The sequence below is a fragment of the Podarcis melisellensis genome (genome assembly GCF_964234715.1).
Source record: "Podarcis melisellensis genome assembly, chromosome: 2".
NCBI classification, from domain to species: domain Eukaryota; kingdom Metazoa; phylum Chordata; class Lepidosauria; order Squamata; family Lacertidae; genus Podarcis; species Podarcis melisellensis.
The window spans coordinates 52,716,942-52,861,120 of record NC_138529.1 but is presented as its reverse complement, the minus strand read 5'-3'; the positions used below and the strand labels follow the sequence as shown (position 1 = coordinate 52,861,120).

At 42.3% G+C, this 144,179-nt stretch overlaps 4 protein-coding genes across 10 annotated transcripts in view; 1 reads left to right on the top strand and 3 right to left on the bottom strand.

The window, feature by feature from the left end:
* The window catches only part of PRELID2 (PRELI domain containing 2), a 55,493-nt gene extending 21,335 nt beyond the window's left edge, over positions 1–34,158 (bottom strand). Inside the window, exons 1-7 of one of the 3 annotated variants that reach the window (XM_081900834.1) lie at positions 33,646–33,851; positions 22,343–22,400; positions 19,713–19,786; positions 18,400–18,560; positions 10,324–10,429; positions 4,160–4,225; positions 3,735–3,959 (exon numbers count right to left, since the gene is read on the bottom strand). In XM_081900834.1, coding sequence (XP_081756960.1) covers positions 4,169–4,225; positions 10,324–10,429; positions 18,400–18,560; positions 19,713–19,786; positions 22,343–22,400; positions 33,646–33,720 — 531 coding nt within the window. In that variant the 5' untranslated portion in view covers positions 33,721–33,851 and the 3' untranslated portion in view covers positions 3,735–3,959; positions 4,160–4,168. Of the gene's footprint in view, positions 1–3,734; positions 3,960–4,159; positions 4,226–10,323; positions 10,430–15,728; positions 16,073–18,399; positions 18,561–19,712; positions 19,787–22,342; positions 22,401–33,645 lie in introns of those variants that run through there. The other 2 variants (XM_081900832.1, XM_081900833.1) reach the window with 2 other exon arrangements.
* A 7,181-nt stretch (positions 34,159–41,339) lies between these two features.
* Positions 41,340–47,095, bottom strand: GRXCR2 (glutaredoxin and cysteine rich domain containing 2). Its single transcript, XM_081892732.1, has 4 exons — positions 46,036–47,095; positions 44,449–44,682; positions 42,932–43,159; positions 41,340–41,697 (listed from the first exon to the last, which is right to left on the bottom strand). Exons 1-4 carry the CDS (start codon positions 46,435–46,437, stop codon positions 41,518–41,520), a joined length of 1,044 nt encoding a protein of 347 aa, XP_081748858.1. The 5' UTR covers positions 46,438–47,095; the 3' UTR covers positions 41,340–41,517.
* An 8,280-nt stretch (positions 47,096–55,375) lies between these two features.
* On the top strand, positions 55,376–132,581 carry SH3RF2 (SH3 domain containing ring finger 2). Of its 4 annotated transcripts, XM_081900809.1 has the most exons (11): positions 55,383–55,522; positions 55,909–56,062; positions 56,686–57,201; positions 87,774–88,043; positions 93,704–93,799; positions 96,671–96,988; positions 116,291–116,385; positions 117,788–117,958; positions 125,433–125,668; positions 128,621–128,976; positions 130,268–132,581. In XM_081900809.1, exons 3-11 carry the CDS (start codon positions 56,821–56,823, stop codon positions 130,544–130,546), a joined length of 2,202 nt encoding a protein of 733 aa, XP_081756935.1. In that variant the 5' UTR covers positions 55,383–55,522; positions 55,909–56,062; positions 56,686–56,820; the 3' UTR covers positions 130,547–132,581. The 4 variants fall into 4 exon arrangements, with proteins under 4 accessions (XP_081756937.1, XP_081756938.1, XP_081756935.1 ...); XM_081900811.1 differs by lacking the exon at positions 55,909–56,062 and having other exon boundaries at positions 55,376–55,522; XM_081900812.1 differs by lacking the exon at positions 93,704–93,799 and having other exon boundaries at positions 55,382–55,522.
* Positions 132,582–140,663: 8,082 nt separating this feature from the next.
* PLAC8L1 (PLAC8 like 1) overlaps positions 140,664–144,179 on the bottom strand; it is an 11,766-nt gene continuing 8,250 nt past the window's right edge. For both annotated transcript variants that reach the window (XM_081900830.1, XM_081900831.1), the window contains exon 4: positions 140,664–140,911. In XM_081900830.1, coding sequence (XP_081756956.1) covers positions 140,762–140,911 — 150 coding nt within the window. In that variant the 3' untranslated portion in view covers positions 140,664–140,761. The remainder of the gene's footprint in view (positions 140,912–144,179) is intronic.

Genomic DNA, 144,179 nt, shown 5'->3' with positions numbered 1-144,179 from the left:
TCTGTTGAAGTCAGACACTCAGATTTTGAAATCCTAACTTATCAGGGTGTCTAAGCATCAGTTGTCCTCAAAATGGTTGATTTTGAGAGATATTTCACCAGGAAATATTTTTTTCAAAAAAGAGAAAGCTAATCCATTTTATTACTTTACCAAACCCTTGAGAACGACAGCCCCAGATGTCAGCTCGTGACTTTTCTGCTGCATATTTATCAAAGCAATTTTGTGTGCAGCATTAAGACATTGAATGAAAAACAGCAGATTTTTTGAGGAAGGCATTCTTTCCTCATTAATATATTCAACTCACAATCCTGACAAGTTAGAATAACCTTGTGGCCATTTTGTTATTCTCCACCCTTCCTGTTTTTTTGCACAGGAGTCATCCTTTATGCTGTTTTGCCTATAATTTCTAAGGAACTCATTTTGAAACCTGGTTTGGTGTGTGTGTGTTTTCGTTATACTTTTTAGGAGAGAAACAGAGTGTATGGAATATCAATAAGAATATCTGAAGGGCAAACATCGTGAATGATCAGAACACCTTTTTTAATGAGTTGTACAATTATTATAAAAATGGATGTGAAAAACATCATTTATAATTTCATTAACCCATTCCCTTAACAATTGATTTGCAACACATATACACCGCAAAGCAAGTTCTGGGATAATGAAAGATAGCTGTTAATGTAAAAATATTGCAAATGATTATGGGCTAAGAATTAAGTTCTCAAAACATTTTTAATGTTTAACATCTGGAGGTGGGGACGAGTCTGTATTTCTTTCTAGATCACATTATCAAGGCACAGATGTCAAAAGCACTTCATGAAGTTGGTTGCTTTTAGACATCAAGTATAGTGTTCAGGCATTCTTACATTTCAATGCTGTTTTGTAGTTTACAAAGCTGAGGGCTATATCCAAGCATTCAGCAGCCAGTAGCAGGCCCTGTAATCTGCAAACAAACATGCAGTTGACAAGGCACCCAACAACCTTGCCTGTGGTTAACTGAAACAATCTGTGATATTGCGTTGGCCTTGCTATTAGAGAACATACATGCCGAAAGGTTTTGTGGTGCATGCAGTGTGACTTGAGGTAGACCTATCTATACATTTACAGTCTCCACAGAGACGCACAGTGGCTCGCCCTGTAAGTCACACCTATTGCAAGAATAATTCCCACGCTTCACATTGCTGTGCCTCCATTACATCCTCCTGCAACTGCCAATAGGATGTCAGGAGTCTGTATGGTACGCTGCTCCACACAACAGCCACACAGAGGGCACTTTAAGATTATTGTACTGTTTAGACAGGGCCTTAGAAAAACTGCTTTCTGATACATCGCCATATTTGCACCACCTGACATACAAATGTATTTGTGCCATTCGTCAACAGTACAAGATGCTCCCTTTTTAAACGCTGAGATTAATCTCTACATGGGAAAAGGAGAGGCTCTGTGAACTGCTTGGAAAAAAGCAGATGAGCTCCTCCAAACTCTGTAAGACCTGATGTTATATAAAAATGAAAATTTCTAGCTTCCTGGAATGCAATGAGTACATGTAAAGCAGGTGTGTTAGCTACAACTTAGCAAGTCAGAGACATAATGTGAGGAAGAATCTAATGAGCCTGACATACAATAGTGTTCAAGGAGGACTATAATAAAAAATTCAAGAAAGTAATTATCTCTCTTGCCTTATATTTTTTTAAAAAAACCAAGAAGGCTGACCTTAATATAGTTGCAGAGATTATATACACACTCCCTGAAACAAGATTGCAACAGCATTATTTGGATCTCAAACCTCTCCAGCTGGAAGACTGTTACTCATTAAACCAGGGGTAGTCACCCTTTTTATACCTACCGCCCACTAATGCATCTTTCTTGATGGTAAAATGTCCTTACCGCCCACCAGTGCTCGATGGAAGGAGGATTCAGCTTGTGCCGTAGAACCCCCTACCGCCCACCCAGAATCCTGAAACGCCCACTAGTGGGTGGCGGGGACCAAGCTGACAACCCTTGCATTAAATAGTGCAAGACTTCTACTGCACAAGATCCTGTCCTCTTCCAAATGGCCCGAGAGTAATAGGGTACTGAACAAGGGGCTCATCTGGAGCCAAGGCAATTGCACCGGTCAGCAGGTATTAAGTTAACAGGTAGTATGTTCTAGGTAGCCGGTGCAAATGAATTCTGGGGGGAATCCCAGCCAAAAAAAGATGCTATTTCACAACAGTGCTATGGACTCATCTGAGCACTTAAAGGGCAAACGCAGATTTGCTTAGTGCCCAAGTGCTGCGCCTGCAGTACTTTATGAGGTACTGTCACTGGCAATGCTCACACCATAACCCTGCTTCCAGTTCAGTTCAAATGCACACCCAGCTTCCCCGTTTGTTGCATTCCTATTTTAACACTTAAATCACAGATCCTTAGATCCTTCCTTCTTAAGGGCTCAGTTGCTTCTCAGCACTGAGAAGGCTTGGAAACACGTGTCTATTTTTCCTCTTCTTGCTTTCAACGTGCTTAGCGCGAGGGAGCAAGAAAGGGAGGCAGCCAGCAGGGCAGTTGGCACACTTTTCAGCCCCATTAGCCAGCTGTCAAATAGCTGTTCAAATGACTGGTTAGGCTGGCTCATTGCTAAAGGAAATGAATTAAAAATGACCTGACATAACTGCTGTGCCGGGTAAATCTAAATTTAATCCAGACTGCTCCAGCAATCTCAGCCATAAAACTGCAGGTGACAAGGTTGAAAAGGACATGGTTTTATGTCAAAACAACATAATCCTCCCTACTGCTCCAGAACGTATTTTATTTAACCAAGACTTAAATATTTCTAACACTGAATGTGTACCTAAGCATCACCCAGCAGACCATATCATGTTTACAATGTCTATCCAGTGCAGAGGAGTTACCAGATTGCGGTTATTAATTGTCCTCCCAGCACTTCACCTAATGTAGAACGCTGACAACATTTTGTGCAAATAAAAAGGAAAATTTTTATATATGCAGACATTTAAGTACTTCTTATTAGCATTGTGGCACACAATTATTATTCTTAATTATTAGTAATTTGCAAATCTAGCGTTAGTTCTCCTTTATTTCAGAAAAGGGCATTCAAGTAACATTTCATATCTGAAGATGGAATGGTGTACATACACATTTTTTAAAAAAACAACATTACCAAAAATGTTCAAGAAAGAAACGAAAACCTGAGCCCTTATGTCAACTTACCACTTAATTAGATGTCAATTACCTAGTTACAAGCACTGAAAGACTAAACAAGTTTTCCATCTTTTTAAAGAGGGCCACCACTGAATTCAGCATTAAGTTAATAAAGATTCTGAGAAGCTTTTATAGGCTTGAAAAACTAGCAAGGTTTGGCAACAGTTCACATTTTAGAGGGATACACTGGCAAACTGGAGATGCATTAATAGCATTTTGGAGGTTTTAATGAATGGTATTTGCGTAATACAGGAATTTTGAAACTAAAATAATCTTGCAGTTCATGTAGAGCCTTCATGAGATATAGATTCACAGTACCTGTTAATAAAATGCCTCCTTTTCAGTTGCACTGCTGTGGAATAGATTCTCTGCCCCGAACAATGGACCATGTATTAAAACAAGAGTAAAATCTTGTTTCTTTTGGCTGATAGTCTTTCCATAGTGCCAATGTGTGTGGGTTTTTTTGAGGGGGTGGGTGGGAATCTTTTTGATGATTAGTCTATGGGAGATTAAAGTGAAACTACACAGCGATGTATTTTTCCAAACCATACTTTCATTCGCCATGATCACACTGGTTCACAGATTTTAAGTTGTGCCATTCCACATGTGCTGCTTAGTTTGTAGGCAATTGTCTTCCTTCAACTCAGTCTTTCCTTATTCGTTAATCTAACCCATAAAGTTAACTTCAGCAAGAAGCAGGCCTGGTAATGAGGACATATTGCTGTGGTTCTACTTTAGACACATGGAGATTTCTCCTCCTGTAAGGTACAAAAAAGTGTGTCTTAGGAGAACATTTATAACAAACCAATCAATAGCCATTTTCTCTCGTTTCTAGAACTACTTGAAGAATACATGTATTGTCCTCCATGAAAAATATATGGGGGGGGGATTACTTTTATGAAAACTACTGAATTTGATTATAACATTCTTATAAAAGAAACAGTATAAACATACTCACATTTCCTCATTACAAAAAGGGGCTCCCAAACTGTTCTTGTAGAAGTTTCTCCATTATCGTAACACTCTGTAAAAAGAACACAGACAGTAATTTTGAACCGTCTGAACATTTTACCAGCACACAATAGCTTTACAAATTGAATCTCTCTGTTTAGAGATCATCTAAGCAGATCAAGACCAATATGACTAAGAAAATATATCAATCTTTACTGCGATGCCAAAATTGGTGCCCACCATTCTGGGTCCATACAAAAGATTGGGGTGGGGCAACATAACCCATCCTGGAGCTTTGTCTAGGGGAAGCCTCTCAATATGACTTTGGATTTCTGCTTCAGTGACAGGGGACCAAACAGGTAACCTCTCCAGGGATAGTTTGTCCTCCATTTCATGCCCTACTGTTTCGTCCTCCTTAACTCAAAGATACTGGCAGCCTGATGACCGAGCAGTGCAATGGTGCACTGAAGCTCACATCAATGTGATCCGAATGCATCACATGGTTGATGACAGCAATAGCTCAGCAGTGGAGTCCATGCCTTGCATATAGAAATCGGGATTCTAGGTTCTGGTGATAATCGGGTCACACTTTTGGACACTCCAGATTTGTGTGCCTACTCACAACTCATACATGCAATTTTAAGTACAGTGAAACTAGAGCTGGAGCATCATTTTGCCTTGTTGTCATTTGTGGGTTGTATAGATGGGGAATCTCCTCTTTACCTGCACATCTACATGGTGCAGAATATTATTTCAGCCCTGGACTAAGTCTGCTACAACTATGAGAAGTATGCTGGCAATATGCAAACCACAACTTGGCAGATAGGTTGTGGTAATTAACTGCATGCTACCTGTTTTGCAGTGAAAGCTCTGCAGCCACAGGATCTCTCTGTTCCCTTTTAGCAAAAGGGAAGTTTCTACCTACATAGTGAAGAATGTCCCCCTCAAAAAAAGACACAGCAGGTTCCGTATCTCATAGTGCAATATCACGACAAATATGAATCACTCCCAAACAGCAATAACCTGAAGAGACCAACATTCAGTTTGTTTTATCATCAAGTAATGCAAAGGTTTTCAAAGTGATGCTTTCCAAATTCAAGCCAAACACTACTTAAAAAAAAAAATCAGGGAAAATGCTTTCTCTTTCTTTCATTTCCAGAGGAAGTGAGAATGGGCTAGCACAGCCCATCTGTCCAAATTAAGTTTACCACCATTTACTAAGTAGTTAATTGACATAAGTGAAAACCCTGAGGTTTGCCTTGAGATTTTAAAAATGTTATTTATTGAATCAATTATGTTCACACTGTGACAGTTGCTTTTTCATTTCTCCTCTTAGCACAGCAGTTTCAAGGGAAATTGTTTGACAGAGGGGCTTAAGGAAGCAGAGAAGGGAGATTTATGAAATGAAGACGAAACATTAAATGACAGCTATTAGTAAGCACCACTGTTCTTTGCGATTAGACGAGGCTCAATCAAAGTCTGATCAATATATTCCTTTAAAGTAAAGCTCTTTTGCTTAAATCTTGACACATGAGATCAAGCTTCAGAATGTTAACCTTACAACATGATGCACATGAAATGTAAAGGAACCTATTCCTACCTATTAAAATGTTATAAATTATGTTTAATTTTTTTAAAACCATCTTTTGAAATGTGGCTTAAAAGCCCTTTACTTTACTTTTTAAACTTTTTCTTCTTTTAATTCAAAAACTCATCAGATTACTAACTTCACAGCATAGTTAGGTGTTCTATTCAGACACAGTTAGTTACATAAGGTTCCCATTTATTTCAATGCAACTGAATATCTGCTAATGAGCAGGGCAATCCTAATGCTGCCCCCAAGGTTGCTTAGAGAGGTAGAACCAAGGACTGTATCCAAATCTCTGCTGGTCAGGGCAGAAAACAGTGGGTGGGTGTTTCTTATTTTTTGCTGCACCAGCTCCAGGCAAGCACTCCACCATGGCTCTCTGCAGCAAATGAACAAGCTTAGGATCAAGCAGACTGTTGCCTTGCCCTGCTTTGCCTCTCAAATGGCTTGTTTCAAGGACTTACACTTCCTACCTCTGGCAGGGAAAAAACAGGCTTTACCTCCACAACAGTCTGCACTTTCAGTAGGCGCAGTTTGGACTTCCGTGGCAGCGGAACCCCACTACCCCCTGCCTCCTGGACACAGCCACTGAATTCATTACATATTGAATTATAGACAATACATATTAAAACAGTATTTGACATAAAATGATTGGTTATCATCACAAAATCTAACAAGGGGGTCCATGTGTGGGCTTTTTTTTTTTACACTCCTTTCTCAGATATTTTTTGCACAGATATTCATTGGTTCCCTGTTAGCTGGTACATGAAGGCCTAGCAACAACATGACCCTAAGTTAGCTTGCTTAAAAGTGGATCTCATTGAGTTAAATGGGACTCGCTGCCTAGCAAATTGGTACAGGCTGTAATCCTATGACAACTGACACATGGGAGCAGGTCCCATTAAAGAAAGTGGGATTCTTCATAAACATGCATAGGGTTACTCTCAACATGTCTCCAAATAGTACACTCTCTTTAGTATATGTAGACGTAATAGGTCAAGTAGTTAAAACTGATCTTAAAATTCTCACCATTACATAGATGTAATGTACAATCTAGACAACATTTTAAAACGTTTCTCTAGTATATGTGTTCAAGTAAAAATTATAATAATTTATCTGAAAATATTCCCTAATTATCTGAGGATTTTTCCTGAAATAGCTCAATATATTCTGCCATATAATCTTGACTTGTTGAAACTCATCCAGTCATATTAAAAAAAATCTTGCAGTTTTTCAAATATAGTCTCCCCCCCCCACCCCCCAAAAAACCAACCTTATTATACTTATCAGTTTGATCTTAAAGAGTAAAGCAGATCACCCTGTCATGGTCATTTAAATTCTAATATTTATATATCCCTTCTCCTCCCAATCTCAAATTTTCCTTGCTTTATATTCAATTATAGGTCATCTATTACAAAAGCCATTAGTGACATTGTGGGTCCAACTGTACTCCATTTTCATCTTACGTTTTTGACCAATTTGATAATAAAAAACCCCAATCTTTTTATACTTCTCTTAGATTTGAGCCGTTATTTATTCATGTCACTTACAAGCATAAAAGCTTTTCTGATTGACAAGTCACAGAACAAACACACACACAAGACCCACTCCCCTCAAATACCTCCTGGCTCAGATGCCAAAGCAGAGGTGGGCAACCTGCAGCCCAAAATTTATATTACATGTGTCCCCCTCCCTGCCACCACCCCAAGATGCCTCTTGGAGCTGTCCAATTCCCTCCTTCCATCAGAGCTCTTTCTATTGCTGTTTCTCAGCATCTGGTATTCAGTGGCACACTGCCGCTGAATGCAAAGGTCTTCTATAGCTCTCATGACTAATAACCACCGGCACACCAATCTACCATGCGCTCGACTAATCCTCTTTTAAACCCAGCTTAGTTCGTGGCCATCATATCTCGTTGCAGCACATCCCATAAATTATTTATTCATTGGTCTGTCCTAAATCTACTCCAAATCAATTTCAACTTGGGCAATCTCAAGTTCTAGCTATTATGAAATGGAGACAAGCTTCTCTCTATTACCCACGCCACACATAAATTTTACGAGCCTCTATTATGCCCCTCACTCCATAGTCTAAACAAAAAAGAGAGGCCCAAACGCTCTACTATATTCTTTCTGGGAATGGCCAGAATTGTACACAAACTATTCCAAATGTACCAGATCCATAGATCTGGAGAAGAGAACTACAACTCTGGCAGCTTTATTTTCAATGCCTTTCCTAATAATCCCTAGCAAGTATGGTCGTACTTGCCAGGGAAGGGCAAAGTAGTCAGGGGATCCTCTAAATGAGTCACATGATAATGAATCCTAACTACGTGTTTTAGAAACAGTGGGGTTTTTAGAAACAGTGGCTAAACCAGGGTTTGTTTTAACCATGGATTGTTGCAGAAAACGTGAGTTGCCTCACAGAGAAGTAAATAAGCTACAGCTTGTTTCTCCAAGGCTTGGCTTGTTTTCTAACTGCCCTAGTTTCATGCTTCTGTAGTTTGGGCAAGCATCTGAGGTCAGGTAGCCAAATAAACCATGGTCAAGCAAGGCTACTGGGTTCAGACTTAGCTCCAAATCAGCTGAAACAAACTGTGGCTCATAAACCAACAAGTCATGGCTTCACAAGGTGGTTTGCCAGAAACAAAACCAAGGTTACGGAGCTGGTTTGGATTTTCAAACCATTCACACTTTGGCAAAATAAGCCAGAGTGCTATGTGCAAATCTGGCGAATGGGTCTAAATTATGTGGCAACACTACCTGATTTGAAGAGTATATCCATACGTGATGAATAAATATATACTTATAGCACCGTTTAAATGTTACAATACATGTTTTCCAACCTCTATAACAATACAGGTAATTCTCCCTATTGAGGTGCATCAGGTGACTGTTTCAAAATCTAAAGCATGTCCTTCTAAAGTGCAGTGCATCCATCTATTTCTTCCTAAACTGTGCGTACTGTGGGTTGCTCATGAATTCTTAGCCTTCCTTGTGCCGTGTATAGACATAATGGAAAGGTCAGAAAGCAAAGCTTTCTCCCAAAGAACAGCAACAGAAAATACTTACAGCTGTAAGAAGATTTGAGCCACCTATAACTACAACAAAAATGTCAAGCATCCATTCAGACAAAATGAGTTTCCGGGTTTATCTGGCAGAATAAACAGCAGAGGTCTGAATGCCTACAGACTAGAGGGGTTAAAAAAAATCAATGATTCTCTTTATTTAGAAAAGGTATAGAAAGAAGAGCTCATGTGGCATCCATCACGTCCTCTCATGATGTGATGCAGTTCTATCTGCACAATCTTAAAAAGTTCTGACATTTATCCGAAGAACGCCAAAAAGGTGCCAGAAATCAATTGTTTGCTTTTCTCAGAATAATTGTGCCAAGATTTTTAAATTATTCATATAACTATCTTATCAGCTACCACATGGATGAATGAAATCTACAAGATTATGGAGAAGTAAGGTTGGGGAATACACAGAGAAAGAAAGAGGAAAGAGGTTTTTGTTGTTTTTTCACTTCAGCACATTTGCATAGTTCAGTCCCCTGTCCTGAGGACCCTCCTCTGCCCAAATGCTCCTGAATTCCATGTCCATGTCATGACACTCTAGGAATAGTGCCCTTCATTCATGTCAGCTATATTTGGGAACTATTTTCCCCAATAACATTGTTGAACTATTTAAAACGTTCACACCATATGACTGATGCAGATTGCAGGTTGGATAAAGTCATGGAGATACAGCACTTATAAACCTTACTACCCTGGAGTAGACATTCTAGTACAGGGGTCAGCAAACTTTTTCAGCAGGGGGCCGGTCCACTGTCCCTCAGACCTTGTGGAGGGCCGGACTATATTTTTTTTGGGGGGGGGGGGATGAACGAATTCCTATGCCACACAAATAACCCAGAGATGCCTTTTAAATAAAAGCACACATTCTACTTTTGTAAATACACCAGGTAGGTCCCACAAATAACCCAGAGATGCATTTTAAATAAAAGGACACATTCTATGCATGTAAAAACACGCTAATTCCCGCACTGTCTGTGGGCCGGATTTAGAAGGCAATTGGGCCAGATCCAGCCCCTGGGCCTTAGTTTGCCTACCCATGTTCTAGTAGTATTTAGCAACTACATGCAGCTGGATTTGGATATGACGTTTCATGTCTTTGAGTAGCAGAGACTAGGGAATACTGTAAAAATTACAGCTGTGGTTGGCCCCAAAATTAGAAGCACGGCTCCATGTTGAAGTACTCTTGTGGCCCTCGTTTAGCTCATAAACATTCTCACTTAGTTCAGCACCTGTGTTTCACACATTTGCCACATCCCCATCTGAATGACATTACAAAGAAATGGAACACAGACAGGAGCCCAGAAGTAGATGTAGGCTATGAATCTAAATTAATACATAATGGGAGTTATTTTGCACAGGAAGCTGCCAAACACCATCAACTGAAATTACTGAACAAGGAGTTGGGGGGGAAAGTCATAATGCACATTTACTAAGGGTGACGCATAATGTATCAATAACATAGAAAAAACTTTCCCCCCCCAAAATAAAATAAAATTAAAGAGCTTACCCTTTTCACTCCTTGATTTAAAAAGGTTCGTGCAAAAACTTCCAGGAAACAGTTCAGTAGACCTGACCCTCTTATTGATACTTTGCCATTCTGAATGAACTCTGTCCTACAAAACAGAAACGCAATTAAACATTTTCTTTCCCTCCCAACAGGTACTGTGGTTCTCTAATAAAATTTCACCCTGTAAAAGGAATAAAGACCATATTTGAAAACACACACACACACACAGAGTGGGTGCTTGTTTCAAAATCTCAGGGCCAGAACAGAACAAGTCTTCTTGCATGTCACCACTGATTTTCCAGTATGCATGCAATTGCAGTAAATTGCTGCTACTAAATCTGATTGTGGAAAGACAAACTCGCAGCCGCCGGAGCTCATAAAGTACTGATGTTATGTTTCCTGTAACCAAACACTGGTAATCAAACTGTCTCCATCCTTGTGAAGTTTCTGAATCATTCCAGGCCAGGCTCATCTAGAGTGCAGTACAGAAGTATATAAATGAAAAGTTATCAGCACATGCAACACATTGGCCCCGTTCCGCCTTGTTCCAAAAAGGGGAGTAGTTGGACTATTTTAAAGACAGGAAGACATCCTATGGCCTATTTCATAGGAAAGAGATGCTGCACATCATGAAATAAGAATCACAGCGTTGGAAGGGACCCTGGAAGTAACCTAGCCCAACCATCTGGTCAGTGCAGGGGGTGGAATCCAGCGCAGCACTAAGACTCTTGTCCCATCAGCCCAAGGATTTCCCCCTGCGAAATGGAACATTCTCCCCCTCTTCTCAATCTGTGTGGCCCTAAATCTGTTCTAAAGGTTCTCCCCAATTTGGGGAGGGAATGGGGCAAGTCGGGGGGGGAGTCCTGTTGTGCAAGCAGAAATACTTGAGCTCAAAAGGGAGTTGAGTATCACCCCAATGTACAATAGCGGAGGCAACTACAACATCCCTGACAGATAACAGCCCTTCCTATGCTTAAATAGCTTGATCCTTATTCCCTTCTGCATCTGAAGTGGTATAAAGACTCAGCATCCCTATAAGTGGAAGCATTAAAGATCCAAACTCACATGGTTGCATTAGAAGAAAGCTCTTTCCATACGCAATGTGCTGTAGAAATAACCAATAATATTCCATCAATGCAAGCAACTAGTGGGTGAAGTTTTTCCTAAGAGAGGCGGCAACAAAAGGCAAATGGCATTTGGGGGGTTATTAAACCTGATAAAGTAATTGTGAGAAGAAGCCCAATGTTGCTATTTCTTTTTTTTCTTTTTTTCACAGCCTCTGAAAGACACGAAAAGCTCACAGAAAATATTGATCTCAGATTGATCCTTGCAACGCAGAGCTGGGTGATGCGCCATCATTACAACAACACAGTGGCAGAGAGAAGTCTATTAGCGAGATCCAACTACTGAATTATTGACTAGTTAAAAGTATAGCAAATTTGGCTTAATTGTTTTTGTGATTGGAGTTTTATACTAAAGATCCTTTAATTAAAGTCTTGGTGTTTTAGTTCAGATAAGATTTCTTACCATGGACGCCTTTAAAGGAAAAGTTTTGAAACTTTATCAATTGGGAAGTTCTTGATAAAATATTCAGTGGGGGTTCTGAACAAACCCCCGTCTCCTCTGTCACTAGCAGTCCCTCTTCTTTTCATGTCATGAAACTGCTCTGATAACTGAAGCATCTCACTGGTTTCATCTGCAAAACTGGGGTGGGGGGAGGCATCTGCTCAAGCAAGTTTCCACTTTCTGTCCCACAGATTGTTTCCCCCATATTGCACTGTTCATGTGAGCAGACTGTTTGACACACTGTTACTCATTCAGAGCAAGATAATTTCATAAGAAGAATCAACCCAGCAGTATGAGAACTCTAAATAAAAAGATATGGACAAGACTGGCATTTGGGGAAATGCTCAACCGTTAGAATCTTACAGATCTTTTCTTGCATATTATAATTTTTATGGTGGCAAATGGCATTTCAAGGTGTGCAATGCATGAGACTTGAAGGAAAGTTTCAGTCAGACGAACAGGAAATAGAGGGTGCCTTCATGAAAATGTGATGAAGGAAACAGTGCAATTTTATGTCCCCGGACGGTCTCCATAGGAACGCATTGATTGATTTTCAATGCATTCCTATGGGAAACCGTGCTTCGCAAGACGAAAAACTCGCAAGAAGAAAAAACTTGTGGAACGAATTAATTTCGTCTTGCGAGGCACCACTGTAATAATAAGCAACTCATTGTTATATCAGCCTAACAAATAAGCCCATCTTCTATAGTCATGGATCTACAACATTCAAATTGTTTCTCAAGTTGGCCTTTTAAGGCCAGATTTCCCACCTGAGATTTCTAGAAGGTCTAGAAATTCTTCTTGCCAACAGGAATCAAAGACCAAATTGTCTGATCTTCCTACCAAGCATATTTCCAGTTTCATAAACAGGTATATGGAGAGCTTTAGTAGCAGAGAACACACCAAGTTTGACTTTCCACATTCTGTTTTTCTATGACTATTGAGAAAAACACATTCCTTTGTGCAATGCAGATTAGGGGCAAGGTTCAGTCAAATTTAATGATATAGAACAAAGCTTCAGCAAGCTGTAATTTCAAAGGGAACAAGTGCTGCTGCTGTAATTTCAAGGACTGCCTTTCATATATTCTGGCATCACTTTTGACAGAGTATTTTTTTAAAAAACAGGATGAGTGAGAAGAAAAGAGGGGGAGCAAAATTCACACTGTAAAAAACTAACACACACACCCCAAAAAAATGTATAAGACATAGTGCAACATTGATTGATATACAATAAACAAAATAACCTTAGACACCAGGCAAACATGCATTAAAACAACATAACAGGAACTGGAAATTGTCACAAATTTATTCTTTCTAAATGCATGGGTGTTTCCACCCCAGAACCCATCATCAAATCCATCACCACCAAGTAACCTTGCTGCCAGAACTGTTGATAAGATCTAAGTTTCTAAAAAGCTGTTTTTCAATTCAGTAGTAAGTATTAAGGCTACTAATATATATTACAGGCTTGTAACTTTTGCTGTACCGTTGTTATTTTCTCATGTTTGTGCAAGGATACAGATAGCAGCCTCGTAAACAGGATTGCTTAGGAATTCTAAGAAATAATAAATCGGAGCAGTTTTGGAAGCACTGGTTAAAATCAATGAAAGGTTCAGACTGCTATCTTGATTGGAAAAAGGAGCTCAATTTTATCCTAATACAGACAAAAACCTGCTCCCTGAGCTTAGGAAAAACTATGCAATATTTAGTTACAATATTTTAAGATGCATAGCAACCAAATAAGCAACTTTCCAAAAAGATACAGTAGATTTGGTTATATCCTATCATAGATTACTTTATATTTGTAATAGTTTTTAAGGCCAAATATTGAGCCTTATTAAAGAGGTAAGTAGCAAGGACAGAAGCACTTCTGTAAGAAGACGAGAATACACTGCAACCTTTTCCTGCTCTGCCCCATTGATAATAATATTACCCATTGAATCTCATCAGTGAATTCATGTGCTTCACTTGTGTTTCATAGGAACCCCAGATTTTGGAAGAAACCAGAAGAGCATTTGTTGTCTCCCTCCACTCACACCACATTTCAATAATGATATAAAGCAGATGTTTCAGAAAAGGCTGAAAAGAGAAATATACACCTGGCCATTTGTGTTCTGCAGTAACATTGAAGAGGTTTCCTCTTCAGCCCAGCTGGCCACTAGCTTACACAACCTGAAGTACCTTAATTAATAACCCTTTGATGCTTACACTGAATATATACTGTCAGTGCAGCATATGCTGAGAAATAGTGATATATTGCTGCACCTGGGCATGGGTGCCTTATACTTTTTACAAATCAAAGGGTAAATTTGTCACTGGTGCTTTTATTTCCACATTGCAATACAACTTGGTGGTTCATGGAATCACTTAGGGTTAGAGATGTAAAATTTTGAAGCCATGGGGGGAAAACGTTCTCTCCCCCCCCCCCCGGTTTCTTTCTGGGGGGGGGGGGGAATGAAATTTTGGAAAAATTGAAAAAAAAAGTTCAGTGTGGAGTAGTTTTACAAATTGTGTGAAACGCAGTGTATGTCTTATGCTTGCAATAAAACAGGTAACCACGCCCCTTTCCCTCAAATGCAACAAAAAAAGGAAGAAACCATCAACATAAATTATAATCAGATTTGCCCCTTAGCACCAACAGCAAATAAAGTTAAGGTCCACCTCAATATTTAAGCTCCACAGAAGGACTACCCTTTGAGTAGTGCTTTAAAAAAAACAACAACCAGAAGACACTACATATACATGCAGTTTATTCTATCTCATTTTCTGAACTACTGCTATCATTTTCCATTTATTCTTCCTCTTCCTGTTTGTCATTTTTCTCATGGACTTCTAAAAAACGGCTTTGGGGGGAAACGGGGGGGAATCTGTTCCCCCCCCCTTTTTTTCAGTTTTCTCCCAGGTCTTCCCATCTCTACTTGAGGACAGTCAGGGCAAAGCGTAAGGAATTTTTTTTGCATGCCAGGCCCGGAAGGAACCAACATCCAGTTCCTGAATAGTATGTTGCGCTAAGGCTCAAACTCTGTTTGAAAGGAAAAGGAGTGTGTGTGTTTTTTTAATTGAATTTGTTATTATATATTATAAACAGCATGATGGTAAGAGAGCTTCTAAACAGTTTATAAAAATATACAACAGAAGATTAAAATGATTGATAAAACACAGTTAAAAGCAGGTATTTAAGAGTATTCAAAAGATGATTAAAGTCAGCAGTGGTTAAAAGGAAGTAAATCGCATGCAGCTTCTACGTGTTCAGCTGGGCTGGCCCTAACAAAAATGTTTTGAGCAGTTGCCAGAAAGCGTATAGTGAAAGCACCAAAGTGTGGGTGCTGGAACGCCTGGGGGGGAATGGAAGAATGGGAGGGGGGGTAATACAATTTTTTTTCCCTGTTTTTTCCCAAAGCCATTTTTTCAGGAAAAAATTGGGGGGAGTGTGTGGAATATTCAAACAATATCAAACTTTTTTCCCCCCATTTTTTCTGGGGGAAAACGGCTTTGGGGGGAAACCTGGTCCCCCCCTCCCCAATTTTTCTGGTTTTTTCCCCAGGCCTTCCCATCTCTACTTAGCCCCCCCCCCCGTTATATTTTTATTACTTATTTTAATAATTTGTATGCCACTTGCAGCCACCTGTAAGTTGTGTACAGGAACCCCAATACGCTAAGACTAAAAATGAATTAAAACTATTAAAACATAGATAAAGTACGGTAACAGATAATCCAACATGCTCATCAAATGCTGTGTGTTAAAATCACATGGGCTGATGCAAAGTTATCAACAAGAAGGAAGTGAGCTAGATGAAACACACTGTGAGACTCCCTATAAAGTGAAAATCTACAAGGGATTTTGAATAAAAGGAGCATGTTTTGCTTCTTCTGGTCTCCAGGGATGAGAGAGCAAAGCTTAAAGTCATGTATACCGGAGCAGTTACTGTTTGATACCAGAGTTGTTTTTTCCCAATGTGTACAAGCATTATGTTAACACTAGACTTCAGTCTGCTATATTTTTTGCCCATTGTGCTAGTGTCACAAGATCCTTTGGATCTGTCTAGTCCTTCAGATTCCATCTTCCGGATCAGATCCTAGGAGTATGCTTAGATATTCCACTTGATTGATGAGGCACAAATTCTGTTTATAAAATTCACAAAGACCACTTTCCTGACAGTACTCAGAACTTACGTCATTCTTCCTAAAAGTGAAATGAAAATTTCAGAACCATTCCTGGTACCATTTTGAAGGACTAGTATTACACTACCTTATTCCTTTTCTTTTTTGCATAAAATCTGAACTCATAAAGCGGTTACATATTTGTTGGCAGGTGACAAAAGGAATTCTGCACAGCTTATTGTTTATATACTTTATTAAGGAGTTAGTATAAATTTCCAGGCAAAAATAGTAGGATGTCAATGGGAAAGGGTAGCTCAGAATTCAAAACAAGTTCACCTGGGGCAAAACTCATAAACTTTTCCCTGCAAGGCTTACACCACTATCTAGTGAGAAGCTGCCCTAAAGGCCTCTCTAACGGCCAGAAATGGCCTTCAATAGTTCATCTCATGAGCATTGTGGGAAATGCCTTCCTGTCATATTCCAAGCACACAGGTGAAGCCAACTGCATGTCTTCCAAGCCAATTGTCACCCCAAGCAATTGGCCCCAACCCACTGCTTAGAACAGGGATGGGGAACCTCAGGCCAAGTGGTGAACTGTAGTCCCCCAGACATCTCTACCTGGCCCAAGGGACTCCCCCCAAGCCACATCTCCTTTCCCCAGAACTACACCCCCTAGGTGGCCCTGCTATTCACACTCCTTGAGGGTTTTTGCATCTTTGAACCCAGATGATGCTTCCTGCTTGCATGGATGGAAGATAGAATGTATGTGAGAGTGTTTGTGTAGAAGCTGGCCTGGAGTAGAAGGGTGAAGTTCACTTTTTGAGGGTGTGCATTGATGAAAGGGGCCCTAGTTACATGTATACAGGAATAAATGAGCAAAAGTGACTAAGACTTGCTTTAGATTTAAATAAGCTGTTGAAGAGATTCCTAAAATAAAACTGAGTACACATAAGAACAGCTATCCAAAATACGTCCCATATGTCTTCACACTTCCAATTGCAATATTTTTTTATTGATCCTTTTTATTAACTTGGGGAGATTGTTTAGTTTTATTTTTACTTCCTGGGTTGTTGTTGTTTTCTTTTTGAGGCATTATTGCAGTGCGCCAGTAGAAGAATTTGCAGTGGATCGTGTCATTCAGTATCATTTTACGCTCCATCACATATTTCTTCTTATTACAGCCCAATTATTCATGGGTGCCATTTCTACTCTTACTGAGGGTTCATTACATTTGCTGCTTTTTACCAGAACAAATTCAATAAATATAATTCAGTTGCCCTAAAACATCCAGCCAGCATTGGCAGAACAGATCTCTACCTGAAAATTAGAATATTATATATATATATATATATATATATATATATATATATATATATATATATATATAAACTGGCATCATGAGAAAAAGCAGAGGGAAGCAAACCTGCCAAACCAATCCCTCCTCCTTAACTTCACCACTGTCACCAAGTACTTTTCATTCATTGTCTCAGCTGCCTCCACTAAACAGCCCTTTAACTTTCTGGACTTAAATTGGTCTAACCTACTCTCAATCTGGGTAGAGTAATCTAGCAGGCAAGCACAGGGTAAATATAAAGGTGTGAAGGCCTGGGGGGGACTGGAAAAATGGGGGGCAGTCCCCTGATTTTTCTGGGGTTTTCCTGAGCTTTCACATCTCATTGTGTAAAGTAAGGCCTCAGACCTATTCTATCCAAAACAAACTATGCTTTTATAGTTGGAGTTCTTACTCACAACAGAGCTAAATGCATCCAGCCATGCAGAATACACTTGCTGCCCATCAATAAGGTAAATATAATATGCAAATTTCTGTAAGTTATACTGGAGACAGACTCACAACTACTTTGGCACAGAATATCTTCTTTTTTTCAATAGCGAAAGTACGCACAACCAAGTTTGCAACCCTTCTGTTTCCTACCATATCAAAACTGCAGTAGGAAAAATATAAAGACTTGACTCTAAGGACAATGGCAACCATGTACCTAATGCTTACTCATATTTTTATATTTTCCCCTATGTTTGGCCTATGCAAGTTTTACCTGTACAACTTCTGACATAGCACAGGAGCCATGTATTTTCATGGCTCGGCTAACACACAGAAAGAGCCTGTTTTGGAAGTCTAAGGCAGGCCACTGGAAGAAGTTCAGTAAGCCTTCGGTTATGCATGCCCAGCCGCCAACCTGCACTTGGCTTGGTGGGTCACAAGTTGTGCAGACCTAATTTCGGTATCAGCTGTGAAATTCTGGCTTGAAAGCTACTTGCTACAATGTGGCTGCCTACATTATCTAAACAGCAACCATCAGATCCTCCTGGTGTTGCCTGGTAAACAAAATAAATAGAAATTAACTAGAAGGCCATTTACAACAATGTGCATATAAATAAGTTACACCTTACCAGTTTGGATTCTCTGAACTTTCCCTGAAGACTGACTCTTCCTTTAGAGTAGCATACTGTGTCCATGTGAGGCACCGAGTCTTCATAGACATAATTCTATCCTGCTTATTAAGCCAAGATTCTTCTTCTAGGTAGACCTCGGGCACTTTCAGGACACTGATCTGTTAGACATAATGATTACATGTTTAAATAACGTCAAGGTGCTTGAAGAAAGAATGAGGAATTTGTTTATACTTAGCATTTGTTTCCATCCTCACACAATAAAACGATTAAGGACTGAAGCCACCCATAACATTTATCTCTTGACGCTAATACAGAAATTAAAAACTTTTAGCTGTTAGTGATGAAACCATGCAAACATTTAGGGACTTGTTCTCACGGCTCGGTGCCTAGTTAGATTTTGCCAACTGCTGCATCTTAAGCATCAGCTTAATTTATGTGACATTTTAGTTGCCTACATGTCCTGCTTAAAGTAATGGATTCTAACAGAAGACATTTGTCGACTGTTGCACTCACGACATAAACAGCCAAAACATTTGGTTCATTTTACATTCTGTTTGGTACCTGGAATTTTTATGTTTCCCCATCTGGACGAGGCATGGAAAAAAAAGGCAAACAGAAATGTGACAGAGAGAAATCATTCGAGTTTTGACAGACAGAATAAAGATTGCAAGTAAACAGTTCACAAAATGGAAGGTGATACATAGCAGAATGTAAATCCAAAGAGTTGCCAAACTTCAACTTTAGGGCACAGAAAGTTTAAACAGAAGAAATCACTATCCTGTTATATTTATTTTTTCAGAGTCCTAGATTATAAGGACATTGTTTTGATTTCCTTTTCAAGCTCCCAAAATGGCAGATAAGAGTTGTTTTTGGAAAATGCTCTTTTAGGAACTAAGGGAAGGATACAGGATTTCAAAAACAGTCCCATCCTCAGTAATGGCTCATATGGGTGGGCGGAGCAACAGCATCCTCTGGGCAGCATTGCTGTACTTGTAAGTACAAGGATGGGGCAAATTGGTAGCAGCAAGGTCAAGGGGGGTCTGAGTGTTGGTGGCAGAAGCCCTGCAGAAGCCTCTCTGACTTCCACCCCATCTGAGCACAGTGCTTCCACCCAGGACAAGGCCACTTCCCCACACCCTCCTCGCCTTGCCCACATGAGCTGCTGTTGCCTATCCTCACGTGGTCCACCCAGGATACTTAGAACCTTCCTAGTTCAAGTGGACAGTTCATTCTTTGTGGCTGCAAACCTGCACCGTTCCCCCTATATCCTTAAAAACCAGCATGCATCAACCTTGACTGATGTTAATTACCTGTCTTAAGAAGTGTGGAATTACATTCTGGCATGTTGCAATCCTCCTCCGGTATATGATTCCTGTAGACAAATCTGAGCATAAAAGAACAAACCAACTTAGTGCTATTTTGGAAAATAGAGATTTTTTTTTATAGTAAGAAAACAAAACCAAATGCTTGCACTATAGATGCAAGGAGGAAGGCAAGGAAGCCTAAATGTGGTAGAGGGATTCAATGTCCCTTCTTCTCAGCAGCCAAAGGATTCCAGCCCAGTTGCCAGATGGACCATGATGAAAACGTTTAAAGGGTTATATGCTTAGTCCAAAAACTATAGTATGTTTGCCCACCTCAACACATACAAAAAACCCTACTGGGCAGGGGACAGATGGTGTGGTTCAAACATTTTATTGGCATCTATGCTGGCAATGACAAAGCATCACACAATTCCAAATCCGAGCTTCACAGATTTGGCTAGAACTGCAATGGAATTGCTCTACAATTTAGCTGGTAGCAGTTGGGGAGTTAATTTTCGAGGCTCTCGTGTTGCTAGCTACAAGCTTCAAATATCTTCCTGGGTCAGCACTTCAGATCAAAAATGGCTTGTTCTGCTCACTCTGCATTCTGAAATACATCCTAAAAGTACAAAATACCTCTCCACCCACCATTGTCAATGTTTGAGGCCTAAAGCAATTCTCTCAGACAATTAGAATTTATTTTTATAATGAGTTGGGCCAGTGACAAGAACAAAGCTCCCTACCGAAAAAAGAAAGAAAAGCCCCACCGCCTCTAAAACCCTTCACAAATTATAGTTATTGAGCTACAATAAGAACGTGACTGGCTTCCAAACTCACTTTGCATGTTAATATTTAATGATCCCAATCAAGTCCAGAAGCCTCAGGATGATGTTAATTGATGATCTGACTAGGCACACAGCCCAGTGGAAAAGGAGTTCTCAGGAAGAGACAAATCTCTCCCGTACAAAGTTTATCTGTGTTTTTTCTTCCCCTGGTTTTGTTCCTGGGAGGCAGCATTTTGCAGTAGGCTTTAAATAACCATGCTGGCAGTATATTTGTCTTTCCCAATGTGACACATTTACAAGGGGTCATAAACTGGTATTTCCCAAGAGAAAGGGATGGCTAAAACTATTATTATATATAATATGCAATGGAAAATCCAGAATTTGAGCCTCTCTTTTTTTTCAGTGGTGGGGGAGAATAACTAAACTCCCCACCCCAGACCTCTCAAAAGACTGAAGTGAATGGTGTGAAAAATGGGAAAGGGGAGATTTGTGCTGAGAGCCCTGCCTGCCTCAGCTTCAGCTTCTTGCAGCAGAGATCACCTTTTATGTAGTCCTTTTGCAGCATCTGCATTGGGGAGGGGGAACAACACTAATTCCTTTCCTCCACCTGGGCTGCTCCTACTTTCTGTTCTTCTGCCATCTCAGTATGAGAGACTTGGCTGAGAAGAGGGTTCTTCTGGGAGAACACAAAAAGCAGTCTGGCTGCAATAAACTCGGTCTGCAACCGCTTCCTAATGGTGGGCAACTGGGCAATTTGTCTTCAAGAGCCAGTTGAGGCATGAGGCCAATGCACAGAAAGAACAAGAGCCAGGGAGATAGTCCGCAAATTGCTGTCTCCAAAGTGCTCTGAGCCACAGAGGCTGAATCTCAGAAACAGGGATGAATATTTATGGATTCTGACTGCAACTTTAGTAATGGGTAAGGGTTGGGTGTGGGGAGGAATTCAGGAGGCTCAATGCAAAATCACCTGATCCACAGCTCCCAAATTAAGGTGCAAGCAATTCAGTAACTACTGCCAAATTGTAGTGAAGTGGTCCAAGGGCAGCTTAAAAATTATCTCTCAATAATCACCCACATCTATATATCAATGCATCAGCTCACCCTATGAGTGGCACAAAACCACTTCAATCTCTGGAAGTGGCATTTTTACAGCTGCCCCATAACATTTATACTGAACTTGTTAGGAATTGGTGTTTTAGTGTGGCAGCTTTTACACTCAAACTCCCTCACCATTAGGCAGGCCTTTTCACTGTATTCTTTTCAGTGCCTGCTAAAATCTTTTCTATTTAGGCAAACCTACCCAGACATGTACTCCAGGCAGGCAAAGAAGATGAAGGTATTCTGGGGTAGGCAAGGGAGACCTTTCCTCCTATCTCCCTTTACCTCACAACCTTAGCAGCACAAGCATAGAGGACTAGAAGGCAGAAAGAAAACCCTACTGGCTCAGTATCATCTGTCTAAACCGGAGGCCCTTTAAGTCAGGGCATGATTTGTGCCAGCTGCCTCAAGCAATGTGTGAGGTGAGTTCTAGACAAGGAATAATTTCCATTACATTCAGAAAAGATAAAGCAGCACCTCCAAGCTGCATCAAGAGTGCAAATCACACAGAATAAGCTTGTGCGCCTATCCCCCAGCTGGAAGAACCCCTAGCCAAAACCACCCCTTCTAGCTAGATTTAGTTTCAGTGTGCTTTCCCCCTCCATTTAGCTCCAAGGCAGAGCCAAGGGTCACAACATACTGATGACATTTCACCCCAAACCTCTGAGTAACCTTAGTTACTGCTCTCACGTACCTGGTAATTACTGAAAACTTTCTGGAGCCTTCTAAGCAACAGTGAAGTGTCCAACTTACCTGTTTTTTCTTCTACTGTTTTTACAGCCGTGACATGCTTCTCCATGGGACTTGGATACTAAAGAAAAAGGCAAGAGAGTACACATCACCATTTATTATGTGTTAAACACTTTGGGAAACATTTTTCCTGAAAAGTGATGTATACGTTAATTACATCAGTAAGTAGGTACATAAAAGGAAATTTCCTACTCATTGATAAAATCCTATTAGAATTTGCATGGTATTTCTCAACAGATCTAAGTGTGGTGGCTGATTTATGCTAGGAGTTTGCTGTGATTGTTTAAGCCAATCAAGAAATTTTCCCTCAGGAAAACAACAAACTTCTTTAAATGGTCAGTTAACTCTCTTCACTATTGCCACACAAAACACATTAAGCACGTATTTTAAAATTGTGATCTAGGTTACAAGGTGCCTTCAAAACAATAAAATGAATGAGATGGGAATTTTAAACTAGTGTGATATCTTCCAAACTCCACCCACTACCCACATCAAATGAACCCAGGCTTTTCAGATGAAGGCTATGCACATCTGTGAGCCGTGATGAAAAACTGGAAACACACCAGGGTGGATTTAAGGACTTAAAACCCTTTGTGGTGTGAGGAAAACAACTGGGTGAATCTACCCTAAGAGTTGCATGGGGGAATTTGAAATGCATACTCTTGCATGCTCAATCCATTTTAACAGCCTTAAAGCTCATCTTAAAAGAAGCCAACATCATTCTCTTCCCTACACAACCAATAATCAATTTTGAAATAGAAAAAATAGAAAACCCGGCCTTTGAATTTCTGCATCAAAACTCAGAATCCACCTCTTTCCATTTTAGGATACAATTTGAATAGTAATTATACTTCAACTCTCCCCTCTGCCACCACCCTGGGCATTTCATTTTATGTGGGATGTTGGAGTAGTAGTGTGTCTATTTGACAGGGTAAAGTGTCAATATGATCACAGGGTATGTTTTAAATCTCTCATTCTTAACACATTGGCCGGGTTAAAGTACAGCTAGAAACCATGGTTTCTTTTCACATACACAAGCTGCAGCAAACCTCGGGCTAATGCACAGAAGAGACTTGTTGCATGCCAAAAAAGGGGCCCACTTTCAATATAAACCAACAGGGTTTTCCCATAACACATGAAGCTTGGGCTCAGTGATTTGTTTCCAACTGTGTTTTGAGACCACAAAGTGAAACCATGATATGGCTTTTAAAAAAGAAAGAAAGAAAACCCACAGCTCCCCAAATGTGTTCAAAATTGAACAATATTCCAATCTCCTTCTCTGGAAATTGAACCAGGAAGCGGGGGACAGAAAGACAGCACAAAATTGATATTAGATAAAAGATAGTAGTAGTAAATGGGTTGTACAGTGATGATAAAAGCCAGGTATACAAGTAAATATAAATGCCATATGAGAAAACACGGCAAAACTCAAGGAGGAGATACTAACTGAACTATGCATTTCTATGTTCACTGTAAGAAGTTTCATTAAGTGAAGTATATGGCAGTTAAATCTGATGCTTCCATGCAGCTTGCTGCTTTCAAATGGTAAGTAACAGTCTAATTACATTATCAATGAAACTTACAGTCTATAAGACCCATTCGTGTGAAACAAAAAAGCCATTTGCATAAGTCTTCCACTAAATAGCAGACTCTATTACCCAAGTATTTAACTAGGAATAGACTCAATTTTGTGCACAGCTTAATATAAGGGAGATGAGTTAAAAGCTTATGAGCATGTGGATGGTTTAACTATTAGCAGCACCACAGCTTTCCCCAAGTCCATCATACCTTGTTTATAAACAGAATGCAGAAAACCCAAAAGGAAGAAATGCATTGATTGATCAAGCTGAATAAACTCTCTGTTGGATATATAGGTGACGTGCTCATGCTGGCATAGCTCAATCAGTAAAGCAAGAGACTCTTAATCTCAGGGTAGAGGGCAAAAAGTGGCAACCCCACATTGGGTAAAAAGATCCCCCCTGCCTTACAGGGAGTTGGGCCAGGTGGCCTTGTGGTCCCTTTCTAACTCTATACAATCCTTTGACTCTACCATTATATCAGCTACTTTCGTGGATGCTAGCATCTTAAGTTGCATTCTAAACTGGTGAGTTATGTGTGTATGACCTGTTGCGCCTCAATCACCTGAGCAAGGAAAAGAGAAAGCAAGAAAGAGATCACATTTCCATTCCATACAGTTGTACCATGTAACAGTTGGAGATGATGATTACCATATAAACCCTACATGTGAAAACAATTTAGCTACATATAGCTATCAGTTACATGTATAAAGAGAGGGAGGAGGAGGTAGTCCCAGAGAAATGTAGAATGGTAGCATTCTTCACTGCTTGGTGGGCATTTGCTTTGCATAGGTGAAACATATGGATGAGTGAGCTTAGCTGAAAGTTCTGTTTTACTGGTGAGCAGTTAACATTTCTTTCCAAAAACAAAAAACTTCTTCAAAGACCACAGCCTTCAAAAATGATATGATGCCATCTCGTGGTCAACTGTTCAAGTGCATCCAATTTGCAAGCAGGAGACAGCAATCAGAAAGGGGTGTGTGTAATGTGAAAAACATGCACTGTGGCTGTTTATTCCTGGAATCCCTACAGATTAACTGATGCTCATCCAGTCTTCCAAAGCTTCCAAACTGACTGCTTAGCAGATTTCACACTTGAATGAGAAAGTGGCATCCTTATGAGATGTCTTGTAAACCTGCAACGAATTAGGTACCAATCACAAGCATCCCAGGTTGGACCCATATTGAATACTAGTGTGTTATATCACCAAGCTGGAAACTTTGTTTTAAAGTTAGACAGCACAACCTTCTTCCATCAGAGACCAAAGACACAAAAGGTTTTACAGTGACCCAAGAAAAGGTTAGGATCGCATGTTTATCACAGAGGCATAGGAGCTACTTCTCTGTGGTATAATATCTCTTGTGTCAGAACCACACAGGTGGCCCCGTTTCTGCCTGCCTGCAAAATAGTATACAGTATATAATGAGCATACATTAGATATATTCTTCATTTTTAAGATCACTCACAGGTCACAGCAATCTCTATGATTTATTGCAATTATGTGATTCACTTTGCTGGGTGCTCCAATATATTAATTCGACGTATTAAAAAGATTCAATTTTCCTGAAAATTTAACAGATGCCATGCTACATTAAGAAGAGGCCAACAATTCAGCAAGCTTTGCATGTGGAGAAGACTTTGGGATTACTTATTGGGACTGTAATTCTTTCTCTCCCCTTCTACCACCCTCTACAAAGCACCAGGTCACAACTGCTTTTGAAACTCCACTCCAATGACACTATAAAGACATTTGCTTATGATACAGCGAGAGGCTGTTTTGAGAGGAAGATGAAAGCACTTCTTGGTGTGAAGATCAAGTAGTGCTCATCACTGAATTCTGACATATGATGAGCTATAATGGTGATTTTCCTGCTCTGTTGAAAAAGATGGATTACTTTTGAAACACTGTGTTTGCATAGTATGCAATTATTGATTAATATTGTTTTTGCTTTCTCTACTGCTTTTTCTGAAAAACATTTTTTTCCATACAAACCTTCCACAAAGAGAAAATAAAGTAAGTATCCCAAAAGTCAGCATGAATTCACTTTTCAAATGGGGCTTCCAACCAGGTTAAGAGAAGACGCAATCCTTAGAATATGATGCAAACCAAAATACAATGCAAGCACGCTATATAACATTCGCAAACACATAAATGGCTTAAATGAAATCATAGCAAGAGAACCACCTAGTCTTCTAGTTGACTGCACAGAGAATTCAGCAAGGTTTAATATAATTTGTAATGATAACCAAAATCCTTCAACGCAAGAACTGAGTTGATATTTAAGTACACATGCTCAAATGCAACTAAAAAAACGGAAGCATCACAGGACTGCAAAATATATTTGAAGGATTCTCTTTTAAATCCCAGTGGGAAAGAAATCAGTTCCAACGATTTCAGGCTTCCAGGATATCACAGCAAATAAATGTATCATAAAGTAAACTCTAGTAAATGCATGGCACAGCTAGTAAAAGAACAAATATCAAACACAGTAAGGGGTTGACAAGACCCAAAAACAAACAAACCAGTAGAAGTTAGAAACCAAGTTGCTATTTTCAAAATCTATCTAAAGTGGCTATTTTATTTTAGTCAAAGTGAAGCATCCACCCGCTTCAGAGCTCATTCCTTCTACGTTAGTAGTTATGGCACACAGCAAAGATGAGATTCCACGGGGTCCTTGTGCATGCTTTTGAGCAATTGAAGCAGCTCCCTTTATGTTGCTGTCCTTACAGTGGCCAAAGGAGTGTGATGACAGTGAAGATATAGAATCATAGAATTATGCAATGGCTTGTCATGGGAGGAAAGACTGCTCACCCTTTAAAAAAAAAAACTTTGTCTGCTGAAGAAAGGCATGTTGGGAAAGAAAGGTGCAGAACAAATGTCAACACTCGGGAGCAACTCATATACACACACACACACAAACAAACACACCTAAACTAGGTACAAAAATTGTAGGAGAATCATCGGTGTGGGTGGTTTCTTCAATTAGTAATCTTCTTCTTCGGCGATCACTCGTAGCCAAGAAAGATTGTCTTCCATAAACACTGTTTTAATAATGAGTCCGTAAGTGACTGTGGAGGCCAATTCTGGATCCACATGTCCTTCCACAGTGGGGACATTGGCTGCCAATGGCTGCCACACAACATGTTTACGTGGATGTGATGGACAGAGAAGAAATGCCCCCCCACACACACACACACTAGCAACCAGAATTTAGGGGGAAATGCAGTTTACTCACAAGGATTAAGTTAGCATTCCTCAGAAATTAGTTGCCTCAACCCTTCAAAAGCATTTCTCACATTCCCATGACAAAGCACAGACACGTTTCAATTTTCTTGGGCAGCAAAAATAAAATGCTTTCTGTTTTCAATATTGTTAGTTACTTTTAAGGGACGCAGGTGGCGCTGTGGGTTAAACCACAGAGCCTAGGACTTGCCAATCAGAAGGTTGGCGGTTTGAATCCCCGCGACGGGGTGCGCTCCCGTTGATCAGTCCCTGCTCCTGCCAACCTAGCAGTTCGAAAGCATGTCAAAGTGCAAGTAGATAAATAGGTACCACTCTGGCGGAAAGGTAAACGGCGTTTCCGTGCGCTGCTCTGGGTCACAAGAAGCAGCTTAGTCATGCTGGCCACATGACCCGGAAGCTGTACGCCGGCTTCCTCAGCCAATAAAGCGAGATGAGCGCCGCAACCCCAGAGTCGTCCACGACTGGACCTAATGGTCAGGGGTCCCTTTACCTTACCTTTACCTAGTTACTTTTAAGTTTAAAACTACAGGTCTGTCTCAGTGCAATCTGGTGTTCAAGATCAAGTCAAAATGTTCGGTTATGGAGTGACAGCCTTCCCACACAATCATACCTCTCAGGCTATTTACAGATACATATTGCACACAGAAGTTCAGTTTTTACTGTGGAGTAAATGCTACGTTCCCTTGCATCCACTCCTCAAACACACACATACAGACTCTGAATCAAATGCCAAGTGAACCTTCCTTTTTGGCCAGTCCTTTCTCTATCAACAATCTTGGATAACAGCTTGACACATTTTGTTTGGTCCTAATAAAGGTATCATCCAACTATGGATTTCTGGATTTTTATTTTCTTAAGGATCACATGGCTACCCTTGGTTTTTTTTTATGTGCTAAGATGATGCCTGTCTAGATTCACCTTGAGAGTTTGTAGTTTTTTAGAAAACGAATAATCCAAACTACTATTTTGCTGCTGTCAGAGACAGAAAATGCAAAACTATAGAATGGTCACAACACAGCTGCATCCTAGTGAAAATGAGAAGGGATTTAAGTATTTAGGCAGTCGAAAAGGAAAAAGATTTGTTAATATACTGGACTGGAGTAGTAGAGCCAACACCATCTCAGGGTTGCAAGCAACAACCCAAATGAACCAAGGAAATTGGCCATCACTAGAGAAAGAACAATTACCGGTAAATGTATGCCCAACAACAACAACAGATCATGCAGAAATAAATGACCTATCTGGTGTAGGCAACAGCGGCATACTGCATGAAATCAGCTGACATATATAGCATTTACAAATCCTGGACAATTCTGAATCAAGGGTGAAATCAGTCTTTAAAAAAAAAACCACAATAACCACCTCATTGATTTTAACTGTACAGGTTTGCAGCTTACAGTGGAAAGGCATGACCCAAACTAATAGGAATTGTTTGACTCAATACCTCACACAAAGATTTAGATTAAATTAAAAAGCAAAATACACACATGAAGAATTGCACTGGGCAAAAATTGCACTGTTACTAGATGCAATGATGATCTGTAAAAATGGGAGTCACATTAATTATAAGAGAAATCCACATGCTGAGAAGCAAAACTAGGTAAAAATGAAACTGGTAACAGAAGAGTTTGCAATAAAGCTTACATTGCTAGATATAAGGTGGAAGAACACCTCAATGGCAGTGGCTCTGTTCTCTTACATTCAGCATCAACAGAAAGTAGGAAGAGACAGTATGGTGCAAAAACTACAAGCCTGTCAGTGAAGTCATTCCACTGAATGAAAAATACTGGGTTGCTCAAAAAGTTGTCCTTTTGTACCCCTTGAGCAGAGGAGAGATAGTGTTGAGCAGGGTCATCTGACCTTAGAATGCCGATTAAAAACCTGGCAAAGAAAAAGCAATTACTTTTAAATTTTAGTTTCATTTCTCAAAAGCTACAGCTAGAGGGCAATAAAGTCACCATATTATGAACATCTATAATTAAACAGTTTCTATACTTCTATTCAGATTAACAATAAAAGAGTAGGAAAATACACATAGGAATTGAACACCAAAGCCAGACATCAAACACAGATGCATGTAACCTCTCTTTTTTTCTTAAATGAAAATAGCCCTTTCTAACCAGCTGCTATCAGGTAAGACCAGCATGTAAGGGGGAGCGCTCAAAAGGAAGATGGCAACTCCCTAAGGCTCCTTTTTCATTTTAAAAGATTGGCAGGGGAGAATTAGGCATCTGTGTGTAACCTCAAGCTTGCCCCCAAGAGTCAATCTAGTGTTCTTCTGTGTGCGCTTGAAGCTTCGAGGAGAGGCTGGGATCTCTACCACTTGCATAACCACTTATTATGAAGAAGTAAAAAAGACACAGAGAAAACTCCTGGTGTGTTTTACCTTCCCCAAACCTCAAGGCCAAATGAGATAGTAAGGCCCAGCCTGTGATGTACTTTAGAGAAGAAACAGCAAGAGCTTCTCCTCCCTGGAGGAATTTATGTAAAGGATGTGGAGTCATCTGTCTGGGACACTGCTGTCCCACCGTGCATTTTAGCAGGCCATTGATCAAGTTCTCTTGCAGCTCTGTAATTCTATTATTTATTTAAAAGAAACAAGAGAAATACTTGCTACTCCCTTGAGTCCCAAGGTAGAGGCAGTGCCTTATCTCTTATCTAGGAGGTTTGGGAAAGGTAAAAATAATAAAGGTCTCTCCCTCTGGTTTTTGTCATCTGAAAACCACACACACCATAAAGACTTTGCTTCCCCCTAAAGCTCCACAACAAGCACCAAAGGCTTGGGAATGACAGTCTTATATTACTTGCACTCAAGATAATTCCCCGAGTATGCTGATGACACCCATTTTTCATTTATGTTACATCAGTAATGACTTGTGAACTGATGGAGCTCTAGTGAGGAGTGCATGCATGCCCTAAATTATTTGAATGCATAGCACACATACCATTTTGGCATACCTGAAACGTTTTTTTGGTTAGTTTGAACATAGGCATTTTGGCGGCAGTGTCTGAAACTCTTATTGTTCTGGGTGCATTTTGCAACAGAGAATTTCATTGGCGCGAGCGGTTTCTGAGCTCTGGATGCAGTATTGCACCTAAAATTTCAGAGTAAAACTGCAGAGTGGAAGGAAAGGAGGACCTTTCTCTGCCTCCCCACTTCCAGCCACTCTCTGAAGACTAGAGAAGAGACCCTCCAAAGAATATTAGGGGGAGTGGGCAGGGGAAAGACTAGGCCATGTGAAAAATGAACGTAGGTGCATTTCATTCATTTTCAGCTTTCTATTCTTGTTATAAAAAGTGAAACTTGTTTGATATCACTTAAAATCATTTAAGGTTTAGAATTTCTTTGTTTCCTTCTAAGGAAACTGATTAGTTCAGTGAAACGAGTTTTGTAGCCGGCATCTCGTTAAGTCTTTGTTTAATTTTAGGTTAATTGTTTGTTAATTTTTTTGATTTTTGTTAATTTAATTAAATTCTATAGTCGATTACTTCTCGTTTCAGGGATTTTCACAGCAATTCTTTTGTTTCGTGTAATTTCTTGGTTCCGTGACTGTCTTTTTTTCCATAGGTTTAGCTTTCGGCTTTCATATCTGTTTCTAACACTGTTTGGCGGGCAATCCTGTCCTGTGATGCAGCCAGCCAGGAGTGGACGTCAACCCCCAGCTGCCCCTGCACGTTCTGGCTGCCTGGGCATGGCGGCAGCACGAGGGGCTGCAACCACCACCCAGACAGGACGGGGGTTTGCAGCCACTCTATCCTCAGGACTGGTTGCAGTTAAATAGGGGAATACAGATGTTTCTGGCACATCCTGCAGCCTGTTTCAGTCTTAAAATGACAGTGCAAAAAACTATGCTTTTATAGTTACATCTTATCAATATGGTTATACAATGTATCAATAAACAGTACCATAACAGTACAGTATTCATTTTATTATTTACTTATTTATTGCATTTATACAACACCTTAATTGCCAAGGCACCCAAGGCTGTTTACAGTTCAAAACATTAACACACAAATGATACCAAATATTCTCAGGCCAACTTCAGAAGCAGATGGCACTAGCTCTCAGCCTCCGATTCCTATCTTCTGCTTTTCCTTGGGGCACCTAAGTCTTAAGCATCCCCAGGAATGGTTGAGGTAAGGCTGCCCCAACTGTTCACACGAGGCCACTGAGGTTTCCTCTGGGAGCTGAAGGCAATGTGTTCACTGGCCACTGTACTAATGGTAGCACATTATTAAATGGTAGCAAAACAGTTTGACAAAAGCAGCAAATTAATATACGATCCTGTGCATTCCTTCTTAAAAATAAACTCATTAATTTCAATAGGGCTTGCTTGCTTCCAGATGTGAGCTCCAATAATCCCACTTTGGAAATACAAAAAATAGGTCATTTTCAGATCCCACCTCTGACATTCTTGTTTTTAAGTAACCCAAGATAAAGGTTTCATTTGAGCCAAGGTTTCAAACCGGAACCAGATGTGAATGCCATGGCTAACTATGTAATCCTAACCACATCAGTATTAATTAGTAGTAGTAGTAGTATTGATCGCACATATTCATCACTTGCAACAACAAAAAGTCTCAAAGTGACTTACATCTGTAAAAGCACACATGAAATAAAATATAAAATACATCAAAAAGATAGAAGAATGTTAATTGACTACAATAACATAAAAGGGATAAACCTTACCCCCAAAATATGAACAAGAATACAGGCTTGGGTATCATTGTACCCTATTACACAACAGCTTCTTCTGCAACCATGTTTGGCCACCTGTGGCAGGTAGATGAAGCTGGACAGGGTCTACACTCCACGCAAGATGCATGGATATTATTTGCTCCCCTTTGTGAATAATTTTTTACAGGCTAGCATTCTTTTGGGCCATGGCCTGCTGCCAGATTATAGCCAAAGGCACAAGTGCATTTTATCAGCTCCATATTTTCATTGCTTTACTTATTTAGATATTTGTGGCATTTATATACCACCTAATTAACCATGTCCCCTGGGCAGTTCCCAAATTAAAAACAATAAAACACAGATGCAATTAACAACTAAATACAATCAATATGAAAGTAGCACCAGTACAAACGTCTGTGTAAAACCAGCATAAAACCATACAAGCTGCAGTACAGTACTAAGATTTGGGGACCATCATCCATGTTTTTGTAACTCCCACATTTGATTGCTGTTGATACATCACATGTGTGGCTTCCCTTTAAGGGTATTTGGATGAGCATAAAGTCATACAGTTGTAGAGCTGCAAGGAACCCCAAGGGCAATCTATTCCAACCCCCTGCAATGCAAGAATCTCAGCTAAGGCATCAGTGGCAAATGGCTATCCAACCTCTGCTTAAAAACACCCTAGGAAGGAGAGTTCGCCACCTTCCAAGGGAGTACGTTCCACAGTTGGCTCTTACTGCCAAAAAGTTCTTCCTGATATTTAGGTGAAATCTCATGTTTAGTTTGTGGTCCACTAAGACCCCCTAGATCCTTTGCACGTGTATTACCAGTAAGCCACGTGTACGCCATCTTACATTTGAGCAGCTGGTTCTTCCTGCCTAAGCGCAGAACCTTACATTTGCTCCTATTGACATTCCTTGTTAGTTTTGGCCCAGTTCTCCAATCTGTGAAGGGCATCTTGAATGCTGATTCTGAATTCATCCTGGCTGCTCCACTAAGGAGATGAAGACAAGCACTTTGGAAACTATACAAGACACCATTGGCGTAGCGGGAGGGAAGGGGCAGCTGCCCCCCCCCCACAAATCAATAAAAATACATAAATATACATAGTTAACTGAGGTTCTGCCCCCCCCTCGAAAAAACAAAAGGCCTCCCCTCAATAAAAATCCTGAGTACACCCTGCAAGACACAAAAAAACTTGTCTCAATTCAAAGGAGTAGGCAGGAGCGCCTTGGTATTTTTAAGTAGCACTTTCGTGAGAACTAAGCGAGAAAAGCAGCAGCGCCCACCAGCAATCGCCAGGGCGAAAAACGTGCCGGAGAGAGAGCACGTGCGAAACGCAGCAGTGGGAAGGAGAGATCCAGAGGCGCGTTCACACCCCCATCCGATAAACACGGCGAGTCTCTGCCTCAGCCAGGAGGATGGGTTAGATAGCACGGCCCCCACCCGCGACACAACACGCACCCCCAAAATACCCCAAAGGCTCGGCCTCACCGCGTGTTACGTGGCCAGCAACAGAAAACTGCAAGGGGACACTGAAGTCGAGGCTCAGCTGACAACCAAAGGAGAAAATCGGAGGCTGGCAAAGACTTCCAATTAGTTTTGCCAGACTGGAGAGGGCGTGCGTGGAGAGTGTTCAATATAAAGATTGGGCTGGGGCGCACCGTTGACGCCATTTCTCCTCCTTATCCTCTCCCCCCCCCCGTCCCCACACACTTGTGAATGAACCCCATTGAGCCCAAGGAAACGGGGCCTGACACACAGCTTCGGGGAAGGGGGAAGAAAAGGAGCTCCTTTTCTTTACCTTGCGGAGATAGCTGGCCACTACCTGCTCGAAGGGGTATCTGTAAACCTTGCGCGCCTCCACGGTCACCCCCATGGCGGGAGCCGAGCAGCTGCTGCCACCGCCGCCCTTCGAGCGGGCCCCCTCCTGCCAGCTTGCTCCCAAACGCCGGCGGCGCTCGCTGGAGGGCCTGGCCGCTCCCTTCCCGCGCAGGCTCCGGCAGCCCCCTCCCTCCCCCTCTCTGCACAAACACCCGCCCTCCAGCTACGTCGTTTTGCAACGGGCCGCCGCGTTGCCTTCCGAGTAACACCTCCCTAGGTCACAATGCTAACGCGCGCCCAGACGGGCTGAGCGGCTTAGGCCTCTCTGGAGGGCAGGGGAAAGAAAGTTCGCCACGGCTACGAAGTCATCGGACCGTTGCGCTGTTGTTTTGAACCAAACTCTGCTTTTTTGTTTTTTGTTCAGGGGACTTCATAACGCGGGAACACAACGACACGTGTTCGGCGCTGGCGTGTGGCCGTTCCCACGTTCCTTTACTTCCTTTACGTTCCTGCCTCGCGGGGGAAAGTGCATTTTCTGTAGAACCGTGATGACGTTCGAAGTGGAGAGAGGTCCCCTCCGGAATCCAATTACGCAGCCCAATTCCCCCACGTGTGCCAGAAGCCACGCCCCCACCTCTCTCTCTGATTCTTGTTCAGAGGGTCAAAGTTTGCGGAAATGCTTGAGAGAAAATGTAACAATACCCCGGGCTTTCTGAAAACAGAAATATACTCCTAAAAATAGCCATAGTACCGCATTTTCCACGGGCATGGTGGGAAACACCACGCCAAGAGAAAAACCCAACTGCAGTCCTTTGCGTGTCTACTCAGAAGTAAGCCCCGTTGACTTTAGTGGGATTTAACTCTCGGGTAAGAGTGCGCATACCCTGTGCACATTTAACTTGGAAGTACGTCACACAAAGAATAAACTGGCTTACGACGGGGCTGCCTATGCAGATGCGTTCTGTTGCCCTTAGAGGGTGTACAAGGAAAAGGATTCTGGTGAGGCGACAGTTTTCAGAGAGTTAAGTCTCTTGCACAGAAACTCTTGTGCCACCTTAAAGGGCATTTCCAGGCAGGATTTTATTGTCAAGTCAGTCCTGGTCAGGCCCAGAGGTTTTCTGCAGTATCCACATAACATTGCTTTCATCATAATGCCAGCCCCCTTTTCACATTTAAAATGGATCTGATAAATGAAAAAATAACTTGTTATACAGTCTGCAGCCACTACTAGTGTGGAACACTCCCCCCCCCCCATTTTTGTGGGCATGGTGACATTTCAGTGGCTGAGCTCTATTTCAGCACTCCCAACTTCTTTGTGTTCCCACCCAAACACAGCCTAGCCCATGGGTAGGCAAACTAAGGCATGGGGGCCGGATCCAGCCCAATTGCCTTCTAAATCCGGCCTGCAGACAGTCTGGGAATCAGCATGTTTTTACACGAGTAGAATGTGTCCTTTTATTTAAAATGCATCTCTGGGTTATTTGTGGGGCATAGGAATTCGTTCATTCCCCCCCCCCAAAAAAATAGTCTGGCCCCCTATAAGGTCTGAGAGACAGTGGACCACCCCTCTGCTGAAAAAGTTTGCTGACCCCTGCCTAGCCATTTTGTTTCCAATGGCCTCTGATACCAAAGAAAGAAACCTATTTCCACCAATTGCCACATGCCCAGTTTGGAGGAGATATTCTCACAGTAAATGCTGGGGACTATCTGGGAGACCAATCTCAGTACATACATCGGACTTATAATATAACACCAACAGGAAGATCTTGTACACTCTTGTTCAAAACCTTAGTGTTTTTTAAAAACGGAAATGGATATCCCCCCCCAAAAAAAAAAAATCTAGAAGTTTAGTTAAAGCACTAAGATCATAATATAGTCCAGGGACGCGGACTTATAAAAAATATTGGGGGGGGGCCCGGGAAAGCTCATGAATAATAAATAAGCTCATGAATATGCAAATAAAGTGGCGCCGCCTCCTCGTGAGCGAATAGGGGAGAGCGTGCTGCGCCTATTAATCAGCTCCAAAGGAAATTGGGTGGAGCTTTTGCTCGGGAGGGAGGGCAGGAGGCATGCAGCCCGCCCCTCCCTGTGCATTTTGGGCTGGGGGAGGGGCGGCGATGGCGCTCTGCTGGAGGGGCGCCGGAGATTATTGGGGGGGCGGAGCCCCCCCAAACGAATTTTTGAGGGGGCTCGGGCCCCCTCAAGCCCCATGGAGTCGGCACCTATGATATAGTCATAGCTTCAACTCTCAGCGACATTAGTCCAAATGCTGTCATTTGTAACTAGCCTCAAATTTTTGGACCTCCCTAATGACTAGCTAGTTGTCACACTTTGTTAATTTTATAGAGCCTGCAAAATGCCCCTTGTCATGACTGGTGAGAGAGAGAGAGAGAGAGAGAGAGAGAGAGAGAGAGAGAGAGAGAGAGAGAGAGCTTCCATACTGCAGCAATGTAGGTAGATGAGGAGAGGAGATGCTGCTGCACTTTCTTGCAGAGAAGCCATCCAGTGACAATGGTGGGAGGCAGCTTTCACATTTGCTGCAGTCAAACCATAAGTGCAGATCTTAGACTTGAATGTCAGCCCTTCGCGTACATGGAGAAATTAATGGGACACACTCAGGGACACCATTATGACCAGGGTTTAGTTTGCTTCCTGTCCCTGGGGACCCCTATCCTATTCCTACCTATGTAACCCTATCTCTCTTTCCTTTCAGCCACCCTTAATTCTAATTCATTAGTGTTACCACGGGCTTTTGACGTGAAAGGGGGGGGGGAGAAAGAGAGGTGGCAAGGAGGGCTCACAATGTTCTGCTTTTGATCAACAGTTAGGATGGATATCTTTTCTGACAAATATGATATAAGATCAGAAAAGAGAAAGGCTTCTTTGTGTTGATGAGGAAATGATAGTTTGTCCCAAATTAGACTTAATATAAATGAGACTACCCAGCAAAAGTAAGCTTGCACGTCTCGTTGAGTTGTATACATACTTAAGGTAATATGCAAGAGGCTTGTTTATAATTATATTTTGGGAATTATTCATGTACTTAAGTAGCTTCATTGCTTTATACTTTCTGGATGTTCATAGTATAAAGTAGTTGTGTTCTATGTTATAAATCAAGCACTGCTAGGAGTTGTTTCTTGTTGTTTCCCATTGTATTTCTTATCAACAAAAAAGATCAGTGTGGTGCTAGAAAACAGTTTGAGAACCACAGGGTTAAGGCTTGTGGCTGGACCTGCAGAAATGGGTCCATGGCCTGTTGTTATGTCTCTCCAGTGACATGAGTGACAAGTTGACGGGCACAAGCTACCCGCTTCCCAATCCAGGTTGCCCCTGTTGCTGGACAAGATCTTTTCCAGGACCTATGAGAAGTGCTCCTGCCATCTTGTGCCATCTGACATCTCTGGGAAAGAATAATAATAATAACCCCACAGGAAGAATTTACGCATTTCAGTGTGCTGCAGGTACAGAGCTATGCTATGTCTTTTGATCATGTTGCAATGTGACCAAGAGATGAAAACCAGGAACCATTCTTTTTTATATCTATGAGCCTGGTAAAACATTTCCTTTTGTGCAAATGCTAGGCTCAGTATTTCTGTCACAGGTAGCTTGGCTGTGATAGGTAAATACATGTTGAAATATTTTGTTCGTGTTTACTTATATGAATAATAATGGCACTTAGGCAGAACTTGTCTCTGTCTCAATGCTGTATTGTTTTATTGGTTTTATGCATTTCTTACTCCACCCTGTGAAAAGTCCCCAGGGTAGTTTACTGGGTCATATGCTTGTCACAGAGAAGCATGAAAGGCTTGATATTACTACAGAACAAAAAAGAGAGCTTTAACAAGGTTCACATGAAACCTTGCAGTTTTATTATTTTTATCCAAGAGAGTAACATTCACCTCGCCAACAAAGGTCCGTATAGTTAAAGCTATGGTTTTCCCAGTAGTGATGTATGGAAGAGAGAGCTGGACCATAAAGAAGGCGGATCACTGAAGAATTGATGCTTTTGAATTATGGTGCTGGAGGAGACTCTTGAGAGTCCCATGGACTGCAAGAAGATCAAACCTATCCATTCTGAAGGAAATCAGCCCTGAGTGCTCACTGGAAGGACAGATCATGAAACTGAGGCTCCTGTACTTTGGCCACCTCATGAGAAGAGAAGACTCCCTGGAAAAGACCCTGATGTTGGGAAAGATGGAGGGCACAGGGAGAAGGGGACAACAGAGGACGAGATGGTTGGACAGTGTTCTCGAAGCTACCAGCATGAGTTTGATGAAACTGCAGGAGGCAGTGGAAGACAGAAGTGCCTGGTGTGCTCTGGTCCATGAGGTCACGAAGAGTCAGACACGACTAAACGACTAAACAACAAAAACATTCACAAAATCACTAACATGTCAATCATAAACACATTTCTTGGTGGTGTGTCCCATTTATTTCAGTGGGATGTATTTCCAAATAAAACATTTGGAAATTTTCAGAAAAGCACAATCTAAGCCATGATTAAGGAATCTAACCAATGGCAATTACATATCTGAGACCTGATTGAAAAATTGCTTAGGCATACATGATGCTGTGTGAAGATGGTATTCTTGCCTGAGCATGGAGTATTTTCATGTGAGAACTTTACTGTGTACCTCCAAACTGTGCGTTCAGAACTATCCCCATTGAGTTGAATGGAAAGCTCTTGTGGATGCCAGTGCTTCTACAAACCTTTTAGATCACAGCCAAACAACCTGACCCAAATTTGTTTCTCTAAGGCAATCCCAGTGATACTCCTAGAATTTACTCACTACTGTATTTAGAACCTCTTAGCCGATGCCTTAGCCTTATTACTTAGTAGTCATAAAGATGGTGCTGCCTTTTAGAGTGGCGTTCAAATGGCCAGAATGCTGCCAAATGTGAATTTTGCCTCTGAGGTTCTCAGCAGATGTGACAGCAATGGACCTGTGTCTTCAAAAGCGGATCTGCCCCAATGACACCTATAAGTAACAATAGACGATGGGGGTGTGATTAAAAGCACCAGCAGTGGAACACTAGGTGGGACTGAATCACTGCTGTTAGCCCTTCAGTCTATTCCCCAAAATCCTTTGTTCCCCAGCTGGCATCCTTTTCAGGAAGTGAGCCTGTGGGGTGTTGTGGGGAGTCCCTGGAGATGAGGGTGACTGCAGAGTGGGAAATAGCTGACTGCAAAGGGTTCTGCACCAGGCAACGGACACTTCAGTGCCTTAGATCAAATACTATATATCCCTCTTGCTCAGAAATGTAATTTGCATTTGAGATGCTCAGCTGAGCTCCCATGTTTTTCAGAGCATCTATTCAGAGCGGAACTGACGTGAAGTTTTCATTTCATGGCATTTGCATGGCTTGTAAGACGTATAGCCACACTGAAAGGCCTAAAGCTGAGCTGCTGCCATGCCCATTTCAGAATGTGGTAACCTGAAGCTGATGCAATCCAGTGCAGCACTCAATCTTTTTGGAGTCCTGAAGGAAAATGATTTTTGAGTGGTTTGTTTGTTTGAGTGTTTTGAGCGTCTTGGCCATTGGCTAGGAGTCAATGCTGCACACAGGACTCCTGTTTTGCTTATGGAAAGGCAAAGTTTCCATACACATAGGGTATATGTAGCTGCCTGTCCCCCCATTGTAAACATGTGCTATTCTGGCTTTTCACAAGTCACAGACCGTATTTGAGGTAGGCTTCAGTCTCAGAGTCAGCAGTGAAGCGAAACTGACATGGAATGATTCAGAAATGAAATACACCAGGGGTCATAAGTTCTATGTGGATGGAAGGATAACATCTGAAGCACCCCCCATTTTGTACACTAGCCATGCTTCCATTAAAATTCAAGGCATTTTTAGAACTGAGAAAAGTCTTAGCAGTAGTTATACATTTGCAAAGACGATCTTCAAAACAGAATGGGATTCGTACTTGAGAATTTCAACATTAAGAGAATTCAGTCAGGTCTTAGAAATATGATGGCATTAGTGCTACTAATACAGCTGTTTTCAGAGAAATCTTCTAACATACACACAGTTGACCATAAATTACACTGGCTATCCTTGCAAACTCAGCAGGCAAACAATGTGAGAGCTCTCTTAGCTCATCAAGAGCCTTAGATCTCATATGTAAGCAAAGCCAGCCTTGACATTAACAGAGTAAGAGTAGAAAGCACTTTCATTGACTTCCTTATTTGTAGTGGTTTTGGCGCTGCAAGTGGTAGCATGCTAAGTATTCAGCACTGCTTCTTCATCTAAACTAATTAGAGTTCATGGTTTAGAAATTACAACTGGGGACACATTTTAAACAACACAAGCTCCATTTGTTAACAAGTGAATCCTGAGAGAGGCAGAACTTCCCCCATTAACATCAGTGGCAGCATCTCTCTGAATAAGGCCATAAAATACATATTTTCTCTCTCCCCCCCCCCCCATTGCACTGGTGTTTCCTTCCCTCCTTCTCTGTGGTAGTGTTTAGAACTGGGAGGTGCTGCCTAAATCATACAGGAAAAGAACACAGTGTGCTCTAATAACAATAAAATTGAAATGAGCTAGATCTTCAGAAAACGGCATGCACCTCAAGAGGGATAAATGTGCAGCTATATGCAAAATGGGGTGTGGACTGAAAAAGCTCACAAATGTTCAAAGTAAAAGGGCAAGTGAAATTATAAATCATATAGCATGTTATGATTTATTCTATCAGTTGAGGTGTAGATGCTTCTGCTATTGATTGCATCTAGAAGGATCCTTATTCTAGCAAGCTGCAAAAGGAGTGTTCATTTCTGTCCTACGATACCTGAAACCAGGAAATCAAATTACAAGGAATACCATTAGCCTAAACATATGCAAAGTTAGGGTAAACATTGTGTTCAAGAGTTGTGATATAGTTATCAATGGGTGCAAAACTTCAATATCTCTTGTGGGAAAGGGGCTAGAAGGAGGTGAGACTATTTCTATGAAAAATAACCCAATTTATGCAACAAGGAAAAGCTTCTCTCTCATTTGGCTTCCTCATTTGAGTTCTGCTGCTGCTGCTGTTAGCATGGTACTTATTCAATGCTGCTACAGTACTTCGGGGACACAAATTAGAGTTTCTCAATTGGAACAGGAGAGTCAAATAAAAGAACCCAGGACATGATTCAGCCAAACTTAAGCCCTTTAAAAATGATTTCACTTGGAGAGTTAATCTTAAATCTCATCCACTGAAATCAATGAGACTTGGCTGGATCATGGCCCAATTTGTTAACAAGCTGATAGCAAGCCATAGCACATTTAATGTCATGGAGTAAAGGTAAAGGTAAAGGTACCCCTGCCCGTACGGGCCAGTCTTGACAGACTCTGGGGTTGTGCGCCCATCTCACTTAAGAGGCCAGGGGCCAGCGCTGTCCGAAGACACTTCCGGGTCACGTGGCCAGCGTGACATCGCTGCTCTGGCAAGCCAGAGCCGCACACGGAAACGCCGTTTACCTTCCCGCTGGTAAGCGGTCCCTATTTATCTACTTGCACCCGGAGGTGCTTTCGAACTGCTAGGTTGGCAGGCGCTGGGACCGAGCAGCGGGAGCGCACCCCGCCGCAGGGATTCGAACCGCCGACCTTTCGATCGGCAAGTCCTAGGCGCTGAGGCTTTAACCCACAGCGCCACCTGCGTCCCCATGGAATGTCATGGAAGGGAACTGCTATTTTTAAATGGGTACCACCTTATGTAACATATTAACACTGCATACAAACACTTTTATACCTGCAGGTGTAACCTGAGTGCAAAGAGGTAAATACAATAGACATAAAAACTTGAAGGATTCTTTTTCTACACAAAACAAGCAAACGAGGGAAGTAAAAGGAAGCCAGAGAGTAGATACAGTCATTGAACACAGGTCCGGCAGGGTTGCCGGCCATTTTCATTACAAGCTGGGCATCGCAGAGCTCTGTAGGACTCTTTAAATCGGTTCGCCAACATTGAAAACTTGCTTCCGTGGCACACAGAGCAGGGTGCAGAGCCTGATCCCTTACACTGGGAGCAATTGATATCACCATTTGCTTCCTGAAATACAAAGGGACTGATCAAAATAAGCTTCCTTAACACCAGTTCACAGAATCCTTTACCTAAAGTAAATCCAATCGGCAGGCTAAATCCCTCTAAGATGTGTATGGCTCTTATGGTTTTTGAACATCTCGCTTTTCTGTTTGCTTGATAAATATTAGTGGGAATACTAATATCTATTCCTCCCCGTGATTCCTCCCCGTGATTCCTGCTTGTTCCCTTGTTTCTTGTACAGGTTGCGCAAAATAAATAAACACACATTTCCTCAATTTGCACAGGTCTAATTTCGGAATTTTAATGACTAGTTGCACATGACTTAACTTAGTCGTGATCATTGATTTATATGGGTCTACTGCAAGCAACACATAGCTGAGCACCACCCACAATGTTACGGCTCATTTATGTACCTTGTTTTGGGCCAAAGGCCCCCATCCTGAAATATGCCTTTGGTACCTTCTTGCATGTCCATTCAAGTCCCATAAGTCAGTCCATTGTTTTGAACCCTGATGTCTTGTTTTTAAATATAAATTCTTTAGAAATGTTCACTTTATCAATGAGGCAAAGATTCTTTTTATACAATTTTGAAGCTGCAAAGCAATCTCTTGCCATTGATTTAATTTAAGCACAATGGATTCCCCAACTGGATATCCCATAAGCTTTAAAGCCGTGGCATTCTGAATTAGAGGATCAGTTTGTTTACTAATTTTATTCATTAGCATGCTATAAAGTCCCATTGCATTACTTTTCAATTACAGTGATACCTCGGGTTACAAACACCTCGGGTTACAAACACCTCGGGTTACATACGCTTCAGGTTACTGATTCCGCTAGCCCAGAAATAGTGCTTCAGGTTAAGAACTTTGCTTCAGCATGACAACAGAAATCGTGCTGTGGTGGCGTGGCAGCAGCAGGAGGCCCCATTAGCTAAAGTGGTACCTCAGGTTAAGAACGGTTTCAGGTTAAGACTGGACCTCCGGAACGAATTAAGTTCGTAACCAAAGGTACCACTGTATTTGTAACAGAGGGCTACATTCAGCCACTGGACCTGAGGTTCCCCACCTCTGCCATAAGTCCTGGAACTGACAGGTTTCGTACCACAACATTTGGAGGATGTCATCGTTTCCCTTTTTCTTTTAATTCACAAGCATATACTTTTACATCTCTAGAGCAGGGAGACGCCACTACCTTACGTCTTAATGCCTGCATCTGCTCCCAAATGTACCATGCATGTTACCTGCATATGCTCGTTGGGAACAAGCTCACATTCAGTCTCCTTTATGTTCTCATCACTTGGGCTACTGCACGTTTCTCCTCTTCCTTCGTGGTATGTGAAGGACCAGTCATCGAGTCCTTCATCCTGTATGATTTTTCTCACCAGCTCCTTCTTAGTCAGTGGTGATCGGATGATTTTCAGATTGCTAGTGTAGATGATAATCTTCCCAATATCTAGAACAGGGGGATTCTGAAATGAAGCAGGGAACATGTAAATTGAAAGTCCAACAGCTCTCTTAGGTCCCCATCTGCTGTACAGTACATATTTGAAGCAATGGCATACCACTTAAAACAGTCCTGTCTTCTCCCCACAGATTCCCAGGAACTGTAGTTTGTTAAGGGTGCTGAGAGTTCTTAGGAGATCCCTACTTCCCTCACAGAGCTATTTCCAGAGTTCCCTGGGATTGATACCTCAAGTTGAATGTGCTTCAGGTTGAGCACGTTCGAGTTGCGCTCCGCAGCAACCCGGAAGTAACAGAGCGCGTTACTTCTGGGTTTGGCCACTCGCACATGCGCAGACGCTCAAAATGATGTCACGTGCATGCCCGGAAGTGGCACAACGCGACCCGCGCACGCACAGACGCGCTGTCACGTCTTGCGTTCCGTTTGGGGAATAGGAGTCTCCTAACATTTCTCAACTTCCCCATCCTTGCCTGGAAACTCCCACAAGCAGCAACAGTGACTGGTACTTCCTATAGTGAGTGGCTCCTGGATATGGGAAGCAGAAATGGTGAAGTGGGAATGGTCCAAATAAGTCTGCTTACCCCTTCATGGGCAAGGCGGTCTTGCGGGCTGGGTGACACCTCCTTTCCTGAACACAACGGGAGTCAGTAGTGCCAGAGGACTTTTCCCCAGCTGTCGTGTGAGCTCTGGCTCACACCCTCCTGGCGTGGAAGCAGGCTCCATGCCAGCCTGCTGAACTGGCCAATGGCTAGCCGGCTCAGAGGGCTGGATCCACCCCCAGGGGCGAGCCTGATGGAACATTTAGGCTTCCCTCAGGTCCACTCTGGGGGGATTTAAGCCAGCCTGCACCAGCCCTTGATACTCGGCTCTCCTCGTCGCATCAACACGCTCACACACTCCTTCAACAATGCATTTCACAGCTGCTTTGGCCTTGCTGTGGCAATGATGGTTGCCATATTGAGAGCCGGGTAGGAATTTGCCTGTCAGGTGAATTGGCTTTGGCCTGAGGGTTTGGCATACCTCATAGCAATCATCACAAATTTGGCAGTTTAGGCACTGGGTAACCTTAGTCTTGGATGGAGGCGAGGTTGTACCTTCAGCTCCCCCTCCAGAAGGAGGGTATCCCTGAAAGAATTGCTTCTGTCCATATGCCCAGACAGGGGCCTGGGCCTCAGCACTCCTCAAGGCAGTGATCCCTGCCGGGATCCCCCTATTTGACGTAAGTCATATGAATCCCCATTGTCGGGTTGACCCTTGATGTTATTTCCGGCAGGCAGGCCAGAAGTAAATGGTTACCCATTGCCTATGCCAAACCTCTTCATCTGTAGTCAATAAAGTTGTGGCCAGATTCGATCCCATTCTGATGATGTGGTGTCCTTCATTTCTAGCCCGGTTGGTGAGGTGGGGAGAGTGCGGGTCCTGGGCCTGCAAGGAGACATTCATTCTTTCATCTTTTACCATTATTTCTATCCTGTCTTGCAGGGTGCAATTCTTCCTAAGGCAACTTAAAAGTAACATTAAAACACAGTTTTAAAAACCACTGTAGACAATATCCACCTATAACTAGAGTCCCACAGGACCATGAATAGTAGATTGCCCTGTGTGTCTTGGGATGGGGAGTGCAGCTGGAGCAAGCTCTCAGGTATCTGTATCACCTGTATCTACCTGTCCCTTGGAATTTCTACAATGCTTACATGCTCCATTGAGTCAGTATCATTGCTGTGCTTCAAAGTATTCATTTTTGTAGGTTTTACTTATGGATGCATCTATTTCATTTCATTTCATTTCATTTCTTATAAGAACATTTCTAGCCCACCCTTCATTAGATGATTCCAGGGCAGGCGCTAATACAAGAAGAAAAGGAACATTACAATAAAACCAATTCATCATAACTTATTACAGCAGCAAAAACACAGCAGATCCTTAAGAAGCCCAAGGAACCACAACCTGGACTCCTCATTCATAGCAGTGACAAAACTACTAATAACCTCCCAAAGTCCAGGGAAACAGATGAAAAAAGAGTTCGCCTGAAACAGCAAAAGCAGGCGGGGGGGGGGGGAGATTCCATAGGCCAGGCTGTCACCACAGAAAAAGCCCTGTCCTATACCACCATATAATGTACTGTTCCTGGTGGTGGGACAATGAGAAGGAACTGCCCACCAGATCTAAGAAAACAGGCTGGCTGATACAGGTCAGGGTGAGGTACTTCTTCAGGTATTTGGGTCATGTAAGGTTTTGGTGGTCAACACCATCGTCTTTAATTCTGCAGTGGTTCTGAGTACCTGGTGGCTCAGAGTCAGCGAGAATCAAAAGCCATTTGAAATTTCCAGCATTAGGTCTGTTGCACCTTCATTCCCATGTATATAAATGGACATTGAAACACACCTGTGTTGTAGGAAGGAGAAGGCAAAAAGGTAGTCACGCTGTTTCCTTCATCATTCATGTTTTACAAAATGCTTTCTCTCATTGAAGAAAAAGTGCTGCAGAACCTAAAAGCATTGTCTGTGTCCTATTGGATTTCACTTTTCACAATAAGGAATGAAACTGAATAAAGTGCTTCATAAATCCTGCCATTTTCTTCGGTGATATTGATTTTAAAGCTCTCAGTGGTTTTCTGGCTGATGTTTGTTTGTTTGTTTGTTTGTTTGTTTCCTATGTATTCTGTAGCCTTTCCCAGCTATTTTACGCAGGTTGTACTTCATACTGCACATTCCATTGTTGCTAGGGCTGCTCAACAACTTTAGCAGAAAAGAAAAGAAAAGCTCAACAGCTTTTCTGTCCACATTTTCACTTTTTGAAGTATGGCAACTCTACATTGTTGCTCACCTGGGCATAGGAAGAGTTGCTTGGCCAACATGAGAACTAGGTTCTGCTTCTGACTACCGCATTTGCCATTTTACAATCATTTCCATAATGGTGCATTATTAAACAAACATTACTTACCATATGGCTCTCCTCTGCCTGGTGGTCATTTAAGAGGGAAGGGCTCCCCGTGAGGGTGTATTTGTTCCCTTCTCTGAACACACTGATCCTCTGCGCATTCATTTTAGCTGATGGACAAAACCCGGATCCTGGGGCTTCACCAAGCCCAAAGAAGTCGTCTTTGGGTTCAAAGCTGCAGTGCCGAAAACTATGAGGATATTCCTCCTGCGGGATTTCAAGTTCCTGTCCATCTTCATATACCTGCTTTAAAACTCGACCACTGTAGGCAGAGGAGATTTTGAATCTGACTTTTCGGGATCTTGCATCATGCCTGGGGCTCAGTTTCATCTGAAGCTCATCCATAGATAGGGTTTTTTCACGGTGCTTCCCAGAAATTAGTTCAGCAAGGGATAGCTTTGGACTTACAAAAAAAGGCTGCTTACATTCAGCTAGGCGATGTATAATTCAACAGTTCTAGTTGGCTCTCTCACATTACAGTTTAAGAGGACACCTTGATATGAAACATTGATAGCGCCTCACGAGAAGCAACAATTGCTGCGATGAAATGTAACGGGAAAGTTGCTCAAGTAAAATGGTGACGGGGTGGGTTTGTAAGACATAAAATTGTGTTGTCTTTGAAGGACAACGTTAAAGTGGATTTATCATCAGAGGCAAAGGAAATAGGCATATAGATGTGTGCACATTTCATAGTGACAGGAATCGTTTCAAATGCACAGAACCTGCACTGGGTTTTGTCATTATTTGGCAGCTGAGTTGAGCCATTTCTCCTTAATGAATCACAGAAATAAGTGGCAGAGTATCAAGAAGAAAGGTTCACCTCCAGATTAAAGAAAATCTTGATTTTACCGCCAACAGAAAGAGCAATGTTGTGTACATTTAAAACACGACATTTTAAGCATATTTAAAGCACATTGCTTCCCGCAAAGAACTGAGGGAGCTGTAGTTCACCCCTCACAGAAATCCAGTTCCCAGCACCTTTAACAAAGGACTGCAGGTAACTGCATAAATGATACTCAGTTGGGAGAGAGGGAGACCTGCCAATGGGATGGCACTTGAAATGTTCTTGGGGCAGACTGAAAGGCTAGCTGAAGACAAACCTATTTCCTTAGGCCTTTTCAGTGAAGCAATGTAACTGAGACTGGATTCCATTAATCAATTGTTTATCTGCTCTGAAATTCAATATGTATGCTTTCAAATGCGAACAAGTTTGTTTAAGGTGCAGAATGACTTTGTTGTTTGTTTTGCTTTATATTGTAATGCACCCTGGAATCAATAAATTGATGAAGGGCAGCCTAGAAATTGAAATAACAAATAAATATATGTATAATGCACCTGCATTATATCAGCTATGCTGGCTTCCAGTGCGCATCCAAGCTGAATTTAAAGTGTTAGTTTTATCCTTTAAAGCCATACATGGTTTGAGTCCAAACTGTCTGACATACCATCCTTCTCACATGCTGAGATCTCAATCTACCTCGTAGATCTAAGAGGAACATGGCCTTTTCTATGGTGGCCCCACACCTTCAGAACTTCCTCCCTTTAGGGCCTGACCAAATATGGAGTGCACCACTGCCATGATAATATTTGATTTTATATATATATATATAATATATAATATATATAATAAGCTGAAAGTTTATGGGGAGGGTAGAGAAGGACAAAAAGAGGGAGCATGTCTGCACCACAAATTTTACTGTCATGGCCGCCTTTTTTTATTTAAAAAAAATCTGAATTAAGAATCGTAAGTTACAGGAGGTGCTAAGAAGCTCCCCACACTCCAAAACTACAACAACCAAATACAATTTCCGATGTATGTCCGAAGGCCCTTTCACAGGCTACACAGAAATAAATATAGATTAAGAGTACACATAAACAAGGAGCCCCAGACAATCCTGGCTCTCTCATTAGTGTAGCTGGATAACACACACATTTTCAAAAACACCAGATTGTGACATTCATACATTGTATTCTCAGGTCCGCCCTTAGATTTCCAAATATTGCACCTAAAATTTGATGTGTGAAGAGCCTTTGGTGCTTAGTGGGGTTAATGAGAGCCGAGCTTTGACATCAACGCAGCTTGTGCTCCCAGGCTCTAGCAAGTTTGGCAAGTGCCCAGCCTTCCTTCCAACTTTAAAGCCTCAGAGTTGGGCAGGGATGATCCTGACCATTGCATGGCAACAAGTACCACCAAGGGTGGTACTTCCTTAGTGCGCTCTTAATTGTTATTGATTGATTTGGTTGATTTCTGTGCCCCCGTGATAGTTAATGAAAATTTATACCTTGCGTTTGTCAACTAATTGACTGTTTGAAATAAGTATAGGCAGCAGCCATTTTAGGCACACGTGCATCATGCCAAACCCAGAGGTGACCCAAAAACATCACAAAAAGAGATGAGATGGAGCAGGGGTGGAAAGGGGTGTTTGCAGGCTTTCTCCATCGTGTTTCAAATATACGCAATTTCACTTACCGATAAATGTGCAGTGTCTTGGAATGTAACCCCTGCATCATCATTCAGCCACAAAGCAGACACTTTGTGGATACAACCCACCTCGCAAATTTGTTGTGTGGGCAAAGGAAAGAAAAAATGCATGCACTGCTCTGAGCTCCTTTGGGAAGCGGTGAGATAAAAAGACTAATTTTTTTGGAGATACCAGAATCTCTTGACTAATTTGCACTGCAATTTGACTAATTTGCACTGACAGTCACTTTTCTGGAAAAGCATTTGAAGAAAACACCTTGCCTGGCTTAAATGTTACAAGCATTTTGTTTACATCCATGCTATCAGCAATGAATGTCCTTTTACAGATGACAGCTCTGATGAAAATTTACATTTTCATTTCTGGTCTATTATTAACCAGCTAATGCAGTCATCTACCAATTTATCCAAGTCTGCTGTCAGACACATTAAAATGGGTGCTTCCTGTACATAATGTATAATTTGAACGTCCTGCTGTTGCAGTCCGCTACTGTAATTTGCTTTGTTGTTTTTGTTTTGTTTTGTTTTGTTGATGATGATTAACACCAGCATTACATAAAGTGCTAGGAGCCTAAAACTGGTGACTCTAGCAGGGTCCAACTGTGCAACTAAATGGCGCATACAAAATTATTTGTGCTAGCACAGTGGAACTTCCCCTCCCTTTTCTTCTCTCACATACACTCTCCCCAAAATCTCCTCTGGGTTTTCCTCATCCCTCTGGAACAGATTTGGTGGTGGTGCAGGAGGTGGGGAAGAAAGAGAGAGATTAAGTCCATCCACACGCATAATGATTCCATTTGCTACAGCCCTGTATATTTATTTACCTAAGAGTAGTTTTACATACTAGTAGAAGTAGCCAAGAATAAGCCACCTACAAATGTGGAACTCAGTTGCCAAAACTGCTTTTTGATAGATGTGCAGCAACTATGTAGGAGGAATTGTGGCAAGATGTGTGGGTTTCACAACATGACCAACACAATTTTGAAACTGGGACATGACCACTATGCTTTTTGTAGTTCAGTAATTTGCATGCTCTGCCCAATTTTGAAAGTGCCAATATTGTTCTCACCAGTAGGCCTTACTCTGGCCAACTTTCTGCTGCTCGAGGATCTTTTCCAGAAGGTAATTCAGTAAGCGACTCAGGTACTGGTGTTCAAGGTCAGGTTATGCTAAACTTTTAAACTGTTGCCCACTTATGAGATTGAAACTGGAACAGGGTCAGTTTAATAGAACAAAAAACACCTTGGTGGGTATCACCAATTGAAGCTTCGTTACTCAAACCACTTGGTAAAAAGGGGAAGTGGCCTACATATAGAGATTTACTGAGAGACCAAGAAGGAAAATGGAAATTAAAAGATGATGAGGAAATCAAAGACTATGCTCAGAGTTGACTGCATTACAGACAATTACCGGTATATGAGATGTACAAGGAAGATAACAAAAAAGGGTTTAGCTATACAATTTCTAGATTTCAAAAGGAGGTTATAAAAGAAGTGAAGCTGCTGAAGAAAGCATATAGTATTCTGCTAGAATGGGAAACAAAAGATGTGGAGGTCAAATCCGTTATGATCAAATGGGCACAAGATATTGGACATAATATACAATTTGAGGACTGGGAAAAGTTGTGGAAGGTAGATTTGAAATTGACTGCTCTCTTTTGAAAGAAAACTATATGAAAATGATGTATAGATGGTATATTACACCAGTAAAAATGGCAAAAATGTATAAAACGGGGTCAAACACATGTTGGAAAGGTAAAGAAAAAGAAGGTACTTTGTATCACATGTGGTGGGAATGTAGAGAAGGTTAAAAATTTTGGGAGATGATATATAATGAATTGAAAAAAAAAATGTTTAAAATGACATTTGTAAAAAAAAAACCAGAAGCATTTTTGTTAGGGATTTTAGGACAAGACCTGCCAAGAAAAATAAATAACTTATTTATGTATGCTACAACAGCTGCAAGAGTCTTGTTAGCACAAGGATGGAAGAATGAGGAAATCCCAAAGAACAATGGCAAGAAAAATTGATGAGCTATGCGGAGTTGGCAAAGTTAATATATAAATTACGGGAGAATGACAATTGTGACTTCAAGGAAGAATGGGAACTTTTTACAAACGATTTAAAAAGACAACAAAAAGATCTGGACTCCTTGGCATGTTTTGAATAAACATCCACAAATTTATTAGTAGAATATATGATAGACAAGGCAATGATATGTACAATTTCACAACATGCAGAGAATAACAGGTATAAACAAATCAGAGAGGGAAGCTGAGGGAAGTCTCTGGTGGGTGGGAGAGGGAGGGAGGGAGGGGGAAAAGGGGAAAATGTAATTGGTTATATTGATTTATAATTTGATTTGTTAAATTTGCTCAATTAAAATATGTAAGAAAAAGAAAAGAAACTGGAACAGGGTCAGGTTGCATTCTCCAAAATGCCTATACAGTGGTACCTCTGGTTACATACGCTTCAGGTTACATACGCTTCAGGTTACAGACTCCGCTAACCCAGAAAGAGTACCTCGGGTTAAGAACTTTGCTTCAGGATGAGAACAGAAATTGTGCTCCGGTGGCGCGGCAGCAGCAGGAGACCCCATTAGCTACAGTGGTGCTTCAGGTTAAGAACAGTTTCAGGTTAAGAACGGACCTCCGGAACGAATTACGGTAAGTACTTAACCCGAGGTACCACTGTATATAATATGCTGCTATCAACAAAAAGCCATGCCGTCTTTTGAGGAAGGGCCTGTGATTCAGTAGTAAATCCCATGCTAACCTTTTCTGGAAAACTCCAACTGCTGAGATAATCGCATTTCAGAACAGAAACATTGCTGTTTCTTTACACTGCATTTAGATGTATTTCTTTTCAATGAAAATTCCCCAGCATCCCAGTTCATGAAACCTTGTGGTTGATTGACCACAGAAATGGTGCGGCGGCAACGGGAGGCCCCATTAACTAAAGTGGTACCTCAGGTTAAGATCAGTTTCAGGTTAAGAATGGACCTCCAGAACAAATTAAGTACTTAACCCAAGGTACCACTGTAATATCAATCTGAAAGTAAAAACAGGGGTCAATTTAATACCAGTTAAAGCATTCTCATACCATTTCAACAGCTATAGCTTCCTCCCAAAGAATTATGGGAAGTGTAGTTTGTTACAGCTGCCAAGAGTGATTAGGAAATACTTCACACATAGCAACTCTTCCTTGTATTTCGGTGGAAGTACCTTTCTTGGAGCATTTATTCATGAGTACATCTACTCACTGGTGACGCAGGTGGCGCTGTGGGTTAAAGCCTCAGCGCCTAGGACTTGCCGATCGAAAGGTCGGCGGTTCGAATCCCTGCGGCGGGGTGCGCTCCCGCTGCTCGGTCCCAGCACCTGCCAACCTAGCAGTTTGAAAGCACCTCCGGGTGCAAGTAGATAAATAGGGACCGCTTACCAGCGGGAAGGTAAACGGCGTTTCCGTGTGCGGCTCTGGCTCGCCAGAGCAGCAATGTCACGCTGGCCACGTGACCCGGAAGTGTCTCTGGACAGCGCTGGCCCCTGGCCTCTTAAGTGAGATGGGCGCACAACCCCAGAGTCTGTCAAGACTGGCCCGTACGGGCAGGGGTACCTTTACCTTTACCTTTACATCTACTCACTAATAAGTGTTCTATCTTGCTGGCTGCTTACAGGGGATACTTTGTTGCCATTTCAGATCACAGGCTTGTATAGTACCCCTCATTTGGTCTGTCCTGTTATTTCCTTAGACATACCAGGGGTGGAACAGCAGAAGCAGATGCTACCTAAAACACTGCCTTATTACTGGATTATAACTTCAAGCAGGAAAAAACAACCCCCAAATTATTAGTTTCTGGAACTTTGGAACAATTGTTCACGCAAGCCAATATGATTTAGTTCCTCTCCTCCCAGGCATTAGTTTGAAAGTCTGAAAACACAGGTAAGTACATCTTTTGTTTCTGCCAGCCTTCAAAGGGAGCAACAATACAGGATTTGTGTGGAGTATTTATGGGTGGGAGGACAAGCAGTTAGCTTTAGATCTATAATTTGTAGCATCTAGTAACTAGCAACTAATACACCTTATCCTTGGGGATATTTAAAAATGGAACTTGTCTGCTAAGATTCCCATGAAATCTGGGACTATTTTATAACAAAAGCCTTTGAAAGTATCAGTTCCAAAGAGAAATGCTGTACAATATACTCCCTCCTGCCTGTTCTTCCCATTCTTCCATTGCTCGCTCCATGATGTCCAGTTCATTGCCATTTACATTATTATTAATCCATTTCATCATGGGTATCAAGATCACATAAGGTCAGTCAACCTCTGACTTGATGCATACCTATGGGGAGAGGGATCAAGGTCAGATCTGTGACTGATGCATGCTCAAGGTGACGTTTGCACAGACGCCTATACACCTGAGCATGCATGTTCATCTCATTCATTCTAAGGTGTAAGAGCACAGGCTTTCTTTGAAAATGGCATCTTGAACACAGAAAGAGCTGGATTGGAGCCAGTGGGCACAAATGCAGCCCCACCTCCATGCATTAATTTCCATGTGGAAATGAGCGAAGGCAGAGGACTAAACCTCACTGCGCAATGAAATTCCTCTGAATTTCATAGGTACATGAGCATTTAATGAATGTGCACATATGCACACAGAGCTTCAAAATATGTAGTATGACTGCCCCCTCTATCCTAGCAAGTTCTCTGAACTTTTCAGGTTCTGCATTAGATGCTATAGTATACCTTATACCTAACAATTGTTACTCTCTTTTGTTTTGTTGACTTTTTTTTATAGGGATGGACAAAACCCTCAATTTTGGTTCTCACTTTTCCAGTCTTCAGTTCTCCACATTTCCACAGCAATTTGCATTAAAAAAAAACCCCCATAACATTTGTCAACATTTTAACGCAAATTTCTCCTAATAAATGTATGTGGGTACTGTATGCTGTTTTGACTAACGAACACATTTTTTGTGAGCACTTTACCAGAATGTATGCATTTCTCATGAATAGAAGTGTTTATATGTATTCATTACCCCAGGACGCGGGTGGCGCTGTGGTGTAAACCACTGAGCCTTGGGCTTGCCAGTCGGAAGGTTGGCAGTTTGAATTCCTGCGACGGGGTCAGCTCCCGTTGCTCGGTCCCTGCTCTTGCCAATCTAGTAGTTCAAAAGCACGTCAAAGTGAAAGTAGATAAATAGGTACTGCTCCTGGGAGAAGGTAAACAGCGTTTCTGTGTGCTGTTCTGGTTTTGCCAGAAGCGGCTTAGTCATGCTGGCCACATGACCCGGAAAAACTGTCTGCGGACAAACATCGGCTCCCTCAGCCAGTAAAACGAGACGAGCACCGCAACCCCAGAGTCATTCGCAACTGGACTTAACTGTCAGGGGTCCTTTACCTTTACCTTTTTATGAGGTTTTGAATGTATTACTCAACCGGAGAACTGCACTGTGAAATTCAGGAAAGTGCAAATGTGTATGGAAGGGGCAGGGCAGAGCCGACTCAGAATCTGGCTGGCCCCACTGCTGTTCATTGACAGCATCTGGCCCAATCCAGACTGGCACAATCATCTGCCGGCCCCTGCCCCTGCCTTGTACCCTGTCCATTGTGTGTGGCAGGGCAGGAGATACAGCAGTGCCCCCCACTCCCTAAAGCCTTGCCATGCTATGGGCGGTAGTGTGGATTTCGGATTACTTTCTAAATATTCCAGTGGTGGAAATATTACAAAACAGAGACAACAATCTCTGGAAACTCTTCTGCGTTGATGGTAGCTACCACTGTCCTCGAAAAGGATATACAGCTGGGCAAAGGATCAGTTCAGATAGCTCAGTATGAGACTCTTAATCCTAGGTTCAAGCCCGATGTTTGGTGAAAGATTCCTGAATTGCAGGAGGCTGGACTAGATGACTCTCATGGTCTCTTCCAACTTCTACGTCTCTTGCTTTATTTCATACTTTATTTCATCCTTGGTGTCACAGGTTGCCCTAGATCAGCTTGTCCTTATCCAAGAAAAAAACCTCTGCATGTAGTTCAAGCTCCGCTTTGCATTAGAACAAAACAAAAAACAAAACAAAAACCAGCCAATTTAATTGAGATTTCAAATGCTGTCAAGGTTTTCCTAAAGCAGTTCTTATTATGGAGAACAAACATCCCACAGGAGAACATCCAAAATTAACTGTCCTACAGAGATCACATGAGGCTGGAACAAAGGCTGGCATTTCAGAAGCAGCATATCTGTTTCTTTCTCCAGAGCTAAACTAATCACCTGGAGGCTTTTATTTTAGATTTCTCCTATCTTGTTTTGTTGAAAAAGTAATAATGTTGCAGAGAGTGATGTTTTTAATGCAAAGTAGCTTAATTCTGCACAATCATACTTTTTTCAGCTGATCCCAATTACAGCTCCAGCTTCAGTTCACCCTCTTAATCCCCTAAAAATGCATTTATCATACTAGTTGGTGTTTTCTAGTCCTTTGTGCAGAGGCTTGTTTTGTGTTTTTTTATTCTCTGTCATCCTTTTACACTCCTCCTCCTCTGTTCCTAAAACAGGATAAGCTTCATAAAATGCTTTTAAAAAAAAAAGTTAATAAAATAGTTGAGCCCGGTTACTGATCTATGTTACAGTGATACAGAGCCAGAATAGCTCACATCAAGCACACACACACACAAACACAAACACACACACACACACACACACACACACACACACCCCACTCCTGGTTCAGAATCAGACTTAGCCATTCCCCCTTGCCTGAAATATGTGTAGGAGGATCAGCTTGGCAACCTACGAGTTAACAAGGCAGCACGTGTTAAGTTGAGCTAAGTGAGTAATGCACCTAGTTAAAGTTTTCAAAGCGGCTGCAATTTGGGGAGTGAAAGAAAGGGAAAGAACCAGATCAGAAGCTGTTATTTCACGAGCTGAGCTCATTTTAAAGAGGGTCATGAACACAAGGTCAGTAGCACTTGCAGAAATTAGTAGCTTGCTCCAGTTTCTTTTCTTTTTCCACAGCTTCCTTCTTCAGAGAGAAGAAGCATTCTGGAAGAAGGTTTTAACTCCCAAAGCTTATGACCCTTCTTCATCAGGGTGAAACTTGTTCAGTGGATAATGATTTGAACTGTCTAACGCTGAGTTGTGTGGGGGGGTATTTCTTTCTAAGGAAGGGGGTGGAGAGAGAACTTAGCAACATTAGATCTGTCTTTATTCAGACACACACACACACACACACACACACACACACACACCTACTCCTCTGTGTGATATGGGTCGATGCTGGTTTTTGCAGGCCAGGACTTGAATCTGGAATTTACCTATCTGCTTCACTTCTGCTCCGTGTACAGTTGTGAAAGGTGCCAAACAGGTTGAGTCACTTTTTCTGCTGTGGGAGGAATACTGATTTCTCAGGCTGGCTTTGGATGATTAAGTCAGCTAAGAAGAGGCAAGAGACAAAAACTGCCAGTCTCCTCAAGTCAAGCGAGGCTCTTTTACTCCCAGGTATGCCAAAGTAATGATTGCCGTCAAAGTGACTTGCAGATGAGAAAATCTAGAGAATGAAGAGAGATGCCTTTTTGAGAGAGTGTGAAGCACTGTGGGTGGGCCAACAGAGCAATGCCTGTTCAGTGTTGGCCTGTTTAGAAAAGGGGAGTGGAGGCAGGAATGTGTTCAGCCATGTGTTTTACCAGAACACCTTCTGGCTTTTCTCTGAAGTGATCATTTTTACTGCTTTCACAGTTATTCTTTGCATGCCATTTTTAAGATGGGCTGATCCCTCGGCAATACATCTGAATAGGAACATCATGCCCTGGTGTCAACATCTCACTTTGAGTGGAATTTATGGGGTCCTCTAATTTTTATTTTTATAATCACCTGTGCCAGTGTGTGAGATGCAGCTGCCTCCTTCCTGCCACACAGCAGCCAATGGGTATGATTCTGCTTACTGGTACTTATATTCACAAATGACTAATGCCAACCTTTCTTTGTTTTGGGGGGTTGGGACACACCATACAAATCAGGCTCACGAGGCTTTGCTTCGACTTGTAGGTGGCATGCATTTCATAATACCAAAGTAGTCAGGTGCTGCAATTGGTCTCTCCCTCTCTGTTGTTTTCTCCTGACAGGATGGCGATTTTCGGATTCTAACAATTGCAAGCGTCCTTCCTGAGCAACGTATTTGGTCACGGCAAACATCATGTGGAGTTTTCCGGCTCTGCTTTGAAATTGGATTTCTTCGTTGAAAAGGGGGGAGAAAGGGTATGGATGATTCGGCCTTCTTGGACATGCTGGAATGCCCAGTGTGCCTGGAGAAGCTGGACGTCTCGGCCAAAGTACTCCCCTGCCAGCACACCTTCTGCAAGCCTTGCCTCCAGAGGATCTTGAAGTCACACAAGGAGCTTCGGTGCCCTGAATGCCGAGCCCTGGTCCTCTGCAGCATTGAGGAGCTTCCAGCCAACTTGCTTTTGATCCGCTTGTTGGATGGAATCAGATTTGGACCCAATAGGATGAAGTTTGGCTCGCTGCAAAGATCTGGGGTCCTCTCCTCTCCTGCCTCCATCAGGCGATTCCAGGAAGAGCCAAGAGCTGTGCAACTCAATCAATACAGGCTGACTGCCAATCCCAGGATCCCTATGGAAGGGGTAAGGAGGGTCCATTTATTTTACCGCTAACTTTATCAAGCAGGACACACTTTTGTAGGCCACATTTCATTTCAAAGGGTCGAATGTATTCAGTTTGTGTATAGAGTTGGGTGCTTTCTTCCCCAACAACCCAGCTATCTCAACTCGATTTATGCTGCAACTCCCTTTTAAGTTTAAACTTATTCCAGCTGGAAGCATTTCATGTGACAAATCCGGCTACTAGGCTTTTAGGGGATGGCCATCTCCAGCAGAGCTCAAAATTGTGCTGAGACTTTTCAGGTGACATTGCCGTACTTCTATTTCCAATCCAAGATTAAACCAGGGAACAGACGATTTATACATTTGGCAGAGCCAAACTACTTTCACACCTGTCAAGGACTGAGAAAGGGTTGATTTTCACTGACCTTTTCTTAAAAAAAACAAAAACCTGAAGGAATGCTTTGTCCTGTGCCAGTACAACCTGAGTAGGAAAAATATATATCTGTAATAAGACTAGAATCGAATTACTAGAACTTTTAACTAGATGTGTGACTGGGTCTGAATATGGGTAAAAAGTAGGTCAGCTGTGCCCTAGTTTCTAGTTTCTTCTTCCTCCTGCTTGTCGCACCAGTTCTTCTATCCTCAAGTGCCTTTCACGAAAAGCTCATTGTGTGATTCCCCCCCCTCCTCCCATGTTTGATTTCACAATAATGTGAAGGCACAAAGTGTTTGGATTTGGGTGCTTGGCAGGCTGTGAGAATCATATACGTATGGCTGTGAATGCTTCTTCAACAGTTTTGCTTTTTCAGGGAGTTTCTGCAGCTGGTTAGCCCTTATGTAACTATACTCCTTGGGAGTAATATGTATCTCAAACAACCCTACTATAGTTCCCCTTTACCAGCGGTCATTTAAAGTAATACTTAAGGGAAATGCATGCGAAGGAACTCTCAATGGGTTCTTGCTGGTTTTGCTACATTTCTATCCCTATCTTTCCTCCATGGAGCTCAAAGCAATGCCTATAGGTCTCCCTGCTCCATTTTATCCCCACAACAACCCTGGGAGGTAGGACAGGCTGGGGTTGCATATGCACCAAACTTTTAAAGCACCCCCAAAAAATCCTGGGAACTATAGTTTACCTTTCACAGAGCTACAATTACCCACACCCTTAACAACCTACAGTTCCCAGGATTCTTGGGGTAGGGGAATGTGCTTTAAATGTTTTTTAAATGCATGGTGGATACACAGATGGAGAGATAATTGCTGGTCAAAGGTCACCCAGTGAGCTTCATATGGCTGAATCCTGGTCTCCCTGGTTCTAGTCTAACATTCTTATCACTATGCCACACTGGTGGGGGTTTTGTTGTTGTAACCCAGAAAAAGAATTACCTTCAGCTATCTTATTATCTTTTTATTCTGGGTGGCATCATTTTAATTCATTAGGGCAGTAGTCCAGATAAGCAATCAGAACAAGTCAAAATGGGTGAGCGCCATACCTGTCAAACTTGGTATTATCTGTAACCTAGATCAATCATTGCTTGCTAGATAGTTACCAGGCCAGCTTCACCCTTCTTGTCACATTCACATTGCAAAGGCACCTGCAAAATTCATTGTGTAATTCTACTTTCTTCATCAAGGGTGGAATTGCCCACATTGTGCTCCTGCACAAGCCCGTTGTGATAAATATGACAGTGTTTGGAAGGCTGGACTCTGAACAAAGGCGAGGGAAATGCCGTTCAGCAAGCCTGGCCACCTACATTGTGGTTTCATTTTAACGTACAAATATTTAGAACAGTTCAAGAATGTCAGCATCTAATTTCTAGTGTCTGGTGTTTGGATGCTGGCATGCTTTAGCTGTTCTTAATTTGGATGATGAAATCTTCAAAACAGCTTCCAGGTTACTAGATTCAAGTCAGGATGCAGCAGCCTTGCAAACATTTGCCAACAATGCATGGTTCAATAGACCCACTGTGGCCTCCAAGACTTAATGGCCATGTAATGTCTGAGCAACAAGAAATGTCTGTACTGTATATACAAATGGTACAGAGAACCAAGACTGAATGAAGGTTGCAGGATATTAAACATGTGCACACATACAGTACAAGGGATATTAAAAAGTGGGCCAGTTTTCAATCCCAGTCTCCAAAGGCTGACTTTAATGTGGTGATCTAAAGAAAAAGCTCTGAGAACTAGTCTTGTGAGTTAGAGAGATGCGTAGCAGTTGCTTCAAATAGTGGAAGGGGAAAAGAGACAACACAACCATTGAAAAGCATGTTGCGAAATTATTTCTTATGCTAAATGGCACTGGGGATAGCTTCATGCCTGGGATAGAAACCATTAGAAATTGCAAGGTAGGGAGCATGAGCCAGCAGACTGCAGTGTAATGTTTGGTGGAGTTGACAGGTCTGTTCGAGTAATTGCTTCCAGCAGGTAGATGCACGAAGGAGAAGGAGGAGGAGATTGTGGTACTGATTTGCTTTATAGCTATAGCCATTGGTTCCCTTTATGGTGTTCTGTGGATCCCATGCTGGGCCTATGGAAGGATGGAGGAACATAAAAGTAGCAGTTCTGAGCAGCATTTCTTCCTGGTTTGCAAGACCCCAGGCGAGGGCCAATGGGCATAAGCAGGAGCAGCATTCCTATAGGTAAATGAGTAGGAGGTTCTAGGATTTTAACATCAGAGCGGAGGAAAATCCAGACTGACTTCACTGCCTGCAGATCAGCTATTAGGAATGGGTGCCCAGGGATTTGCCTCACCCTCTGGTGTTCGCTCAGGACCAGGGCTTATTGCCAGTCATGTTGCCATATGGCTGCCACTAATCCCAAAATTATAGTTATCTAATCCACAATGTGTCCTCTCCCATAATAACTCTGTGTGAACAACTTCCAAATATTTGGATTATCTGATGAGGCATTTGGATAATGAAGAGTGCTCTCCGTATATTAAGACATTTCAAAATACCCTTTCAAGTCAGCCAGACCTTTTCAGTTGATTTTAAATGACATCAAAAATAATTACAGCCATCAATGTTGTTCTCTATAGCGTCAAAAGGAGCCTTTGAAGGTGTTCGCCAGTGCTCCCTAGGGTGATTTTAGTTCCTTATGCTTGTCAGAACCTCTGCAATAATTTCCCTCCCAATCTCACAGGGCTTTGAAAAATGACCTTGTCTTGCAATGACTAGATAACAAAGGGATTATCATTTTTTTTCAAAAGTCCCTATAATAAGAAAGTAATAACGTGAAGTGTATTGATTTCTCATTTCATGTCTGCATTCTAAGTATATGTTGCAATGGTCCTGTGCTAATGTTTCTCAACAAGATGTATTATTATTATTATTATTATTATTATTATTATTATTATTATTATTATATTAATTATTGAATTTATATACTGCCCGGAAGTCTCAGGGCTGTTCACAGAAAAGATCACAATATATAAAAATCAAAAGAGAAACTATAACCCAATAACACGCCCCCAAAAAGAGCCACATTTAAAAAAAAGGTTATAGGGTATAGTTGTAAGAGCTCATGAAAAAACATGACCTCTTCCCAAGGAGATCTCACTGAGTATTTCCTCTTGGTGCATATTTGCATATGTGGCTTCTAAAGAACTCTTAAAGCACCCTCTGTTAAACTTTGCCCCCTTGTTTTTTCATCCTTGCCTGGCTCTAAACCTGCAAGAAGGCAGCCCCACCCATGCCAAGCACAGCTTCTGCCATTTCAGGTGACATATCTTACAGCCATCGTTTGGCATTGTATACAGACTCAACACATTCCTGTGCACAGTAAAATATTATGCTTCCTGGATCTCAGCACGCCGTTCACTTACAGGCCATATCTGCGAGAAACAGTTTTGCACAGAGTCACACCAGGGAAATTGACCTCTTCACAGGTTTGGCAATAGGGTGAAAGTGAACGAGACAATGTTGGCAGACATTCAATTCACACCTTCCTGATTCTCAGAAGGCAGCTCCCTGGAGACAGTTAAAGTCAATCTTGTTTTATTTTGATTGAACATAGTGTTCAAATCGGAACACTTTCAAAAGCCTCAAGGAACCACTAAGGCTGCAGAAGCATCTGATTCTTCACTATGGGACATAAAGTACTCTGTGTACCATACCACCACTTATGCCCACTTAGGCTTACTGAAATAAAATGAAACAAAAGCAGTTTAAGTACTAGTATATGCATGTTAAGTAGTTTGCACCCTGCCCAGTAGAGAATGCTCTCCATTGTGCAAAGATCTATTTTGCAAGGATTGCAAAGAGCAAAAAGTTGGGTCTGTGAAACCTAAAAATAAGAGTGCTGCACCAAATACTATTTTTACTTTTTGATCAGCAGTAGTGACTTCCATGCAGTATTTTCTTTCTGGCTACAGCAACGATTCATCATCTTTCCCCCTAACTGCTGTTTCTTTCTCTTTCCTGAATTAGCCACATAGATCATCCCAGCCAATGACAGATCATATAATAAATGAGATGATGTCATAATAGGAGGTAGTCAATCATATATGATTACATGACATGAGGCAAGTGAATGCAGTTGAGAACAAGAGCAATTGAAAGCAGTATAAATGAATGGAAAGCCCCCCCCTTCTTTTTACAAAAAAAAGCTAAAAAAAACTTTCAAGCAGAAAAGAAATTTTTGGCACTCCTGAAATGGTTCACACAAAGAAATCTGAGAATCATATTGGCTTAGCCTTAAAGGAGGGTAGTGAAGGAAGATGTTCTTGCATACTACAGATACATAAGAAGAATTAATTGTGGGCTATATCAAATATTAATTCATCTTTATTTTTGTGCAGTTTCCGTGACCTGACTTTTTCTTGAAAGTTTAGGTTAACAAAAATATTTGGACCCTGTCAAAAATCTTTGAGACTTCCTTCCCAGAATGTGATTCTCAAATGCTTGTCAGAGGTCACATTATGTATTTTCTCAGTATTTGGGGGGCAATTTATCTCACTATTCCGCCTTGTCGTGTTGGACCACTGCTGTTCCTGTTGCCTCCATTTCTACTGTTTCATTTTAAATGTCTCTTCAGTAAACAAAAATTAAAGTTGACTTCATGTGCTGACTTCATCCCATAGCAGGGGAAAACACACTATGGAAACTTTCCAAAAGCCTGCTGAAAAATTGACACTAATTTGAGAAACTGCTTTAAAACAGTAAAAATACTGACATGTCAGATGCTGTTTTGTTAATTAATACAATTAATTAATGCAATGATTAAAGGTGGGATAGGGGTTCTTGGACACCAGAAGAAATGTAAATTGTCCAGTATTTACAGTAGTGGTGACTTTTGAAGTTCAGGAACTTATCATCACATCATCCCCAATTGCCATGTTTAGAAAAACATAAACAGTACTTAAAATGAACCCCATGGTTATGACTTTCTCAGCATTGCTATGCTTGATTGGCAGCTAAGCTCCCAGGAAATATTAGTTTCTTCAATTCTCTTAAAGCCATTCAAGTTTTAGTTTATTTTTGTAAACAAAACAGCATGCTAGGCTCTCCTAAAGACCTGTGCTCAAACCGAAACACATGTGATGCATACAGATTTACACACAGAGACACAACTGAGATCCACACATATATATTCGCACACTCATAAACACATGCACACCAAAGAGCAGCGCCTATATTGCGCAATACCTAATTTATTAGGATCAGCATGGCTGCAATCCTATGCATAGTTGGTGAACCCTGGAGCAAGCCCCTTCAAACTCAGTGGTTGCTTTCTTCTGACTGCATCGATTTCAACTTGTAGAACACATTGAGATTCACGAGACATTTTAAGCCACCTGTAATGCAGCCTTTAGCTTTTAATAAGAAAGCAGAAGTGTTGCTGCTTAAACTGCTTGACTGAAGCAGGAACCCCATTAAAGAAAATTAAAGAAGTATCCATTCTCTGCTTGATCATTTTTCTCATCCTCTGACTGCTTCTGTGCTAATCTGTCACAAGCCAGAAAGTCTCCTTCTCACCTAATTCACATCCTAGAGAAAGGATGGTCCTTCCATCACCCAGTGCAGCAGCAGATTAAATCATCACTCCTGACCTGGAAAAAGTCCCCAAGCTGTCCTCTCTTTATTCCCCCTTCCGCTACACCACTAATACTTGCCTAGACTTGAAGGAATATAATGTCATGCAGTTCCAAGACACTCCTCATTCTATAGGCAAAACTTGCTAAGATAATGACCATTCGTAACAATGATGCTAGGTATCAAAAACAGAAAACACACTTTCAGAAAGGCTATAGGGTCACACTGCCAGCTTTGGGAGGTTAACAGCAGCAGAGGATGGATAATAATGCAGTCGTGCCCTCTAAGGCCACTCAATCATTTCTGAGAAATATATTGGAGCTAGTACAGAGGTTAAGAGCATGAGCCAGAAAGTGTGTGGTTCAAATCTCACCTACGTTATGGTCTCAATAAAACTGCAGTCCTATGTCCATTTACTAACCCTGAGACTATGCCCCACTCAGTCCAATGGGATTCAGAGTAGATATGTATTGTAAGTGGCATATTGAAAGCTACTGTTTCTCAGACCCAGCTGCTGCCATGTATCTGCACTGCAGTACAGCAGTGACAATATTGAACCTGCCTTATTCAGCTGATGTAAAATTATTGAGATCATGTATGCTAGGTGCTATGAACGCAGAGAACTGTATAACATAAATGATTGTGATGGAAAGGGAGAAAAGAACTGGGAATTTCCCTTCCACAGACAATAACATTGCAACTTTTTCATTCGGATATGCAGTGTCATCTGAAAAATATTCAGACTTCTCTGAAAGTTCTCTGTTTTGATGCGCTGCTTTGATCAGCGCACTCCCATCCTGGATGTTCAGCCATCTCTAAATGGGAGACAGAGACTCTTTAATAATGTACAGTGGGCTGCTCAATCATGAGAGCAGGAGGAATTCTGGCATACACAAAAATTGGGGCAATCATCGACTGTTACCAAAAGGAATCGAAAAGTTTCTTTAGATCTTTAATGCCTAGGCAGAGAAACAAGACTTTGCTTTTTAAAAGTCTTCTTAAAAAGAAAGCCTTTCCTCCCAAACACAAGTAAATTGCAGGGAACTCACTTTATCTAGCCAAGATGAACAAAGGGTTTGGAAAGAGCAGAACACAAGGGAGCTTAAATAATTTAAAAGATGGTGCTTTAGACCCATTAAATCCATTCTCTCCATGTGAAATATATACACTAACGTACGAAGGAAGAACCAGCCTTGAATCAAAGGAAATGAGAAAGAGGAAATCCAGCCCTGATACGAAGCTAATGACACAAAGAGAGAGATGCTCTTGGATGAGGCTTCCTGCACAAGAACTGCCTCCGTGGATATAGCAGGATTCACTCCCTTTGTTTTCCTTCCACAGCCAAGGATCTTGCCCATTCATTACAAAGAGCTGTTGGGGTTGTTATTAATGTGATCTAGGTCAATTAACATTGGATCAAACTGGGCCAGTCCAAAAGATAAATCCCATTGCTGTCTCAATGAGATGCCAATGGTTCACCTAGATATAAAAGCGTTTCTTTGGAAGTCTTCTGCTGCGAGGGCCTTCCTTGCATGCAACCTTCCCTGTGTGAGCAAGAGAATAATACCCTTCCTGTGCTACTGATGAGACACATAAATCATCTGCTGAGATAAAAATACACTCAACTCCAACGTTGCCACCTTCTCACAAACCCCTGAATATATACGCTGCAATATTTTCTTATCTTTCAGAGACATCCTTTTTCCCCTCTTTTGAAGGCACAGATGGGATTTGCCTAACTTGTTCTTCCAAAATTAGCCTCCAAAACTGGCCTTCACAGATCACTTGTCTTGGAATGTAGCTCAGTACACCACTGATGTTTGCAGGCTAGAAAGGACAACCTGCTATTATTGACGTGAGAGAGACTGCTCAACATACAGCTCCCAAGCTATGCATGGTATGCCTGTTATGCATGCATTGTAGCCTCCCAGATGCTCGGTCAACTTTCAGTCCCCATGGCCTTTCTTACTGCAGCCATAAAAACAAGGGGACGTTTCAAGTACCTGATGTGCCACATACAGTCTGAGAGCCACACTACAATTTTCATACACCCCACCCAGCACAATCATGTTGACTGAGGCTGGTGGGAAGATTAATCCAAGACATCTGGATGGCACCAGGTTGGCAAAAGTTAATTTAGACTTTTGATAGCACTGTGCTTGTTAGATTCCTATGCACCTTACAGGTGGCTTACCAAAATAGATTTAAGATGCCATTTTAAGGTGCCATGTGTTTCTTTGTTGTTTTTATAGTAGTAGACAGTGGTGTATAGTAGGAGGAGCACATAGTCAAGATGGAGAACCTGTGGCCCTCTAGATGTTGTTGGACTCCAACTCCCAGAAGCACCAGCCAGCATGGGCAATAATCTAGGATGATGGAAGTTGTAATCTGGTAACACCCAGAGGGCACCAGGATCTCCAATCCAGGTTTAGACTATCTAATCTCTAAGCATGAAGGAATGAGTTATTTTCCACTCTTTGGGCCTTCAATTCATCCCCTGATTATAGAAACCAGGGATGTCACAATAAACCATAGTTATCACTAACATGGGGAAGTCTGAAGCGGGAGGAGGAGGAGTAGGCATGTGTTTGTGATTGGGGTTGCTTGATTCTAGTCACCCAGCCATCGTTTGGTGATTGAGCCTTTTTCTACCTGAACATGCCACAGAGGAAAGAGGTATATGGAGTATTCTAGCAGCAGGATGCTTTGAGAAGCTGGGCTTTGCACAGCCCAACCCATCATGAAAGGGACCTTCCAGAAAAACTAATTGCTAGCTAGCAATATAGATATCAATCATCCAAGAAATTAATTGTGCTACTCTGAGAGCAGGGCAGAGGCTATCTAGATAAGGCTACAAAGGCAACATCTGTCCAGAACCCTCACTCTGGCCTTGTAAAACTTGCCAGATAACTGCTCCCTTCCTTCTCTAAACCTGCTACTTAATGCCACTGCTGATGTCTCCCCACCCACCACCCACAGCAATCCTGATTGTATTAAAGTTTCTACCACAGCGCCTTGCTGCACTAAACCTCCAATATTCAGTTTCTGCTGTGGTCAAATAATAATATTATCATCATGCCTGAGGACGATGAGGTGCCGTCTGAAGGATAAAATGCAGGAATAAACTAGTCTCTTATCTACTACTTTTGAGTCATCTATTTGAGGCAACATGCAGAGAATAGAAGCAGCAGGCAAGAGGGGGTTACTCCCCCCCCCCAATATCACTTTGCTCAGGAGAGCAAGTTATTTCTCCTCCCCTTCCTTAGTCTGTTTGATTATAAGACTAATAGCTCTGTTTGTGCAACATTGGAGGGCACAGAGAATGTGTGTTGAGAGGACAGCAAGACTGGATGCCAGACCTCTGCATGTTGAGCAGAACATCTGGATAGTGCCTGCATAGGTGCAAGTTGTACACGTGTAGGATTTCTGTGCAAAAGGCCGTGTTCATGATTGCACTTACATAATCTACTCCTATACAGTTGTACATGTTTTGGATCCATTCAGACCTTCCACTGGAGATGCAGAGTCTCGAGTGGGGCCAATAGGTGTGAATCCAGCTCCCCAACCCTTTCCTGCATTCGCTGCACATTCAGTGTAACATGAACAAGACTAGAGCCAGGATTCCATTGCATGTTCCTCATGGTTGCTTTGGATATGGTTAGACAGGTTGTCAAGATAAGAGCCATTTTGACCATTATGAACTTCCCGGCATTGCAAAAGACTGGTGGGAAAGGACACCCCCCCACAAACACTTTTTTGTTTTTCTTTTGCCAAGAAGTATCAGTGAAAAGAACGGCACATAACTTGCCAAGTGTTTTTTTCCCTCAGCTTCAGAATCAACACTGTGTGATTTGCATCGTGTCAAAGTGCATCCTAACACTGTTTACTTTCCATTCCTTCTGCAACCCGTTTTAGCATGTCGCTGCTGTGTACTATAATTAGGAAGCAATTTACTGAAATGTGAAAAGCTTGACAACCTGAGGACTGAAAAAGTAGTGTGCTGAGGCAAACCATTTGGAAGGCATCATCTGATGCTAAGTTTTAGCTCAGGGGATGCTTCCATGCAGTGGGTTTTCTGTAGGATAAACTGTTCATCCAACAACTGCTGTTCATTCACAAACATTTTTCATACCATTTACATGAAATCATCATCTTCAAAATGTCAGCCAATGTTTCTTCTTCTTCTTCTCCATCTCCATTATCTCCTTCTTCCATATAATCTGGGCTTCCTCTTCCAATTTTTAATGTCTAACGTTTTACATTTTTTAATGCATGGGATATAAATTTTATGGGTGGGGTATAAATAAGATGATGATGATGATGATGATGATGATGATTATTATTACTTACATCCATAGTCACTGCTAATATAGCAGCTCTTTAGGGCATATTTTTGGCGGGTGGTTTGTCACATGTTTTGGTGGGTAGCCCCTAACACTACACCCCTACTTCCATGAGCATATGTTAACATTTTGTTACAGATAGGTAGCCGTGTTGGTCTGCCATAGTCAAAACAAAAAAAAATTCCTTCCAGTAGCACCTTAAAGACCAACTAAGTTAGTTCTTGGTATGAGCTTCCGTGTGCATGCACACTTCTTCAGATGTATCTGAAGAAGTGTGCATGCACACGGAAGCTCATACCAAGAACTAACTTAGTTGGTCTTTAAGGTGCTACTGGAAGGAATTTTTTTTTGTTTTAACATTTTGTGTCAGACAACCTACAAACAAAGTAAGTGTGCCTCTTCAGCATAAAAAATACAATTGGCTAGCTGCGCAGCAGCAGCATCTAACACTCACATGAGAATGCACCACACTGAGAGCACCCCTGGCGTCCTTTTAATTATGCGTTCATGCTTATTTCTCCTCCTGATGGTATCTGGGCAATACTGTTTCCACTACTGTTTGCACCTGGAGAAGTTTCAGGGTGGTCCTATTGGTTTGTATCCAGACAGTGCATGTTCTATAACTTCCTGCTGAAATCGTGTAATTCGTTATACCACAACTGTTCTGGTTTATTTTATTTTTGTACTGCTTTTGCTGTGCTGTAGTTGAAGATGCAATAATATTAAGGAAGCACCACAGAATAATTAATAAAGCAGAATTACATGTTGATGGTCCAGTAGAGCCAGTGTGGTGTAGTGGTTAAGAGCGGTAGTCCCGTAATCTGGGGAACCGGGTTCGCGTCTCCGCTCCTCCACATGCAGCTACTGGGCTAGTCACACTTTTCTGAAGTCTCTCAGCCCCACTCACCTCACAGAGTGTTTGTTGTGGGGGAGGAAGGGAAAGGAGAATGTTAGCCGCTTTGAGACTCCTTAAGGGGAGTGAAAGGCGGGGTATCAAATCCAAACTGCTACTACAACTACTCTTCTTCTTCTTCTTCTTCTTCTTCTTCTTCTTCTTCTTCAGTATAAATCCACCACTAATGTGCTATAATTATGTCAATGGCATGCTTCAGGGCACGCCCACAAAACAGCACCAGACTGAAGGGGCCCTCAATTGATTGTGTGAGTTGACACTTATATACCCTCCAACATTTCTCCATTGACAATAGGGACGTCCTATTCCTCCATCATCATCATCACCATCACTTTATTATTTATATCTGGCCTATCTGAATGGGTTGCCTCAGCCATTCTCGGCAGCTTCCAACATATTAAAAAAACACAATTAAACATTAAACATTAAAAAACTTCCCTATGCAGGGCTGCCTTCAGATGTCTTCTAAAGGTTGTATAGTTACTTATCTTTTTGGCTCTGGGGTCGCATAACTGCATACCCTCCAGTGTTTCTCTGATGAACATCTGAAGGAAAAATGGGACATCCTGGGATCAAATCAGAAACCAGGAGGGCTTCTGTAAAACTGGGACTGTCCCTGGAAAATAGGGACACTGCACTTGGAAACTTAGGAAAAAAGGAAAAAGAGGCCAGAGCAGACTGCAGAAGTGCAAAGAGAGAGAGAGAGAAATGTTTTTAGTTAATTTGTAACCAAGGAAATGACTCAAACAGAAAGAAATGGGAGAAGATGAGGTGTGTATATGCAGCGGGTGGGTAATGTTTATGTTTGTTACTATGTTATGCATTTTTATATTGTGAAGCACCCTGTGATCCTCAAATGAAGGGTGGTATAGATGTTTAATCAATCATAATCATATTCATGATTGACCAATGACACTGCTGGCAGTGGCTGCCATGAGGCAAACATTTTCCTGTTTTCTAGATTCTCTGTCTTATATTTGAAAACTCACACCTGGTAGATAGCAGGTACTGTACCTGCACAACTAAAATGAAGCTATTCTCCAGATCTGTTGTCTACTGCAAGGTAGAGGGACCAAGGCATTTTTTAGCTTGACGACCAGTGTTGAAGAAAAAATGGAAAGGAATAAAATTACCTCCAACCCAGAAGAGTGAATGGTTTGTTTGTTAAATTTGCATGGCACCTTTCCACCAAATGGTGGCTAACAGCAACAGGCTATGTGTGATAAAATGTAATGACATGCCATAAAACAGCAAAAAGCAAACATAAAAACAAGGGAAGTAAAGCAGCCAATTCAAAAAGATTACAGAATATCTACAGTACGTTGCTTCCATGCTCAACTCTTCTTGCTGCATATCTTCTTTTCCTGAATTGTTCTTTTCAACAAGCTATGGAGCTCGCCACTCATAAGCTCTTTTGCCAAAGGCAAGGCTGTGTGTGTTGCAGTTCATTGGGAGCGCAGAATAAGCACTGCATGTGGAAGTGGCTGAAGAATCCACACCTAGAGAATCTCAGCTTTTTTCTGTTGCTTTTTCCTCATACCTTAGTGCTACCTTGTAAATTGCACCAATATAATAGTCTGGTCCAAAGAGGGATGTTTCACACAACACTGTTGAGAAAAATGAGTCCCACATCAGTACACCTCTTAGAAAGCCACAGTCAGTCAGGTGCTCCCTGCAGTGTGTACTCATACGGAGCCCATGCTTCAAAATGCCTGATTTTAAATACAGTACTGTCCACACTCTGCAACACACTGAAGATAGTTGACGGAAATGGGCCGAGTAATCACTCTGAAGGATGTGTACATGACTTCAAAAGAGCTGAGGTGAATATTGCTCATCCACAGAATGTAGAAAGTGAGAGGAGCTAAAATGTCCTTCTTTAATTAAAGGAATTTAGCTTTTTTTCAGCCACACTCTAATGGTGGTAAACCCGCAAAAATCTACCCTGTTCTACCCTGGCAGGGAAGTTTGAGGGGATGCAGTAAACTAGGCAAAACTCCAGTTTTGGTGATGGGGTAGAAAGTAAATGACCCACACAAAACAGATCTAGCTAGTGGAAGAGACAGCTTCAATTGTTTTGTTTTAAGGGGAAACAGCCTTTAAAAACAAGCTCAGTGTACTTCAGTTTTCCTAGATTAAAATGGTTAGGTGGTTTGGTAGGTGAAAACAGCACTCAGCTAAAAGTTTCAGCTTTCAGTTTGGTTTGAACCACCTGAAAACCAATCCAGTTTATGCAGCCTAGAGTTACAACTAATTGAGCTTTTAAAAGTATGTTCTGTTCAGTAAAAAATCAGTTACCGGTAAAAGCTACTTAGCTTCTTCTTCTTTTTTAAGGAAACTTTATCAGGAAAGAAGGAAGAAATCTTCCCTGAGGAGTGAATCCCCAATTAATTCATTGCCTTGTGTACATTCAGTGTCCTGATACATCAAACGTAAATCCCCCTCCAGCCATCAAATTAATAATATGATGAGTAGATAGGGGGTGATAACACTGAGGTACACAGCCTACCTTCTTGGCTGTGTGTCTGTGTGTGAAGTGTGCAAGCGTGAAGTGACCCCTAGATGATTGGGACAGGTAAACGTGGTCCTGGGCCAAAAGTTAGCCATTTAGACTATGTTTATATAGCCAAGGTATCAAGGCGCTGTCAAGACGCCAAATCAACCACAGGGCAGGCACACACATGGAAGGCATGGAATACAATTAGCTCTTTATTAACAAAAAATAACAACACAGCAGAGTCCTCTGGTTTGCTTTAATCCAGCTAAGGCATTGCTTAAACTGACCACTAGCTCCACCCTTCCCCCTCTAGCCTTTCACTCTGGATCCTTCCCAAGCACACAAAGGCTGCGGTGAGGGGACGAGCTCCTCCTCTGGGCCTGCTTGGTTCATTGCTCAGCAACATGCAGGACTCTCCTCAATCGGGGTGTCGGGGGGGGGTGAGCCAGCAGGACTGGGACGGTCCTGCTGCTGAGGAGGAGAGCCAACCTTTGACTCCTCTCTGCCTCTAACCCTGTCCTGGAAGACCCTTCTTCTCCTGACCCCTCTTGATCATCCAAACCCCCTGCTTCTAACGCCTCCCACCTCATCCCTTCTACATCCCTTCAGTGTCCCACCACCAGGATCCAGGATCTAAATCATCATCTTCTGTGCCCTCCCTGGGGGGCTCTTGGGTGGGCAGCTCCCATCACTCTTCCTCATCCAGCCAGCCCCTGACAAAAGGAGGCACCTACCTTAAGAGGACTATGTGAGATATCTGAATGTGCAAATGCAAAAATGTAAATGTTAGGGCTTATCCATGTGTACCTTTCCTCTGCACTTTCCAGGCATGGTCCATGCTTTCAAGCAGCTCCTCCTCCTCCTCCTCCTCCTCCTCCTCCTCCTCCTCCTCTTCTTCTTCTTCTTCTTCTTCTTCTTCCTCTTCTTCTTCCTCTTCCTCTTCTTCTTCTTCTTCTTCTTCTTCTTCTTCTTCTTCTTCTTCTTCTTCTTCTTCTTCTTCTTCTTCTTGCTCTAGAGCTTTCCCCATGAAAAACCACTCGGAATGGGAGCAAATGGCAATCCACTTCAAAACCCAAATTGCCATTTGTTGTGCTTCAGCTTTAAAGAGCATGTTTTCACAGGTAAATCTCTGGAGGAAAAAATAATAAGTGCCATCAAACACAAACCAGGAAAGCACAGACCTGTGCTTGGAAACAGCAGGGCAAGGGGTAAATGTGGATCAGCCCTTAGTTAGAGTCTCCGACTTCGTAGGCCTCCATAGACTGACTGTAAACCTAGATTGATTGAAAAAAGCTCAGTAAAAGGGATCAGCTTGACTACTTTGTGCCTCTTCTTAGCCTTCTCATCAATATGAACTTTAAATTTAAAATCAACCAAAGGAATACCAAAAATAACTGATGCACTGCATAAAGACACCTGCAAAAGGACCGTTTGCCTGCGGGAAGCTCTGCAGTTTTTCTAAGAGGAGAAAGGAAAGTTAGAGAAACTCCAACTGTCTTGAATTCCCAGAAAATAATTATAGGAAAAGATTGAAATGACAAGTTCACTTTTTGACAGTATTGTTCTAGGTGACAAGACTGAAGTTATCTCAATTGCTTAAAAAGCAGAAAAACAGAACTGAAATTATAATGAAGTTACCATAAAATGGCACCATTCCTCCACAATAGACATGTGGGCGTTTTGCAAGCTGATCACACAAACTGTGTAAATAACAACCTCTCCTTTCATCCTGGAAGTGCAATCTATGGCTTCCAAAGAACTGTTAATGGCTGCCACGTATGATTGCAGAGACTGGTAATTTTTTATTATTTCCTTGTCAATTGTCTTTCTGTGAAATGTACCTTGCCTTTCAAGGCAATGCACATACCTGTCCAATGGGATTAACCACCAACAAGAGCAAGAGCTGGACTTGCAGGTGGTCGACCACATGACTCCAAGTTTCAGGCGAAGCTAAACAGCCTTGTTCCCAACACAAGCAGATGATGCACCAGACTCCTCTGGCTTATACTTGGGGAAGAGAGGGACTAAAGCCCAGAAATAGGGCACATGTTTTGAATACCAAAGGCATGGCATCCCCAGCTAAAAGGATAAGGTAGCAGGTGGTGGGAAGGACCTCTCCCCACACCCTAGAGGGTTGCTCCAGTACTGGACTAGGGGGACAAATGATCTGGCCTTCCTTGAGGTAGCTTTTGATGCTCCCTATCTCTCAACCTAGCAGTTCGAAAGCACGTCAAAGTGCAAGTAGATAAATAGGTACCGCTCTGGCGGTAAGGTAAACGGCTTTTCCACACACTGCTCTGGTTTCGCCAGAAGCGGCTTAGTCATGCTGGCCACGTGACCCGGAAGCTATACGCCGACTCCCTCGGCAAGTAAAGTGAGATGAGCGCCGCAAGCCCAGAGTTGTCTGCGAATGGATTTATGTCTAATTATAACAAAGCATCCCAAATTAAACCATTTTATTCACAGAGTACCTTGGAAGCAGGTAACTTCCCTGTATTTTTTTTTCTTCCATCCCTTGGGGAAATTGATTTTAAAAGTTCCCAGTCCACACAGGACACCTCCTCCCATAGGACTGCAGTCAGAACTTTTCTATATCAAGGGGGATTTTGTTATCTGAGATATGCTGCCCTTGCAATCTCAAGTAGCACAGATCAGAATTCTCTTACCTCAATCTGTGCCAATACATCGAAGAGTTAAACATTATAGGTTGGATAAGCAAGGAAGTTGTGGCATTTCCCCACTCACCATTGTCTATTTGGCTCTGGTTCTTTGTTCCCTTCCTTCAGATTGCTAAATACAGTGGTACCTTGGGTTACAGACGCTTCAGGTTACAGACTTCGCTAACCCAGAAATAATACCTCAAATTAAGAATTTTGCTTCAGGATGAGAACAGAAATCGCATGGCGGCAGCGGGAGGCCCCATTAGCTAAAGTGGTACCTCAGGTTAAGAACAGTTTCAGGTTAAGAACGGACCTCCAGAACAAATTAAGTTCTTAACCTGAGGTACCACTGTATCACAAGAAGGGCCATGCATTGCAAGCAGCAACCACCTATAGGGTTTGTTCCCTTCATAAATGGTTTTACATTAAATCATTCTTATGCAGCCTCTCCTTGATGCATTTCACTGACACAAGGCTTTGTGGGTGAACTGTTGGATGATCTAGCCAATGAGATGTCTTTATGTATCAGAACCAGAAGAATCTTTATTAGCATCAGCCACTAGTCACAGCAATAACATAAAATAAAATGCAGTGAATATAGAGGTAAAAACTTAACTATAGAAAATACATTTTGGGGGTTTACATCAATCAAATAGTAGATCTTATCCTAACTGCTAACCTGCTAAAAAAAACCCAAACCCTTGCAGGTGTTGCTGTCACATGATCATCTTGATCTGCTAAAAGAAAAGGACACAGTAGCAATGGTAGAGCAACCCAGCATGGACAACCTCACTCCTCAAATCTTTATAAAGAGTGCAAGCCAGAAGCACATGAGCCACTGACTCAATACTGCCATCTCCACAGGGACATAACCATTTTTCCAGTGGATTTTTTTAAAAATCAACCCTCAAGTACAGCCAAGGGCAGTATATTCAATCTTGCAAAAGTGAAAGCGCGTCTGTATTTTGGAACTGTAAAATTTTGCAAATAGGGTGTTCCATGCTATCTCTTTCTTAATTTAGTGACCCTCCCCCCTCTTTTTTTATATAAATCTAATAATATGAGCTGGGATTCTTATAATAAATATAATGTCAACAAAAGCTGCACTAGCTCATTAAGCAAAATCACAGTGCACATTTCTTCGAGCTCTGAAGAGAAGCTTTGAGCAACTTTCTTCACACAATATGTATTCCGCCCCCTCCTCACCCTCTATTTTATGCAATGGGTAAATCTAGCATATTAGATCATCATCGTTGTTCAACTGAGGCCAGAAATCTATTTTTGTTTTCCTTGGAAAGCCTAAAACCACCAGCGATAGAGCTGAAAGTTGAGCTGAAATGAATTTGTCTCCAGTGTTCCTTTCAAAAATTCTCTTCTGCATTTTTTTATTCAGATATTCACTTGACTAAATCTTCTCTGGTTTAGTAAAACATTTGAGCACAGTATTTAACATACAGTGATATTTGATTTCAATATTAGACTTTGATTTGATATGTAACAACGCCTGATATTTAGCAAGAAACAACATTTAATTGACTTTGACAGTTAGTATGCACAGGACCATAGACATGAAACAGTATTTCATATTTGGCTGTATTTGATAGAAGTCATCCATTGTCATTTAGCCTTGAGGAGTTGACAACTTAGGATCGATCATTTCTGACACTTGCAAAAAATTAAAAAAATAAAGGCATAATAACAAGACAGTGTGATCCAATACATGCAGTCTCAGAAGTAAGTCCCATCGAGTCTAATGGGATTTGCTTCCAGGTAAATGAGCATAGGATTACAGCCTAAAGCATTCAAATTTTAAACTTCGGTTTAAGATTTAAATTTGAAATTGTAGCAAATTTTGAATGATTGTGAAATTGTTTTCAGCTGTTACCAAAAGTCAAAGATCCCTTGGTGCAGAGAACACTTGGCATGAAATTACTGGGAGACTAATGTAATGGTTTTACTAAATCATGTGGGAGTCAATTCAGTGGTTGAACTATGCAAAGAAGTACCTTCTTTTGTCTGTGTTCAATCTATCAACATTCAACTTCATTGAGTCATCTTTGGTTCTAGTATTCTGGGGGCAGGATGAGACAGAAACTCCCCCCTATGCACTTTCTCCACATCACTCATAATTTTACATACTTCTGTTTTGTGCTCCCTTACAACAATACCAGGAGTGGCTGGCAGGAAGGGGTGACAGGGCTTAGTCTCCTGGCACCAGAATCACTGTGGCTTCCTAGTAGGGAGAGGCAGATGGGGGAGGCAGTAGGGACCTTGGCACAGAACAAAGGTAACAGTGTGAGCAATGGATTGGCTCCAGCAGGGTGTCTGCACCACGCCAACCTGCCTTCCCACCTTGCCCCTTCCCTCTTCCCCTTGGTAAGCTGCAGCAATGTTGGTACCAAGAGGCCAGGTAAGTGTCTCCATCCCTCCACACTGGCCATTCCTGAACTGAACCTTTGTGGGCAACAAGCATTGGTACACAGGATCTGCTCCAAGCTACTAGGATGTGATGCACTGCTTGGGACTGAAAAAGAAAGTTTATGGATTCTGAACTTGGCTTCAAAAAAAGAGATAAGGGCTGTGTGTCTTTGGTGTGGGTACTAAAGGTTATAGCATTCTCTCATCCCAAAACAAACTGGGGGGGGAAATCCTGCAGTGCCACTTCTCATTGCTCAGGAAACTGCTGAGTTCCCCATCTCCCATCAACTTGCTTTAAAAACAGACCCATGTAATTAGTTCTGGATTAGCCCTCAGTGGAGCCCAAGCAAGCATTATAGATATTTCCTTCTCACAGACAGAGATGGGTGAACTCCCCTCAGCTCCATTCAGAATTGGGTCGGCAATTCTGAGTGTCATTGGAGAACACTAAAGGGGAAAATCAAATATGCTCAAGAGTTCTCTCAAGAATCGTAATTCTTTATATAAGCCAAACCACCACAAAGACTGAAAACCATTCTGTAAGCTTCCCTTAAGCTGAATGGACTATAGTAGAATGAGATGTTCACTAAAAAGGTTGCTTGTTCTGTTGGTCAGCTGCAGCGGTGTAAACAAGTTTCAAGTCCAAAGTCACATGTACCAGTACAATTTGCTTGGCATGGTGGCATCAGCATGAACATCATTTTTTTAAAAAAAACTATAAAATTATTTGTTGGATGTTCATTAAGCTCTGTGTGTGTGTGTGTGTGTGTGTTCAGTTAACAGTCAAATGTGTGTGACCAAATTGGTTGCTCAAAGAAAGCTTCTGTACATCACATTCCCATTAAATAAATGCAAAGTAGGTCAATGTGAGCAATTAACCAGAGTTTCATTGAAAGCAATGAGGGAAATTTAGAAACTTCTGCACATACAGCAACAGCTTCTGGTGACGGTGACTACCTTGTCTCATTAATGCAGGCTATGCAGGTGAAAATATTTAATGGGATTATTTACTTAAAATAATCCCAATTTACATTGTGTGCAAGAGGAAGAATTTCAGGGCAAAGGAGGTCTCCTCAGAATCAATGTAGACCTTAAAAGATGGATAAACGTTTATTCTAAGGCCATTTAGCTTTATAATTTGTGGCATAAAAAACAACAACACCCTCCACTTAAAGAATGACAGCATGTTTTAAGAATAGGGGCAATATAAGAATAGGCTGCCCACTCCCACTGTGAGGGGGTAGGGCTCTGGGGCATTCAAAGACCTCCTGTGGCCAACTGGTTGCACATTTTGCGGATAAAGTCACATTATTTCAGAATGATCTTGATTTTACACTTGTCGAAGCTCCAGTTGAAGTACCCAATGCCACTATCAAGAATGTGTTGTGAGATTGATTTCAGCTTATGCAGTCAGCTGGTGTGGACAAGGTCTGGTGGCTATAGGTCCAGCCACATGCCCTATTGACCCCTGTCTTTCTTGGACCTGGCTGTCTGGGTCCAGAGCATGAGAGCCAACTCCTAGGGACCAGCCCCCCCCACAAAGTTGATGGACATTGCCATTCAAATGGTGTGCATGCACCTTGTCATGTGATCGATTATGCAGGGCGGGGCTTACCCGGGCCCTCCCTAATTTTTTTTCAAGTTGCTCCCCCCCCCCCCAGTCCAGAGTGTGGTTAAAACTTCACTGCATATGGGGATGGTCTCTGCTGCTTTGAAAGAGAGCCAGCCTGTTTGTTTGCCTGCAATAAGAAGTAAACGTTTCTTTATTCTGCCGTCATTATGAGAGTAGAGCAGGATTTGATGCTTGTTGCTAAAGGGTGAAATATAAAGAGGTAACTTAAAGTGATCTGAAAAATTTTCTGCCCTAGGTTACCCTCTACTCCTTTAAAACACTCACTATACTCACAGTCATAGTGGCTATTTCTTCTTTTTCTTGAATACTTGATGGCAAAAAATTAAAACAGCCCCAGAGGAATAGAAACATTGCTGTGCACATTACAGTTAGCTGGCTGGCTGGTGACTTAGGCTGTGACCTAATTTCTGATTTTCCCACTGTGTGCTGCTCAGCACGTGGCCTTTTCAGGGTTTCTGGGCAGCAAAAGCAACCCAGCGACTAGTAAAAAACAAATAAGGTGGAATTATGTGTAGAAGGTCCAGTATAAATCCGCCACTAATACACTATACACCAGGCATAGGCAAACTCTGCCCTCCAGATGTTTTGGGACTACAACTCCCATCATCCCTGACCACTGATCCTGTTAGCTAGGGATGATGGGAGTTGTAGTCCCAAAACATCTGGAGCGCCGAGTTTGCCTATGCCTGCTATACACTAATATAATGACATCTGCAACCTTCACCTACTGGTGAAGGGTGGGTAATAAATATGATGCTGATAGCAAAATGTCACCAATTTGGAGGGGCCCAAGTGCCCTCATCTGAAAGGTAGGATAGAATACAAACTTCCATTTGTTGATGTCTGTATATATGAGCAGGGAAATAAAACAATCTGTAGATACAGCTCAGTTCTAGCTATGCTTACTCAGAAGTCCCATTGTTTTACTTACTTTAAGTAGAATTAAGATTATTGCAGCCCCAGATTTGTTTGTAGTAGTAGTATTCCAATAGATCTTGATGTTTCACTATGAGAGCAGATTTAACTACTGACTTTGATCTAGTCTACAGTATCAGAGGTGTGTTCTTCAAGAAAAGTTTCTGCCTCTGGGACATCCTAGAGGGAGTATTGCAGTGAGTGGATATTTTTTTGTCCCTGGGTGACATGAAACAAGCAGATCAAAGAGCTTCTTCACATGTGAACATTTAACTCTGAATGCAACATCTGGGGCGCCAGGATTGGTTGCAGTTCCCTTTTTCCACCAGTGTAAACACAAATCTGTGTTTGCCCTGTATAAAGGCAGTCCTTAAAGACTGGGCAAACAGTTAATCTAAAACTCCTTATGCAGGGGAAGATCATACATCATAGAACTGTCGAGATGGAAGGGACCACAAGGGTCATCTAGTCCAACCCCCTGCAATGCAGGAATCTTAGTACTCAAGGCCACTCAAGTGATTTTTTTAAAACCAGATTTTTGCACCTCCCCTTCTCTGATAGTAAAAATATGATACTAATAAGTTATCAATGCAATATTATAAATATCCACTCAGCAGTAAGTTGCATAGGCGTTCAATGGATCTTACTCCCGGATAAGCATACCTAGGACAGCAGCCTCAGTAACTAGTAATTGGCTACTCATTCACAAAACTTCAATCAGCTTCCTGAATCAACTGCCTCACTCTGCCTAATGGTAGGAATGGCTGCATTTCAGGACAAACTTTGGGGCTGAGCCCAAACATTCCCCAAGGATTTTCCTCACTTCTCATTTGAAGGAGGTGTAGGAGAAACTGGCTTGCTTCTGTAGAACATCTCTGAGGTAACAGGCAGGACATAAACCATGGATGGGCAGCCTCAGCCCCCTCCCCCCGGACTACCTCAGGCCAATAAATCCTCAGGTCACATACCCTCTGCCCAAGACACATATTTTACCAGCTCCTTGAATTTTTTGTATGGGTGAAATGTGGAACCTGACATGCTTCTTGCTTAGCTGTATAGATGATGAAGAGGGATGTGTGAGTGTGTGTGAAGACTAGCCCACTGCAGAAAGCTAAAATGGACTCCATCCACTTTCACTGGCATGTGGCCTCCCAAAGGGAACATGGCCCTTGGGCTGACATCGGTTTCTCACCCTTGATGTGACCATTTCAGCAAAGAAGACAAAAGCAGCGATGCCTTGCTGTGGGTCCTTTCCGTCCTCATGCTTGGCTATTTACTTGCAAAGGCTGTTTGTTGACTCCTACAAGGATGCAAGCATTGAGGTGGAGAGGAGAGAAGAAGAACAATCTTGAGGAGAGCATGTTGCAGCATAAAAATGCGCAGCTGTGAGAGGGGTAATGTACCTGACTGCTTCTCTGCTCCAGATTGCCCCCGCCCAGAGGCATTCTGTTCAGGAAGAAACGTATGCGACAGTTTTGTTACACACAAGGCGGCAATGAATCGCAGGATTCTAATCAGCCTCAGGGAGGTTGGGGTGTCATTGGGCTGGCAAAGGAAATTGAATTCTGGCTTCCTGGGAAGTTCCAAGAAGCGATCGCTTTGCTTTCCCTCCAGCAGTTCCATTTCTCAGATTCTGCCACATAATTCTTGTATAACTTTGTGTACAGTACAAGAATTATATACAGCGGAATCTGAGACCCAGAACTACGCTGTTCCATTGAAAGCAGCATAAAGCAGTGGTAGTAATTTACTTAAAGCACCAGTGTAGGACAAGAGGATTGTTTAAAACATCAAAAAGTTTTTTAGAAAACAACAACTCAGGGAACCAGTTTAGCGTGCTATCCCTTCTTTTAAAATTCTTTGAGGTACCAAAAAACAGTTTGGATTGGGCCCAGCAGAAACAGGGCTTCTACCTTCATGTTAGCCATGCAGTGCCTTGATATCCCAGGAATCCTTTAAGAAGAAGTGAAAGAGAGGTTTTGATTTTTAAAACCTCCAAGGCAGTATACATATAAGCTATTGAAATCTTCTTGCCTTTGCAGCTGTATAGTAACACAGATAAGGGACGCGGGTGGTACTGTGGGTAAAAGCCTCAGCGCTTAGGACTTGCCGATCGAAAGGTCGGCGGTTCGAATCCCCGCGGCGGGGTGCGCTCCCGTCGCTCAGTCCCAGCGCCTGCCAACCTAGCAGTTCGAAAGCACCCCTGGGTGCAAGTAGATAAATAGGGACCGCTTACTAGCGGGAAGGTAAACGGTGTTCCATGTGCTGCGCTGGCTCGCCAGATGCAGCTTGTCACGCTGGCCACGTGACCCAGAAGTGTCTACGGACAGCGCTGGCTCCCGGCCTCTAGAGTGAGATGAGCGCACAACCTTAGAGTCTGTTAAGACTGGCCCGTATGGGCAGGGGTACCTTTACCTTTACCTTTTAGTAACACAGAAGCTTTTTCACACACCACAATGAACACAATGTAAAAGCTATTCTTGTTTTAGTGATACTCTTACAAATAGTTGTTGTGGGTATTTTTTTTTTAATATCCAGATTTGAATGTAAAATGGTTTACAGGATGTGTTGGATTTTTTTTTAAGCTCCACTGATACTTGTACACCTCAGAAGCTTAAATGTCTGGCTGTTCCACTATTACGTATAAGCTCAAATGTTACCAACATTGCTTAAGTCTAAGGCAGGTTAAAAGATGAATTGGCAATTGAACCAAAGAGGTACCAAGTTTATAGTCCACACTGTTAGTCTCTACACCAGGGGTGGGGAACCTCAAGCCCAGGAGCCAGATGTGGCCCTCTGTATTATTATTATTATTATTATTATTATTATTATTATTATTATTATATTAAATTTGTATACAGACCTCTGTATCTGGCCTTTAGATCCTCTACAGACCACACCCCTCCCCAGCCACACCCACTCTCCTAAGGTAACTGATCTTTCTTCACATCTTCCTTGAGTGTTTTTTGTTTGGATGGGAATGTGCCCTTCAACTCTGACAATGATAGTTACTTGCCTGGGTGGAGGAATGGAGATGGGTGTGCAAATGTGTGTAAAAAAAAAAAAAAGCTTACAGTAGAAAGGTAAGCATTACAGTACATGAAATACTTCACCTAATTTTGTCTCGTGCTCCTCAAACTTCAAGAGTGCTTCTGGGATATGGTTGCACTTCAGCAACTGTTTGTTTAGGAATTAACCAGTCAGGAATTGTGCAACATAAGATGACCTTGTGTAAAAGCTACTGGCCTAATGCAGAGGCTGGTGCTACACTTGCACCCTGCAATGTATTGGCTGTGGGCAGATTTTGTTGGTGATTTTTGTGTCGGCGTGTATCTGATGGCCAACCAGGCTGTGGATTTAAGCCAGTGCAAACAAAGCTAAAATCAGTTTCAGATCAACTGTCATGGATCATTTGCATTCTCCCAGGCAGTTAGGTGGTAAATAAAGACAACGCAGGACGTGCCAAGCTTTACAATTCATTTAACTGATTGTGTGAACTAAGCCTTGGCTATTATTTCCATTCTGCCTGACAAAAAACCAGGTACCACTTTGGAGCTTGCATGGTTTTGCCAAGATAAATATGTGCAATGAGAAACAGAAGGTACCAAGTCCTTTCATGCTTGGAGCAGAGAGGAGAGGGCTATACATTTGGGGGAAAGTCATAGCTCAGTGGCAGAGCCCATGCTTTGCAGGGTCCAGTGCTGAGTCCCTGGCATCTCTGGTTGGGAATTTGAAAGAACCCTGCCTTAAGTTCTGCAGAGCCAATGCCAGTCAGTGCAAAGTTGTAGATGATTCTCAACTAGATGGAGACATGGCCTGAGTTATTATAAGGCCACTTCCTACATGCCTTGCAGTTTGCAGCACTCACAGTTAGTTAGTATGGCTAAGCAAAATTCATTACTTTGCAACTTTCTTTATTTAGGCAATTTATAATCTTCCTTTCAATGCAGCGATTCCCAAGGCAGGGAACAACAATTACAAAATGCGATCCAAAAGCATCCATCAAATCCGCAGGTGACATGGATGAAGAAAACTATGCAGTTAATAGCACTGGCAGACTTACAAAATCCATCAAATTCAAAGTTTGCTGGGCACATTTGATTTGGTTCTGTACAATACGGCATTTTTCAAGAAATTGTATTTTTAAAAACTGTTCTCTCAGCTTCAGTTTTGACAGGCTGTGCTGGTGCTGGATGGTGGGAGGGCAATTTGGAAACAGTGGATCATTGTGTGAGCAGTTAGTAATATTTAAAAGGAAGAACAGTCAGATTTATTTATTTTTTAATCACTTTGATTAATCTTCATCCATCTGCAACAATGAATATTGAATACATATCTTTAGGCACAAGCAAAAACATTCCTCTTCTCCCAGGCCTTTGGCTAATGAAACCATCTATGACCTTTGAAACTATGGGAGACTGTATTGTTTTTATTTGTTACTATGTTATGTATTTTTGTGTTTTTATATTGTAAATCACCCTGTGATCCTTGGATGAAGAGCAGTATAGAAATAATAATAATAATAATAATAATAATAATAATAATAATAATAATAATATCCATCACCCCCACCTGTCCCAGTAGTGATACTAGTGATAACTATGAGATCAACCAAACCACAGTTTCCAGTGGTGCTAGCAAACTATTGAGAAGCACAACCAGGAGCTCAGGGACTGGAAGCCGCTAAGGTATTACCGGTAAATCAAAACATTACATTTGCTAAAGGAAATGCTAGGTGGAAATTAATAGGGCCTTCTCAGTAGTGTCCCCCTCCCTGTCGAATTCCCTCCCTTCAGATTTCAAGGAGATAAAGAACTACACAACTTTTAGAAGACCTTTAGAAGACCTTGTATTTGGAAGCTTTTAATGCTTGATGTTTTACTATGTTTTTATATGTGCTGTAAGCCTCCCAGAGTGGCTGGGAAAATCCAGCCAGATGGTGGGGTAATAATAATAATAATAATAATAATAATAATAATAATAACTGAGAACTGCCATAAGGCTGCAATCCTTTGCATACTTTCCTAGGAGTGTGGCTTGTTGACCTCAGTAGGGTATGAGTGTGGACCTTCAGAAGTTGTTGGACTCTAAATGTTTAAGGAATGCCAGAGACTTCATTAGAGTAACAGGAACTCTTTTCTTGCCTAAAAATGACAATGCAACAGTCTCTCCAAAATCATTCATGCAGCCCCTGCCTATGAGCATTCGATTTCTCCTTGTGTGGGGAGCCCTTTATTGTAGAGCACTCTGTTTCCTTTCCATACTTTGGGGGTTCTCTGCTGATGGCAGCAGTATAGTTTTGAAACCTACGGAAGGCATAATGAGCATAACCGTACCATATTGTAATACTTGGCTTTAGCTTCCCTGCCAACTAATGTATACCCAAAATAGGATTTCTCCTCTCAAGTTGCAAAATGTGAGAAAGGTGAGGGTTAAGCTTAAGGGCTTTGGAAATTAACGTTGAGCTATAAAAAGCATGAGCCATTTGCATCTGCTGTCTTTGGCATGAGCAGTTAATATCAATCTGTTCTCTAAAACATGGGAGGTGGGAAGTTTGGCATTTGTAGAGCTGACTATATATTTAGTCTATGCCACTTGGGCTCAAAATGCCTGTTAAAGGCATCGTGTGTGTCTTGTATTTTAATACAGACCTGGAATCCACTGGTAGGGATTGTCTTTAGACTAGAAATGAACAGGTTAAGCTGGGGCAGTTGCTGACCTTTGGCTCTTCAGGGTTTTCTGTTTGTAAAGAAAGAAAGGATGTGTGCTTGGATACCGCAGCTTATTTAGGATGCTTTGCTCCCACCTGCATCCTGGGAGTGATTCATTTGAACTCAGAGGCTTTCAGTCAGGATCTTTTCCAACCTAGTGCCCTCCAGATGTTGTGGATTCCACCTCTCTTCAATCCCAGCCATCATGGGGTGATGGGAGCCAGAGGACCAATGGTGTGCCACCTAAGTTTTTTTAAAAAAAACACATGACTGCTTCCAACATGTTGTCTCCCTCCTTTCTTCATTTCCTTTCTGCAGGTAATCCAGACAACATCATTATCAACCTGTTACTTTCCAGTCATTTCTTTATTGCTTTGCTGTCTTTGGCTTCATGCACATTATACCTTCAAATCTGAAGCACATTCTTTCCCTGAAAGAATTATGGGTGCTGTACAGTGGTACCTCAGGTTACAGATGCTTCAGGTTACATACGCTTCAGGTTACAGACTCCACTAACCCAGAAATATTACCTCGGGTTAAGAACTTTTCTTTAGGACGAGAACAGAAATCGTGCGGTGGTGGTGTGGCGGCAACAGGAGGCCCCATTAGCTAAAGTGGTGCCTCAAGTGAAGAACAGTTTCAGGTTAAGAACGGACCTCCAGAACGAATTAAGTTCTTAACCTGCGGTACCACTGTGGTTTGCTGGGAATTGTAACTCTGTGAGGGGTAAACTATAGTGCCCAGAGTTCTTTGGGAGGAAAGAATGTGTTTTGAATGTGCTTTAAAGGCATAGTGTATATACAGCCCAAGTCCTGATCTGTGGCTATTTAAAGAAAACCAAAAAGAAAACTTTCCAGCAGCAGCCAGCCCAGATGTTTCTGGGAAGATGACAAGTTGGGTGGCAAGGACCCTTTTCCAGATGATTTTCTCTAGCATGTGGTAAATGAAAGTAGGGATACTTGATGGCTTTATTTTGTTCACATTTTTAAGTGACTGTACCTAATTCATGCTTCCCAGAACTATTATTGCACATAAATTGGAACACAGCTAGCCTTCAGTTTTCACACTTCTCCAGATTTTGCAATACAGCTCTCAGTTCCAAAAGCATGCCAAAATACATATAAAAATGTTTTAGGATCAAATGTGTGCAAAAGAATCATAGAATATTTTAAGGCAGAATGCATTAAAAAAATACATATTGTGAAAAATACATGGAAAGTCGGTGTCAACCAATGAAGGTCACTGGAGGTTTTTAAGCAGAGGTTAGGTGGCCATCTGTCATGGATGCTTTAGCTGAGATTCCTGCACTGCAGGGGGCTGGACTAAATGACCCCTGGGATGCCTTCCAACTCTACAGTTCCATGATTCCATCATATATATATATTTAATACAACAACAATATGAAAAACAATATGAAAAATGGGAAGGAATATACTTTTGAAATGAGTAGAAATGAAATTGGCGTAGGCTGCTAAACAGCTAAGCAGCTGCCAACAGACATAGCTTCCACCACAAATTTGAACTTATCACAGAAAGTCCAGATAGAGAAGGACCAATTTTTTAAAATTATTTTTTTGCCTAATTATCCTACATTCTAATAGCAATCTCAGTTCTCCAGGGGCCTGACATTGCATAGACAGAATGGCACTACTCATGCACTGGTAGAAGGCATCATTAGACTCTGGGGAACACTGAGGTTTTCAGAAGTATTGAAAAAAGGAAAAAACTATCAGAGTGCACCCACACCCACCCAAAAAATAACCCATTCCAGTAAAGACTGAGCATGTTCAGTGGGCATGGCTAGCTGACTGATGAAGGGGGATTGAAAACTGAGGGAGGAGAGGAAATGGAGTAACTGGAATAGCGAACAGGAATCACTCTGCACTGTAACATTTTCTGCTGGTCCCCACTCGTCCTCTTTATTGCCGGAAAGCAGTGCATTGTGGGTCGTCCTCTCCATGCAGCTGTTTTGACTTTGTAACTGTTTTACATTTTCACCAGCAATTTCAGGATAGATTTGGAATACACTGTGTATGAGGTGTGTAAAGGAAGCTACAGCATGTCCATTTACTTTCATGAGGTCTCTTATGCTGCCTGGTGTTTCCATCCAACTGTATCGTTCAATCACTTCCTGGCACTGGGAGCATAGCAACCTCATTTTTCGAGTGGATGCAGATACCTGTGCTCCCTGCCTGATGGGCCCAGGGAGGTCTACACTTGAAGCCGTTGTGTAGTGATCGGCACCCTTCTCCTTATCTCTGCTATGCTTCTTTGGGAGGGGGCGGGGGCGCAGGAGTAGGTTGCGCAGCTGCTCTCAGATCATACCTGCAACAGGGACAATGAATCCAGTGAAGCTCTCTGGGTTTGCTCCAGCACACTAAATTATCCGGTCTATTGTATAGTAAATTGAAAGTTTCAGAGTGGATAAAATAGGATTCAGATCAGTAAATTAGATATCGCAACCCAACAGCCATTTTTACATTGGAAGCTGGCAAAAAAAAAGTTGTGGTTTTTTTTAAAAGAAAAGAGGCAAAAGCCTTAACTCTTCTGATTTCAGTAAATTCTTACCATTTGATTTTATAGGGAATACAATACACTGGAAATCAGTGAGATCTAAACGACTTTAACTTTCCGTGCTTTAACTGCTTTAATGTTCTGTGTCCTAGCATTTGTTTGTTTGTTTTGCCCCAAGCTTCCCCCCCCCAAAAAAAACTTGCTCTTTAAAGCTGAACCGTAGCTACAATTTGGGATTCTCACAGATTGGTGTTTGCTCCGATTGAGCTTCAAAGCGCGTGTTTTCGTGGGGAAAGCTCCAGAGCAAAAATAAATAAATAAAGTGTTGTAAGTGCTCATACATGGAGGTTTGAATCATTGACAATGCCTGGAAAGAGCAAGGGGGGGTTAGTGTGGATAAGCCCTTAGACTGGGTTGTGTGTCATATAAAGACAGGCACTGTCTTTTTATTAATGTACTTGATTGTGCAACAAGAAAGTTTGAATTTTGTTCTCAGAATACCTTTTGTTGCACAGTCAACCTTGCTTATGCTGCCATCACACTGACCTGTGAGGATGAAAGCTGTGATTCTCGTAAAGCATTATAAAAAAACATCTGATTCTAATATTAAAAAGAAAACAGAGTAAGGAAAACAAAATAGGGGGATGCAAACCAAGCTGTTTTGTTAAACCCCAAATAATCATCAGAAGAAGTGTTGAAGTTCACAAGACAAATTTCAACTCTATGAAATCACTTGAGAAGGATAGACATTACTCATTGGTAGAAGTCATATTGGACACTGATATGAATTGAGAATTGCTGCTTTTTAGGTCCTGTCATTTTAAAGACATGGAGAAATGGTTTTCATTTCCAAGACACTGGTCCTGATCTTGAAGTCAACATAAACTGCCCCAAATCACTCGTGGTTCAAGATTGTTGCAAGCTATGTCACTTCTCTGTTTCTTTTATTTGAAGGTTCCCCAGGCGAAAGCCTTGTACAGCTACAGAGGCCACAACCCCGGAGAACTGAGGTTCAACAAAGGTGACACCATTATATTGCACCGTCAGCTGGATGAAAACTGGTATCTAGGAGAGATCAATGGGGTCAGTGGCGTTTTCCCAACAAACTCAGTGCAAGTTATCAAGCAGCTGCCACAGCCACTCCCCCTGTGCAGAGCACTTTATAACTTTGATCTGAAGTCCAGGAACAGAAATGAAAAAACAGACTGTCTGCCATTTCATAAGGTAAGTCTGGTGTTCACTCGCCCATGACAGAGATCTCATTTAAGCATGCCCAGTTCAGATGATGACCAATGATTTATCGTGGCTCTTATCTAGTCTTTATTAGGGAAGTATACCTAGTGGTCCTGGGACACAGGTGGCGCTGTGGGTTAAAGCCTCAGTGCCTAGGACTTGCTGATCGAAAGGTCGGCGGTTCGAATCCCTGCGGCGGGGTGCGCTCCCGCTGCTCGGTCCCAGCGCCTGCCAACCTAGCAGTTCGAAAGCACCTCCGGGTGCAAGTAGATAAATAGGGACCGCTTACCAGCGGGAAGGTAAACGGCGTTTCCGTGTGCGGCTCTGGCTTGCCAGAGCAGTGATGTCACGCTGGCCACGTGACCCGGAAGTGTCTCCGGACAGCGCTGGCCCCTGGCCTCTTAAGTGAGATGGGCGCACAACCCCAGAGTCTGTCAAGACTGGCCCTTACGGGCAGGGGTACCTTTACCTTTACCTTTTACCTAGTGGTCCTGGGTAAGGGCACAATATAACAGGCATGCTCACTCATTCAGTTACTACCATTAATACCAACAACCGTCCAGATGACTAAGGTATAAGTCAGTGATCATCAACCTTTTTAGCAAGTGTAGACAAGTTCGATCCCATTTGAAATAGTGCCATTTTAATACACTCTGTTGGGTATACACAACCTTCCCTGATGCCTTAAGATAGTGTCTCTAGTCTGCTGAACTGGAGAACAGGTATCAGTGCAGCATGAGACAGTATCTGGAGAGACTGTTGCTCCTCAGTTAGTGCCCCACACAGCTCATTTGTCGCTGCATCTGTGTTACAGGTTTGCTGCCCATGGTTTAAGTAAATCTTCCATTTTTTTATAATAAATAATACACCCTGTGAACATTCTGGGGCTCTCCAGATGTTTTGGACTACAACTCCCATCATTTCTAACTGCTGCCTGGGGCCGCTGATGCAGTTCAAAACATCTAAAGAGCACTAGTTTGAGGGATGCTAATATACATGGATGTCCCAAGAACAGATAAATTTGGGCATCTCCACAGAAACTTTCATCTAAGGATCTCAAAGCTTTGTGCTGCAACCAATCTTTTGCAAAATGCCACCTCATTGAAAAAGCTTTGCATTATTGTAATCATGAATATAAATGATTATGAGGAGTTGAAGAAGACTTCTTATAAAATCCAGCACTGAACATTTAATGATAAAGAAAAAAACCCAATCAACTTTCCACAAAACGAAGATTGGTGTTTGGCTAACAGAAAGGTTGATTTATAAAATCTTCCTGGAACAGTCCAACACAAAAGCCCACTGGGTCTGACTTTGTTGTGGGTCGTATAGTGACCAAGATGTAAAATAATGACTGAATGATGTGAGCACAGCTCCAAAGCCCACCTTCTCTAGAAAAATGCTCATATCAAAATGCCCATATACTTGTAGCACCAGCAATTCAAATATAACCACGACTTTCCCCAACTTCTTCCTACCACTTTACTGCTCCGTATTTTCTTCATTGGGCACCCCATGACCCACAGTTCTGTGAGTCTGCATGTTGGGTTGCCTCTGGGCACATTTCATGACATGTAACATAACAATCAATTGACCACAACTTTCAGCGCTGAAGTTTTCCATGTAACTACAGTTGGTTTTATACTTGTAAACCACTTCTGAGACACCTTTACAATTTCAGTGCTATATAAAATTGATGATGACGACTCAATTAACCCAATACTGTTATAAAACAAAACAGTTCAGGATTGAGCAAGGAGAGACATGATGGCTAGGTGCCTTGGTCATTTCGTCCTCTAAGCACTCTGAATATTTTCCAATTGCCCCACTGTTTGTATCAAACATTCTTTACTGTGGTCCAAAGACCCACAAAAACAGTTTCGAAAGCAAAATGCAGCAGAGATACAAGGAAAAGATACCAAGCAGTCACTAGGTTTTATGAAGAGAATGCAGATTTCTATTTCTTATTACCTTCGAGGGAAATTTTGCCACAGCCAGGGTAATATCATTTGACTTACCTTTGAGAAGATACTTGACATGGAAAGTTTCAGAGTTTCCAGGTTAATTAACAAATAAGGGTTTAATTAATTGATTCCTGGCATGTTTATACAGCCCACAGTGTAGAAAGATATGCTTCTTACAACCAACATCCTAAGAACATAAAAAGAGTCTATTCTGATAAGGTATGCCGGTCAGTCTGCCGTTTAGAACTTCAGATGGAAGTACATTTAATCTGGCTTTGGCAAACAGTCAACAATAATTGAGTACTGACAGATTCGTAAGATACAAGGGTAATTGAAAATCATGCCCATATTGAATTCCAGACACAAACGGTTCGCAAGTTGCATGGATTGAGAGTGAAGATACAATATCCCATAACCTCTGCCTCAAGGATTTAGGGCAATATCATAACTCAGATGATGTAAAAAGGATGATGAAACTCCAATCGAGGAGACTTTTCGGGCCATAGTTTTCAACCAGGAGCTGATAGACTTCTCCCTGGTTAAATGTAAAAGTAATCCCTTCCCCAGGCCAAATTCAAAAATCTTTAACCAGTATTTCAGAGCAGCCCACCATGCTTTGGTGGAAAGCGGAAAGTTTGATTAACAGGACTGCCATTAGTTTTTCCTAAGCATATTCCCCTCAGCCACTGGAGGATGAGAAGAGGAACACTTTGTAGTGTGTAAAGGAGCAACTGGCTTGCAATATAACACAGAGCAAGCTTCACGTTTCGAGTCTATGGCCATGCTGTGGGAAATTGAATGATGAGGTCAAGTTACACTTTAAGGATCTTTCCCACACAGCCCTGAGATTAGGGGTAGCTTGAAGGGGAGCCGCAGGAGGATGGCTCAGATATCGAACAGCCAGTTGTTATCACAGCCTGGGATGAGGAGGAACCAGCTGTGAGCGCCAGTTTTCACTGCAGCATCTGCTGCTGCTCATTTCGACAGTATCAACACTTTTTAAAGTGGCTTTCCACATCACTGACAACAACACAGGGGACACAGAAAAGGGACAATTTCTTTTGCTAGCTGCAGACATTGTCTCCATTTCATGCCATCTGGATGTGCTGTGATTTGTTCCTTTTGCTATTTTTTCTTCTTCCTTTATTTGTCTTTTGTTTCGGTGGTTACTCATTCTGTTTATTTGCTGCTGGAGACAGAGCTCATCTCCACCTCTGTGGCATGGTTAGAATGCTGGGATTTACTGTTTCACATTTCAGCAAGGGGAGAAGAATTTATTAACAGACCCGTGGCTGGCAACGTGAGATCAACTTTGCAACTTACAAGGAGGGGATGTTCAACTCTTGCTTCTCCGTTTTTAAAACTTCCAGCACAAAAAAGGCTGTCTCCATATTATCTCTTGCCACGCTTAAGCAAGCCGAGTGAATTGTAGCAAGGTGCGATTCATACTTTTCAAGTGCTGTACTTAAGACTGGCCTTCCTACAGGGGTCCAAGAAATATAAGGTTCTGTGAAGTTACATGAGTCAGGGTTACTTCTTGGCTGTGGTTGTGCTTAACCCGGCTTCCAAGCACCCTTTCAAAACAGCAGTAGAGACAGATGTTCTTTCCTCACTCAAGCATATATATAGAGTCCACAAAATCCATTTAATGTGTTTGCCATCAGCATCCTGTTGCCATCATTTGAGCATCAAATGTGCTCATCCTGGGCAGAATTGTATTCTAATTTAAAGACCATTTGGGCTTCTTTATGGTCCTTGAATTCATTGTGAACCCAGCTTTCATCCTGTCACCTTGGCCTGCACTTAATGGATTTCTGATAGCCCCCGCCCTGTATGTTGTTGTTTTTTAAAAGTAATGGGAGTTTCACAGTTTATCGCATGACATAATATTCAAATGAGGAGGGTTTTTTAAAAAAAAATCCACTAGGTAGATCAGGCATAGGCAAACTCGGCCCTCCAGATGTTTTGGGACTACAATTCCCATTATCCCTGACCACTGGTCCTGTTACCTAGGGATGATGGGAGTTATAGTCCCAAAACATCTGGAGGGCCGAGTTTGCCTATGCCTGAGGTAGATTTTACACAGGTCACTTCCTCCTGTGCATCCCTCCCCTATTCTAATTTCATCCCAAAAGTCCTGTTGCAAATGTCTCATCCTTATCTAAAGTGTGGCAATAAGATACAGAGCCTTTTTGGTTGTGATACCCCATATATGCAACTCTATACATAGAGAAGCCCACCTTACAGGTTCTCTCTTCATCCATCAAAGAGCTTGATGAAACAAATCTTTACCAGAGGGCGTGTACTCTTTCAGAGTCAATGAGAGATTGGATGGGATGTTTGTTGTTGTTCTTATTTAAATGATTTAGTTGCCTGTTACCTGAAAACTCCCCAAGTGACTTACATTTAAAAGCATAAACATAAATACATTATACCAAAATTTAAATTCATATAAAACATTAACATTTTTCTACAACATACCAAAAGCAACACACACCCAGAACAGCCATGGGAAGCAAGGGCAGCATACTAACAATAGAACAGAATCAGCTTTGTCAATCAAAGGGGATGGGGGCGCAGATTTGCCCCCCACATTGCAGGGACGCATCACATGGTGTGTCACATGGCACGTCATGTGACGGGTCTTGCCCCCACCTAGCGTGCGAGCGCTCATGAACCAGGTGGGGAATGGGGGGCACAGAGCTGAGCTCCATGCTCAGCCTCCTCCTCCCCATGCGACATTGGCGGGGAGGAGGAGGCAGAGCTGGGCCACAGGATTGGGGGGGAGCCCAGCACCTCCTTGTAAAATTGGGGGGGCTGAAGACCCCTCAGCCCCCAACACTTGCTGTGCCTGAAAGGGGGAAAGATAAGTCTTTCCCTGATGCTGAACGGATGTCTGTGAGGGTGCTGGGTGCACTTCACTGGGGAGAGCATTCCACAGATGAGGAGCAGCAACTGAAACGGTCCTCTCCCTTGTCATCACCGTCAGAACTTCCCTCAGAGGAGGGACCTGGAGAAGGGTCTCCAATGAAGTTCTAAGGGTCTGGGTAGGTGCATATCAGGAGTTCCTGAGCTGTAAAGAGCTTTAAAGGTCAAAACCATCACTCTGAATTGGAATCATATGAGTAACCATGTTGGGGGGGGCGTTACTCATCTTGTTTTTAAAACTACTGTTCTACACATTGTTATTGTGAGCTGCTTCGAGCAATAGTCTAGAAGGCATTCCAGGGCAATCTAGGGCAAGGGTTGACATTGTTGGTGACCTGTCAGGACTCACATACCAGAGCCAGCCCACTGCTAATCTCCAGAGCTAACTGCTACTCCTAGGATAATATTGGTCTCCAAACTGGAGGGACGAAATAATAAATAATAGTTATGCTTTTATTTGCTGCCTTATTATTGATATTTTTTTTAACATAAAAAGGTTGTATACCAGCTTGAAAAACAAATAGGTGAGATTTAATAAGCCACACTTTAATAAGCCTTCTTGACTTTGCAATGATCATTAAATGATGCATTATTTCATATTTTAATGATATAAAGGCCAAGGCTAGCATGATTCATCTCTCATTGTGGTACAAGAGACAAACCCATTCGTTATCTATCAAGCACAGAGAAGTATGTTGACAACTGTCTGTTGTTGCTATTATTATTATTAATACTGATGTTATTACTATTGCCTTTCAGGGTGATATAATTACTGTCATCAGCCGGGTGGATGAGAACTGGGCAGAGGGCAAGTTAGGCGACAGAACTGGAATTTTCCCCATCTTGTTTGTGGAGGTAAGAACAATGTTCTGAAGCTACTCAGGGAAATAGCTGTCAATGCCTGCACATGTACTACATGTTCTCAGAGATTATCTTTATGAGATCTAACAGACAATGGGTTTGCAGGGCCAGCACAGGGAGGAGAGAGGCTTCCAGTAAAAGCAAGCCAGGCTTCTTGACGCAGTTCTGACACATCCATCCATTGGAAGAGGGAAGGGAATAAACAGGGGACAGGGCTGACTGAGGCTCAACTGACTGGGGAGTTAGGACTAGTCGGTGGGAGCAACCTTAAATTAAAAAAAAAAGCATCTGTCCTGTGCTCTCATGGCAGCTGAGGGATGGTGGCAGCGAACAACATGGACTATTTCCCAATTTTGTATAGAATTAGTAAAGAATGCTGCCACTTCTTTGAGTTCAGTCACATCTTTTCTCCAATAACACTACACATGTGCATATTGATAAATACTGGGGGGCGGGGAGGGTGGAAGGTAGTAGAGAGACCAATACTGATGAGCCCAGGCATATGGTTGCATCAAGATTCTGTGTAGTGTGTGACCAATGCATATGGGCTGTTTACATATTGGGGGTCATAATATAGCAAATACTCGGTCTTAATGAGATCAGTGGCATCAATATTATTTTCATGGGTTGGGCTGTGGAGTCCATACACACACCAGTCAAGCAAACAAGCACACCAAATATTGATGGAGTCATATGTAAAGATCCTTCCTTCCTTCCTTCCTTCCTTCCTTCCTTCCTTCCTTCCTTCCTTCCTTCCTTCCTCCTCCTCCTCCTCCTTTTTGCTGTGGCTTACCAATACCCACATATGCATCAGTAGCTGGGGTGGGGAAAGCCTCAAAATAGGAAGAGAAAGCTGCAGCAAACTGTAAGTGCTGCAAACTGGAATTCAGAGGAGTGAACCCCTAGAACCAACTGAGAATTACACTACTGTATCTGATTAAGTGGGTCCTAGTCTATGAACGCTTATGGCACAATAAGTATTGAAAGTGCCACAAGACTCTACATCATTTCACCGTAAAGACAGTAACAAATACCACTGTGTTTTCTAACAGTATCATCTTCCTACCCCATCCCTACACACACACACCTGCCAGTTTTGTTTTACATTATGCCCAAAGAAGCTTTCTGTATGGGGTTGATGGGACTTGTAGTCCAAACACATGGAGGGCACCAGGTTGGAGACCACTGAAGAAGAGGAGGAGGAGGAGTACAATAAAGAAATGGGAATGTCCACTTATGCTAGCAAGGAAGGAGATACTCTATATCAGGGGTAGGCAACCTAAGGGCCGGGGGCCGGCCCGGCCCAACTGCCTTCTCAATTCGGCCCGTGGATGATCCAGGAATCAGCATGTTTTTACATGAGTAGAATGTGTGCTTTTATTTAAAATGCATCTCTGGGTTATTTGTGGGGCATAGGAATTTGTTCATTATTTTCTTCAAAATATAGTCCGGCCCACCACATGGTCTGAGGGATGGTGGACCTGCCCACAGCTGAAAAAGGTTGCTGACCTCTGCTCTATATTCTCTTGGTATTGGCATTGTGTTCATCATTTAAAACTTTAATAAAATGTTGTTGTTTTCTTAATGTGGACAAAACAAACCTAAGGTTGGAAAACTGAAAAACTGAGAGAAACCAAAATTGACAGAGCTAACCATCCATAATCCATAAGTAACATTTACCTACCTTTTTAGCATAGACTGCATACAAAGTTCTTGCCTGAAGTGTTCCAGCTCTGCCACATGCCAAACAGGAAACTTCCTATGTAAACACACTCCAGAATGTCAAATAAGACTGCAGAATGAAATGCATTCCTGCCACAGGATAGTTGGTAGATAATATTAGATCTCAAGACTACAAGTCTGTGTCAAATGCCAACTGGATGAATATCTCGGTGCTTATCGTTATAATGGTACACAGCAGGCAGCTAAGCGATTTGGATGTAAAGATTAACTACTATGATAGAAATAGAGGGCTGTTTTCAAATGAGGGCTGAGTCTAGCTGTTGTCAAGGGCAACTGGTCCCATGTAATAGCTGTTTTCTTCAGCTTGGGGTGCACAGTCCCATTTACATCCAAAAAACCCACCCCTGTTCGTTTATTTATTTAATTTGTTTTCCTCCCAAAAGAGTCCAGGGTAGCAAAAATAATGTGATAAAAAAAGAACTTTAAAACAATTCCAGTGAAATATCGCAACTTAAATGGATTGCTGGTAGAGGAAGTGGGTGCCGAAAAGACAACACAGATTGTATTTTAAGGGGAGGAAATTCCAAGAGGCAGGTGCCACAACACTAAAGACCCAATTCCAATATTGTGTGGATCGGACCTATTCATAATATGGTATTCACCTGCAGAGCATAGTGATTGACTAGGTATATATGGGGTGAGATGGCCTTTCAGGTATCCAGATACCTGTTGAACCCTAACTGCTTCTCAGTGTTATTTTTACCTAAGCCATAGAAATCAGGCCCAACTCTAGACTAAGCTGAGACTGAGTTCATTTGCATATGCATTAGTTCTGTGGGGAAATCCCCACAGCCTGGCTTTTCAGGGATTTTGGCAAGATATTGTGAATGCTCAGCCCTGTGTCTGGAGTTCACTGCATCCTGCAAAGTATTTGAAAAAGTAGATCGGAGTAGAACATGGCATATCACAATGCAATCACAATCACAGAGCATTTCCAAGTCCACTTTGCAAGGTCAAACCCTACATACACACACACACACACACATGCCCTTTACATGTCATTAGCATGTAGACAAAGACTCCAAAGGAAGCATTTCCTGGAGTTGTTGGTTGGGGTGGCTTTGAATTCTTGGGCTCCTACAACAGCAAAATCTCATCTCCCTATTTTCCCCCTTCTTGTAGCCAAATACGACAGCACGGCAACTTCTTCAGACAAGCAAAAGTCACCAGTCCTCCCAGCTGAAATATGGTTCACCTTTGCGAAAATCCTTGCCCAGAACAAAGGGCACAGAGTCACCCACTTTCTCCGAATCTAGAAGGAAAAGCTTGAAGCAGTTCTCTATCACAACAGCCTTAAATACGCTCAACAGGATGGTCCATTCACCCATGGGACGGCAGACTCTAGACATCAGCTCGCCTGTGCTCATCAGCTCCAGCAACCCCTCAGTGATGACCCAGAACCATGAGAAAATAGAATTCCCATACAGCACACCTGTTCAGGTAAATCCACATTCATTCTTTTTTAGTGTTGCTTGTAAGGAAGACGCTGGAAGCACTAAGAAAACAATATGCATACGATTAGACACTGTACTCTTCAGAGAGGACTGTTTGCCTTTGGGAGTTCCTCTTCCACACCATTTCGTTTATTCATCTTTGGAAGTGCTCATTGTGGTGTGGGACACTATGCCCCCACTGCCCTCATCTGATCTCTTCGTGTCAGTCGAGGGTGGATAGCAGATTTTCCACCCCCATGAGTGAGCACTTCCAAAGACAACGTGGGGGAGGAAAAATGATAGAGGAAGATAGAAGATAGGTGTTGCACATACATTGTCTGTCTTCTGGATTGCCACCTCCACTAAGTTTTCTGGTTTTACTTTATGTGGCTTGCAAGTATCTCTGGAATTTGGAAGCCACCTAGGACTGAGAAGGAGGTGGGGCCCAGGAGAAGGTGATAGACTGGCTGGCTGGGCAGGAAGGCTTGCTTGGCCCGGTCTAGACCAGTGGCCACCAGTTCCCACCTCCTGTGTGAAGGGATATGGGCATGGGCTTAATCGGGAGCAGAGCTCCATATTGAATTGGGTAACTGAATTTAATTTTCAGGGACAAAGCTGAACTAAAGGTTTAGTACTGCCCAGCTGTAAGAGCTGTTCAGCAATGACATAAGCTTGTTAAGTATCCTGTCTTGGATGTTTTTAAGCAAAAAGCTGGGTAGAGTTAATGATCTCAAGGACTTATTGTATTAGATTACACTAGACAATCCATTTGGGCCTCTTCCAACTCTGTGAGTCTTTCATGGAAATAAAGGTGTATTTAGATGACCTGTTTATTGAGGATTCAGCCTGAGGTGTTTGCAGGGAGATTAGAAAATGTTTGCTATTAATGAGCATTTATTCTGATTTGTTTGCATGGAGGTTAGATGATGTTTCATCAAGGCAAGCATTTTCCCATACTTCCCAATCCATTTTCCCATCAATTTCCTTATTGTAAAATGTTCAATATTTGGAGGAAGTTGGTTTGTTACGCAATACCTCCCAACCAGCTATTATTATGCAGTGTGAATTTGCTGGTAGTATATGATTGAATCCCACCTGAAAATAGTGACTGTCTGTAAGCGTCCTAAGTTGCACTGGAATCAAGGGGACTTACTATCAAGCAATAGGATATATTTTGCAGTGTGCTGAAAGTCCCTTAACTCCTGTAGAACCAGCTTATCCTGCTACATACCTTCATATACCACAGCATAAAGGTTAGCTGACTAAGAGCAGGGCAACACAAGAACTACTCATTCTTCTAGATCAGTGCTGATTTTAAATTCTTAAAACCACCAGAGCAAGAATAATAAAGATTAAAGACTCAATTTAAGACGTGTGTGTGTCAGACAAAGCAGGGGAGGGGGAGGGAGATAAATCACTAGCATTAACAATGCCCACAAGACAATGTACCATCCAACAAGTAAGACACTTTTCCCCCTCTCTCTCATTGAAATTGAAAGTTCTGCCTTATGAGTCACTCAAGCCGCCAATGATTCATAAAGGAGGAGCTGAAATAAAAGGCTAATACTCTTCATTCATTTGTGCTCTTATTTGTTATTTGACAAGACTGGAAAAATGAGGATGGAGAGAGAGAGAGAGTGAAGATTACATTTGGAAATGAGATAGTCCATTATAGTGTGAAATAACTATTTGGTTCACATTCCCTACATCCCCAAACAGTAGGAAGTTCCAGAGCAGCTTTAGTAGGACCACCGCACTAAACTGAGCTGAAGAGTTCAGACTTAACACCCTAAAAGGCTGAGGAGGAATTTCTGGTTCTGAGGTATTTAATGTGCACCTCGATTTCTTGATATTGCTTACAAAAAGAAAATGTGAAAACAAAGTGATAGCCGTATTTTTCACTCTCTAAGACACACTTTTTCCCTCCTAAAAAGCAAGGGGAAATGTGTGTGCGTCTTATGGAGCAAATGCAGGCTGCGCAGCTATCGCTGAAGCCAGAACAGCTGTTCTGGCTTCAGCAAAAGCAATGCAAATCCTCTTCAACATTTGATTCAGAATATTTTTTTTCTTGTTTTCCTCCTCTAAAAGCTACGTGAGTCTTATGGTCGTGTGCGTCTTATAGAGCGAAAAATACGCTATTTCATTAATCAGTCATTGGTGTTGAGTTTCTTCCACCTGTTTAAAAACTGATAACTTGGTTTTTTAAATAATAATAATCCAGAACAAAACACAATATGCTGATGGAAGTTCTCCTGCATAAAAAAACCCTGCATATAATACATATGTGCCTCAGTTTCTCCAAATAGGATGAATGTTATAATGCTTAATTTGAAATTTCCCCTTTCAGCACAGATAAAGCCTATCAAAGTCTTTAGCCACATACATGCATTTTCCTTGCTGCTTTGGAAAACAATAAGTAATATTATTGTGAAATAGGACTTTGGGTGTGTCCCGTAATGCTCTCAACAGTTCTCTTTAGGCCTCTTTAGACGTTGAGCCTGACGACACGAGGACAGTCCAGCGAAAATTAATCTTCTGAAATTGATAGTCCTGGGACCAGGGAACCCTGGTTTCAACCTAGAGATTCCTCCACCCCATTGCCTCTAAAACTGCTGCTGAATGAGGGGAAGGGGCAGCCAGGCCTTCTTTGGCCTTCATTGTCTGTCAACTATGACATGTTACCAGTGAGGCATCCCTCTCATTACTGCAGGGGGGGAAGGAATGACAGGACCATGGGTAGAATAGACAGCAGAAGCTTCAACTGCCAGTTCTCTCAATTCAGCAGCCGTTTTAAATGTAAAGGGTTGTTTTTTATTCCATGTTGCAACCTGGCAACTGTTCCTGGAAGCCAGAGATACAATGACTAAAAATGACTGTTTTCCTTGAAAACAGCCCATATAAGTGGATGCCTTTCGTTCGCTAGAATGATGCCAGTGACAAGGCTCTAAAGTCTGGGGGAAATTCACATCCTATCTTTTTCCGCCCAGAAAAAGCCCAGGTGTCATCAGTGAACAAAGGATTAAGTATAACGCAACTGGCTCCCAAAGAGACACGTGGATTGCAACAATCCAGAATCTAGTTTGCAATTTATTAATCTGTCTGAGAGCAAATTGTATGCATTGCTCATAGACGTAATGCCAGTGATCAGATTCCGGGGCGGGGCGTAAGGAGCCCTAGATGAAATTCATAAGCCAACTCCTAACTAGTCCCCTATGCCTTTTGATTTAGCAAAATCACTAATCCATAGCCTCAGAGCCGTAGCTATGGAGGGAGCTAGCCAGTACTTTTGCCCCAGGTGAAGCCTCCAGGGGGCTCCACTGAGGCTCCTAGCCTGTCAGCCATTTTACTGTTTGGGCTACAGGTGGAGCAGCTCAAGAGCCCTAAAGATATTTGACTGCTACCTAAGGTGAGTTCACTGCCTCTGGTTGGACTGCCGCCCTCTCGTAAGCCAAGTTGCAGCCTCATGTCCCACACAGCTTCTGACTCCCTAGTCGGTTGCGGGTGAAGGTCCCACAGTTTTCTGCAGACTCGCTCCAATCCACTCCTCCCACCGCCGCCCAGCTAGCTGATGCTGCAGTTTGCCAAGTGCCTCAGCCCTAAGCCTACACAATTGCACTCCTTTCCCATGTGTGGCTGGGCAGGAGTAATAAGCCCTCGTTTATGTCCTGTTACCGTTTTTAATGTCCTAAAAATATAAAATAGCCCTGCTGCGTCAGTCCTATCTAATCCAGCATCCTAGTCTCTGAATGACTAAAGGTAAAGGGAGCCCTGACCATTAGGTCCAGTCGTGACCGACTCTGCTAACCTAGCAGTACGAAAGCACGTCAACGTGCAAGTAGATAAATAGGTACCGCTCCGGCGGGAAGGTAAACGGCGTTTCCGTGCACTGCTCTGGTTCGCCAGAAGCAGGCTTAGTCATGCTGGCCACATGACCCGGAAGCTGTGTGCTAGCTCCCTCGGCCAATAAAGCGAGATGCGTGCCACAACCCCAGAGTTGGTCACGACTGGACCTAATGGTCAGGGGTCCCTTTACCTTTACCTTTACCTTTACCTTTACACATGAAACTGCCTGATTCTGTGTCAGGCCACTTGGTCTCTCCAGCTCAACCATGCTACAAAAAATGTGCTCTGGAGTAAAAGGCTCAGAGGAACTTGGCAAGCTGGCATGCTCTTTACTGCTTTTGTATGTGGGGAGGGTGGTTGGCTTGGTACATATTACCATGCATGCCTGCCTGCCTGCCTAAGAGGAAGGGGGCTGAAAGAAAATGCAAGGGACCAAATAATAAAAAAGTATTAGAAAGTACAACTTTGTATTCAGATAATATATTGCCTACTCTTAGTGCCCTTTAAAAACAGTTGTGTTCAGGTGTGTGCGCATGTGGATGTGTATGCAAAAATGGGGGGGGAGGCAAACTGAGTATTTGTGAAAGAAAGCCTAGTTTTGCCTCTGCATAGCCTTCTAAAACAGTGGTTTCTGTAAGGGGCTAATACAAATGATAAGCAAGCCAGGACCCCTTTGCTCCCTCTCTCTGTAATTTGAACACCCTGCAATACTTTTGCCTAGGTAGGCAAGCATGCTGGTCATTGAAAAACAGTAGCTATCAGCTTTCAGTCACATCAGTGCTCTTCTAAAGCTGAATTAATGACATTAGATTAGAACAGGCTGCAATGAACTATTTTGCCACTCATTAATCCAGGATGGAGATGCACAACTGTGCTGTACGTATAATGAAAAGGGGATGGGGAAAGAGCTGCGAAAAAGATAACACAGAGGGGAAAGCCAGCTTGTTGATGGCATATGCGAGATGATGATGCATTTCACAAGACTCTAATTATATAGCAAGAGACACATACTTCCCTGAGCTTTACTCAAGCTTTGGCTAACCATATTTATTAATTTGCATGCCTTAACTTAATTACAAATATTTGCTCCTTACTGTCATTTTAGAATAAAGCAGAAGGATGGTAAAAGAGGAAGATGTTTGTTTTATTGCAGTCGTTTCTCAACTTGCAGATAGAAAATGAAATTATAACAATACTGACTTTTTGGCCGGGGGGGTGGCGGCGAGGGAGAGACCCTTGGCTCTGTGCCAAGGGTCAGGCTGCTGCAGTTTATAGCAGATCAACTTGAGTAGTGCTCCTAAAGGGAACAAAATGAATGAATGGAGGTTCGGTTCTTTCCCAGTTGGAAACTATTGCACTTCAAAGTCCTTGTTGTTTCCTTCCATGCCAGCCTCTCCTTGCTCACTCTCCAGCAGCCACTGTGAGTTATCCAAGGGAGGAGACTGGCAGCAGCAGTCATGAGAGGCAACCGGATGCTCCCTTGCCACCAGTGCTGAATTTACGTATAAGCTAAACAAGCTATAGCTTAGGGCCCCACTCTCTTGGGGGCCCCAAAAAAATTTAAAGGAAAAAACCTGGATGTACATTTCCAAAATATAAGCTAAAAAAATAAAATAAAACCTACATACAGCAACAGTGTTTTGTGTTGTGTAGGCTACCATGATGTAAGTACAGTGGTACCTCTAGATATGAACGGGATCCGTTCCAGAGCCCCGTTCACATCTAGAGGTAAATGTAACTAGCGACAGCACGTCTGCGCATGTGCGTGACATCATTTTGAGTGTCTGCGCATGCGCAAGCGGCAGAACCCAGAAGTAACGCGCTCCGTTACTTCCAGGTTGCCGAGGAGCGCAACTCGAACGCGCTCAACTCGAAGCGTATTTAACCCGAGGTATGACTGTAATGGGCCCTGCCTGCTTGCCTGCTCCCTAAAATATCACTAGTTTGCTTATTTCTATATATAGGGTACCTACATTCTGCACGTGCAAATGGCTTTAGATACCTATTAGCTCCATAAAGTACCATATAGCATATATTCAACACATAAAACAGTGACAATTTGTTGTTGACAAAGGACAGCTGAACATATAAAGGGCCCCATTACCTTCAGTAGTTCAGGGCCTCATCACACCTACATCTGGCCCTGCTTGCCACTGCTGCTTGGGACCAGCGCCAGCTCATTCTCCTCCCTGAGCTTGACAGCGGCAGCACTGGCAGGGGAAATAGGGACATTCCAAAATCAAACCGGAAGCCGGGGTGGCTTTCATAATTCCAGGACTGTCCCTGGAAAATTAGGACACATGGAGGGTATGAAACTAGTAAAACGTATAGGAGTTCTGCTGGGGATTGGATGGAGGGGCTGAAGGGAGACAATCACTTTTTTGGCAGAATGAGCTATGAAATTCACTCAGGAGATGCTTCTAAATGCCTGCTCAGAATCCTAACTACCTCAGAAATTAATAAGGAAGCTGAGTTCCTGAAGGCACCTAGGAGGTGTTTGGCCTTCAATGCATTCCTGAGCTTTGGGTGTGGACCTGGTAAATTGCTTTTTGTGCTCTGGTGAGTTGTGAGGCTCTCAGTTTCCCCAGCATCGTAGCTCAAGACTGACCACATTGATGCCAGCTTAATGGAATGAGCCCTTTTGGCTCTTTTGAGAGGTTAGTTTTTCCTTTATAATAATACAATCCTTGATTTTTAAATGCAAATGTTTTCTTTTAAAAAGCAGGGAGGTATGATTACAGTTTTCTGCACTGGTAGAAAAAATGGAACAAGGAACTGATACGATTATTTCAAGTGAAAAGAAAATGCATTTCTTTGCCTAGAGAGCCAGCGTGGTGTAGTGGTTAAGAGCAGTGGACTTGTAATCTGGTGAACCGGGTTCGTGTCTCCTCTCCTCCACATGCAGCTGCTGGGTGACCTTGGGCTAGTCACACTTCTCTGAAGTCTCTCAGCCCCACTCACCTCACAGGGTGTTTGTTGTGGGGGAGGAAGGGAAAAGAGAATGTTAGCCGCTTTGAGACTCCTTCGGGTAGTGATAAAGCAGGAAATCAAATCCAAACTCTAGTCCCTGAAGCGTAAGGGTGGTCAGAATTTGTCCTGACTGTTGACTTATGTTACTTTCTGGAGGAAATTCTGTGCTTGGGAACATTCAGACTGTAATCTTGTGTACACTTATCCAGGAGTCTGTTCCACTGAATTCAAGACATTTTCTTCTGAGTAGACAGGAATAGGATTGTGTGGCGTGCTGGATTTAAAATGCAGTCACTGGTTCATACAGAACAGGCTCCACTGCAAAGAGTTCCTGTGTATTTCATGTGTATTTGATTTATCATCTTATGGTAGATTTTACTTTATTTAGAACTGTGCAAAAAGGGGGTTAACTCATTTCCACAGTACGCCATGGGTTAAGTCCCATCCAGGAGATTATATTAAATATAAATATAAATGAAATGAACTCAATAAATATCATTATATAGCCAATGTTTATCTATCATAATCACTGTTACTAGGAATCAAAAAAATAAAAAGAATAAAGATAAAGGAATGCTGTTGTATTGCAAAATCATGTTATTAAATACAGAAATACCACATTGGCAAGGGAGATGGACTCTGTACATGCCCGTTTCCTATATTACAGAGGCTCATAGTTCCTAATTAAAAATTTTGCACTATACCTTGTGAAGTTCTTTACTACTCTTAGGCCGTTTTGAACCTCTTTTGGACCCTCAGGTCTATAGTGGATCAGAATGAAAGTTGGTTTTGCAGGGGTAAGAAGGGATAGAAATAGAATGATCAGGGAGGGGGAAGAGGGTAGAAGAGGTGTAGCTTATCATGCAAGATTCCCTCTTCTATACAGCCATTTAAAGAATGATGCAGCAGCCTTGTCTCCTGACCGCCTTAAATTATAATTACTTGCCAGCTATCAAATTGGTGCCACATAGTCTAGCTTCTGTGCTATTCCTCAACCTGTTTACTTAGACGTAGGGAAACCAATGGAACTTCCTTTCAAATAAATCTATGTAGGACTGGAATGGGGAACATAATCGAGCATAAATTCCACACAGAGGGGGTTTGACAATAGCATACTTAGCTGTACTTACCCTGTTGAAATGTCACCGCTAAATTCCAGCTTTCATTCAAAACAGAAGCTTCGCTTGCATGATTGCATGCATGAATAAGGGTCTAGAGTGAAAATGAAAAAGGGTGGGGAGGGGACCTTCAACATGCATATTAAATTTCATTATTACAATCCAAAACTCATACTTTTCAAGAGGAAGGGGAGTTAACTCATAATTTCTTAATCTTTGGCCTCGGCAGTCCTTTTGTTTAATTAACACCAGATGCGACTCCATTATTTCTGCCTTTGGCTCAACAATCCCAAGGGTGGCCTCTTGCAAACAACCATTTGTTTTCTGATTGGAATTCTCCATGCAGTTCGGCCAGCTGTCACATCTTTTTCCCCAGCTGTGGCAGGCAAAGGAGGCAGATGAATATGCTGTGAAACTGTCGCCTGACACCCAGTTGCAAACTACAAACTGTCTCAGAGGGACTTTCAACCGTTCTCCCATCTCGTTGGCAAGGGCCAATTAGCCCTTTATAACAAAGTCACCTGCCTATAACCAAGACCTTCCACTGTAATTTGCCCCAAACTGCTTTCTTTGTCACATTATCGCCGGGAAAGCTTGGATAATACTGGTCCGACCCCTGATGTATGGGATACCTGCCTGCTGCTCACATGCCAATAAGGTTGCAGCTCCATTCGAAAACTTGCACACTCAGTTCAACAGGACACTTTCACTTAAATGCTCATGGGATGAACTTCCACGAGCTGGGCATGCTCAATTCTCTGTGTGTTTACTCAGAAGTGAAATCTACTAAATTCGGCAGGGCTTGATCCCCAGGTAAATTGCCCAAAAATGCAGCCTTAAAGGGTTTTTTTGCACCTCTTTGAAATGTAAATAAGCAACCTACATTGGCCAGATGTTCATTTGCATTACAAATGCCTCTCTTCCTCTCTCTCTCTATTCTGTATGAACAGTAATCACATATTCACATAAATAGTACAGGAGAAATTAAACCTCTGTGTGTGAAAGCCACCTCAACTTGTTTGTGGCATGTGTGCTTCAAGGCAAGAAGCAACTGCATCAGATGTACCATGAAGTGTGTTCTTGTCTACAAAGGTTCATGTAGGATTATGTTAGTTAACCTGCAGTCCTAATGGGCCTGACTTCTGAGTCACCAGGCATAGGATTTCCCTGTTAGACTTGAGATGCCACCAGACTTTCTCTTCTCTGCTGCAACAGACCAAGGACCACTTTGAGACATAAGTATGACAAGTACAAAACACACCGAGAGATGTGGATTATAAAGGCATACATGTATCAGTTATTGAGTGTTTTTCTTTAGATCAGCATTCCTGTGTGTGCTACATATGGAGTAAGCTCCACTGAACTCAGGAGGACTTTCTCCTGAGATAAAATACTAAGTATTTTGACACACAATCCACATAAACTGGAGCCCAGGCTTTCCCCAGTTATATATTTATCCATGTGTTGTTGTTTTTAAAGTATCTGATTAATATACATGCTTTTTTTATAGCTGATGAGATACATTTGCATTTCCTGCTCTTGTACCTGAGTGAAAAACATCCAAGATGCTAAGTATTTACACTCTTCTGCAATACACAAACAAACCTTTAATAAAACTGAGGATGTAGGACTCACCCTTTAATTATAACGAAAGGTTGTAGGGTGTAATGAGATGTAAATGGGCTAAAAAAACAGTTGCACTCATGGTATCTTCTTTTGAGTTTTCTGTTCATTCTCTAGAGAGCGGCCGAAAAGTCCTGCGTTTTTCTGTGGATAAATAAAGCAGAAAATAAGCTCAGAACAAAAGGTGTGGGTGACAGTGTTACAGTCATCCTGCACGCTGTGTAATAATAACCTGAGTAACCTGTGGGGGGGGGGGGATATGTCCAAAACAGCTGTACTCTCTCTGTGGGACTGGAAGTAAGTAGAGAGCAAAAAATCCTCTGTCAAGATAGGTGAGGCTGTCATTTTAAAGCCCTAGAAGTCAACATGTACTCTCTGCCGCAGGGTGCCACTCCTCAAAAGATGAAGCTTTGCTCCTATAAATGATAGAAACTGCCCGAGTCAGCAACGCCCACAAGTCTTTGGCTTTGGCTGTCTTTCTCTGTGGCAGCTGCTCACCTCTGCACTGAAACCAATTGCTTTTGAAAATACTGTAGTGTGGGGGTTTTTTTCCCCTTCCCTCTTTTGCAGCACTGTTTCATTGTTCTGTACACGAGGAAGAGGAGAAGAGACCAAATTAATTTGGCTTACTGAAAGAAACAAAACAGTTGGCTTGAGTTAATTTGGGTTTGCGGCCAGGGGAAAGACATAAAAGTCAAATAGGGATAGGCATATGAAATGATTGTAGTTATTATTGATTGACAGTTATTATTTGCCGACAGGGGGGTTATACTGTTATTATCGGACTGCACTGGGACTTAGCTTAAAACATGACTTCCCTTAGGGTCCTTTGCACCCCTGGCAAGAAGCTGCATCAGCACACACACCTGAAAAAAAATCACTTTACCACAACAGCCACATTAGAAATTTCTACATTTGATGTGACCCAAGTACTTGAAGCACCTAGAATCAGGGTGAGGTGAAGCAGGGTGAAAAAGATTCACTTGCATTTCTGTTACTGTGCAAGAAGGATGGGTAGCTTCTCACACATTTGATGTTGCCGGGATAGCGGTGGCGCATTGCCACACACATATACATCATACACCCCTTGGTCTGATAGGTGTTTTAATTTTGAATCCCCCACCCAGGCCTGCACCCCCAGTAGGGATTGGTTTCACCAACCCCTAGGTATGCCTCTGTATTTCACAGACAAAAATGGGGGCATCCCTGGGCATGAATGGGTGGGACTATGAGTGGTGCCTAGGAGTCCAACAGCATGACCTGATGGACAGTGGTGGGACCAATACAATGCAAACTCAAATGCACCACATGGAGGAAGCCTCTTGTATGGTCTGTGGATAATAATAATAATAATAATAATAATAATAATAATAATAATAATAATTTATTTATTTATACCCCGCCCATCTGGATTTCCCCAGCCACTCTGGGCGGCTTCCAGCAGAACACTAAAATACAATAACCTATTAAACATTAAAAGCTTCCCTAAACAGGGCTGCCTTCAGATGTCTTCTAAAAGTCTGGTAGTTGTTTTTCTCTTTCACATCTGGTGGGAGGGCGTTCTACAGGGCGGGTGCCACTACCAAGAAGGCCCTCTGCCTGGTTCCCTGTAACTTGGCTTCTTGCAGCGAGGGAACCGCCAGAAGGCCCTCGGCACTGGACCCCAGTGTCCGGGCAGAGCAATGGGGGTAGAGACGTTCCTTCAGGTATACTGGACCGAGGCCGTTTAGGGCTTTAAAGGTCAGCACCAAGACTTTGAATTGTGCTCAAAAACATATTGGGAGCCAGTGTAGGTCTTTCAAGACCGGTGTTATATGGTCTCGGCGGCCGCTTCCAGGCACCAGCCTAGCTGCTGCATTCTGGATTTGTAATTTCCAGGTCACCTAATACAATAAATGCTTTTCTGTTGACACAGAGGAAGCAGAAACTGAAATTCCAAAAATAAGTTGCTTCCTGAATATTGGCAGATAAATATTTCCCTGGAACATATCTCTGTGGCTATCCTGGCTGAGTTAGAACAATTGTTGGAGAGTAACCCCCCCCCCCCAAGCCTCTAAATTATCATACTTTGTGGCTAGTGTTTATTAATGCTCAGTGCTTAAGGTAGCTCCACTTATTGTTTTCAGGTGGTGACTGCCAACAGAAATGGAGTCAAGATGGTGCCACTGTGAAACAAGGGGAAGGCATTAGCATACTCAGGGTAACTCCTAGGTTTGCAGAATATTTATAAAAACTAAAGAGGCAAAAGGCCACTCCAGCCCTCACCCCTGCAAAAAACTACAACAGTCCAATGAGGAATGCTAAATATCAGTAGGAAGTAGAAAACAGGGGAGAACAGCTTTGTGCTTGAGCTCTTTACAGCTTATAGAATCTTGGAAGAGGTCATGGCTAACCAGCTGAAATAGGAGTGCTTCTGTTAGGAGGTGAGGTGCACTGCAATTTGCTTGTCCCAGGTTCCACTTGTTAATTCTACAGCTGATTTTTCCCTTATAAATGATCCTCACTGTCACTCTGAAGAACTAAGGAGGAAGAACAGAAGCTGAGATATTACCCCCAAGTGTTCTGACTATTCTCCTCATCACTGGACGTTGCATTTTTTATTTCATTTTTTTACTTTAATATTTTTTGGTGTTTCATTTCTATGTAAAGGAAACAAGCATTTCGCTGTTGGGCCATTCAAAGGAATGTTCATCCCTTTTATTTTTAAGTGATGGACACCACAAAGCTTATCTGCTCTCCTTCAATAGTGTCCTGTCATTTTATGAAAAGGCTTGCTATTGGGGAGAACAGAAAGCATAAATCCAACTGCATGTGTGGCTGAAACATTCTGCATAATCCTCTAATAATTCAAACCCCACTGAAGCCACTGTAGCAATTGCAGGATGGTTACAAGAAGTCCCTTCAATTATCTTGGATGCAAAATGTAGTGCAGGTTGGCTAATCTTGCCTTGCTCCAAGTTCAAGAGCAATGCAAGGAGAGATTCACAGTTTCCCTATTTTGTTACTGCCAGTAGAGAAAGTGGTAGGATTTGTGATTGAACAATAAGCACTTGCTTCAAATGCCAGTGAGGAATAAATGCACCAGCCTGATAATTAAGCCACATATTTTCGAAGCGATGAGAGGCAAAGGTCCAAACTTCCAACTACCTTGGCATTAGAAAGGGAGGCAGAGAAGAGAGAATGTGTGCAATATATTAACTCTGGCTCCGTGGATAAATTCCACTATAATTGCTTTTTCTCCCCTTTTCTTTTTTTTGCTGATCTGAAATTCTTAAGTATTTTCCATTACTGGCGATCTCTCTTCACTCCCTTTTCTGAAAGCAATTCAGAAAAGTGTGTCTCCTGAATTTCCCCCTACTGCAGCAATAGGCAGTGCTGGTAGGATGTAAACGTCAGATAAGAGCAAAGGGCCAGATCGGGTAATTAGTAAATTTGTGGGCACAGGAAAGGAATTAGGGTGGAGGAAGAGTGCATTGGGAGGAACAAGGAGGAGACAACACACAACAGTATCACCCTTTATGAAACATGCCTGCCTTAAGCATTGTAATCTTTAATCCTGGGAGTGTGTCCACAAGTGTCTCCGAGAATAATATATTTATTATGATCCACTGTGTCAGGTTCTTGTATAAGTCGTTCTTCCGACATTACAGTTTCTGTCCTAGAAACTAAACTTTTTATCAGGATTCCAATAATCTCCATGAGTCACTTCCATATAACCTACTCCTTGAACATTCATCTTGATTTATTGGCACAAAGTTTGTGGGGAGGTTAGATGTTGTTGGCTATTTATTGATATCCCCAAATGTGGGGTTCTTGAATGTTTCTCCATGTGTTTTCCCCTTCACTCTCTCACATGCTGTCCCCTGAATACACATTCATTCATTCATTCATTCAATCATTCACAATGCTCACAAAGGCTCATACAGACCCTACTCATGCATGCCAGTCGCATACCACTCTCTGGCTACTCATGCAACAGCCACAAGCAAACAGTCTACCTACCCATTGACCAACCCTTTGACAGTTTCTGCCTCCTCCCTCCCCTGCTGAACCTCTCCTACCAACAACAAAGTCACCTCATTTGATCCTAGACCTTGTGTACTAAGGACAAAAATTCACATAACAAAGCCTTGGCTTCTTTAAAATTAAAAATGGTTAAACCCCTGAAAAGCAGCTGTAGGGGATTTTGAGCTGAAAAATAGCGGGTTGGAGATAAGAATAAGCACTCCCTGTCCTCTGCCACTCCTCAAAATTGCAGCTTCCACAGACTGCTTTTCAGTAAAGAAAGTTGGGGCTTTGTTACAGGCAGTTGTGTGCAACATGTAATTTAGTCCTGAGCCTATAGTAAGGAGGATTAATTTAAATCAGCTGAAGCCAAAGAACGTACACCCAACAGTGATGGATAGTTTACTCTTTTGTTGCATCTATGTGGTTTGGATGGTAAAATGGCAAAATCACATTTTGGGGCAGATCTGTGGCACTCTCGTGTGAAAGAGGACATGGCTGTAATGGCAGGCATTGTCCTAAGCACCCAGACTTTCAGCTGAAGAGAGCCTGATAAGCAGTTGGCTGCAGGCTGTCTTACATTCAACTGGGTGACCTGCAAAAGATCCTTCTTCCCTGCACCCTACATGCTTACTAAATGTGTGAAGAGACCTTGTGTGCGGTGTTCTTTAATTTGCTACTTAATTAGTCTACAACCTTGCAAAGATTGTTCAAAGCAGGCTTTGGGCAAGAAGACACATAGAAAATAATGCATTAGATTGGATCAATATGTGTTATGTACAATCCTTATGGAAAATATCATGTTCCAGTGGAATCTCCCCCCATCACCACCCACTTCCATAACAACACTGTACTAGGTAGTAAGGGCTGCACTGGGCATGTGCTTAATATACAGCAGAAGTGGGGGAGCCCAAATCTCACTAGGCCTGCTGTCTTGTTACATTGAGCACACGTACAAGGTGACTCTGCATGTGTGCATGTGTTTGCGCAAAAGAATGTATACTTGTTGATTTGTACAACTCAGCTATTGCATACTCTGGTACACAAACTGTACACTTGCTGTACATTATTTGTGAATAACTGTATGAGTGTACAGTTCAACTATGTGTGTGCACAGGTACACAGAATAGGGAGAAGGGGAGGGAGCCTTATCTCTCCAGTCCTCAATATCAACCAGAATGGATATTTCACATGCAGACACACACAGAGAGAGACACATACACCTTACATGAAGAGTCCCTGTTGATTCAATCGGGACTTTTCCCTATGACTCCTCTTTCTAGTGGGACAGACCTCCACTCCAATTACAGTGGTGGAAGTGAAGAGATAAGCTTCTGCTTTCTCAGGGCTGCCATTGCAGTAAAATTGCATTGGTTAAAGCATGGGTAGGCAAACTAAGGCCGGGGGGCCAGATCCACCCCAATCGCCTTCTAAATCTGGCCTGTGGCCGGTCCAGGAATCTCATGTTTTTACATGAGTAGAATGTGTCCTTTTATTTAAAATGCATCTCTGAGTTATTTGTGGGGCATAGGAATTCATTCTTTTTTTTTTCTTCCAAAATATGGTCTGGTCCCCCACAAGGTCTGAGGGACAGTGGACCAGCCCCCTGCTGAAAAAGTTTGCTGATCCCTGGGTTAAAGAAAAACAAGATACATAGCTGTCTCCTATGTTTTCAGCACATGGTAGCAAAGGAGTTTCTCCTCGTTACAGTGGTACCTCGGGTTACAGACGCTTCAGGTTACAGACTCTGCTAACCCAGAAATAGTACCTCGGGTTAAGAACTTTGCTTCAGGATGAGAACAGAAATCGCGTGGCAGCGGTGGGAGGCCCCATTAGCTAAAGTGATGCTTCAGGTTAAGAATAGTTTCAGGTTAAGAACGGACCTCAGGAACGAATTAAGTACGTAACCAGAGGTACCACTGTACATGGGAATGGTACCAGAGTACCACATTAACCAGGTTCTGGCTGCAGAAAGCTGGTGTGCATTTTAATTGCCAACTACATTTCTTGTGTACTAAATTACATCATTCTCTAGTCAGACTTCATTGTAACAGGCAGTCTTTGTACTGAGTGGGTGTTGTTTTGCTTTGCCATTTATACAGCTTAAGCTTTCCTAAAGCTTAAGTTCACAAAACAAACAGCAGCAGTTCATGAGGTGAGTAATTGCTGAGGCCCTCTAGTTATCTGCTAAATGTTTGTGGTAGCCCTGATGGTTCTATACGACCTGCATTTCCAACGGGCATTTTCTAGGGAATTTTTATTTGATTTAGCTTCTTCTCAGAGACCCACGCCTGCCTGTGTCTTCTCTGATAAGTTAACTGTGCTGTTCAGTGACCATTCATCTCTCAAGGCAGGCAAGCAACATCAGTTATCTGCTAAAAGCTAATAAAAAAAATACAGGCTGGTTTTGCAGACAGCTCTAACACTGGAATAAATACAGATAAGAAAATGAGTGACATAAACTCTTGGACTGATTACCCTTCTCTGCTGGTTCCATGCAAATAAAAAGTGGATTAGAGGCTGGACTACAGGGGGTATTTCCATCTCTTCCTCTTTTTCTCAAGAGACATAAGAGAAAAGGGTGAATCAGTAGTTTAGTGGCTTCAGCAGAGACAGGCAAGTGCATACACCAGCACTGCCTTCACCCATCAGATGGGAAGTGGAATTCAAGGTGGGAAGCTCACAATTCTCAATTATGACTTCTGCAATCTCATAAGGTTGACTTACAGTGCCTTGGAGTACCATGTCCAGTTCTGGGTGCCACAATTTAAGGAGGATATCGTCAAGCTAGAACATGTGCAGAGGAGGGTGACCTAAATGATCAAGGGCCTGGAAACCAAGCCTTATGAGGAACAGTTGAGAGAGTTGAGTATGTTTAGCCTGGATAGGAGACTGAGAAGAGATGATATGATATGATAGCCATCTTTAAATATCTGAAGGGCTGTTGCATGGAAGATGGAACACGCTTGTTTTCTCCTGCTCTGCAGAGTGGGACTCAAACCAATGGCTTCAAGTTACAAGAAAGGAGATTCCAGTTAAACATCAGAAAGAACTTTCTGACAGTAAGAGCTGTTCAACAGTGGAATGGACTCCCTGAGATGATGGTGGACACACTCCTTCCTTGGAGGTTTTTAAGCAGAGTTTGGGTGGCCATCTGTCATGCATCAGAGGCTATAGACTCTCTCCAGCATAAGAGTTTGGTGCTGGCATTGCGGCTTTGGTACTGTGCTTGCCATCAGTCTTGATTAGGGACAGGCATTTGAACTACTCGCAATCAGCACAGGAAGTGGCCCAATTCCTGTGTTGGTAGTATAAAGAACAACCAGTAATGCACTTGAAGAAAATGACTGAGAATAACCTGTGGCAATGATAACCTGGTCTCACTCTAAAATGCGGAGTAATTTTCTTCACCAGTGAAAACCATTCTTTATTTCCAGCACTCAGGCAGAAACCCATCTTGATAATCCAACATAAAACAGTCTCTGCTTATTTGCCATCACTGTTTAAGCTCTTTCCATGCTTATTTCACAATGGATGATCTTCACTAGGAAGCTACTGAGGAATGTGGGATGAGAAAGGGCTGCCTTAGCAGCTATGCAGCTGAATAAGCACTAAAGGCCTGAAGAATTCAATATAATGGATGTGTGGGAATTTTGCTGCCTTAACCCTTGTCAATTACAAAATACTTTACAGAACAGGAAAATGCTCAACTTCTCTAAGTATTTTAGGTATGCTTGCTCAATCCTACAGTGCTTCTTAAGGCATTAGAACATTGCAATTGGCATAAGGGTGGGGTGGGAATGTGAAAATCCATTAGGAAAGGAGATGGGGAGGGCAACCAAAGTTGCTTTTCTACACCCTCAGTTGCAATAACCTATTACTGGAGAGGATCGTCTGTTAATGCACTCTTTAATTTCAAGATAGAAGGGAGAAAGAAAGAAAAGAGGAAAAACAAGGCATCTACCTCATGTGGAAAAGGCATTTATGTTGGTTGAGAATATATAGCCTGCAATATACCGTATTTTTTGCTCTATAAGACTCACTTTTTCCCTCCTAAAAAGTAAGGGGAAATGTGTGTGTGTGTGTTATGGAGTGAATGCAGACTGCACAGCTATCACAGAAGCCAGAACAACAAGAGGGATTGCTGCTTTCACTGTGCAGCAATCCCTCTTGCTGTTCTGTCTTCTGAGATTCAGAATATTTTTTTTCTTGTTTTCTTCCTCCAAAAACTAGGTGCGTCTTGTGGTCTGGTGCGTCTTATAGAGCGAAAAATACGGTAAATGAACTTTTCTTGGAGATTCCTGCTGAAATTTAATGAACATGTTTCTTTGTTCACTCCTCCAAACAATCGGGTTCCTTGCTCTCATCGTTCCATGTATCCCAAAGGCTTATAATTCATTATTTATTTATTCTTTTAAAAAAATAATCCTAAATGGTGTTGGGAAATTCCTGGTTTGCAGATCAACATCATAATGATTTTGAACCCAGCCCATGTTTTCTAGATGATAGCATCAGGACTCCCGGTCATGGCAGCAGTTCAGATGGAGAGAAGGGATGCAGTCGTTTTCAATGTGTTTTGTTTTGTAAAGTCACTTTCTCAGCCATGATATATTTTTCACTGGCCTCAGCATTTGAGCAACATCCTTAAACCTAATCATGGAAGAGCCAAACAGGGCAATGCAAATGCTTCATTTTTCTCTTTCCTAGCATAGAAGCAAAGGCAGTAGCTAATGAAATATAGGCAGTAAGCTGCTTGGGCAAGGGCCTGTCTTTCTTGGGCTTATGTTACTCTGAAGAGTGCAATGAACACTGGTAGTGTTATATAAATAAAAACTATAATTTCATATAAGGAACAACTAGTAGGAACAGTAGACCCTGTAGAAATACACTGAAGTACCCATACAGGGGGGAGGAAACCCACTATCTGTCTTAATGCAAAGAAATCACTTGGACAAAACTACTTTCTGAAGTGTATCCTTATTGTATTTGTAAGAAGTGTGTTGTTGTTGTTGTTGAAACATAAAGAAAGTATCCTTATTGGTAAGCACTACATCTTGGAGACTTGGTTTGAAGAGTAAAATTCCATTAGTTTGGGAACTGAAGGACTATATCAGCACACACAGCTCTCTGATTTTTAGCTAAAACCCCTCTTTTAGCAAGTGGTCTCTCATTTCATTTTCAGCCCAGATGCTGCTCAGGGCCAAATGAAAATGTGTAGGAATGAGTATAATTTCTCTTGCAACTTTTACAAATAGCAGCCAGGGCATCAAATAAAGACTGGGACTATGGCATGGGGGGGCGGGTTTAGTCTCCTTCACTGTTTTCCCAATAAATACACACACACACACAAGTTGCTTGTGGGCATATGTGGCACAATCTTGTGCTTAATTGTGGCTTCTCCAGTGGATGCATATACATTGATCAGCATAGGTGACAGACTGGAACCTTGAGGGAAGCCACATTTCAAGTCTCTCAGGGATGACTGCCTAATCCTCATCATCCCAGACATGAGAAAACAAGCCAACCAGTCGAACGTGTTCGTTGCTCCATCACTGACTAAAAATTTAAAAGCCCCATTAAGACATTTGACCGCAGAGACAGCAGAGTGAATCAGGATTCTTCCATTTAACAGGATGCACTGCTTTGCCTCGAGGCCTGTGGCTTGTGGGTTCTTGGTGTTCAGGCACACTTCCTTTGAAGGGAGAATATAATAAAGGCGCTCATTTGGATTCTTTTATTCTTGTTTACAGGTCAGCACTTCCTATTACTCGGCCCCTGGGCCCCTGGGGCAGCCGACAGCCATTGTCACCCTGCCTCATTTACAGCAGCACCTGCCGGTGAATATGTACGTAAAACTTAGTCCTTATTCATTAGGTGGGTAGGGCCTTTGGCTAGGGCCGGAGATGTTGTTGCCTAGCAACCATACCACATGCTGCCAGTCCCCCATCCCCACCCGCTCACAGGAGTAAACGAATACAGAAAAGAGGATGAAGAAGAAGCCCTTGTGGGGTTACCATCCCACAAGCACCAGCTAAAATTGAGACAACTCTTTTTACAGAGATACTTCTTTCAAGTTAATCTGAAATTTAAACTGGCTTCGGAGAACCCCACATGGGCATACAAAACACTTAGCATGGGCAAGAAGATCAGTTTAAAATTCAGCTCCCAGAATTATGAGACCCATTAGTAAATGTGATCGCTTTTGAGTTGCAGAACCTGAAGAATCATAGAACTGTGGGGTTGAAAAGGGACCGCGAGGGTCATCTAGTCCAACCCTCTGCAATGCAGGAAATTTTTGCACGACATGGGGCTTGAACACACGACCCTGAGATTAAGAGTCTCATGCTCCACTGAATGTCCATGACATATCTGGGGTGGGGGTGAGTTTTGGGTGGTTAGCTACTGAAATGTCATGTGACAGGAAGGAGGTACCCAGGCAACAGACCTGAGGACCAAAAAACTGGTGCTGAATCATTAGGTGTAACCTCCCTGCTGCAGCCTTCCCAGTATGTGCCATTTGGGGCTGATGGAAGTTGAAGTCCAGAACATCTGGAGGTGGGCAAAGGCTGTCCTACTGCTGTCCTACTGCTAAAGGTTTTGAAAGGAATTCTGTTCTTGCCAACTAATTACATAGCTGTTTTATACTCAGCTACATATCTTTCCTTTGATCACATCCACGCCATACATTAAAAGCACACATTTTCCCCCAAAGAATCCTGGGATCTGTAGTTTACCCATGACAGAGTGAGACTTCCTAGCACTCTTGGCCAACTAGAATTCTCAGGATTTCTTGAGGGAAGTTGTGTGTCTTAAATGTGTGGTGTGGGCATGACTTTTGTGTTGTTCACCACACCTCTTGTTTGGGCTGGTATTCGTCTCTTCCTCCACTCATGCATCTCAGTGCATTTCTGAATCCTGACTTTATTGCTTTGGTACGGAGCACATTAACCCAGCCCATTTGGGAGTGCCCTGCCCTGTACATTTTTTACCCATCCATTCAGCATTCTTGATGAGTTGCCTTCCCTCAGTCTTATTCAGGAGCTATTGGGACATTCTTGCATTGTGTAGCAGAAGCATTGTTTGAAGAGGGCTCAGACACGGTGCTTTTGGTTTGGCAGAAGTCACAGCCACAGATCCCAGCGTGGTTTTGGAGCAGGTAGTTGTGTCATAGCCTCGTCGCATTGCATAAATGGAACTGCCTCTTCCGAGTACGTAGCGTCACTCTTTAATTCCTTCTGTTTCACCAGGTGTGTTGCTCTGCACTCCTACACAGCTCACAGTCCAGACGAACTAGAGTTGCAAAAAGGAGAAGGTGTCCGTGTTTTGGGAAAATACCATGAAGGCTGGCTAAAAGGAATGTCGCTGGTTACAGGAAAGGTTGGAATCTTCCCCAGCAATTACGTCGCTCCACTTTTCAGGTTTGGTTTATGCTTTTTATATATGGACAATGGGGGTAGAGGGAGATATGTGAGTACAGTGGTACCTCGGGTTACAGACGCTTCAGGTTACAGACTCCGCTAACCCAGAAATAGTACCTCGGGTTAAGAACTTTGTTTCAGGATGAGACCAGAAATCGTGTTCTGGTGGGGCGGAGGCAGCGGGGAGGCCCCGTTAGCTAAAGTGGTACCTCAGGTTAAGAACAGTTGCAGGTTAAAAACGGACCTCCAGTACGAATTAAGTCCTTAACCCGAGGTACCACTGTAACACCAAAAAAAGTGTCAATGTGGACTTCTGCAGCCCAAATTGAATTTTATTTGGCTCAACATGACTGGATAATGACGGGAATAGGGCTGTAGATCTGCCCACACACATTTTAGAAACTCTAAAGTACAAAAATTCTAAGCAAAATTCTAAATTTATTATAACAATTTGTTAATTGACCTAGCACAAAACAGCTTTGTAGTGGCTCAGCAATGAATCAATGCTAGGGCTAATTTTGTTTCTGTTAAGATAACACAGCTAAAGCTCAGAGAACAGAATGAGATGTTCATCCAAGAGTTAGTATGAATCATCAGTGACACTTTATGGCACAATACCCCTTATTTCATCTGTTTTGCAAGTAATCATATGAACTGTATGGGAGTTTTACCTATGTCTGAAAAATAAAATCATGGTTATTCCTAACATTAGTGTTATTGCCAGCATCCACTGAATCTGTAAGAGCTGCCATATTGGCTATACAAACTGACCCACAGGGCAGACTTCTTCCTTTACATTTGAAGTTGACCTTTTTACAATGCAGCATATTTATTGGTCCATCCAGGCAAGGGCACCAACTATAGGGGGCTCTGGGTGCCACCGGAAGTCAGGTTCTGAGGCTGGGGGGCACACGTGGCATCATGACATCACATGCATTGGGCTCCCATAACCCGGAGCCCAAGTCGGCTCCCCTGCATCCAGGGGATATTTCAGATGAGTCATCAGGAAGCTAAAAATATCTACCATTGTGTTTATGCTAATGAGAACTCACTTTTATATTCAATGTGAAAGAAGGGTCTTGTGTATCTTCTCCAACAGTTAGCGCAGAAGGAAGCCGAATAGAAAAATGGTTAAAGCCATAAAATCAACCACCAAGTAATGAGGAATGGGATGAGCAGCTCCCAGTCACCATGCCTCTTTCTAGAACATCTCCTGGAGGCCTTGGTCGCTTCATGAAACTGACCAACCGCTTCATGAAACTGAGGGGGGGGGGTTATATTTAAAAAAATTGGGCTCACAAAACTTTTTAGCTAAGTCAACTAATGTAACAAAACGCGGCTGGCACTGGGTACCACACTGCGGGGGCCGGCACTTACTGCAGGACCTCCAGTGTGCCCGAGCCACACGTCTCTCCTGGGAGTGACGTGGTGGCTTGAGCACCTGCAGACTTGACACTGCCTGAACCGGCAGCGTGGGGCTTGCGTCTGCCCACTGCCTCTCCCTCAGCGGCCCTACAGTTGAGGGGGAAGTAACAGAGAGGCCCCACACAGTGCGCCCTGCCCCCTTGGGCAGCTTGCCCCACCCCCGGCTGCAGGACGCGCACGCCGCACCAGGCACCCGAATGGCTAGCTACACCACTGCCAACCGGATGTTCAGGTTAAACAAAGCATGAATGTTTCACATGCCATGTGTCAATGAACACTAATGCACATAAGCTTTAAAATAGTGTTGGATAAAAATTTGTGGAAGATGGATGTCATATCTTTATAGTTGTAGTCTCTTTCCAGTCTGTCCTTCAGATGTTGGTCCATAGAGGCTCCCAGAAGAAAGAATGAGAGGAAGGGGCAAGTGGAGATAATAAAAAATAGAGGGGAAAGAGGAAGGAGTCAGAAAATGTGAAAAAGCAAAGGGTGAATTAAGATACAGCTTGTTTGTGTCCTCCTGCATCCTCCTTACCAGCAACAAGATACACAGCTATTAATCATGATACCTATCCAAACAGAGCCTCCATCTTCTGGGGAAGTTTATATTTGGATAGTGAAGTTACCTTTGAAGTTCATTGCCATTACTGCTTAATTACCACTGACGTAAGCACGCGTCTTCTTGTCACCAGAAACAAATTAGCAAAACATTTATCTAAATAATGTTGATTGAGTCAGATAGAATAAGAAATGATGATAGAGATACCATGACTTAGACCAGCCTTCTCCAACTTGGTGCCCACCAGAAGTTTAAGACTACCACTGGCTGTGGCTGATAGGGGTTGGAGTACCAAACTTCTGGAGGGCACCAGGCTGAGTTAGACTATAGAAATGCCGGCCGTAAGAAGTAACATTGTTGCTTAAAGAGGGCAGACAATTCCATGATGTAATTATTTAGGAATGGCTCCTCTTCAGCAGGTTGGACTCCTGACAAATTAATTCTGGATTGTTCTAGCTTCCAGCAGCACCTATAAAAAATAGACACTGATAGATAGATGACAGTGCAGGCAGAATATGTGCAAAGATGAACAACTCCCCAGATCGACTAACTCCATTTTCATATGTAATCATAACAAACCAGCATGGCTCTCTCTCACGCACACCAAACTGTTATGGTAGGAGTCAGCTAAGTTTTACTCAGAGGAGCTCCAATGAAATGAATGAATATGACTCAGGCAGATCATTATGCTCAATAGGCCTACACTGAGGCCCTTACTCTGAAGTGAGAGAGTAGAAGAGGCCAATGCCATCATAAAAGCGAGTTGTTGAAGTTACTCCAAGGAAGTACATGACTTGTAGAAATCTGGTTAAAGGCAGGCTGGGAATCGAGTTAGAAAAGTGCAATTTTAATGGAGAATATTGATGTGTATGTGTGTTTTAAAAAAGTATTCGGGGGGGGGGGATTATATACGGAGTTAAAATCCATAGTGGACTTTAGCCTGCTCCTGCTGTGATTCACCTTACAAGTCTCATCCAGTCTTTGAAAGATTTCCTCTTCATAATAAAGGCAGTTCTGTCTGAAATCACTAGAAACTGCTAAATGCAGTACAAGTTGCCTACCTGTTTGAGGGTCAGTCAAGTATGATGAGGGGAGTTGTCATTTCATTATTTTTTGTTGTTTTATTGTGGAGTTCTTCATTGTTTAAATGTTATTTGTTTGACTTGTTTTTACAGAGCCTGTAATTTTTGTATAATGTTTTCATTATCCTGTATCTTATTAGTAATAGTGTTTTATGTCTTTATTGCCCTGCTCCAAGACTGAAATATAAAAAGCAGGTGACAAAACAAAGCAAAACAACAACATTTATTTTTTCCACGCATATTTAAAAAACAAACAGTAATTTCTATTGCTACAAGTCAGGTTTTGTTGTTCAGGTTTTTAAGAGCCTAGTTAGGAGAATGCACGAATCTTTGGGTATGTTCCCCACTACATGCCTCTCATCCCCCTAGAAACTGATGCTTACCTGTAGCCTGTAAGGCATATTCTGCAGCTGGGAACAATATTCCCAGCACCTTAGCTGAAGTTTGGAATCCCTTCTCTCTTTGTGGACTTACAGTGGTGACGTAGGTTACTTGTATCTTTATGGTGAATAGACTCTTCAGGGCAAGCCTGTTGGTTATCTTGTCAGTTAAAGGAGGTTCAGTTCAGTTGATTGAGGTTGCACCTATATGGGTGTTTTGCTTGTTAATGAAATACCTGTTCCGAATAATTACAGTGGTACCTCGGGTTACATACGCTTCAGGTTACATACGCTTCAGGTTACAGACTCCGCTAACCCAGAAATAGTGCTTCAGGTTAAGAACTTTGCTTCAGGATGAGAACAGAAATCGTGCTCTGGTGGTGCGGCGGCAGCAGGAGGTCCCATTAGCTAAAGTGGTGCTTCAGGTTAAGAACAGTTTCAGGTTAAGAACGGACCTCCAGAACGAATTAAGTACTTAACCCAAGGTACCACTGTACATTGAATCTGGAACTTCATACTGCTGCTACTACTACTAATAATAATAATAATGATGATGATGATGATGATGAAGCCACAGTTCTACAATGCAATAGGTAATGCAATGTGAAAGGAACGTTATTTTCCAGGACAGAAGCACTAGGAGGAAAGGGTGCTTGGTAGTTGCAAGACAAGGAGGTCACCATGGTAGAGGTCTGCATGCAAGGAGGGAGGGTTGCACGAAAGGAGAGGCAAGGAGACATGGGGCTGAAGGTGAAAACAGGGATGCAAAGTGGAGGTGCAGAATAGAAGCGGCTTTGGAAATGGGGTTGGAAAGATGAAAAGGGAGCTTTATCGCTGCATGAGATGGGAAGGGAATGCTCTAGGGGGTTAATGTAGGGGAACAGCAGGAAGGGTGGGTGAGAAGTGCAAGTAAACATAAATGCAGGGTTTCACCATGGTGAAAAACGTATGATAGGGCTGTCATACATCCAGAATTCCCAGGACATAGCCTGGATTCATCTTTCCAAAATGGCGTCTAGGCAGAATTTTCAAATTTGGTTAAAATGTCTGGGAGGGGGTGGGAAGCTTAACAGCTTTTGTGTCTGGATTTTCACTTTTTGAAATATGGCAAACCTACATAAGGAGATCTGTAGCTTCACAGAACAAAAGAAAACAAAAGCTCTATGGACTTACTTGGGGCCTTTTCATATTTTGTGCCTGACAAAATGGGCAGTAGAAACAAAGGAAAGGAAAGGAAGGACAAGCCGAGTCATTTGGCCAGTGCATCTCAGGCCATAATCCTATATTCACTTGCCTAGGAGTAAATCCCTTTGAACTCAGTGGAAATTACGGCTGAGTAGACGTGTGTAGGATTGCACTGTCAACCACGATGCTGAATACAGAGTTAGTTCAGATGGGTCTCAACTCTTTCCACATCTTGCTTTAAGTTCAAGAAAACTATTTGTCTTTCTTAGGCACAGTGTAGCTTAAGTTGATTGTGATCATCTCAACTGCAAACGTAAAAACTGAGCAACCCAATATGAAGTACAGGAAAACTGAATGAAAAATGCCAAGTTTTAGTCTTTTGTCAGAGATATGGAATGCCCTAGTAGAAACCTAACTATCCATGTTATTGCTTTTACTGAGGACACGCTTTTACTCATTTCTTCCCCTGCTTATATTTCACCACATGAAATTGCTCTGTTTAAATTGGAGACACCACAGCTACTTTGGGCCTAGAATTATCCCTTCTGCTATCCACTAAACTCCTTCACATTGAAATGAGCCAGTGAGTATTCTTCATCTCTCTGGCTCATTTCTTCAGGATATGGCCTCTGAAAACACCATGGCCCTGCTTCACCGATAAAACCAAACAAACAATCAAAAGCAGAGCCCAGAGACTTCGGAAGCAGCTTCATAAAGTGCCTCCATCATGAACACCAATTTAAAGGCCTGCTATTGTGTGTCTTCCTTTGGAAATCACCTCATAATAAATGGATGCCTGGGTTATTTTGATGAATCGCTGCCCCATTATTAAATCATAAATCATTTTTTTCCAGAGCACAGAACAACGACGGGAAGGTAACAAAGGAGTGACAGAAGTTGCTGCCTTTCCCCCAGCCGGCCCCTCTCTCAGAAGAGTTGGCACAAACGCTTCTCCATGGCTCAGTTTCTCCTGAGCAAATTAGGAGCACTTAGGAAGGTTATTTAAGCACCCTGCTCAAGGTGGAAGATTGATGGCCTTCTCAGCAATTTAACAGATTTAGGTGAAAGTGCTATGTGGCCTCGTCAGGGAAAGCAGATGCAGAAAGAAATAATCAGAAGTGACAGCAACACACTTTGGGGAAGGGGGGGGCATTGCTTGAGAAATGGAACCACAAGTTGCAAAGAGCACAAAACCTCCCTCAGATATTTCCTTCAGGATCGCTGCCCTTCTTGGTGCTTCATCAATTGGTCCATCTGAATTTAACTCAGGCAGTTAAGGAGCATTGGGAGATCACAGCCCATCATTTTTTGCCTATTAAGCAGCACAGGTTGTTGTTTTTCACCACCATAAACTGTGAACAGCAAAACAGAAAAGCAGCAGTTTATAAAATGAAGCAAGATAATTTCACCACGGCTAATTTGATCTTTAGTGGTGCACTGGTCTCTTCCCTGAGAAAAAGATTAGAGTAGCTTGAATCCACCAAGAGCTCACATTTTATATCTGCTTCCCTGCTGTCTTAAATTTTGATAGACAAAATAAATCCTGCAGCTGCTCTCCTGCTCACCCCTCTATGCAAACTAGAAAAGATGAAATTAACTCTTGATACGTTTGCACATACTTATTACCTTCACTGCTTTCTCCCAACTCCTCATTTTTTTACTTCAAAGTTATTTACTTTGCTTTCTGAAACATTAGTGCACAAAAACGTCCATTATTTGGTCACCCCGCCACCCACCCATTTTTTACTGTTGGCTAAATACCTGCCAACATCAGAAACAGCAATGGGGGAGACTGTCACCTCCACCTGTTGTGCCACCATCGCCCCATACCTGCAATCTAGTAACCTTTTTTTTTACATGTACAATTATGAAAAAGGACACTGTACACAACCACAGATTGTAAACATTTGTGCACATTACAGCCGTCTCAAGGGCAAAAAACATTTGGGTGTGGGCTCCTCCAAATAACCTGTTCTTTGAGCGTTCATCCTTGCACAAAGCTTTTATGGAGGTTAGGGCATGTCTGGTCTTTATTGAGCATTTGTTGTGATTTGTTTTGGGGAGGCTATACGACAGTGAGCATTCATCCTGATTTGCTTGTTTCTTCCCGTTAATCATTCGTCCGTTCCACACTTTTCAGTGCATTTCCCCATCACTTTCCTAACCACTAAAAGTCAATTTTTTAAAGGATTTTGCACTAGGGCAACAAAGCACATTTATCTGCTCCAAGTGCCATAACTTAAATTTTCAGAGTGTGTGTTTGAATCCCTCTCTCAAAATACTAACAGGCTAGAGGCAACCTCAGGCAGAATGTTATCAGCTAACAATGAAGGATCACCCTTTTCCGAGGATTTATTCTTAGCACTAGCATGCAAGCACCAGGAGATTTCTTGTACACATTCAAATTTTCTCACACCACAGAAACATTTGTGCTGCAGATTTGAACCAGAGTTATAAGTAATTTTGAGGTATAGTTTTTAACCTTCTGAAATGTAATACAAATGCCCATTAGTTATGTGCCATATTGCATGGTCTATATCATTAAAAGATGGTGTGGTGATGATGATTATTTTGCTGTTGTTGTTTTGTTGGAGCATAGCCTCTGTCATTAATATAATTATTGTGAAATTCCTGCACAGCAGGGGGGGGGGAATTCTGGAGAAAGATTAAAGTGGAAGGATATTTCAGAATGTACAAATGCTTGCTGATTGGATTTCCCACTTTGCCCTTCTTTTTCTAACTAGGTAACAAAACTCCTGGATTTGAATTGTGCAGCTGCATTTGCTCCCTAATTATCTGTTTCTTTCTCTCTCCCTCCCTCCCATCTGACTCTCCTAAACAACCAGGAAGTCCTCAAGCTTCCCTGATTCAAGGATGCCTTCCCTCTATGCGACTTGGACATTATCCACTTCCTCACTTTCCTCCCAGGGAAGCATCTCAGAGAACGGCCCAAGGCAAAGCAGACCTATGAAATCTGCCTTCATGCCCGCATCTTTGGCCTCACCTGTGAGGAATGTCTCTGTGCCAAGCACCTCAGGGCACACAACTCCGCAGAGGAGAGGACGTGGCAGCAGTAGGAAGAGTAAGTCCTGGTGAGAGAGAGGCATATGAACCTGTTCCCAAGTGGCTGAGAGATGACTAGAAGCCTTTAATTAGCACATTGAAACTTGGGGCTGATGCAATAAACAGAAATGCTAGGCTAAGCCTCCTGGAGAGCTGGTTGCATGCATACAGCTGAGCTGAAAGCTTGCCTTGCCCAAGGCATGGATATACTAGCCAGAGCTAGAGACAAATCCCAAAATGTGTGGCAGAATTAATCGTTCAGACACTACCCAGAGATAGCCAAATCTGTTTCACTATTTACTAAGCAGAGAAATGCCAGCTAATTAATTATTATTATTATTATTAATTATTATTATTATTTATACCCTGCCCATCTCGCTTGGTTTCCCCAACCACTCTGGGCGGCTTACAACACATAAAAAATTGTAAAACAACAGACATTAAAAATTTCCTGATACAGAGCTAAATCTCTGTGTATCTCATTGAATATTTGGGGTCTTTGTTTACTTTTTCCCATTAAGAAAAACTGAGATTGCCAAGGTAAAGTAGAAGTGTTGGCAGCAAATTTACAAATATGTAGTTGTATTCTGGAGTTCACCAATGTTGCTACAGAGCAGTGTTCATTCTGGAAACTGTAATATGGGGGTCACCAAGGTTGCTACAGAGCGGTGTTCATTATAGCTGTCCAAAACATAAATGTTGATATTTGAATTGTTGAATGGCCCACAAGTGGGTTTCAGTGGCAACAGGGCTATTATTATTTATATAGCACCATCATTGCATGTGGTGCTTTAAAGAGTAATAGAGTTGTGCACTTGTTTCAGAACAAATGAGGGCCCATTCAGTTCACTTTCCCTTTGTTCCGAAATGAATACACAAAGGAATGGAAGGAATTCGGGACTCCCATTTGTATTCATACCTAGTTGTAGGAATATTCAGTGGGATGTGTGGCCAGGTCTTGCGTATATGTCTCCAGCAGTGTCAGCAGTGCTAGCAGCTGCTTTGTTATTTACCCACGATGCCCTGGGTGTTATGAATGTGGGCATTTGAGAGGAGTAGTGGCCACGATTGTGGGGAATCTTTCTGTATGTGTTTCCTTAACAGGGCGCTGCAGAACACCACAAGGTATGGTGCATTGCGAATCAATAAAGTGGCAGCTGATGAGAACAGTCACTGAAAACAGATCGCCTGCCTAAAACCAATTTTTAAAAATAAAGGAAATAATGCCACCATGAAACAAGGGCAGGGAAGCCAATGTGAAATCTACAAGTGGATTTCTATGAATTGGTTGTGAAATAAATGGCATCTTTAATAATGAAAACAAATTGAAAAAATGGGGTGGGGAAGATGACAAAGAGTTCACGTTCATTCATACAGATTGTCTTAGGTTAAGAGCCATGTCCATGGGGGAAAACATGAAGGGGGTGGATGTGAGCAAATATATAAGACACATATTTGGGCTTATATTTTAACCAGAGTCTGAAGGTAGGGTTTAAATCCAAGGCTTCACCAAAATGCACAGGAGGTGCATTTTGAGGCAGTAATGGAAGAAAGTGATGGGTGCTCTAGGAAGCTGCTCCAGGAAGATAGGACAGAAAAGGAGGCAAACGTGTGAACTCTTTTAAAGGAGCAGATTTTGGGGTGACGAATGAGTTGGAGGCCATTTTCAGGATTATAATGCGAAAAAGTATGGGAAATGGGTTAGGATCACAGTCATGGAGATCTCTGAAAGCAAAGACAAGGAATTTGTATCAAATGTACATTGTTGTTGTTTAGTCGTTTAGTCGTGTCCGACTCTTCGTGACCCCATGGACCAGAGAACGCCAGGCACCTCTGTCCTCCACTGCCTCCCGCAGTTTGGTCAAACTCATAGTGGAGACCAAATAGGTCGCTGTGTTTTTACTGGCCCTGTTTCTGTTACTTTAGCTGTATAAGGAAAGTAAGAAATTTAGTAGATGAAGATTTTTCTGTCAGAGGGATTAAAGTGGTTGCGGGAAACTTCACTCTTAAACACCCTCTACCTGCTGGTGAAGGACCAAAAAATAAAAGTAGCAAGCTTCCAAAGAAGGTAGAAGGAAAGAGTGCAGGTTTACAGAGGAAGCATTTTTAACTACAGAAACTGGTTGAGCAATTGCAAGTATTACCAAAAAAAAGCTGTGGGACACCAAATACAACCAGCTTCTTTAGTAAATTTCAACCAACAGTTGAATAATTTAGATGTCCCATTAATAAGTTAGTGAAGACCAAATAGATGGCACCACTTCATACCAAGTCAAGCCCTTGGTCCATCTCTGGGGTCCCCAGCATGGCATCCTTGTACCCTATGGTGCCTTTGGACATCCCCCCTCCCAGCACCCACCAAGGCCCTATATCCCTCTCAGTTTTGGTTTTGGTTTTTAAATTTGGGGTTTGGGCACAAAGGGGTTAAGAATTGCCTGCTTTTGGTGCAGTGTTCTGCATTTTTGAGAGGAAGTTCTAAGCACTGTCCTAAGTGGGAATTTTCATAGAGTCTCAGAATTATATAATTGGAATGGACCACAAGGGTCATCTTGTAGTGCCCGTGGCAGTTTCCAAGATTTCCAAGTGTGCCGCCAGGCTGGAGACCACCTGGTCTATCTGGTTCAATATTATCCAGTCTAAGTGGCAGGCAGGTGCTCTCCACATTCTCAGGAAGGAGACTTTCCCCACCCTAGTACCTGAGGTACTTTTAACTGGCGATATGAAGGAACATGCCTAAAACTTCCTGCATACAGAGCATGTGCTTTCCCAGCATATTATAGCTCCCTTGCAATTTTCTGTCTACCCTTAAAACTTGGAGTGACTTCCAACAAGCCTGAAGACAAAAATTCAGCTAAGTACTGCAATTCAGCAATTTTGGCCCATCCTTTTGATATAAAATTTCCAAAATGAGCTGCAAAGGGGTTATTATCATCTTTTAATCCTCATCTCTTCTTGAATTCTGCCTCCCCAGATGGATCTTTACAGAAACCTTTGCAACCAGGAGCTCTTATTCCATTTGTCAACTCCCTCAGGCGAACTCCTGCCACCCAAACACGAGTGCAGCAATCTCCAACATATCAACATATCTCCTCTCTGCCCCGAGGGATTAGCACGGCAGACACGGGAGCCAGGCCGAATTCCTCCCATGATTCTTCATTCATATTAGTGCCCCGAAGCGGGAATAGCCGAGCGCCTTCTGTGTGTAGCTCAGTAATATTGGACACCAAGGAATTGCCTACAAAAAACGAATCATCTCTAAAGCCACCTGCATCTGCTCCACCCTCCATTCTGGTGAAGCCAGACACATCCAGGAACACCACTGAGAAGGTAACAGTGGGTCTAATTCACCACAGGGGTACTTTTATATTGCAGGCGTGATTATGAAAAGCTTGGGATGCAGGTGGAGATATGGGATATTAGAACTGCAGGACAGGACAAATCCTAGTCACCGTACCATTACCTGGTAGGGTAGGTGGAGAAGGTCTTCACCGAAGAACTCAACATTACAATATAATGATTACATTGACTTTTTTGTTGTTGACAGAACAGGACTAAGATTCCTGTATGTGTCATTCATGATTTCTCAAGGAGCATGTCCCTATTGTGAGAGCATACTCCCCATTATGTTAGTTTCTCATCAGCCCAACATCACCATAAATTCAACATTCAGTGCTCACTCGCTCTCTTGCTCTCAACCTGCTAAGATATTCATTCACTTCCCTCTGCAGTCTGCTGGCAAAGATCATCCATGTCGTGGTGGGTTTGTGGATTGAAATGAAAAGATAGAAACTGTGGACATGATTTATCATTGCCACAGGAAGTCTAATTGCTGAATATGTGGTAAAGTTCTTCTATTTCCTGAAGGTTGGGTTTTTGGGATACATCGTCTCAGACACCCAGGCCAAAAGGAAATAGAAGATGCAAGGTGTAAAGATAGATAATACAAAAGCAAAATAATAAATAATCACTAAGCATCTACATAGCATTTGTGAGGAATCAAAGAATTTCACATACATTTCCCCACTCTGTTCCTTACAAGAACCCTGTAACATAGAGTTGTCTCCATGATAAATAATAAATAAATGATGACTTCCTTAAATGCACCTAGTGAGTTGATGATTTCTGAATCAGGAACTTTCTGATGCACAGATCACCCACTACCAAGACGAAATATGTATTTGTGCTGACTCTTACTACTTTTTGGAGTGGAGTGGACCAGTAAGCAAGTAGTCGAGGAAACTTTTGCATCTCTCAAAACTCTAAGCTTATATGTTACTCGGTTTTACACCAAATGAAACTCTAAAATCCACTCAGCTGTAAAGTGGGTAGGTGATCTGTTGGGATTCTGAGGAAGGCAAAGGTGACTGGAAACAGTGCTGACTATATTAGCTGACACATATAATGTACTTTTCAGAAATATGTCCTCCTCTATTTGTTGTTGTTTAGTCGTCTTAGTCGTGTTCGACTCTCCAACTTTCTAATGTTTAGAAGAAAGTGTAAAACTGGTTGTAAAAGAAAATGTAAAAGTTCTTTGTTTGTCATGTCCCCAGACAGCAAAGACAATGCTGGTGGCAGCCTTGTTGGAATGAAATAACTCCTGATTTCTCTTCCCTTTCAGCAAGTGAAAACTGTGAGATTTCAGAACTCCAGCCCACCACCATCCAAGAGGCACAGCTCCCTACCTTTACCGACCCTCTCCAATGAGCAAGGAGGGGTCACAGAAGCACCCAAGAGCCCTGAGATATCAGCTCTCTACTCCCACCATATTATCATCGCTAGTCCAGTTTCTCAGAGGAGGATGCCACATCCCAAGACCTCATCACTGGACCTTTCTGGCCAAGCAGGCCACCTGACCTTTCCTACAAAAAAACATTATAATAGTATCTCTGAAAACTGAGACGGGTAAACATAGTTTAGATTGCTTACAGAGGAGAATGACAACAAATGTCCAAAGTGAAGCTAACAGCCACCCCATATGCCATAGATCTCAGATCCAATCTGTCAACACAAATGTAAGTCTTGTAGAAGAGCTGGGCTTCTTCCAGGCATCTACACCACTGCTGGCTATGTAGTGGATTGGATACCATTCCCCCCCCCCATATTGGACAGAAGCGTCTTTTTTGAGTGGCTTTGATCTACAACTCAAGCTGCAAGCGTGCATCAGGGATGTGTCGTTCCCCATATGCAAAGACTACCACAAAATTAATTCCATTGCCACAAGTAGATAAAAATATGACAGAGAGGGGAATAGATTGTGAGTATGGCAGGCTATTCAAAAGACAAACTGTTCTAAGAAAGGTTCAGCACTGTACAATGCAATCGGAAAAGCAAACCTGTCAGAAAAAGACTTCTTCTCTATACCTTCCTTTGCCTTCTCTGTACTTTGGTTTTCTTAATTTTATAGTGGATGAAACCGCTTCCTATCTCCACCCACCCCCAGCTCTGGCTCAGTTATCCAATTCTCCTTATATTTTGTTTAGCTTCGCAGTATGCATTTAAAGTATGTGGAGATAATTTATATGAGGTTTTGAAGCAGATTTTCTTTTTCTTTTTTTAGAAATATAAAATGTTTCCCAGCCTCACCAGTAGTAAATCATGGGAGATAATGAAACACAACCCATTAACCACATATTCCCAACCATGAATTTTGGATCCTGCTTCCATGGAAATGGCTGAAGGATTATAGTGTGCATTGCACCAAGCAAGCCTAGTAACCCTATGATTCAAAACCAAAACTAATTCCAAGTTATCAAAAACAAACAAATAAATAAAAAACAAATTCACAAATATGCTTTAAGATATGAGAAACTCATCCTGAAAACCTAGGGAGGAAGGTGCATGATTTAAGACTGAAATCCTACCCACAGTTACTTGGGACAAAGCCTCATTAGAAGCAATGGGATTTACATGTGAGTAAACTAGCAGGTTACACATGTGAGCATCCCATCTTGTCACATGTAAGCATTCCAGATGACCTGGAAGTGGACTAGGGGTGGAGGACAACTTCATTTGGTTCACATTTAAAACTAAACCTAATTTGCACCAACAAACTAACACAGAGATCAGAACATATTCTTAGGATTCTCAACTCAAATATATATATACAGAAAAGATTTTTTAAAATGTACGGTTTATTAGAAATTCATACATAGAAAGAAATTAAGTATTCAAGTATGTACACGTCTTTCCAGTGCTTTTTTCCTTTAAAAAATGTTTAGGGCTACTCTCATTTTGACTCAAGAAAATCACCATTTTGTAGTTCAAATCAGGAAAAATAAATAGAGTAAATGGACAAAAGTACAAAGATTCACAAAATGTTTAGGAGTATGTGTACCCCTGCATGCCCCCAGAAAAAGCACTGCATATTTCAATACATACTTAAATATTTATTTGAATACAAGTTCTTGTACAATCTTTTTTTTATAAAAAAAGAAATCAGATTGTTGCAAAATGGAACAGAAGGGACTTATTTGAAATTGACATGGATTGACCCACCCACCCCATTCTCCATCCAGCTTCCACCCAGGTCCTCCTGGTCTGTAGCCACTCCTCTGCCTGCCTCCATCTTTATCCACAGGCAGCAGCATGATGCTACTGGAAGACCAGCCAGTTCCACCCCGCAGAAGGCCCTTCTTTTCCTCAGGCTCACCCGCTTACCTTATCAGCAGGTCTCACACACACAGTGCTTGCTTACTCCCAGCCTCTCTCGATCTCGCTGGCTAGCTAGCCTCAGCAATAAGGCAGAATCAGAAACGCCATGTCATTTTAACCCAGCTACGACTCATGTTTTAGAATAGTGCTCTGTGATAGAACGTTGTTTATTTTTCTTCCCACTGCTAGTTCAAAAGCCACGCATTCCGGCCCAAAGCAAGGGAGCATGAGATTTTGTGATGGAACCTGCTGTGTCATTTCAATAAAAGGTTGGGAACTTACGCTCTTGGATGATTGCACAGAACGAACGAAAGTCACACAATAGATGTGTGCCGCTCACTCCAGGTTGGACAACACTTGAGGGGAAGAGTTTTCATTAGGAATCAGAATGAGGAGTTGCTAGGAGTACCCGTTGGCTTAACATCAACCACATTTTCATCTTCATTTGTAGCAAAATGCTACATTGACCCCTATTTCGGAGGCAACCTACCTTCGGAGCCAAAATGCATCCCCATATTGCTCGCAGAACCAGTTTTCTGACCTTTGTAGAATTGTGCTCTTTTATTTACCCATGTTAGTTTTGTGAAGTCAAGTATGCTTTAATCTTCCCGGTGCATACAGAGTGCAGAAGTTCACAAACTACTGAATGCTTAATGAATAGAGCAAAATGATAAGGTAAGGTAAAGGTAAAGGACCCCTGGATGGTTAAGTACAGTCAAAGGTGACTATGGGGTACGGCGCTCATCTCGCTTTCAGGCTGAGGGAGCCAGTGTTTGTCCACAGACAGCTTTCCGGGTCATGTGGCCAGCATGACTAAACCACTTCTAGCGCAACGGAACACCATGACGGAAACCAGAGCGCACAGAAGCGCCGTTTACCTTCCCACCACAGCGGTACCTATTTATCTACTTGCACTGCCGTGCTTTCAAACTGCTAGGTTGGCAGGAGCAGGGAAAGAGCAACGGGGATTCGAAGCACCAACCTACTGATCAGCAGGCCCAAGAGAGTGGTTTAGACCACAACGCCACCCTAGCAAAATGATAAATGAGGCTGATGATTCTAGCTAAGCAACATTTGTTTCAGGTGTATTTCACGCACGCCTTTCATATGCAGCTGTGTTTGGCGGGAGAGCGTATATCCCTCTATAGCAGCAGGGAGGTCCTCAAATGCAACCCTCTAAGCCTCTCTATCTAGCCCTTCAGACTTTCCCCACACCACATCTTCTCCTCAGGCCACACCTCTTACCAACTCTGCTTTGCACCCTTGAGTGATTTCTCCTGGGTGGGATGTGTCCTTGAACTCTGATAATGACTCTTGCTTCTCAGGAGGCTAGAGAGGGGTGTACGTCAGTACTCACCTACTGGGCAAAGTTAAATGGGGATGAGGGTGTAGCTCGGTGACAGAGCATCTGCTTTGTATGCAAACGGTCCCAGGTTCAATCCCCAGCATCTCTACGTAGGGCTGGAAGAGACCCTGAAACCCTAGAGAGCTGCTGCCAGTCAGAGTAGCCAATACTGAGCTAGGTAGACCAATGGTCTGATTCAGTATAAGGCAGCTTCCAACGTTCTTCATGTAGATTCATTTCCTTGTCCATTTTTGCCTCTGGCCTCACCCACCACTGGCATGAGGCCCTGGAAGGTTGACCACAAAGGAATACAGCCATCAGGCTTAAGAAGGTTCCCTTACAGGATTATGGATGAGGAGGAAAGGTCTGTAATCCCCCGCCTATGCACACCAGGATGTGGGCTGGGGGAGCCCATGCCTACCATTTGCTCTTTCAACACCACACACACAGAAGTGTTAACAGGACAAAGGGTGTCACAGCCCAATTGCTAAGAAATATTTTGGAAGTGGAATGTATCTTGGTCAACCTAATAATAATAATAATAATAAATTTCTGCACCAGGGATACTCAGCCTTCATTCTGTGTCCACAAAAGCATCCAACGGCATAAACTCTTTCCGAAACCGGGTCTTTGGGAGAGAGGGTCACTTTGAGTTCCTCACTATATATAATGTGCATACACATTCATGGGACTCACTTAGGCCAAAAATATCCACTGCTCAAGAAAAAAATATGCAGATGGAGCCACTGGCAAATGCTCTGCTCACTGAAAATAGTGGTGGGTAGATGCCAGCTGGAGGAAGCCAACAGAAAAACATGGTAAAGTGGGGCTGGCATTATTATTTTTTTTGGGGGGGAGACTCCTCTTTCATCCATTTGCATTAGTGTGCTTGTTTCAAAAGCCAAAGCTGGCTAATTCAGCAATGTCGGGGTTTGCGGAGCTGGAAGGGCAGTTTTGCTGCATCAGATGAGGCCCATGGGCCAAAGATCTGACAGGTCTGATGCAAAACCATGACAACCTTATGATTGCTTGCCTTGAAGCAGCAGGAGCCCTGGCACTGGGAAAGCTTTAGCTTCCTATATGCTACTGTAATTATCCGCCAAGAGGAGTCATTTGAAAATAAAGAAAAACCTTTCCAGTTCATCGGAAGCAGCTGCTCAGTGCTGGTGCTGTGGCAGATATGAAAACAAAGCTCATTGCCTTCCCAAATCAAGCTTTCCCCTGAATATAGAGCAGACTAAGCTAAAGCATGAAGGAGCCACACCATGTTGATTCAAATTACTGAATTGCTATTTGCCATGTATGCCCTGTTTTTCAACCTCATGGTGCTTTACGCTCAGTATCTCATTTTCCCAACACTTAAGTTAACTCATGATTCTTCCCATTTTACAGAATAAGAAGGGAGGATGAGTGTGACTTATCCTAGCAGAGCTATTTTCCATGTTGAGGCAGATCTAGAATTACAAACACAGGTTTCCTAAATCTCAAACCCAGTTCATGCAACTGGACCTGGATATCTGCCTTCACAAGAACCCCTGGATGCTGGAAAAGTTGGAGATTAATGGTGCTTAATATATAATTTGGACCAGCAACACCTCCACACATCTTGAATAAGGATGGATGGAGGTGTTGCTGGTCCAAATTATATATTAATTTATAATTTGCATACATCTTCTACTGATGGGTTACAAGCCACAATTGGGTTGCGCCTTGACCTAGAGTGAGTAAACTTGGGATGAAAGATTGTGTCAGCCCATATATAACCAAAAGATCACTGTGGTCTGCAGGTGAGGGCTTCCTGCAGATATCATCTTCTCAAGATGTCCCTTCTGCACAGCATAGGAATTGGGACCTTTATTTTTTTTTTATAAATATTTATTAGAGTTTTTAGAAAAAAGAATACAATGATAATAAACATTATTGCTTTGTTTTAACAAAATTTCATAATATCCTTGAACTTCCTCACGTCTCCCGCTCCCACTTACATCATTAATAAATTTTTGTCAAGCAAATTATCATCTTATTTCCAAATCTATAACCACTTACTTAAATACAATAAAATAATTCTCCTGCAAATTTGTTTCTCTTAATCTCTCTTATCATCAATTCTTGATCTATTTTAGTGATGGCCAATTATTTATAACCAAGCATCCTTCTTAACATTCCACTAAATCACAATATTTCTGTAAGTAAGTCTTGAATTTCTTCCAATCTTCTTCAATCCTTTCTTCTCCCAGGTCTCGGATTCTGCCAGTCATCTCCGCCAGTTGCATATAGTCCATCAGTTGCATCTGCCATTCTTCCAGTGTGGGTAGATCTTGAGTTTTCCAGTTCTTAGCGAGTAGTATCCTTGCTGCTGTTGTTGCATACATGAAAAATGTTCTATCTTTCTTTAACACCTTCTGGTCGACAATGCCCAGAAGAAAGGCCTCTGGTTTCTTAGTAAAGGTATACTTAAATACCTTTTTCAGCTCGTTATATATCATTTCCCAGAAGGCCTTCACTTTGGGGCAAGTCCACCAGAGGTGGAAGAATGTTCCTTCATTTTCTTTACATTTCCAGCATTTATTATCAGACGAATGGTATATTTTGGCAAGTTTAACTGGGGTCATGTACCATCTGTATATCATTTTCATTACATTTTCTTTCAAAGCATTACATGCAGTAAAATTCAACCCAGTGGTCCACAACCTTTCCCAGTCCTCAAACATAATGTTATGCCCAATGTCCTGTGCCCATTTTATCATAGCCGACTTAACCATTTCGTCTTGTGTATTCCATTTCAACAGCAAGTTATACATTCTTGAAAGTACCTTAGTCTTAGGTTCTAACAGTTCTGTTTCCAACTTCGATTTCTCCACCTGGAATCCTAACTTTTTGTCACTTTAAAAAATTTCCTTAATCTGAGCGTAGTGTAACCAGTCTCGCACTTTATCCTTCATTTTCTCCATACTCTGCAATTTCCAATTATCTCCGTCTTTTTCTAACAGTTCCCAATATTTTGGCCAGTAGGCTTCCATATTGGGTCTTTTCCAGGCCTTAGCTTCCAAAGGTGAAAGCCACCTTGGAGTTTTATTTTCCAATAAGTCTTTGTATTTTGTCCAGACATTAAACACTGCTTTTCTGACAATATGGTTCTTAAAGGCCTTGTTAATCTTAGCTTTGTCATACCACAAATATGCATGCCAACCAAAAGCATTGTTATAACCTTCCAGATCTAACACATCAGTGTCTTCGAGAAGTAGCCAATCTTTTAGCCAGCAGAAAGCTGCGGCTTCATAGTACAGCCTTAAGTCTGGAATTGGGACCTTTAACATAATAGCACCTACCCTTTAAATTCCCTCCTGTTAAATATTAGGGGCCTCCTCTGTTGACATTTTGGCACCTACTGAATACCTTCTAACAAGCCTTTTAAGCCGAGATTTTTCCCAGTCTGCATCTGTATATACATAGTTTTTAGATTATTTTAGACATGTGTTAATTGTTTTAGCATTTGTGCAGCTGCCGCCCTGGGCTCCTTCGGGAGGAAAAGTGGGATATAAACTGAAGAAACAACAACAGGTCAGGGAGGAAAACTGGAAGGGCCATTCTTTGGGTTTCTCTTCCGGCAGGAAAATATTTTAGGCTAGTACTGTTTTTGGTGCGCAACAACATTCCTGACACTTGTGCAATCCACATACAGGCTGCTCATCCCTGCTCAGTAATATCCATATGATGGATGCAGCAAGCATGGCTCAAGAACAAGCAACTGGCTGTGTTACCAAACCCCGCCTCCCCCCCAAGATGGTATCTCTTTCATGTACTACATTCCACTGACAATTGGGAGAAACTAGAGCTGGGGTGATGGACCTGGAGCCGTCCAGATGTTGGATGCTTGATCATTGGTCATGCTGCCTAAGGGGCTGGATGAAAGTTATGTTCCAACAATATTTGGAGGGCCACAGGTTCTCCATCCTGGAAAGGAGAGGGGGAAAGCAGTTTCTAAGGCCGCCAAACAATCCTGAGGGATGTCGTGAGGGACTCAACAGAAGATTTCTTTCCAGTATCTTCAGGCAAGCAATAGTAATAATAATTGGGAAAAAGTTAACCTTCAGATTTATCCTCCAGGAAAAGAATCAGGCCAAAAAAGGATTATGGGAGTACTTCCTACAGCAACATACTCATTCCAAGGGGTTAAAATAAGATAGCTAAATAGAAATATACTAAGCTCTCTCTCTTTTTCTCAGTTTTAACCACTCCTGCTGAGAGATTTCAAAGAAGCCCCTGAGGACTTAGTTTTCAGAAGTGTTGAGAAACTTCTAAGCTCTCAAGGACAGATATAAGGTTTGCAGGGAACCAGAACTCCTAAAATAGATATCAAATATAAAATCAGAGCATATCCAGCTAAAGCCACACACACCCCAACCCATGAGTTTCATCTTGCACATCTTTATTGCGCAGACTTGCTAAATCTCAGGTAGCTATTGAACCAGTTCTCAGGACTTCAAGGTCTCTACAACTTCTAGCCTAGGTGTGGGGACCTTTGGCCTTCCAAATATTGCTGAGCTACAGCTCCCATAATCCCTAGCCCTTGGCTATGCTTGCTAGGGCTGATGAGATTGGAGTTCAGCAACATCTGGGGGGCTAAGGATCCCCACTCCTACTCTAAGCCAACATGGTGGTCCCCAGCTGTGTTGGATGACAACTCCCATCAGCCACAGTGAACATGGCCAAGGGTCAGAGATTATGGAAGTTCTCATCCACACCATCTGGCGGCTACCTCTGCTCTGGACCATCCTGCACCTACAGATAATAAGCTACATTAAATCATCAGCAACACATTAAAGGTGTCCCAGTTCAGGCACAATGTTGCAAATACACAAAGAACATGCCTGCACTGGCGCTGGCTGTTTCTGCCATTGTGATGACACCATCTGCAACAAGGAAACAGGCTACTACGCTGATTACATGGATCAGAAATGCCTGGGGAATTCATTTACGATTCCAGTTTGACCACCACACTTGCACTTGGGAGCACAAGCAAGCAAAAAGCTCTTGCACTCCTGGTTCAGCACCTTGAGCAGTAACTTTCTGGTGCCTCATCTCAGAACTGCTACCTGGACCCAAAGGATGCATGAATAGATAGTGCGAGATGAAGTTACAGAGTGTGGGGCTGCGGTCCATAGGGGTGTGGTGTGTGCTGGATGTGTATTGGTTCCTTTTCTTGAAACCAGTACACAGATGCACTCTGAAAGATGAGTGACATTTCACACGGCCTATAGGACAAGTGCCACTTTCTGCTGTCCAAAAAATCAACTGAATACTGAAACTTTGATGAGTGCAGTCCAACTGTCACCCATATAATGTGAACACCGTCGAATGTATTCCCACCCACAGTGATAGCAGGATCAGGTGGGAAAGAAAATGCTTGGGGTTTGGGGAGTGTGTGTTTTTTGCTTACATCTAGTCATATGAATCTAAAAGCAGGAAGAAGGGAAGAAAACGATGATGAAATAGTTCCATGCTGTTCTACAAAAAGCCTCTATTTTGAGGCAGGGCAGGAGATATCTAAAGCCGGCTACTTGTGGAAGATGCATCAGCGCTTTGATGCCATGGTGATAGGTTCCTTAGAAAGACCAAAAATAGAGCAAGATGGATGAGAGGAGTTCAGAGAGGGGGTGGACACGTTTTACAGTGATGGATCTTTTTTAAAGACTGCAAAATACACCCACTTTCCTGGTTTAATAACTGCCTTTTCCTCAAAGAAGAGAGAAGAACGAGGAACAGTGACTATTGCACCTTTGGTGGAAAGGAAGAGTAATACGTTGAATGAAGGTGCCGCCCACTAACCATTTAGGAAGGGCAAAGTCACATAAGCAAGGCCTTGACCTCTGCTGCTCCCCTGCTTGAAATGAAGCTGGTGTTAAAATAATCACTGAAACAGATATAATCAAGCCGGCACAGAATTCCACAAAGCTCAGAGTTAACCCTTAGCTAGGTCATATCCACACATTTTGGGAAGAAGGGTTATGTCAGGGAACTGCCATCAACTCAGAGGTGAGAGGTGGAAGGGCAGTTGGGTTACAGGGAGCCTCCAAAGATCGTGAGGAGCAGCACTTCCTCGGCGGAGGAGGGAAGCCACACCTCCAGTAGGGAAGGGGTGGAGGGCTTGGAGGATGCAATGGAGAGCCACAGCACCAAACATGAACAAAGCGGGGGGGGAGGCAGGTCCCCCTCTGCCCATGCCCTCTTTGCGCAGTCGGTTTACGTGCAGAGAGGGGAGGCGTAGGAGAGGGGTCAAAAGACTACTCTGCTGGGGAAAGTTTAAGGACCACCCACTCCCAGATTCTGCTAGCGGCTGAGCAGACATGGAATTGAGTTGATCTGCATTGTGAACGTTTTGGACAGATAATAAAGCCTTGAAAAGACCAACGGGGAGTCTTGCCTGTTTGCTCTCGAGCAACCACGCTGGCACACATAACAGGTTACAAAACTCTTCGTTCTCTCTCTATGACCATGTGAAACCTACCAGGAAGGAAGTCTAAGCTGGATGCTCCAAGCTTAGACTGCATGGCTTAAGCAAACCATATTGTGTTTCTATACAAATAATTTAGAAACATTTACCATTTTGGAACCTAAGTTATATTGCCTGTCTTTTCTTGCTGCTGTATGGAAAAGAACATGAATCAGACCTTTCAAGAGTTTGTAAGTAAAGCATTTTTAACTTACCAAACGTGTGATCTCTTTCTATGCTACTTTGGAAGCAACTTAGAAGGGGATATTTTAAAGGTCTAACAGCCTATATTTCCACACATTGCTGTGCTGCATGCTTTGTGATATTAATTCTCTGCTGGAGCTCTCTCACCAAAGAGTATTTGTCCCAAAACTGGATCTTAGTCATCTGGGGAATTTTTTATTTTTATTTTACCATGTCTAGTATATTTTTCCTTTTCAACCAAATATAAAACAAATTAAGACCAACATTTGGAAGTGTCTCAGTGTCTCTCTCATGGAAACACAAAGGTGAAAAAACTTGATCTGACACATGAATGCATTATTTATTTAACAATATAACCAATTTTGTCATTGCAAGGGGAAGAGGAAGAAGCATCATGAGCCAATCACCTCTGAAGGTTTTCAAACAAGGGCATCTTCAAATGGAGGAGGAGGAGATGTTTGCATTTCGTAGACCTGGAATGTAGGTCTCCTCTTCATTTCCCGGGCCATTTGACAGACTGCAAAAGGCCAGCAACAATGAACTGCCATCCAGTCTTCACACAGGGTTCCCTGCAGGGGGGAAGAGGAAGAGCACCTTTCCACACAAGGATGACTGAGAAACCATTTTTCCATGTCACTAAGCACTGGTCTCATTAGGCTCTCTGTACGCTACCTCATCACCCTGATTCCAACCCTTTTTTTAAAAGAGACAGACGGAAATCATGAGTTTCTTCCACACTAAACAATATCATACATCCTCCATTTACTCCATTTATACATAAAATCCAGACCCCAATGTTGGCAACCCATTACATTCCTCTGTGACAATTAAAAACTACAACATTAAACTGCAGAGCCCTCCTTTCAGTGGGGACTAGCAAAGTGCTATTGAGGCTTCCCAGGGCTACTGGCCTTTTCATATTCCAGCTTGACACCTGCTTCCCAGCTCCTGACATTTCAACTAGTTGCAGCCTCTTCACTTGAGAAGCAATGGGGATACCGATATCAGCCAGTCATTAGCCACATCCTATTCCCTGTGAGGCAAAAATGTTTGTTCATTCATCTCTCTTTTTTATGGTTATAACTATGTGATCTTCCCACACAATAATGTTTTGTCTGATCATGTGCCTTTCCCATCCCAGCTTTTCTTTTCTTTTTTACCATGGGATCAAGGCTTTCCGCACATTTTCCAGCACTGAAATGAATATCACACCTGCATTTTTAAAGGTAGTAAACAAGCCATTTCCCTATTTCCCCACACCCTGGCGGCACAGGTTTCTGAACTGCATGGTGCTACCCCTGCCCCACAACCAGACACTGTGGACTATAAAAACAACAACCCTGCAGCACAATTCTGTGTGTGTCTAATTCAGCGCTAAATCCCACTGTGATCAGTGGGGTTTATGCTCAGCCAGAAAACTACAGCCCTTGGTCTCACAGAACAGACAAACACTGATAGTGTTGCTCCTTTTCAGTGACAGAAAAGTTGAGCTGGTTCTCCCCACCCAGCCTAATGCAGGACAGATTGGTAAGTTAGATTTCCAGCCTTGTGCTGCTGGAGAAAAAAGTGTGAGAGAATGTATCTTCTAAACCACAGAAAACATATTGCTGAGGGTGGTGTCGCAATATGGGCCTCCAGATGTTTTTGGCCTACAACTCCCATGATCTCTAGCTAGCAGGACCAGTGGTCAGGGATGAAGGGAATTGTAGTCTCAAAACATCTGGAGGGCCGAGGTTGAGGAGGCCTGGTATATATACGCCAGGGGGTTGCCAAACCGGGAATATCTGCTGATTTGGTTGCCATTTGCTGATTACTGGTTGATGGCTAAAGGGGGAAGTGGTTGTGCAGAGTGAATGCCATGCCCACATCTACCTAGGAGACATGTTCTGTTCCACACTGATTTTCTCTCACCACCACAACCCCAATTTCCTGAAATGTACATGGATGGGAAAGAAGAAGAAGAAGAGTTTGGATTTGATATCCCGCTTTATCACTACCCTAAGGAGTCTCAAAGTGGCTAACATTCTCCTTCCCTTCCTCCCCCACAACAAACACTCTGTGAGGTGAGTGAGGCTGAGAGACTTCAGAGAAGTGTGACTAGCCCAAGGTCACCCAGCAGCTGCATGTGGAGGAGCGGGGATGTGAACCCGGTTCACCAGATTACCGGTCTTCCGCTTTTAACCACTACACCACAGTGGCTCTCATTTTGATGGAGATATTTCCCTGTGAAAATATGCACAGCGACCTTATCAAGTCCATGGCACAATATGGTGGGTGCTGGTGGTTCTACCTCATTCCCTGGGGTGCAACCTTCTGTTTGCCACATACTCGTTGTTCAGGAGCGCAATGGTGCAGCTCCAGGGTCATTTTTCTTTCAGTGGAGATGTGCAGCGCATGTTGCGCCTACATTTCACTACTTCACATGCACTCAGTCCTGGCACTCCAGCCTTTAGCCCAGCCTAAGATACACTGCCAAGGAAATGCTCCTGTTTCATTGGGTAGATAGCCTTTTCTGAACTTCCAAGTTTATTTCGCCAAAGAGTAGAGAATTTCCACTACAGACACATCCTAACTAAAGTATCCCACAAACATCCCAGAACTGATGAGGAGATTTCACCCCTCCCATACCCAAGAATCTCCTGATCATCTCCTGAGGTCTCTGCTGACTCTACAGAGAGGAGGAGCAATGTACTGCTCTCTACTTAATTAGTCAAGTGAGTGAGTCTCTGTGTGTGAGAGAGAGAGTAAGTCAGTGTGTCGGAGAGTGAGTGCAAGAGATAGTATTTGGAGATAAGATTGCTGCTAAGAGCAGCTGCAGGCACTCAGAGTAGCATTGATGTATGCTCAGAATATTTAGCTCTGTATATAGTTTGTATTATAGCTGTGGTTATAGAATAAAAGAAGATACTTTACAGAGCTGCTCTCCGAGTGGTTTATACTCTGCAAGACTCTGCAAAACGCTGCTGCGCAACGACTGCATTATTGAGACAGTGAATCCGGTGCTCTCAGCTCCAAGCTGTGAGTCCACAGCACTGTGACCAGTTCCTGTGGGAAAGGAGGTCTCTGGCAGTGCTACCCAGCTCACCTAGCCCAGTCGGGGCTGTAGTGCATGAGTCCAGTTGGTACAATGGCTCAAGGGCGATGTTGACACTTTCAACCTCACAATGAACTCAGTGGAGGCAAATGGAGGCCTGCCCCACCAGCATCAGTCTGCTCTCAGCTAGCCCCCACCTGGCGGCCATCTTGTCAGGGGCTCTGCCTGACAGTGGCTCTGGCTCCATCTACCCTCCCTATCTTCTGCCCCACCATCCAACGGGGCCCAGTCACCACAGAATGCACTCCCACAAAATGTTAAATTAATATGACAACGTTTGCCTTTTGCTTATCAGGATAAAAGCTATGTGAGAAAATACACTACGTTTCCTTGATTCCTTCTGGCATCTTTTCCCTTCCTTCTTCCTGAATATGGGGCAAATGTATATTTCGCCCTCAAAGGGATATTTTAAAATGCGCCGTGCAATTTTGAAGCTACAGCAAAGAAAAACAGAGCTGCTCTTTCCCATTACTTTTAAAATATGGGTATTGGCTTGGCATGCCATTATAAAACATAAGCACTGCCTTTTCCTTAAGAAAAAAAAGGCTATTCCAAAGGTTTAATGCATTTGCTTGGCTTTAAGGAGGCACCACACCAGCAGAATAAGAGATATTTGCCCCATAAAGAGTGGAACAGTGGTGGTTTTGGAAAGGCGAGGGATGCATACTATGAGGCACAGAGATTGTATGCTGAACTTTTCACCCTCAAAAATATTTCAAGTCATTCATTAGCAAACTAAAGAT

Bases quoted from the DNA above. Each gene is read 5' to 3' on its own strand.
- GRXCR2 (XM_081892732.1), bottom strand. From the start codon at position 46,437: ATGGATGAGCTTCAGATGAAACTGAGCCCCAGGCATGATGCAAGATCC. The intron at 43,160-44,448 runs GTAACCATTTAC...GCTTCATTTCAG, and splicing joins AGGTTTGGCATAGGCAATGG to AATCCCCCTGTTCTAGATAT. The intron at 41,698-42,931 runs GTAACATGCATG...TTTGTATTTCAG, and splicing joins TTCCCAACGAGCATATGCAG to GAAGCAAATGGTGATATCAA.
- SH3RF2 (XM_081900811.1), top strand. From the start codon at position 56,821: ATGGATGATTCGGCCTTCTTGGACATGCTGGAATGCCCAGTGTGCCTG. The intron at 88,044-93,703 runs GTAAGTCTGGTG...ATTGCCTTTCAG, and splicing joins ACTGTCTGCCATTTCATAAG to GGTGATATAATTACTGTCAT. The intron at 96,989-116,290 runs GTAAATCCACAT...TCTTGTTTACAG, and splicing joins CATACAGCACACCTGTTCAG to GTCAGCACTTCCTATTACTC.